Source organism: Carcharhinus amblyrhynchos, chromosome 17 (genome assembly GCF_965287045.1).
Source record: "Carcharhinus amblyrhynchos chromosome 17, sCarAmb.v2.hapA, whole genome shotgun sequence".
In the NCBI taxonomy this organism is placed as follows: domain Eukaryota; kingdom Metazoa; phylum Chordata; class Chondrichthyes; order Carcharhiniformes; family Carcharhinidae; genus Carcharhinus; species Carcharhinus amblyrhynchos.
The window spans coordinates 30,581,552-30,717,935 of record NC_137340.1 but is presented as its reverse complement, the minus strand read 5'-3'; the positions used below and the strand labels follow the sequence as shown (position 1 = coordinate 30,717,935).

Here is a 136,384-nt window from a genome sequence, read left to right as displayed (position 1 = left end):
TATTACCTAGACTTGACTGCAACAAATTACAAAATCTTTGGCTGAAAATCCTGGTCAGATGGCGTTAGGACTCCCCCTGCAGGAACATTCCCTTTTCTACCATTTGGGTTAGCTCCTGTGTTGCCTGGAGAATAATGTTCTCCACAGCATGGTTCTATCCAACTACTCATGGAAGCGTTGCAACTTTATTAATCTATTTGTTTAGATCAAACTGGTGCAGTGCAGTATGTGGTGTGATTTCATATGAATTGGGATCGAAGACTGAGGTGCCAGCTATGTCTTTGTAGTACAATAATGAGCCAGTCTTAAATTAGTTTGTGGCAAATGCATATTCAAAAAATGGCCTGGCAATATGCTTGCACGCCATGTGAATCATTAGGTGGAGCACAGTGATACATTAAGATACTTAACTAGAGTGAGAAGCATTCAAGGAATCTCTCAGTAAATCCATATCATAGTGTGATGTTCAAGCTTATCATTTGGAGATAGAATATAAACAAATCAATAATGGAAACTAAAGTGATAATTACTGTCAATATGGCATACCGTCTACTGCAATAGACCACTGTTGATCTGTGCTGCACAACAGCAGCCTTCTCCAAACGATGTGAACTGCTGATTTCATATGAAGTCAGATGCATCATTTTGATTTAAGCAAATAGATTAACGAAGTTGCTGAACCTCCATGAGCAGTTGGATTGAACCATGCTGTGGAGAACGTCATTCTCCAGGCATCACAGGAACTAACCCCAGTAATGGGAAGGCTAAGTTTTCTGCTGAGTGTGCACAAAACTATACTAAATCGAGGTGGATATTTCAGCTACTCATTGAAACTTTTTGACTTTTTAATTGATATACAGACTTTCACCATTGATAAGTGAAATTAAAGAGAACTCTTGTGTTCAACAGATCAAGATGGATAAAATAGCTTTGAATCAGCTTGAAAAATAATAACTATTGTGCTAAGTTAACAATTAAAACAATTATAAAGTCTGTCATTTGCAAAACTAGTGTTAGCTTGCAGTTAGGAAACAATCTATTAAACCAATAAAATCTGGATAACTATTTTCATATTTAATCCAAATTTTTTAGCTTGAAAAGCAGAATCCAAAATGTGCCAAACAGTTCCAGCAGTTTTGTAAATAAGAATGATCTAAGACCCTAGAAATAAATCTCCAGCTTATTTCTGTAGTAAAGGCAATGGATTATCTGATGCACATGGATAAGCTTGTACCCATGGCCCTTTCAGTGTCACTCTGGCCTGAATTTTGCAATCTCAGCAACATTAAGCCTGCTGCGTCCAAGTCACATCTGTACACTTGCAGCACAGTAGGGGTAGAAGTCTGTGCTGAATTTTGCAATGGGAATCCCGCCTCTTAATTTTAGAGGTTATTGTCAGTAAAAGTTTGCTTAAAGCCCTAACCTTTGGCTCATGGACTGGAGAGAGCCAATCCAGCACACATCATCTCTTAAAAGCTCCAGCTCATTGTAAAATGCAAGCCGTCGTGGCAAAAAGGTGCAGCATTCGATCATAATGACACAGCTGAGATGGGCAACTTCGAAGCTGAAGATTTGGAGATGTTGTTGCAGGAGGTGTGTCAGAGGAATTGCTTCTTTTGAGGACCACTCCAATAAAAACACAGGTTTCAGCTACATAGAGGTAAATCTTGAGTCAGTGACATAACCAGGACATAACTGGATACAAGTGAAGAAGTTTGAGGTATTGGGAGTAAAGCAAAGGTGAGTACTTTTCACTTGTGCCTTAATTATGGTTCATCAACCATGGCATTAACGTTCTACTTGAAGAACTGTACTACTATTGTCCTTTTGCACGCTGACTTTCTTTTTGCCCAAGTTCAACTTTTGGTAGTTTTCTATGTTGACATATATTTCTTGCAAGTGGTATAAATTGTGTCTGGTCTGTTGGGAGAGGCTGCCCAGTAGGCCTATTAATATTTTCCTTTCACATACATCATACTTATGTTACCTTTTCTCATTCCAGAAACTTGCACCAAGTCAACTCTGCATTGAGGGTATTTTTTAATAAGCAAGGTAAAAATGACTAAAGTGCTAAGTTGTTGGAAATAAAGAGTAAAAATGCACCAAGCCATGGGTTGAAATTAAAGTTCACTTGTATATTTATTTGTCCTTGCAGCATTTAGTGTCAAAAGAAAGCAGCAGTGACATCTTGTGGTTGGATGAGGAACATTTTAACTTTGACTTGGTTGTTCCTTAATATTTCCCCAATTATGTTGCATCACTCAACTCTTAATTGTTTTTTCCTTATACTCTACTGAGAAAGGTTTGGTTTGCAGTAGTAATTCATGAATTACAGGTGGCACAGTGATTAGCACTGTTGCCTCACAGTGCCAAGGACCCGGGTTCAATTCTGGCTTTGGGCCACTGTCTAGAGTTTGCATGTTCTCCCTGTGTCTGTGTGGGTTTCCTCCGGTTGTTGTGGTTTCCTCCCACAGTCCAGAGATGTGTGGGTTAAGTGGATTGGCTATGGTAAATTGCCACTTTCGTGTCAGGGGGACTAGCAGGGAAAATACTTGAGGTTTCAGGGATAGGGTCTGGATGGGATTGTTGTTGGTGCAAACTCCGATGGGCTGAATGGCTGCCTCCTGCACTGTAGGGATTCTATATATTTTAAAAGTTCTAATTTGAGCTTGATATTAAAAAGTAATATGTGGAAAAAGTGGCCTTGTATAAACTGATGCTCGTACGAGCAAAGAGCAGCACTGCAGTGTTATAAACTGAGATGTTTATCAGTTGCACAATATGTGCAATATTATAAGATTTTTCCAAATATTTCTGATAGTATGTTAAGCACTGGTGGTTGGGTAACTAGCCCTGTGTCAGAGAAGTATTGTCATTTAAACTTGAACTTTAAATGAAACCATTGCAGAAGTGTACTAAAAAATTATTAGCGTTACCAGTTCTTTCTGTGAGCTAGACTGAATTATTATTTGGGAATTTATGCCTTTTAAACTTGTAACTGTATAGTCTTCTATAATTTGCAATATAAAAGAACCATTATTGGCTTTTGAAATACAGTGAAGGAACCTTTATTGTTTTACTGCCAACAGGAAACTCAAATATGACCTCTTAGTTGATTTATAAGATTGCATAGACTGAAAACTTGTTAATTATATTGGATGTAACCATCTTTGTTTTTTATTCACTATTGAGCTGCATGTGCACTTCAGTTTCAACGGATAATCAAACTATGCCCATCGATTTCAGGTGGTTAAACAGACCGCTTAAACTCTGCTTTTCCAAATTGACAGCAATACCTAGTTGACCAAGTAAGTTGTGATTTGGCACAAAAACAACCCTTGCTTTCAGCTTTGTTCAAAAGGTGGTATTTGTATGATTCAAGCTTCACGCAATTTAAACACTACGTAGGCTATCACTTTGGTGTAGTTCTGAGAGAGTAGTCCATTGACAGCTGTTGGTTTACCCATGAAATGCTGAATCAATACTCTGTCTGCCTCTTCAGTTGGATTTGAAAGATCTTGCTGTCTTGCCCAATGTTCTTTCATGCCAAAGTACTTGAAGCTGGTTCACGGGACCTTTATATGTGCAAATAGACAGTTGCATTTGTCTACTTGACTACAAAAGCCATCCATTGCTTATGAAGAACCTGATGTGTTGTGAAGATTTACTGCGTAAATGTAAATTCCTACTTTTTTAAGTAGAGAGATGCGTGTTAGTTTGAGATAAGGATGTTACATTGGTCAGCACTGCTGCCTCACAGTGCCAGGGTCCCAAGTTCAATTCTGGTCTCAGGTCACTGTGTGGAGTTTGCACGTTCTCTCCATGTCTGCATGGTTTTCTCCAGGTGCTCCAGTTTTCTCCCACGGTATAAAGATGTGCAGGTTAGGTTGGTTGGCCATGCTAAAGTGACCCTAGTGTCAGGGGGATTAGCAAGGTAAATGCGTGGGGTTATGGGAATCGAGCCTGGGTGAAATTGGTTGGTACAAACTCACTGGGTCGAATGACCACCTTCTGCATTGTAGTGATTCTATGATATGCTAATTGCACTGTTGGTAATGTTAATGGTGACTGAGAATTTTGGGAGGCTTGCTCCAGAAGGGTAGGAAATTTTAATGGGACTCAGCTATGTCAGATTCTGGCAGAACACTTAAATTTCTCTCTCTCTGAGGATGGAGTCTTCACCTGCCAAACGAAGGCTGTTACGTAAATGTGTATGGTCTTCTAATGTTCAGTGTTGGGCATATTCTGGTGAGATTAGGCATGTCAAACGAACATGAAAACAGGAGGAGGTAATTCATGTCCTTGACGTTGTTCTGCAATTCAATGATACTGTGACCTGGCCATGTTTTCTCCGTTTCTCTTCATGCCTTTTACTAACAATCTCAATTTTAAAATTACTAATTCACCTAGGATCAATTGTCAATTGCAGGAGTGTTCCAAACATTTACCACCATTTCTGTGAAGAGTTTTTCCTCATTTTACTCCTGAGGGGTTTGGCTCTAAATTTTTTTTACTAATTCCTCAATTTATCGCATCTGTTGATAATACATTGAAAACTTTGTTCAAGTCACCCCTTTACCATCTAAATTCCCATTTTATTTAAGCTCTCCTCCTGGCTTATCCTTTTGGAGTTCAGATATATTCTAGTAAACCTGTGTTACACTCCCTCCAAAGCCAATGCATGCAAGCAGATCTGTTTGCTCTACTGAAAGTGTGTTCTATTCAGGGCTTTGTACTACCTTTTGTTTAATTTTGTTCTCATATTTGATGCAATAACTTAGTATCATTTGAATTTTTTCTGTATCTTTCTATGATTTTGTCTAGATCATAGTCCAAGATCACTTGGACACCAATATCACTTTGGCCCTTAACTATTTCTAACTTTTCAGCAATTAGAAAATATACTGGCCAATTTTTGGGTCAAAAGTAGACAGCTTCATGTTTGACTGCATTGAAATCCATTTGTCACAGTTTTTGCCTACCAAGCTAATCTATGAATAATTTTATGCTTCCATCTACACAGTTTACAAAGCTGTCTATTTTTGTGTCATTGGCCAATTTGAATATGTACCTTTCTAACCAATCAACCAAGTTGTTAATACAATGAATAGTTAAGGCCCCAACACTACTTAGTGCAGAGACAAAATATCACTGATGCTGAAATTTGAAATAAAAGTAAAATGCTGGAGATATTTTGCTAGTCTTGGTAGCATCTGTGGAGACATGAACAGAGTTAACACTTCAATTCTGATGATGGGTCATAGACCTGAAATATTAATTTTGCTTTTCTGCTTAATTCCTGAGTATTTCTAGCATTTTCTGAAAACAAAATACAGATCCTTGGGACACCGAGTCACATTTTACCAATTTGAATATCTGCCCATTATCCCTATTCCCCTTCCTCTCAATTTACTAACCAGGTCAATAATTTGCCTTCAATTCCATGCAGTTCAGCTAACAGGCTCTCACGAATAAACATGTAACTGCTTTCTGGAAGTCCATACAAATAACATACATAGGCACTCCACTTCTTTGATTTTTTTTAAAACTATTTGTTGAGATTTATCAGGCATAATCTACCCTTTACAATTCCATGAAAACAGCAAAACACTGCAGATGCTGAAGATCTGGGATAAAAACAAAGCACTGGAAAAACTCGGCAGATCTACAAGCATCTGTGGGGTTCCAGAATTGATCTGGAGTCTCCAAGAATTGAAGATTAACCTCTAGGATTTGACTGTTTGAAAGATCATTGGCACATTAAAAAGATTTCTTTGTCATTTAAAAAAAATATATCTTTTCCAGATATAAAAATATTGAAAGAGGATAAAAGGGCTTTTTGGCTGACAGTCAAGTATCGTCCAAATGAGTAATGGATTTTTTGCTTTCCAGTTGGCATAAGGAAGAGACAGTGTGTGACACAAGGATGGATGTGTTGGCTGATCAATGTTTGGAGAGTGGGGTCAACTCATGATGAAACCTTCAGGAATACATTTAATCACACAGCTGACAACCCTAAGTTCCTATAGAATGATAAAAACAAAGTTAACATTTTGAGATTGATAGAAAGGAGTTACAAAACCTTGCTGGCACACTCTGATTAGCAGAAATGTGTCCAGGTGTTCTGCCACCCTATTCTTAATTAGGGAATCTAGCAATTTCCAATAACAAGTATTGGGTTAACTAGTCTACAGTTCCCTGGTTTCCCTGTGTCACCTTTCAGACCACCAAATATTGGAGTACTTAGAACTCTTAAGACCAGATTATTTGCCATCCTGATCTGTATAAATTAGAAGTGTCCACTTGATGCATGAACTTTAGCAGAGTCAATAGTGTAGATTTCATGTAGGCAACTAATGTGGAGTTTTGGCTCCAAGATGTTAAAATAAAAAAATCAGTAGCTGAAGATAATTGCAAGTTATACAATTTGCATGAGCTAACTTCTTAAGTATGAATTTAGTGCAAGGATTATACAAACAAGACATAAAACTATCCTCTTTGTACTGAGCAAGCTTTCATCAAATGGGAAATTGGTTTTGGGGAAAGACCAAAAAGTTAAATACTGTCAGACAGGGTGCAGTCATTTGGTGGAATGCACTATGCAAACAGTGAAAAATTATATTCTGGAGGAAATTTTTGTTAACTGAGAGCTTTCGCACAAGACCGTATTACTAAAGCGGGTCGTGAGAATGTGCAGTGAAAAGGTACCACATTTCCTGCTCTTTTTCCTGTAAGAATTGGATTTTTATAATGTCAATTTACAATCTTAATTTTAAAGAAATTTATTTGATAGGCAGGAAAAAAGAGTTGAGGCCACAAACCGATTAGCCATGATCTTATCAAATGACAGAGCATGCCTGAGATGCTGAACAGCCTACTCCTGCTCCTAATTCATATGTCACCTTGCATCTCCTCGCCTTCTAAATGCATCGCTTCATTATCCAGATTTCTGACCCAGTCTGACTTTGGAAAGCTGCCATGTGACCAGATTGTTGATCTCGTACCAGTAACTACAGTTTAGAAATGATCCAAGCAGTGCTTCATTTACAACAGCTGGACAAAGTTTCTGTTCTACTACTCAGGCAAAGCCTTGGCAAATGTGGGTCTAATCTGAGAGAGAGCTCCTGTTACAGTAGTTGAATTTCAGGTCTAAATTTCCGTAGAGGTTCTCTTAGTTTGCTTAAAGTTGGCGTTACCTCAGCAGTTCAGCCAAAAAGAATATTTAAATGATAAAATCATGCCTTTGTGGCACTGCTGTATATTTTATGAAATTCATACTTGCCTGGATGAACTCTGAGGTCGAGAACTTGAATCCCCAATAAGCCCCAGACTTTCTGCACATAAACAGGCTAGAATCAGCTGCATATGTGCAGCTTGTTATCTTTATGTTCTTCTGGCCTCGGATAGACTCTGTGTGCCTATGCATGGAGCAAAAAGAAAGGTGTGAATACTCAGGTTAGGTAATCTGATTTGAAGGTCTAACGCCAGCAAGATTCTGAGAAAGGGGGACAGTAAGAGATCCCAAAAGGAAGGCTCAGGTAAGCGACAAAGACAAGAGACAGAAAAATGTCCCAGTTAAATTCGGTTAAAAGGAAGCATGGTAGCATCCAAATTAGAGGAAGTTGCTGCACGATGCAGATTTTAAGTGAAGTGGCTCAGAAGCAGCCCTGGGAATCAAAGAGGGCCAAGTAGAAGACCTGAAGATCCAAGAAGGCAGCCACATCTTGGTGATTTTGCTGAGGGCAACTGGGGGAAAGATACCCCTTTGGAGCAATAATGTTCTGTTTCAAATGGCCAAAGAGCTGAAAATGTGCTTGTAATTTGATGTTGGAGTGTACTCAGGAATCCAGGGGAACAGAATCTTGGAAGGCAAGATTAAAACCCTGCAAGGTGAACCATTATTGAAGCTGTCTGAGTTGTAACAACTTTTTGGAAAGAATGTCAAGGCAAGTTTTTTTGAAGGTGAAGAATAGAAACCCTTCTGAGAGAGATGGAGTTTGTGTGATTGGTTGACTGTGCAACAAATGTCTAAGTTGAGAAATAAGAACATAAGAACATAAGAAATAGGAGCAGGAGTAGGCCATCCAGCCCTTCGAGCCTGCCCCGCCATTCAATAAGATCATGGCTGATCTGTCGCTGCTCAGTTCCACTTTCCCGCCCTCTCCCCATAACCCTTAATCCCCTCTCCTATCAAAAACCCATCAACCCGCGTCTTAAAAATATTTAGCGAGGCAGCCTCCACCACTTCAACGGGCAGAGAATTCCAGAGATTCACCACCCTTTGAGTGAAGAAGTTCCTCCTCAACTCCGTTCTAAACCGCCCCCCTTTTATCTTGAGGCTGTGCCCCCTAGTCCTATTGTCTTTTTTGAGCGGGAAGAGTCTCTCCACCTCTATCCTATCCATCCCATTCATCATCTTATACGTCTCAATGAGATCTCCTCTCATTCTTCTAAACTCTAACGAGTACAAGCCCAGTTTATTCAGCCTCTCCTCATAGCTCAACCCCCTCAACTCCGGTATCAGCCTAGTAAACCTCCTCTGCACTCCCTCCAAGGCCAAAATATCTTTGCGCAGGTGCGGCGCCCAAAACTGCACACAGTACTCCAGCTGCGGCCTCACCAATGCCCTATACAGCTGCAGCAAGACCTCCCTACTTTTATATTCAATCCCCCTCGCTATGAAGGCCAGCATCCCATTCGCCTTCCTGACCACCTGCTGCACCTGCAAGCTGGGTTTTTGCGACTCATGCACAAGGACCCCGAGGTCCCTCTGCACCGTCGCCTGCTGCAGTTTTTCGCCTCATAAGTAATAGTCCTTCCTACCATTTTTCCTACCAAAGTGGACCACCTCACACTTGCCAACATTAAATTCCATTTGCCATTTCCTGGCCCATTCGCCCAGCCTATCTAGATCCTTCTGCAGACTCTCCACACCCTCCGCACAATTTGCCGTTCCCCCAATCTTGGTGTCATCAGCAAATTTCGACACTCTACACTCGGTTCCCTCCTCCAGATCATCTATATAAATGGTAAAAAGCTGAGGCCCCAGCACCGACCCCTGGGGCACTCCACTAGTCACCATCCGCCAATCCGAATAGCACCCGTTGACCCCCACTCTCTGCCTCCTATTTGACAACCAATCCTCTATCCACGCTAACACCCTACCCCCAACTCCATGTCCCTCGACCTTCTGCAATAACCTCTTGTGAGGCACTTTGTCAAACGCTTTCTGAAAATCTAGAAAGACCACATCCACTGGCTCTCCTCTATCCACTGCCTTAGACACATCCTCATAGAACTCCAGTAAATTTGTCAGACACGACTTCCCTTTAATGAAACCGTGCTGCGTCTGCTCTATCAAGCAATTCCCTTCAAGATGCCTCGCAATTTCCTCCTTAATGACAGATTCTAACATTTTACCTACCACAAATGTTAAACTAACCGGCCTATAATTCCCCGCCTTTTGCCTGGCACCCTTCTTAAACAACGGCATAACATTAGCCGTTTTCCAATCATCCGGCACTTCCCCGGAATCCAGCGACGTTTGGAAAATAACCACCAAGGCATCCACTATCACCTCCGCCATTTCTTTCAGAACCCTCAGATGCATTCCATCCGGTCCTGGGGACTTGTCCACAATCAGCCCCTCCAGTCTGTCGAGCACCGCCTTTCTAGTAACAGTAATGTCATTAAGACCCTCCAGTCCGACCACCTTTCTATCGCTAACACCCAGCAAATTATTCACGTCCTCCTCCGTGAAGACAGAAACAAAAAAGTTATTCAATACCTTAGCCATATCCCCATCCCCTACCACTAGGTCCCCTTTCTCATCCTCTAAAGGACCAACATTCACCCTAGCCAGCCTCTTCCTTTTTATATATTTATAAAAACTCTTGCTATCCTTTTTTATATTAAGCGCTAGCCCAGCTTCATAGTTTCTCCTACCCTTCCTTATCAACTTCTTTGTCAATCTTTGTTGACATTTAAACCTCTCCCAATCCTCTTCTCGCCCACTACTCTTAGCTACTCTAAATTCCTCCGCTTTTAGTTTAACACTTTCCTTCACCTCCTTTGTTATCCACGGCTTATTACCTCTCCTCCTACTATCCTTTTTGACCATCGGAATAAATTTCCGTTGAGCACCAAGAAAGATCTCCTTAAAGATCCTCCACTGCTCCTTAACAGACCCTCCCTCCAACGCACTCTCCCAGTCCACATTCGCCAATTCTTCTCTCATCCTACCGTATTTCCCTCTATTCAAACAAAGGACGCGTGTCCGGGAACCCACTTTCTCCTCCTCCATCTGCACCAGAAACTCCACCATACAATGATCACTCTCCCCAAGAGGATCCTTCACCACAAGGTCCCTAATTCTACCCGCTTCATTACATAGCACCAGATCCAAGATAGCTCGCTCCCTCGTTGGCTCCAACACACACTGTTCGAGGAAACTATCCCAGCAGCATTCCAAGAACTCTTCCTCGAGCCCCCCACGTCCAACATGGGTCGACCAATCAATATGCAGATTGAAATCCCCCATAACTACGGCCGTCCCATTCCTGCACGCCACACTTATTTGCGCGTTAACAGCCCGCCCCATCTCCAGATCATTATTCGGGGGCCTATAGACGACACCCACCAGCGTCTTCCTCCCTTTGCTGTTCCTAATCTCCACCCACAACGATTCCACCCTCTGCTCCTTGGCTCCAATATCATCCCTTGCCACGACCGTGATGCTATCCTTAATCAGCAGAGCTACGCCCCCCCCTTTTCCCTCCTGTCTATCCTTCCTAAACACTTGATAGCCCTGTACATTCAGCTCCCAGTCCCTGTCACCCTGCAGCCACGTCTCTGTAATGGCCACCAGATCGTATCCATTTGTGTCGATCTGCGCCATCAGCTCATCCACTTTATTCCGAATGCTTCGTGCATTCAGATAAAGTGCTTTCATCCCAGCCTTCACCTGGACCCTATTTGCCGCAACGCCACCAACTATACTCACGCCCCCTACTCCCTCTATTATTGGGACATCCTCGGCCTCTTCCCTTACATGTACACTCTCCTTAACTTTAGACCTCGTAAGGTCACCTACCCTCACACCCTCCCCCCCATAATTAGTTTAAAGCCCTGTCTACAGTCCTCTTTACTCGATTCGCCAGCACTCTGGTCCCAGCATGGTTCAGACCAACCCCATCCCTCCCGAACAGGTCCCACCTACCCCAATACTGGTGCCAATGCCCCATAAATTCAAACCCATTCCTCCCACACCAATCCCTGAGCCACCCATTCACTTCCTTAATCCTGTCAACCCTACGCCCATCTGCACACGGTTCAGGCAGTAGCCCAGAGATAACCACCTTGTCGGTTCTACTTTTTAATTCCATTCCAAGTTTTTCATACTCCCTCCCCAGATCCTCAGTCTGCATTTTGCTTACGTCGCCGGCACCCACATGTACCACAACGACCGGATTCTCACCCTCCCACTCCAGGTTCCTCTGCAGCCCAGCTGCGACATCCCGTACCCGAGCACCAGGCAGACAACACACCCTTCTGTGCACTTTGTCATTGTGACAAAGGACAGTGTCAATACCCTTCACCCCACTATCCCCAATAACTACTACGTTCCTTTTCCTTTTCTCTTTGCCTATGTCCTGCTGCATCACTGTACCGTGTGCAGCTTGCTCACCAACCTCACCTGCCTCGTTATCGTCCAACTTGGAAGCAAGAACCTCAAACCTGTTATGCAGATTAAGAGGCTGAGGCCTCCGCTCCTCACCCCCTTTCCTCTTCCCAGTAGCCCCCTCTTGTCCCTGACTCTTAGAGTTAGCCAGTCTAGGGGGGGTGGATGTCACTTGCACCCCATTGACAATGGCACCTTCTCTCCCCTTGATGAGCCTCAGTGTCTGTAGCTCAGAGGTCAGCTCATTTACCCTGAGCTGGAGCTCCTCCAGCAACCTGCACTTACTGCAGACATGGTCACTGGGATGAACCCTAGGGTCCACCAGTTCCCACATCATACAGAAACCACACATCACATGCCCCTCCATTATTTACTGTAGTAGTTTTGAAAAAATTTTTTTTGTTTTTTTTTGTTTTTTTTTGTTTTTCAAACGAACTCACCTGGCCTTTTTCCTTTCAAGCCCTTTTTGATATTAAGCCCTAGTAGCTCACTCTGCTTCCCTCTCACTCCGCTGCCCGCTCAGACGCTGCCCGCTGTCTACACCAGGCCTCCTTTTAAACCTGGCGCTGATTTAAATCTGATGGCCCACAACTGCCTGCTAACCACTCCCTCAGAATTCTTAAAGCAGTATAAATCCATAGAGTTTATTTAGGTTGCATCTGTCATTTATTGTATAGTGTGGTGCGTTTGACCACAGTTTTGCCTGTTAATGCGTAGGCATATAGTAACCCTGAATGTTGCATTATAAAATGGATATTGTAAATTTTTATCTTTCTAGCTTTGTACAGTAAACTTTATTTAAAATCTGTGGAATCTTGTGACTTCACTGATCAAGTGTCTTGAATCACAAACTTGGTGTCTAATTCAAAGCATTACTGGTCCCTAACTGTATCTTGCCAACAACTTGGGGATTTGGTCAAGGATCATAACAATTTCAAGTGAAAAGCAGGTGCTACAGAATGATCAAATAGGTCCTTCATCTTTATTGTTACATAGCATGATGTATGTAATTTCTGTTTCAATTTACTTGTAGAACCTCCTATGCTGGGGAACATATTCGCAGTGCGTCTTCATTGAATCCTCCCAGGGACTAACCCATTAGGTATTAGCCCAGCTCCATTTCAACCAAAATTTCATTGTTAATGGATTTTGCTTCTTTGTTAACCCTCTTACTATTTCAATATTCCAATGGTATTTAATTTCTGTAGTTATGCTTTATTTTCTAGTTCAATTCTTGCCTCCTTGAAGCATCAAGTATTTATGGTTTTGTACATTCTTATATTCTTCCCAGTAATTTCCTTTACCTCTTAGAATTTGTAGAGATGATAAGGCTAATGCTGTTGATGTGGTGTACCTGAACTTCCAAAATGTATTTGGTAAAGTGCCACGCAACAGATCTGAGCCTCGTGGAATAAAAGAGACAATTATAGAATGAGGATCCCCCTTGACCATACTGTGCTGAGCCCTTACTACTGACCTGCCACCTCGCTGTTACTAGGTGCAGTTAGAATTCCAGGCCCCATCTGGGCAAGCACAGGCAAAGGGATTTTCTGATCCAGAATAAGACTGCTGTTAACTGAGCAATATTTACATGTGTGTAGTGGTGTTGAAGGTGATTTCTGATGTTTCACATCAGAGTATTGATGTGTTTGAGCAACTTCCAAGTAGATCTGATCTAAAATTTGTTAAAGTATCGGAAATTCCACTCTGAGCAATCTGAGTGGTTTAAAGGATGTATGGAATCCCTTTGCATGCAGATTTAACTATTTTCTGCTGATGGGAGAAATAAATCCACCCTGTTTAGGTGAATAAATCTTTCCTCTGTATAAACAGCAAAGAACAAGCATAGCAATGAGTCACGTAGAAAATCTTCCACAAAGCTCTGCGATTAAGTAAAAGTTAAACTACCAAATAATGAAAGCTATACAATTCATTAATTGTAACCAATGCGGAGATTGACCTATCTTTGTACACTTTATTTTGAGGGCTTTCCGGCTTGAAACAAAATGCAAGAAAACATTTTTGGTCCTGTGCATTGTACTTAAAGCTGCCCACTGGTTGAAGGATTGCCAGGTACATATTTAAGCCCTCTTTTCCTTAGAGTTACATGCTGTACTTTACTGATTACAGTAGATGTGGTAGGTGCCCAAAGCTTTCAGACAGTCTAAATAGAAGCAAGTTACTGCGGATGCTGGAATCTGAAACCAAAAGAGAAAATGCTGGACAATCTCAGCAAGGCTGGCAACATCTGTAGGGAGAGAAAAGAGCCAACTCTGAGTCCAGACGACCCTTTGTCAAAGCTAAAAGACATAAAGTCTATGTCTAGGCTGCCAGACCTGCCGAGATTTTCTAGCATTTTCTCTTACAGATTGCCGACGGTCTGAATTTTGCTGCTGGGTGCCTTTTGAAAAATCTGTCAATAAGGAAGAAGCTTTACTTTCTAGCTTATGGCTGTTCCAGTTTCTGATATGCCCCATTTATGCTTCGTTCAACACCACTTTTAAATATAGTGAGCAAACTCGGACATACTTGCTGTAAATTCTGTTAACGTTCTTGAAGCTTTCGGAGAGATTTTGTGGAGAGTGAGTGAGTTCTCAGGAACAGCCTGCACATTACTTCTGACTTTAGCAGATCTCCAATAGCAACTGAAAGCTTCTTTCTCTAGCCCACAGACCCAGTTCTGCTCATTAATCACATTATCACATGAATTTGTCAATCAACTTCCCAAGGAATGTTTTGTGTAAACAGAAGTCTTATTAGTTCTATTGAAGTAACAAATTCATGGCTGAATGAAGTAATTAACTTGTTTATATAACCCTTGAACTAAATGTTTTCCAGACACACTGCCTGTGCAATAAGGCTGCAATTTTGCACATTCTACAAACATAAAACCAAACCTGTATCTATAATAACTGTCTACTATCCTCACACCAGACCAGGTAAGGACGGCAGATTTCCTTCCCTAAAAGTGATTGGTGAACCAAATGGCCTCATGGTCACCTTTACGGAGACTAGCTTTTCAATTCCAGATCCACTAATTGAATTTCAATTCCACCAGCTGCCACGGTGCGTTTTGAACCCTGGTCCCCAGAGCCTGGGCCTCTGCATTTCTCATTCAGTGACATTACCATGACAGCACCTTCTGCCCTTGAGAGTTTTGCTGTTGGCATCTGTTCCTCATGCCAGCAGCCAGGCCTGACAGCTCTTTCATGTGACAATGCAATTAAATTAATGTGGTAATGACTATGAACTGAATTTTCGTGTCTCAGCTTGAGGAAATCCATGTTGGGAGAATCAAATGGGAAACATGCAGGGCCACGTTTTCATACTTATCCGATCTCCAGCACTCTGTTGGGAAACATGCTGGGATGCAACCTGGCACTCATTTAGTGATGATAAGGTTAGCAATTTAAATACCCTCTCAGGTTACGCTGTTCCTGGGGTTGGATGTTGTCTTGAAGTTACTGCTCTTTATTTTGTTGTAAAACTTCTTCAGAATTTTTAACTGAAATTCTGGAGTTTGAAATGAGATAGAACAAACTGCTTTAAAATGTGAGGTCGCTTTCAAAGATGATGGTGAAAAAGGCAAACCAGAGCTATCCATAAGGGAGTGTGAAGAGAGACATTTTGCTTCTCAGAAGACATCCAAAAACCTCCTGCTGGTCACTATCTCAATGTGAAAATAGTCGTGAGTTCCAAGAAATCTGACTCTGGGCGAGAGCCATGTTGTTTGTTTCTGTTCAGAATGCACAGGGAACTAGAATTAAAAAAAAAACTGCAAACCTGTTCTGTGTGTTCTGGTGTGCTGATATGTCAGAGTGAGAGACCCCTGCAGAAGGACAACCAGGTAGAGAGTCCATCTCTTTATCTCTCTCTGATTGAAAGAGAAAGCTCAGCATAGCTAAAGGAAATTGGATGGCTTTTCAGCCACCCTGCAGAATCCTGTGTCTCCAAAGTAACTGCCAGCAAAAAAGAAAATGCTAGCCTGCCACAGCCAGCTCAACTGGAATCTCCAAACTTATCAGCCGCAACATATCACCATCTTCGACAAATCAAAGACTGATTTGGATATAGCTTTTTTCCCTTTATCTGGATTTTTTTAACTTCTCTCATCAGTGAATATGTGTCTTTTATTTTTTTTTTCAGGTTTTTTTTGTTACTAATAAACTCACTCTTTGACTCAAACACCTGGCTAAATTGGCCCTTGAAACGGGAAAATGTATCCACAGGGGATTCCTTTCAAATTAACCGAAGAGGGAACGTGCAGTTGGTGGGAGGGACAAAATTGGGATCTCGTTCGAGAAGTTAAATTGGAGAACCTCACTCGGAGGTTGTTTGTAACAAATTGTGGGCTTAGTGCTGGGGTAGTTCCGATAGACAAAAACAGAAGAAAGTGGGGGAAAGTAAATTGTTCTGTTGAAACCAATTTTAAAGCTGCCGAAATGTTTCCTTGAGTCGCCCCTGCTAAAATGTAAACATGTTCACATTGAGGATGGCGTGGTGGCAAAGTGGTTAGCACTGCTGCCTCACAGCGCCAAGGACCTGGGTTCAATTTCGACCTTAGTGATTGTCTATGTGGAGTTTGCACACACTCCCCATGTCTACGTGGGTTCCCTCCAGATGCTCTGGTTCCCTTTCACAGTCCAAAAATATGCAGGTTAGGTTGATTGGCCATGATAAATTGCCCCTTAATGCCAGGGAGATTAGGTCTAGAAATATAGAACTTAGATGGCACTGTTGTTGGTGCGTGCTCATTGGGCCAAATGGCCTCCTTCGGCACTATAGATTCTATGAATGCCAGTGTCTTTATTAGATGGAAGGGGCATTGCTCATGAAAAGGTAATGGTCCTGTCCTGCAATGTTAAAAGATCTACTGAGACATCTGGGATTGGAATTTTGCCTGAAAGCCAGAAAACCTGAAATTTTAAAAGGGGCACCCAACAGTGTACTAGTGAAAATTGAAGATGATGAAACGGATAGAGTAATGATGGACTAAAATTGGAGCAGCAGAGATTAGACTTTCAGTAAAGAGGAAAGAAAGGAGAGGAAGGCACATAGAGAAGAGTGAGAATTTCAGGGGAAAGAAAGGAATAACATGAAGAAGGGACAGAGAGCAGAGGTAGAAATTTGGGACTGAGAGAGGGAAGAGTGGCAGAATCCCACTGTATCTCTGGAAGTCATGACTAACTCAGGGATCAGGGCTGAAGCAACCTGATTTGTTTGTTTAATCACTAAATTTGATCAAGCAGAGGTGGAAGCCTTCATTATCTATTTTTTGAGTGGGTGCACAGCAACTAAAGTGACAAGTCCAACATTGGCTACTGTCTCAGCAAAGCAGCCAGCATAATCAAGGGCCCCACACACCTTGGATATTCTCTCTTCCACCTTCTGTTGGGAAAAAGATACAGAAGTCTGAGGTCACGTAACAACCGACTCAAGAACAGCTTTTTCCCTGCTACTGTCAGATTTTTGAATGGACCCACTGCGCACTAAGTTGATCTTTCTCTACATCCCAGCTATGACTGTAACACTACATTCTGCACTTTCTTGTTTTCTTCTCTATGAACAGTATGCTTGTATAGCGTGCAAAAAACAATACTTTTCACTATGCTAATATGTCTGACAATAATAAATCAAATCTCTCCCTCAATGTCAACAAAATGAAGGAGATAATCATTGACTTCAGGAAGTGCAGTGGAGAACATGCCCCTGTCTACATCAATAGGCATGAAGTAGAAATGGTTGAGAGCTTCAAGTTTTTAGGTGTCCAGATCACCAACAACCTGTCCTGGTCCCTCCATGGCGACTCTGTTAAGAAAGCCCACTAAAGCCTTTACTTTCTCAGAAGACTAAAGAAATTTGACATGTGCACTATGTTTACAGATGCACCGTAGAAAGCATTCTTTCTGGTTGTATCACAGCTTGGTATGGCTTCTGCTCTGACAAAGACTGCAAGAAAGTACAATGGGTTGTGAACGAAGCTCAGTCCATCATGCAAACCAGCCTCCCGCTCATTGATGCTGTCTACACTTCCCGCTGCCTCAGAAATGCAGCCAGCGTAAGTAAGGACTTCATGCACTACAGACGTACTCTATTCCACCTGCTTCCATCAGGAAAAAGATAGAAAAATCTGAGGAAGCATACCCAACCAATTCAAAGAACAGCTCTTACTCTGCTGTCATCAGACTTTTGAATGGACCTACCCCGTATTAAATTGATCTTTCTCTACACACTAGCTATGACTGTAACACTATATTCTGCACTGTCTCTCTTTTCAATGTACAGGAGGCTTTTTCTGCATAGCACGCAATAAACGATACTTTATATTAATACATGTGACAATAAATCAAATATTGGTCCGTACTACTGCAAAGTAAGCTTTCAGGGAAAGCTCAAAGTTTGGTCCCTCTTGCTTGAGGGAAGTGTCACTGACTGAGGCAGTGAAAGGGACTATTTTAAGTACATACCAGTTAGTGCTGGAAGCATAGAGCCAGAAATTCTCTATCCTTAGGAAATGGCCTGACTAGGTGTACCTGGAATTTGAAAGGCTTAAGCAACTTGCTTTTGACCAGTGGGTGTGCGCACTTAACACAGAAACCACTTAATAAAAATTGCCATGAAATAATTTTCAAGTTTAAAAGTTCCATATCCACCCCAGTAAGAACGAACATTGAAGAGCACAGAATAACGGGCCAGACAAATAGCCATAGTAAGTGATAATTATGAACTGATCCACAAACTCTTGTCCCAGAAGTGATCCTAGTGCCCATCTCTTCACATCCACACCCCACAACTAACTGGAAAGGATAGAGGTGGGGAGAGTGGAGAGTGATAGAAAACTGAGAACCCCAGGAGAGAAAGCACAACTGGAAATACTGGGACAATGTTCAAGAGAGAACGATGCAGGAATGAAAAGGGAAGTCAGGAAGGCTGTGTTCTAACTGCTGAAAGATAGGCCACTGCTGTGCCAACTGCTGTGTTTGTTGTTTCAGATATTTCTTCTATTCCCCCTTTTGTAATGAAATAAAAATGAATCTCATTTCATTCCATGAAGAGAGGAAGTGTCATGATGTGTCAGCTCTTGTTTTTGAAAAATTATTTTTCAAAACCTTTAACTGAAATTCTGGAATTTGAAGAGAAATAGAACAAAAAGATGCTTTAAAATGCAAGGCCATCTTCCCCAACGTGAAGGTGAGAAAGTGAAATGTGAACCATCAAAAGGGGGTGGGGAAGAGAGATATTTCACAACTCTGCAAACATATAACCCCCATCTCCTGTTGATCTATATCTCAATGTCGAAATAGTCTGAGCTCAAAGAAATGAGTCTTGAGGCAAGAGACACGTTTGTTTCCTTTCAGAATAAATGGAACTGGGATAAACTAAATAGATAAAGACAAGTGTGTGCTTGTGTCACTGAAACAAGACAGAACTGCAGCCAGTGCCCTTTGCAGAAGGACAAGCAAGCAAAGGGCATCTCTCGATGGAAAAATGGAAAAATATTTGGACTGGGAAAAGATATCCATGGGGGTAGACATTGCTTTTAAATTAAGCTTGTTGTGACAGAGGTGGTGGTAAATAAGGAAGGGGAGCCTTCCTGACCTCTCTCTTCATCCCTGCATCATTCGCCCTTTCCTCATGCAAAGGCCGAATAAAATTAAGGCCCTATTCGGGGAGTTTAATTAAGGGACCATACTTGGGGACTGGTTGTAACAGTATGTCCCTGAGGGTTATGGGGAACGTTCCAGGAAAGCCAGTTTATAAATCTTGGGTGAAGCCTGCTGTGGAATTGGCAATCTTTTTTGGCAGGTAAATTTAAAAGCCCCTGCCAAATTCAACAGTCATATTTAACTTTTCAGACAGTATTTAATTGTTTTATTAATGCAGTGGTGGATTGTAGGGCCATGTCCTTAACAGGTATAAGACCAGTAAATTGACCAGCATTGGTTCGGGTGCATTAGAGTACTTTATCCTGCAGGTAAAGTCCTCTTCTGCGTTCTATGGGAACCCTGTGGTTTGTTTTCCATATTGATTTTAATATCCCATTTGAAGCATTTCTAGTATCCACTACATAAAGAACCAATGAGCTGTATAACTGGCACATCTTTGAATACTCCTGAAATAAAAAGGAAATTAGCCATTCAAAATTACCTTTGAAAAAATTGTCCCTCTTACAATCTCATAAAATTGTTGAATCAAATGCAGCCATTGAAACTTCCATTGGGGGGAAAAAAACTTTCCTTATCTTACCATCTCTTTTTTCTAAATAGACAATTGGTCATTGTGAAATGACTTAATGAAAGATAAACTTATTATTTTTTTTATTAACAGTCCTCTTCACTGCTGGGTGAATAAGCTGGGCCTAGTTAAATCTGTTAAGTCTTGGAGCTTAGTCAAGCATTTGGAATGAAGTCATTTAGTAACTGTATCAAAAAAGCAAGTTGAAGAGATGGCCAGGCATTTTACACACCTGAAATTTGACTGCTTGGTGATGGGGACAGATTCAACAAGTTTCAATGGGGAATTGGCTGAATACTGAAGAGGGGAAATGTGCAAGACTATGAGAACAAAGCAGGGGATTGGAACTAATTGAGTAATTGTTCCAAAGATGAATACAAGCACAACAAATTAAATTGTCGCCTGTGCTGCAGGGTTCCATGATTGTATGTTCATGCTGTTTGCAGAATGTTATTTCACAAACACTCGTGTTATTTTTCTCCAGAATTTGATGTGAACAACAATAGTAGAAGCTTCAAAAAAAACTTCCACTGCATTCATTCCCAACTGCTCAATGGCTAACTTATGTTTCGGGTTAGCATGAGGGTCAGAGTTAACACCTTTATTCTCGATACCCATTGGTATTATTTTCTCCTTTCAAACTTATGAGAAAAGTGCAACTAGGATTTTGAATAGAAGTTAAATTGCATTACACATCAATGAGGATTAGAGCAATCTATTTGAATGTGTACAGATAAGCTAATTGCAGCACTTAAGTCACCTTTTTGCTCCAGTTTGCACATTCCCCTGCAACAGACCTATGTTGCCAGTTGTAATTTAGAGAGGTAAAAATGTGGTCATCTCAGTGAAATATGACACTAAGATTGTGAACTGACTGTTGATGAGGGCCGGATAGAGTTGGCAGCCAGGGAACAGAGTTTGGTGTCGGGACCAAAATCAATGGCTTCAATCATTCATGGGTCTTCAGATGGTGCTGAGGGTCCTGCCTAAAATAGGCAGGAGTCATATATAGGAAAAAAAACATTGCAAGTAACAGATAAGAATGGAAGCAGTGAGAACCGGCCCAAATTGGAAGAGGGAAGATGATGTAGTCAACTGTATTACAGGCTTGAGTAAGGTAGAGAAAGTTTGGTTTACTTTTATCAAAGATGCACACAATTCCATAAGACGAGCCATTTTTGTCCTATGGGTGGAAAACTGGAGAGACTTAAATATGTAATTCCAGGAAAGATGAGCATGGATTTGGAAGGGCAGCACAATGGCAGCATTGCTGCCTCACAGCGTCAGGAATCCAGGTTCAATTCCAGCTTTGGGTAACTGTGTGTGGAGTTTGCATGTTCTCCCCATGTCTGTGAGTTTCCTCCTGGTACTCTGATTCCTCCCACAGTCCAAAAATGTGCAGGTTAAGTTATGCCACACTAAATTGTCCATTAGTGTCCTAAGATGTGTAGGTTCATTGGATTAGCCATGATAAATGTCCGGGGTTATGAGGATGGGGTGGAGGTGAGGACATTGTAAGGTGTGCTGTCAGAGAGTCAGTGCAGAGTGGATGGGCTGAATGGCCTCCTCACCACTGTAGGGGTTCTATGAACAGGCTCAATGACTTTGAGGAAGGAGGGAAGTTGGTGATGGAGCGCTACTTTCCAAGAACAGTGGAGTCAAGGGTTGTTTGCTTTTTAATACAGGGGTGATGATGGAAAACTTGAAGTATAGAGGAATGACACCCGAGTAGAGAACAACTCTCTATCAGCTAACGTGGGACCAATAGGAAGTTATTTGCTGAACAATTTAGTGGGAATAGGGTTAGGGAGCAGGAGGTGGGTCCCATGAACAAGGTAAGTTTGGAGATGGCATGAGGAGGTAAAAACAACAAAGGGGTGAGTTCAGGGCAGGGCTGAGGGTGCGGCTTTAGAAGAGGTTTAGCTCGATAGTCCAGTAAGAGGAAAATGCACAGCAGAAGGCAGCTGGTCAGGTGCCTAGACTTCAGTGACAAAGTGGCTTGAGAGGCCTTGCACTCATTGTTAAATCAGATAGCAGCTGCATGGGCAGCAGGAATTAGTATTTCAGAGCGTAGCTGTTACAGATGATACAGACTGGCACTGCCATTTACAACTTAGGTCTGCAGTACTGTTGAAGCATGAGTGTTCACAAGCGGAAAGGCGTTTGGTATTGTCAACTTGTTCAATGGGATGAGAAAGGAGCCATTCAGAGTGAGAGACTGGTACAGCTGTTGGAACGTGTTAGCATGTGCTGCAAGTTCTACTGCAAATATTGCACTTTTTTCGGAAGGATGACAATTTCTTTTAAAATTCTGAAATTAGTCAGAACATACTGGAGTGAAGAACACAACCTGGAATGTTAACTCTTTCTCCACAGTTGCTAGTGTATTTTTATTATTTCAGGTTTGCAATATCTGCAGAATTTTTGATTTTGTGCTGATAGCCCTCCCCTCTCTCTCTCAAACAACCTCATTCTCTCGCACTTTTTCTCGCACTTGCTTTCGCGCTCTCTCCGTCTCTCTCTCTCTCTCTCTCTCTCTCTGTGCAGTGATTCCGTCTTGTGGCACAAAAGGGGGTGTAACTTATATTCAGGAGAGCAACCCAAGAGATGTACAGACATTAATTGGCATTACCTTATGCAATTAATTACTTTCTAGCTGTAAAAGAAACTCAAATTCTGTATTATTGCAGGTGTTTCCCACTCCCATATCTCTTTTCCCCCATTTTTTATTCATTCCTAGGACATAGGCATTGCTGGGTGGTCAGCTTTTATTGCCCATCCATTGTTGCCATTGAGAAGATGGTGGTGAGCTGCCGCCTTGAATTGCTGCAGTCCAGGTGCTGTGGGTTGGCCCACAATGCTGTTAGGGAAGGAATTCCAGGATTTTGACCCAGCGACTGAAGGAACAGTGATATATTTCCAAGTCAAGACGACAAGGGGCTTGGATGGGAACTTGCAGGTGTGCTCTTCCCATGTATCTGCTGTCCTTGTCTTTTTTTAGAAGGAAGTGGTTGTATGTTTGGAAGGTGCTGTCTAAGAATTTTTGATGAATTGCTGTAGTGCATCTTGCAGATAGTACATACTGCTGCTACTGTGTGTCAGTGGTTGAGGGAGTGGATGTTTGTCACTGTGGTACCAATCAAGCATGCTGCTTTGTCCTGGATGGTGTCATCATGCTTCTTGAGTGTTGTTGGAGCTGCACTCATCCAGGCAAGTGAGGAGTATTTCATCACAGTCCTGATTTGTGCCTTGTAGATGGTGGATAGGCTTTGGGGAGTCAGGAGGTGCGTTACTTGCTGCAGTATTCCTAGCCTCTGACCAGCTCTTGTAGCCATTGTTCATATAGTGAGCCCAGTTGAGTTTCTAGTCAATGGTAACCCCAAGAATGTTGACAATGGGGGATTCAGTGATATTAACACCATCGAATGTAAAAGGATGGTGGTTAGTGTGTCTCTTATTGGCGATGGTCATTACCTGGCATTTGTGTGGCATGAATGTTACTTGCCACTTGTTAGTCCAAGCCTGGGCATTGTCCAAATCTTGTTGCATTTGAATATGCACGGCTTTGGTATCTGAGGTGTTGTGAATAGCGCTGAACATTGTGCAATCATTGGTGAACATCCCCACTTCTGACCTTATGATGGAGGGAAGGCCATTGATGAAGCAGCTGAAGATGGCTGGGCCTGGGACACAACTATGAGACACTCATGCAGAGATGTATTGAAGCTAAGGTGACTGAACCTCGACAACCATAACTATTTTCTATGTACCAGGTATGTCTCCAACCAGTGGAGAGTTTGCCCCAGTACCCATTGACTCCAGTTTTGCTCGGGCTCCATGATGCCACACTTGGTCAAATGTGGCCTTGATGTCCAGGGCTATCACTCTCGCCTCACTTTTGGAATTCAGCTCTTTTGTCCATGTTTGATCCAAGGCTGTAATGAGGTCAGGAGCTGAGTGACCCTGATGAAACCCAAACTTGCCATCACTGAGCAGGATATTGCTGAGCAGCTGCTGCTTGATAGCACTGTTGATGACCCCTTCCATCACTTTACTGACGATCAAGAGTTGATCGATTGGGCGGTAATTGGCCAGGTTGGATTTGTTCTGCTTGTGTGTAGGACATACCTGGGCAGTTTTCCACAATGTCGGGTAGATGCCACTGTTGTAACTGTACTGGAAGGGTTTGGCTAGAGGAGCGGCAAGGTCTGGAGCACAAGCCTTCAATACTATTGCTGAAATGTTATCAATGCCCCATTGCCTTTGCAGTATCCAGTACCTCCAACCGTTTCTTGATATCACATGGAGTGAATTGAATTGGCTGGAGACTGGCCATGCTCACAGCTCTAATTCCCATCCTGGAGGCATGGCAACTTTCAAGCCTCGGAATAGGGTCACCCACTGGGGTAAGTTTGGGAAGCGCTTGCTGTATTATATGTTGTACAGTGCAGACTTCAGAGCAAGATGGATAGGATCTTTTAGGTAAATGATAAATGACGGGTAAATGATTCAACTTCAGTCACTAGCTTACTGGACACTTTAACAATTTCCATTTAACATTATAGAACCATAAAGAAGTTACAGCATAGATGGAGGCTGTTCAGCCCATCTTGTCCATGTCAGCTGAGGATACTCAGGCACCCTTTCTAATCTCACCTTACAGCACTTTTAGGTATTTTTTAAAAAAGACTTGAGTCTCTACCTCCGCTACCAACTTGGGCAGTGAATTCCAGACACCCACCACCCTTTGCGATAAAAGGAATGTTCTTCCTCTTCCCCTTGTTATGGGGAAATTTCAAGGGGTGGCCATTTTGTGTCTTAAACTACGACCATTCAAAACTCAAGGCAAATGTCTCTGCTCAAAAGACGTAACAAATTTATTTCACATGAAACATGAAAACACAAGACAATACAGATGTACAGCTGACTGGAGTCTCTCAAAGGGTTAAACAGCTCTATAGACAGACCTACAGAACTCTCTAGAAGAACTGAATGACAGAGTCAAATACAGATCAAATATACTTTTACATCATCAATAATTCAGCCTTCCATTAGCTTAAAATCAATTCCATTTAGCAGTTATACATCAATACAGCCAACCATAAGATACTTAATAGCATGGTGATATCTTATTTGTCCAACTGATTCCAGATGTATTCTCCCCTTTTGGCACTAACTACCTCCCTGTTGCCTGGTATTAGCAGGCGCTACCGCAAGGTCAAAATGGACGTTCCCACTATATCTATTCAGAATGTTGCATAATGTGTCCCCTCTTTAGAGTGCCACACGATAAGACTTGCTGACTGACTTATTCCCAGACCTTTGGTTTTAAACTAATGACTTTTACCATGTCTTTTGGTAATTAAGCTTAGCTAAAGGAAACAATTAAATACATTTAAAATATTGGCATATATCTTTTAAAATCATAGCTAATTGTTTTGACTCTTGTTTTGTGTTAGCTTGCCCAATGATCATTTAACTCTTTACTGATTCCCTGTCCTCTGAACGATTGCATTCTGTCTATAAATCTTATTAGCTAGTTAGAAATCCCCTTCTACACCCCTCTATACCTATATCTTGAATCTATATTCCCTGGTTCTAGAATTCTCCACCAAGGGAAACAACTTCATCCTGTCCAGTGTTTCTTCCCCCCCGCCCCCATAATTTTGTACATGTCTAACAAGTCACCCCTTGACTTTCTTTGTTCCAAGGAAAACAACCCGAACCTATCCAATCTCTCCTCATAGTTACACTTCTAGCCCGGCACCATTCTTGTAAACCTCCTCTGCACTCTCTCCAGAGCAATTACATTCTTCCTGTAATATGGTGATCAGAACTGTACACAATATTCCAGTTGTGGCTTCACGAGTGTTTTATACAATTCCAACAAGATATCCTTTGATATTCTAGACCTCCTGCTAATGAGGTGTAGAATATATGCATGATCACACTAGTCTTAAAAATTGGACTGTTACTTATATTTGGTCCCTTTAATTTTGAAGGATGTGTTAGTTGATGGCTGAGGGAGCTGAAATCCTGTCCACACAGAAAATAATGCTGGCATTGGACTGGGGTGGGCACAGTAAGAAGTCTCCCAACTCCAGGTTTATTTGGAATTACAAGCTTTTGGAGCATTGCTCCTTCATCACACAGGATTTGATTTAATTTATTATTGTCACGTGTATTAACATAGTGACAAGTATTGTTTCTTGCGTGCTTTTCATACAAAACATACCGTTCATAGAGAAGGCAACGAGAGAGGGCAGAATGTAATGTTGCAGGCTAGGATGTAGAGAAAGATCAGAATGTAAGTAGGTCCATTCAAAAGTCTGACAGCAGCAGGGAAGAAGCTGTTCTTGAGTCGGTTGGCATGTGACGTCAGACTTTTTTCCCAATGGAAGAAGGTGGAAGAGAGAATGTCTGTGGTGCATGGGGTATTTAATTATGCTGGCTGTTTTGCAGAGAAGTGTAGACAGTCAATGGATGGGAGGCTAGTTTGTGTGATCGATTGGGCTACGTTCACGACCTTTTATAGTTCCTTGCAGCCTTGGGCAGAGCAGAAGACGTACCAAGCTGTGATGCCATCAGAAAGAATGCTTTCTATGGTGCATCTGTAAAAGTTGATGAGAGTCCTAGCTGACATACCAAATTTCCTTAGTCTTTTGAGAAGATAGAAAATATAAGCCACTTATGATCACAGTGAACGTTTAAAGACTATGGGAAGAGATGTTGAATAGGCTGGAAGCCCTCTTTAACTGGAATAGATTTGGCATAGGTTTCATTTAACTGACAGGAATCAACTGGGAGGACTTGGAAAGAAGCGGAAATTTAACATTGATATAGCTAATGCTGTTACAGTTGGAAGCAGTTTACCAACTCCAAATTCTGTTTTTGTGTTATTTCCCTCAAATGTAAAATGATTTTTTTGTTAATGAAACAACATGACTGTTGGAAAATATTCTTAATCAGGTACAGGGAATCTGTTCTGGATGAGAAATTCCCACTACAGGTTACAGATGTTTATATATCCCTTCAAATTTCACCCCTGACGATCACAGAACTGGCGTTCAGCAGTTAGATCAGAAATTATGGTATTTCAAATCTTACTGTTGGTGTCTGAATGGGAACCACTTCAGGCGAATTTTAGTAAAATGCTGCTGAGTAAATGGTTTCTCCTGTTTGTGATGTGATGGGGTCACTATCGGCCCGTTCGTACAGTGAGTGAGATTGCCACCTTCCCCCCCCCACCCACCCTCACGAGGTGCAGTTTGCATTGGGACAGGAAGGAAGAGGGGGTGGGAGGAGAGGGAAAGGAGGTAAAAAGGAAACAATTTAAGCTTCAAGCCGCCGGCACAGTTGATATGTGGCCAAGAGGCGGATTTAGGGGCGGGTAATAGAGAGGCAGGGCAGACCAATGATTGCTGTTGTGTCTGACAGGGGGACAGTTTGATCTCTCAGCAGTTTATAAAGTCCCTTCTTCCAGTGGGAGATAACGGGAAATAACTTTCTTTCAACCCTTGGGACAAACTTTACTCCCCACCCCGTCAGACGGTGCTGAGTTTTTAAGCAGTTGATTGCTGAGTTTCTTGGAAGGAAAGTTTCTTGTTGAGCAGTTTTCTGCTGCGGGGTTAGTCCAGTTGTGTCTCTGGGTGAAGATGCTGCTCTTGTCTGCGCTGCTTTCTAGCAGCTGCCTGCTGCTGCTGGATGCCAGGATCACCAGGCGCTCCCCCAGCTGCCCCCAGGTATGCGATGTGTCCAGCTGCCCGGAGCTGCCGGCGGACTGCCGGGCAGGGCTGGTGACGGACTCGTGCGGCTGCTGCCAGCTGTGCGGCGCCGCCGAGGGCGAGTCCTGCGGCGGCCGCGGGGATGAGGCCAGCTGCGGAGAGGGGCTGCAGTGCTCGGTGCCGCCGGCGAAGAACCCGGCCAAGCGGCGGATCAAGGGCATGTGTGTGTGCGTCAACAGGGAGCCGGTGTGCGGCAGCGACGGCAGCACCTACCGCAACGTGTGCGAGTTAAAGGCAGAGAGCCGGAGGGCGCAAGCACTCAACCAACCACCCATCATCTTCATCCAGAGAGGAGCCTGCGGACTGGGTAACAGCACCACTCATAGATATATACAACTATGTACTGCATGCAACATCATTACTGTACACAAATACACTGTAACTGTAGGGAGCAGTGTGTAATACTTCAACTTTAAGTTATTATTGTCACAAGTAGGCTCACATTCACACTGCTATGAAGTTACTGTGAAAATCCCCCACTCTGGCGCCTGTTTGGGTACACTGAGGGAGAATTTAGCATGGTCAATGCACTTAAATAGCATGTCTTTCGGATTGTGGGAGGGAACTGGAGCACCCGGAGGAAGCCCATACAGACATGGGGAGAACATGTAAACTCCTACACAGACAGTGACCCAAACTGGGAATGAAACCCAGGTCTCTGGCACTGTGAGGCTGCCACTGAGTGTCTGCGTGGAAAAAGTGCCTTTCTAGATATTATCAATGGATCAACAATGCATTAAGTATGATCCCGTAGGTATTTTATTGAATAATTGTTACCTCTTGAGTTGGTGATTGTGACCAGCATTCTTCTCTATGCGTTCTTGCACAAGTCTACATTTTCGCTAATCTGCTATATTCCATATAAAATATTGGCCCTGAATTTCCATTCTCAAGTGGTGGGTACATAGGGGTTGTTCATGACTGGGAGAGGGCCTGGAAGATGCACTGGGGACCCCCCACCAAAAGTCCTGTACATCAGTTGCTGAGATGTTGAAACTTCCAATGGGCCCTGTGCCTAAAACCATCCCTTACTCCAGATGGCCCGACTCTCTGAGCAGAATAGTTACCCAGGAAAAGTTAGAAGGATTAAAACCATTTCCATTTCCAGAATGGCTATATTATTGACAGCCAGTCCCCTGGAATCCCAGCTGCCTCCCCGCCCCCCCCATACCTCCTAAACCATCCTCCCAACCCCTCAGTTACCCTCTCTACCCCTAATTACCAACTCCCCCCCCCACACTTCTCCAACTTCAGTCCCAAAGCCCTAAAAAGGAGTCTGGCTTTACTTCCCCTGATGCTGCTGCCCTGCGTTGCGCAGTCCTTGGCGTGGGTTTCTCACCAGGCTTCAGTCGGATGAGAAACGCGCAGCTTTTGATTTAAGGCCAATAAAAAGGAATGGGGTGCCAAGTCGACTGACAATCTGACTGTGATTGCCACTCCTCAGAAGTCCTGGCCCAGTTGTGTGTGTGTGAGAGAGAAGGTGGTCTTCCTCTGCAAATTATTCAGGATGTTTTTGTTGTAGTTCAAGATTCTTTCTGAAACTCATTTTATTCCTAAAGTCAGATACATAAATATTTGTTATGGAAATGGGCCTGATTCTTTTTCGAAATTCCAGTACTACATGGTGCATACATTTGGAAATGAATGCTCTGGCACCCATGTATACACAAGAAATGCACAAGAAAATCTTGTTCATTTACAGTTTATGCATTTTCCACAAGTTTAATTGCAGCATTGTTGTAAAATGTTTGTGTTAAAGCTGACATGTGTCAAGTAAAGTTTGTGGGTTTTTGTTCACTGTTTGGAAAGTAATCTGGCAGAATGCCAGCCTTATATAACCTGCCTAAAGGGCAAACTGGAATAGTACATGAGAGAGAAAGGAATAGAAGGATATGCTGGTAGGATGAGATTATGTAAGGAGGGTGGAGGCTGTTTTGGAACATCAACATCAGCCTTTAGAGCTGTTGGGTTAAGTAGCCTGTTTCTGTGCTGTTGTGTTCTATGTATTTCTGCATCATTTTGTTACACTGCTATCAATAAAATTATATCTCCTCCTTAAGGGGAGAACAACCCATGGGCATATGGAGCTGTAGTAACTTTACCTTTTGCCTTTAGCAGGGCACTTGATCTATTTCTACCAAGTAACAGGAAGTCCTCATTTAACATTACCCTACGAAACATCATTTTGAGTTAATGTCAATCTCTAATGAATGCCATGTAATGTATTAGCACTCTGCTGCTGCTGTTTCGTATGAATATCATTGTGTGCCTGTCCGTTCCGTGTAGCTGGGCGAGGTGGGGAGCACGCAATTGTGACAGGCAGTTATGAGCCTCAGGCAGAATAGTGGCAGCCCAGATTTTTATTTGTGCTGGGCCCAGGTTAAGCCCAGTAGTGGTTTTGACTGAACCTTTTAAAGGTCAGTAGTTAAACACTCACTGCCTTCTACAATATTGATGGGTAGAATTTGCACTGTGGCATTTTGTGAACTGTGCAAAACTGTGGTCATTTCTCCACCACCATCATGATTGTCTTGAATTGTGTAACTTATTCATTAATTTTATGGTTACAAAGACATGTTTTACTCGAAATTTACTGTCTGGAAACCACTGATTGCACTTTAAAAAGAGTGAAGCCTTATTCCAATAATTTGAAACATCAGCTTGTAATATAGCTGAAAATTTGCATCACTGTGGCTGATGAATTAAGTGGAATCAACCCATCAAATTGCCCAGCAGAGCCAATTACTGTGCAGAAGCAGAATGGGATCTCCTCCGAATCCATTCACAGAACATTTTGTTAGTCATCTGGCTGGGGGCTGTGCATTATATGTAATGACCTCTGGCTGAGAGAGGAATCCACCCCAGCCATAATCTAATAAAATTGAAACTGTCCATCTGGAAGACAGGAGCCGTGACCATATTTGTCTCATTGGTTTGTTGGTGAGAGAAATGATGTTGTGACAAGCCAGCTAAATCTTTTTGCATTTATGAGGTTGTTTTCTCCAGCCCAGAAGCAGAGAAGACTCCAAAGTGGCAGGACCTCTGTGTGGGCTTTGTTCTCTTTTTTTCACCCATCTTGCAAGTTTGAACCATGTCTGCTATTTGACTTTCAAAGTGCCTCAGAGATTTAAAGAAAACTGAACCCAGCAGTTGCTGTCTCCAAAGCAGATACATTTTTCAGCCGTGCTCACCCCAAAACCAGAAAATCCTGCTCAAGGTCAATGGACCTTTGCATGATCTGCCCCTTGCCCGCTACAATTCCCATGATGAGCAGGATGGGAAAATTCTGCCCATAGTCTGTCCACATCTTCAAACTGCCTTGAAACTGAAACCAGAAGGTACATCGAGCCCAGGCTGAATCCACCCAAGTCATCAACCTCTGAGAACTATATGACTTCAGGATTATATAATTGGGATTTAAAATTATCCCTTAATCTATCCTCTCCCACTTTGTAATGTATTTTAGTATGTGTGAACCTGAATCTGTGTGTGTTGGAATGTTTTTTATTGTTTTTAGAGAGGTACAATGAATACAATCCTCTCTATCTTTGAAAAAAAAGCGACTCAAACTTGTCTGGTTGTGTCTCTTAAACGCATAAGAAGTCTCACATGACCTGGTTAAAGTTCAACGGGTTTATTTGGTAGCACAAGCCACCAGCTTTCAGAGCACTGCCCCTTCATCAGGTGAGTGGGAGTTCTATTCACAAACGGGGCATATAAAGACACAAACTCAATTTACAAAATAATGATTGGAATGCGAGTCTTTACAGGTAATCAAAATCTTAAAGGTCCAGACAATGTGTGGATAGAGATAGTTAAGCACAGGTTGAAGAAATGTGTATTGTCTCCAGCCAGGACAGTTAGTGAGATTTTGCAAGCCCAGGCAAGTCATGGGTTACAAGTAGTGTGACATGAACCCAAGATCCTGATTGAGGCCGTCCTCGTGTATGGAACTTGGCTGTCAGTCTCTGCTCAGTGACTCTGCGTTGTGTGTCATGAAGGCCGTCTTGGAGAACGCTTACCTGAAGATCAAAGGCTGAATGCTCGTGACCACTGAAGTGTTCCCTAACAGGAAGAGAACCGTTTTGCTGGTGATTGTTGAGCTGTATTCATTCATCCATTGTTGTAGTGTCTGCGTGGTCTCCCCGGTGTACCATGCCTCGGCACATCCTTTCCTGCAGCGTATCAAGTAGACAATGTTGGCTGAGTCCATGTACCATGGACCTGGTGGATGGTGTTCTCACATGAGATGATGGCATCCGTGTTGATGATCTGACATGTCTTGCAGAGGTTGCTGTGGCAGGATTCTCTTTTCATTCACAGGTTTTAAGTCGGTCCACCTCGTGTCCAACGAGGGGCATACACGCGATGGGTCGTACTGGGGCTGCTCTTGGTTGATCGAGATTGGCCTAGTGCTTCATGTCGTTAGTGTGTGCCTAAACTAGACAAGATACTGGGCAAGACGACAGCTCAGTGACTATTGCTGATTGCTGTGCAGACACATGGATTTGGGCCGGTGTCTGTGGGAGTTTGCGCATTCTCCCCGTGCTTGCGTGGGTTTTCTCCGGGTGCTCCGGTTTCCTCCCACACCCCAAAGATGTGCTGTTAGGCTGATTGGCAGGAATAAATTGTCCCTAAATCAGTTTCCCTCAATCTGGATGGCCATAAAACATTAGATAGGGGTCATGGGTAGAGAGGTGGACTGGTGGTGTTGAGACGGCGGCGCGGGCTCGTTGGGCCGAAGGGCCTGTTTCCTGGGCTGATTTTGTTCTTTGATTGTGTGGTGTCATGGTCACTGTTCTCCTGAAGGCTGGGTAGTTTGCTGCGGACAATCGTCTGTTTGAGGTTGTTTGACGGCAAAAAGTGGGGGTGTGTGGATGGCCTTGGCAAGATGTTCATCTTCATCAATGACATGTTGAAGGCTCATTGTCTACCTGATATGCTGCAGGACAGGATGTCCCGAGGCATGGTATACTGGGGAGACCATGCAACATTGCCTTTGAGCAACTGCACAATCTCAAACAGATCGTTGTCGACAGCAAACTACCCAGCCTTCAGGAGAACAGTGACCACGACACTACACAATGCTGCCACAGCAACCTCTGCAAGACGTGCTGGATCTTTGATACAGATGCCATCATCTCATGAGAGAACACCATCCACCAGGTACACCCGCACATAGACTTGACCTCGGCCAATGTTGTCTACCTGATACACTGCAGGAAAGGATGTCCTGAGGCATGGTACATTGGGCAGACCATGCAGACACTACGACAATGAATGCATACTGCTCGACAATCACTAGGCAAGAGTGTTCTCTTCCTGTTGGAGAACACTTCAATGGTTATGGGCATTCAGCCTCTGATCTTCTCCAAGATGGCCTTCACAACACAAGACAGTGCAGAGTCACTGAGCAGAGGCTGATAGCCAAGTTCCGTACACATGAGAACAGCCTCAACCAAGATCTTGGGCTCATGTCACACTATCTGTAACCCCCATGTCTTGCCTAGGCTTGCAAAACCTCATTAACTGTCCTGGCTGGAGACAATACACATTTCTTTAATCTGTGCTTAACCGTCTCTATCCTCACATTGTCTGTACCTTTAAGACTTGATTACCTGTGAAGACTCACATTCCAACCATTATTTTGTAAATTGAGTTTGTGTCTTTATGTGACCTGTTTGTGAATAGAACTCCCACTCACCTGATGAAGGGGCAGCGCTCTGAAAGCTAGTGGCTTGTGCTACCAAATAAACCTGTTGGACTTTAACCTGGTGTTGTGAGACTTCTTACAGTCCAATGCCGGCATCTCCACATCATGTGTCTCTTAAAGCCATGGAACCTAATAGGTAAGTACTTATTGAACTGGCAAGTATATTGTTTAAATCAAACCCTATTATGGGGAAAGAAGGGAGCCATTCAACGCATGCTCATCTGATCATAATAGAAGTTTCGGGGCAATATCCATGGGATGGAAACCATAGACAAATAAGAGATTGGAAGTGGGAAATCAAATTAATTCCTAGAAGTATTTTAAAATCTTCCTGGCAGTATTTTTTGTAGTTTGTAGTACTGGATATTTAAAATGCCCACAATAGAGTGTCAGTGCCTTCTCAGCATAGAGTGAGATACTTTGGATACAGGCCTGATTCATCGAAGAGTTGAAGAATGCAGCCAGTATAAGAAATAGGCACCCATCCAAAAACTAGGAAATCCAAAATCCTGAAACTTATGGCCACCCATTTTTCATTTGGACCTGGAGAATGGAAGATGGACATAGAATCTGAAATATGCAGGCCAGCATTAGCTGGAGTAGCAGAGATTGGAAGGAGAATTTCAGAGAATTCCACGAATAAAGGAGAGCTGAAAGGAAGGAGGAGAGAGAATTCCAGGAAGGGAAGAGTGAACAAGCTCTCCATAGTGAAAAGGAATTAAGGTAGCTTGACCTGAGTACAGAAAGGGCCACGGTCTTCAGTAAGGACACTCTTAGTGAGACAACTTACTGTAGCTCAACACTGAGTGTTGAGCTCTTAAAATATTCATGACTAATACCAAAGTTTGTTGAAGGCATTGTGGAAGTGTTTTTGTTTCATTTGAAAGCTTGCAAAGAAGTTAAAGTGGCCAACAGATGTTCAGATAGCTCTACTGCAAAGCAGGTTAACAGGAAAAGCAGGTGAGGTTCATTCCCTATTGTCCGATGAAATATTGACCAATTGAGGCGACCAGAAATGCTATCCTGACTGCCTACAAGTTGTACTGCAAAACCTTCTGAACTTTCTGCAAACTTGTATTGAGTTTGGAAGAATCAAACAACTTGCTCTCAGTTGATAGACTCCACCTGTGAGAACCTCAGAAACAGGAATTTCCTTGATGAGTTCAAAAACTCACTTCTCATTCCATAAAGAGCCCCGTGGAGGAACAAAGAGTCCCCAAGGCCAGGCAAGGAGCCGTCATAGCAGGTCACAATGAATTAACATGCAAAGACCCTAACTTACAGTAAACTTGTATCTGATGATTCTTACTGGCCAGTGGGGAGGTAGGTGGGATAAATATGAATCTGAAACAAATTCTCAGAGATATTGGTTATTTGCAAACTTTGCTCATGATGGGAGAAGGAGATTTTCGACATGAAAGCAGAATGGACACCAGTGTGCTGGATGTTAGAGATTCCTTTAATAAAGATTTACCTGCAGAGCAAGCTAAGTACAGGGCTTATAATGGTGGGCATTGTTGTTAGCATATCTTCACACCCACACTGTTTTCACATGGTGGAGGGAACAGTGGAAGGATTTCTGAGCTGATTATCAGCCTGTTGAACCGTGTTGAACACTTCTTCCGTGGCCAACAAGCCCTGGCATTGAACTTGAACCCAGACCTTCTGGTCCAGGGGTAGGGGCACTACCACTGTGTTAAAAGGCTTCGTATGGTGGGAGTGATCCCAAGCTTGCCCATGCAGAGGGTAGACCTTTTATTGGGAAATGGCTTATCCAGTTGGAAGGCAACATGGTCAGAGTCCAGGGCAGTCCACAGAGACTGGGAAGACTGAGGGAAACAAACAAAATTCTGCACAGATGCAGAGAGCTGACAGGAGTCCCAACAATCTGCCAGAAGGTGATAGAACCAGTAAAGATTAAGGAAGCTACAGGGAAGCCAGTAGAATATAAAGGGGCCAGATGGATTCACAGGAAAGGCAAAGTGTTGGAACAGAGGCAGCAGAGATTGAAGGAAATGCAGCAGATGTATGCATTACAGCGACCTTCTTCCAAGATTTAAATAGGGACCATGACATTTCCCAAACAGATCAACAGAAAGTTGTTGAAGTGCCACAGGTGAGTGCAACAGAAACTGGACAGTTCCCTGTTGACAATAGGGTCCCAGAGGATATGGGACAGATTGGGAGAAGCCCATTCCTGAAATAAAGGGAAGGCAATACACCCTAAAACCATGGTGAGCACAAGGGAAATACAAGTGACATCTGTCTGGAATTACTTATTGGTAAATCTAATGGTTGGTTCCAAATTCAAATCTAACTAAATACAGCAATTCAGTTTCAGAGCCCACTAGAGTCAAAGTACAGGAGGAAAACCCAGACCCACACAAGGTTCAAGAATAATTTATCACCCATTGACAGCTTAGAAATAAGATTTATCAGCACATCAGAAAGAATGCTATTAAGCCCATGGGTTGTGAAAACAGCCATTTGAGGTTAAGGACATTACAGGAAATGCAACAAGGCAGAGAAATTAGCATTATATTAAATCATACAATCCCTCCAGTACATAAGGAGGCCATTTGGCCCATTGAGTCTGCACCAACTGTCTGATAGAACATCTTACCTGGACCTATCCCCATAGCCCCATGTATTTACCCCGCATATCCTCCTAACCTTCACATCTTGGGACACTAAGGGGCAATTGAGCATGGCCAATCCACCTAACCTGCGCACCTTTGGAGTGTGGGAGGAAACCGGAGCACCTGGAGGAAACCCACACAGGCACAGGGAGAATGTCCAGACTCCACTCAGTCAGCCAAGGCTGGAATTGAACCTGGGTCCCGGGCGCTGTGAGACAGCAGTGTTTGCCACTGTGCTATCGTGCCACCCTAAATTTCCCAACTGGAAGTTGTTCTTCTGGAGCTTGTGAAAAAATAAATACCCTCAAACTCAATATTGAGCTTGACCATCCACAAAGCCCAAATCCCACAAAAGGAACTTTAAATACCCAGAGTGCTAACACCAGACGTTAGTGAAAACACAAATCCTCTAATTATAGTTAGCAGGAAAAAAACTCTGGCGAAGGGTCATCCAGACTTGAAATATTGACTTTGTTCTCTCTCCACAGATGCTGTCAGACCTGCTGAGATTTTCCAGCATTTTTTTGTTTTGTTACACCAACAGGATCTTAGACAGAAAAAAGGCCAGAAGGCACAAAGTTTCCAAAATGCCTTTCTTTATCTGGACCCTGCACAAATAGAGATTTCATTATAATTGTTTCTGATCCAAAGAGGATATGAGGAGTTTGGACTTGTGCTGCAGCAACTATGCTCTGTTTAAGATGAAGAGTTTGAGGATGGATGTATTTATTCTTTTTTTTAAGAACAATATTGTAGTGAAATATTAGCATAGTAGCATTTCATTTTGCATCGCAGGAGATGCTACAAAACCATGTTTTATTTTTAGAAATGACTTTATAAATTTGCTGGCTGGAAATCACTGATTTGATTTTAAAAAAAGACTAAAACCACATTCCATTGATGTGAAACCACGATTTATAAGATAGCTGAGATTTTTCATCACAGTATCCCATTAAAAGCCATTAAGTGGAGCCAACCTGTCTGGAAAACCCACAGAGACAATTACCCTGAGGAGTGTGAATGGAATAATCTTCTAACCTATTCACAGAATATTCCAGTGGGGACTGCATCTGAGATGTAATCACCACAAACAGTAAAGTGTGGCTGAAAAGGAATATGCCCCAATAATAGTTTAATATTAAAGCAAATTACTGTGGATGCTGGAATCTGAAACAAAAACAGAAAATGCTGGAAAATCTCATCAAATGATAGCAGCTGTGGAGAGAGAATAGAGCCAATGTTTTTGAGTTAGGGTAAACCTTTGTTAATAGTTATCTGATCAAGTTGAAATCATCCACCTGGAATACACCAGTGATGACTATATGTGGGTCATTGGTCTGTATGGAGGGAGAGGGTGAAGTGAAAAGCCAGCAAATTCTTCTTGTGTTTAAGATACCCAGCTCCGGACCATTCACTGCCTCCTTCTCGCTCACAACTCTTGCTGTCTACAGGCAGCAAGTGGGCTAGGATGCATTGTGGAAAAAGATTAGGAGTGGGCTGCTGAGGGTGAACAAGATGGTGAGTGAGTTGGTGGGGGTGAGTAAAGTGGTGAGTGGGTTGGTGAGAGTGAACAGGGTGGTGAGTGGGTTGGTGAGGGTGAACAGGGCGGTGAGTGGGTTGGTGAGGGTGAACAGGGCGGTGAGTGGGTTGGTGAGGGTGAACAGGGCGGTGAGTGGGTTGGTGAGGGTGAACAGGGCGGTGAGTGGGTTGGTAAGGGTGAACAGGGTGGTGAGTGGGTTGCTGAGGGTGAACAGGGCGGTGAGTGGGTTGCTGAGGGTGAACAATGCAGTGAGAAAGGTGAGCAAATGGGTGACAAGCATTCACCAGCCCTACAACAATGACACAAGCAGCACCATGTATGTGCCAGTGGCAGAGTGGGTGCCAACCTCCTGTTCTGTCTGCACAAAGGTGACAGCAGCGGCACAACTCCCTGTTCAGTGTGGCAGTAGGAGACGTTGTTTTAAGAAACTGTTTTCTCCTGACCAGAAACAGAGAAGCAGAAAAGATGCCAAAGTGGCAGGAGCCTTGTGTTTGCCTCATTCTGTCTCTCCACTCATCCCACAAACTTGATCCCTGCCTGCTATTTCTCTATTATGTGCTGCAGACAGAGATTTCAAAAGGAATTGAACCCAGCAGCCATTTCCAGAATAGATAAATCATCCAACTGCATCCTTAAATCATCTCAACATCAAAACCAGGATCGCTGAGTTCAGCCTGGGTCCACCCAAGTTATAAACCTACGAGAACTATATCATATCATCTTTATTGGCTTTAAAATACAAGCCCAGAATTTCATTAGTTTTAAAATAGTTCAAGAACTGAGTTTTGTTGTTAGATATCACCTCGCAAGCATCTGGCCCCATCAAGGTGAGGAAAACTTTTACCTTATCCTCAGTTGCTATTTTATTTGCTTTCAGCCAAACTTTCAATGGCAATTGTATCAGTCCTCTTTGGTAGGTTTGAATGCTACCATCAGTAAGCCTTAAGTGCCATCTTTTTCCAATCATGCACCTTGCTTGACGCAGTATTATCTAAATGCAATGTACTCACACAACAGTCTTTCAAATTGTGCAATTTCCTCAAAATCGACTTTAGAAGTTTAGGGGGTAGGGGGCAGGAGAGGGGAGGGGAGCAGAAAGGGGGAGGGGGCGCAACTTTTTCTAATTTACTTCGATGACTTCAATGAGGGGAGCAACGGAATGGTTGCCAAATTTGCAGATGGCACAAAGACAGTAGGAAAGTATTTTGTGAAGCGGACATTTGGAGGTTGCAGTTGGAAAAGATAGGATAAGTGAATGAGAAAAAAGCTGGCAGACAGAGTATAATCAACAAAAATACGATGTTCACTTTGACAGGAAGAATAAAAAGCAGAGTATTCCTTAAACAGAGAATAGATGCAAAATTCTGAGGTGCAGAGTGTTTCATGTATGAGTTACAAGAAGTTAGTCAGCGGTTACAGCAAGTAGTTATAAAAGATAATGGGAAGATGTTCTTTATTACAAAGGGGGCTGAACAGAATAAAAAATGTTGGAAAATCTCAGCAGGTCTGGCATCATTTGTGGAGAGAGAACAGAGCTAATGTTTCAAGTCTAGATGACACATCATCAGAGCTTTATATTAAAGTAAGAATACTATGCTTCAGTTATGCAAAGCATTGGTGAGACCACATCTTGAATACTGTGTGCAGTTTGGTCTCCTTATTTAAGGGAGGAGGTAAATGCATTGGAGACTGTTCAGAGGAAGTTTACTAGACTGACACCTGGAATGTTTGTCTTATAGAAAATGTTAGACAGATTGGTCTTGTTTCCACTGGAGTTTAGAAGATTGAAGGGTGACTTGATTGAAATATATAAGATCCTGAATAGTCTTGACAAGGTGGATATGGAAAAGATATTTCATCTTCTGGGTGAGTCCAGAACTAGGGGGCACTGTTTTAAAATTAGAGATCACCCCTTTTAGGACAAAGATGAGGAGAATCTTTTTTCTCTCAAGAGTTGTACGACTATGGAACTCCTGCCTCTGGAGGTGGGGATCATTGAATATTTTTAAGGCTGATAGTTTGCTTTTAGGCAAGGGAATCAAAGATTATTCAGGGCAGAAAGGAATGTGGAGTTTGAAACACAAACCATGGATAAATCATGTTCTTATTGCATGGTGGAACAGGCTTGAGGGGCCGAATGGCCTTTCTCTTCTCCTATTTTGTATGTTCTGTTCGCAAAATATACATAGCCAAATAAAGAACTCACTGCATTCATCTAGAAAAATATGGTATGTAACTGGCAACATACCATAATTTAGTAAAGTATATAAAAATAACTTAATTGAAATAAAAGCCTTTCTTTAATTTTGTTTGTGGAAAGCTCAGGGCCTGTTTTTCAGTCTTTGTTGCAATTTAAAAGAATGCATTTTCAAAGGGAATCAAACAGCCAAATTGTTGCGACGACTTTGCACAGGCTTTCCTTACTGATATCTGATAAGCACATCAGCAAACACATAGTACAGCAAAATGCCAACCCCTTGGACAAGTCATTAGTTTCCTGGAAATCTAGGGGAAGGTCCTCTCTGTGCACAGTGTTTACTGATGTTGTAAACCTGATCTGTATGAATGGTTTATGATTTTGTAGCACCTCACACATGGGGACTGTTAAAATGTAACCGGTGACAGCTTTGTTTTGGATGTAATGTGACCAATGGGAACAAGATGTAAGGGTCAGCTGACCAGCTGATTCACTACCAATAAGAAACAGTAGAAGTGCAGGGAGGTTGGAGTGGCCCAGGGCGAGTTTGGAGTAACCATGTTTCTTTATTAAACCCTTTCTTTGATTTACAAGTTGGAGTAAGTCTTGTTGTATTTTCATTAACTACATTTTGAAGAGTTCCTTCTGAAAAAACGGGCAATCATTCTCCTAGTTTATAAACTCATTGAATCGTGTGGATGCACCACCGACATTTCAGAGCATTGGACAATAGCAAAAACATTTAATGTTCAAAACTACAACCTCGAATGCCTGAACTTGGCACATCTGCCCAATACTAAATGACCATGAATTTTCTGTAACCTGATTCAGCAGTATTCTGATCCATAATGATTGCTGTTGGATAAGAGTCAATGGAAAATGGTGGGATGGAAACAATCCAGTAGATATTAAGAAAATACTTTGTTCTTTGCAGTGATTGAATGGTAGCTTAGTGCTATTTGAAAACATGTTTAGGAGGCTGATAATTGCCTGTGTGTCCACAAAACTGCTTTTTGTATCATAGTGTTGTTCAGCCAAACCTCACCCTTCCTTATAAAAGCCAGTATTAGGTGGCGTTTTAGCACTTTTTCAGTTGGAAGTTATTTAATCTGAATGGCTATACTGTTGTTAAAGATCATGAGAAGCCGTCTTTACAAAACCCCAAATGTTTTTTTTAAAATGCAATGCTTCAAGTAATTTTACATCATTTTGAAGATAACATCAGTATTTAGGCATGGTGAACTTCTGTACTCAGCCCAAAGATCATAAGGATAACATAAGTTAAAGCAATGTTAATGCGAACCAAAAGCCACAAACCTGGAGTAAATAGAAATACATTGGCTTTGAGTTTCCTTCCCAATAGTAACAAATGCAGAGATGTTTGACGCTATTGCACTATGGTACTATGGCTTCTGGCTATCTCACAAGCTGATGACTCTCCCATTCTGCTTCTTGGGTGGCATGGTGGCAGAGTGGTTAGCACTGCTACCTCACTTGGGTCTCTGTCTGTGCGGAGTCTACACATTCTCCCCATGTCTGCATGAACTTCCTCTGGTCCGAAAGACATGGGAGGAAACCTGAGCACCAATAAGGTACAGATTATACCGGCCCATTCTGCATGTGAAGAGAAAATTCCCCAGTTGCTTGTATTTCCATTAGGAGTTTTGTTCTTAGAATATACACTGGGAAACATATTCTAAAGCTAAACCTCTGCAACAACAACAAAATACACATCTCCAGTCCAAGTTCAAACAGTGCATTAACTTAGAATGCCAAGTAAAAATTAAATTTTTAAGATGTTTTGCTGAAAAAATTCAAAGGGACTGAACTGACTCTGTATTTTTCAGATTATTTTGTATATTTTAAAATGCGCTGCTTTAAATGTTACACTTTTCTAAATAAATCCCACCCTTGCAGCAATATAGCTGCATGTTTTGCAGTGTTTAGGCAATTTAACAATAAGAAGGAGGCAGCAACTGTAGAATTGTTGAACTCTTCCAGCAGTAAAAATGAAGGCAGGATGAGGATTGAACCCAAGGTCAGGCAGGATGACAGCCAGAGGGGTCTCATTTCTTTTCTTCCTGGGGAGAGAGGGACATGTTTCTGAGTTGAGTAATGGCTGTTCTCCATTAGAGAATAAACACAATGTTGGATGGAGATAATGCTTTTAACCAAAATGAGAGTTTGGTAGAATTTCCTGGAATAACGAATAGTAATGATAAATAACTGAATAACTAAATACATCGAATAGACTGGAAAAGGAAAGTTTTTTTTAGAACATGTCTTTGGGGAGGGGGAGTTACTTTTATATTGACCCAGCTGTGGGATGTCTTTGCCTTGGCTCAATGGCAATGCTTCTGCTGCTGATTCAGAGACTTGAGAACATTAATTAGTGTGACACATCAGCACAGTATTGATGGAGTAAAGCAATGCAGGAAGGGCCCCTTTTTGGATGAGATATTAAATCAAAGCCTCATCTATCCTCTAGTCACATGGCATGCTTGAAGAAGAGCTGTGGACTTTGAATCATGAAGAATAGAAAGAGACCATTTTGTGCCTTGGCTGGCTCTTTAAGAGAACTACCTAAATTATCCCACTCTCCTGCTTCCTCCCCATTGCCCTACAATTTACTGCCCCTTTAAATATTGTCTATTGCAAGTCAATATTGAGTCTGTTTCACCAGCCTTTTCAGGCATTGCTATTCCAGGTCGTCATCATTCTCTGCATAAAAAATTCCCATCTTGCCAATTATCTTAAATCTCTGTCCCCTGATTACCAGCTAATAGGGAACGCTCAATGTTAAACTCCTTTATTAAATCTCTTCTTAATCTTCTGCCCGCTAAGGAAAACAATCCGAACTTCTTGCATTTCTCTACATGGCTATCATCCTTTATTCCTGATACTGTTGCATTAAATTCTGTGTGCACCCTTCTCAAGGTCTTGGCATCAGTTCTTTGTAAACTCTGGTTGTCGCAGGTTGTCGCACTGCTCCAGCTGAGACCCAGCCAGTGTTTCATAAAGAGTTGGTGTAACTTCCTTGCTTTCTTTGCTTGATTTTAAAATTCTCATCTTTGTAATCAAATCCCTCGACGGCCTTGCCTCTCTTTACTTTGTAATCTCCTCCAACTCCAGAATCCTCTCTGGTATCAGCTGTTTTAATTCTGGTCTTGAGCACCTGTGATTTTAATTGCTCCACCATTGGTGGTTGCACCCTCAGTTGCCCAGGCCCTATGCTCTGGGTACCCTCCCTCCAACTCTCTGCTTTTCTTACTTTATTTTCCAGGTTTAAAAAAACTTCTTAAAACTGACGTCCTCTTTTGTCCAGCTTTTGATTATAGCTTCATAGAATACTACTGTGCAGAAACAGGCTATTTGAGTCTACGTAGTCCCACCCAAGCCTTATTCCCATAACTCCATGCATTTACCCTAGCTAGTCCTCCTGACACCAAGGGGCAATTTAGCACTGCCAATCAACTTAATTCACACATCTTTGCACTGTGGGAGGAAACCAGAGCACTTATAGAAACCCACACAGACACAGGGAGAATGTGCAACTCCACACAGATAGTGACCCAAGCCAGGAATTGAACCCGGGTCCCTGGTGCTGTGAGGCAGCAGTGCTTGCCACTATGCCACCCCAACACCTGACCTAATATCTCTTTAAATGGATGGGTGTCATATTTGTATTCTGCTCTTATGATGTGCTTTTGGACATCTTGTAATGGTTCAGGCACTACATAAATATAAATTTGCTGTATCTTTTGTACTCCCAATCAAGGTGATTAAGAAGACATATAGCATGCTTCCCTTCATTGGCTGAGGCATTCAGTACAAGAGTTGGCAAATCATGCTGCAGCTAAAGAAAACCTTGGTTAGGCCACATTTGGGCTATTGCATGCAGTTCTGGTCGCCACACAACCAGAAGGACACGGAAGCTTTGGAGAGAGTGCAAAGAAGGTTCACCAGGATGTTGCCTGGTCTCGATGGCATTGGCTATGAGGAAAGGTTGAATACATTAAAATTATTTTTCACTGGAAAGACGGAGACTGAGGAGAGATCTGATAGAGGCATAGATAGCATCGATAGACACTTTTTTCCAGAATGGAATTGTCAATTACAAGGAGGCACAGGATCAAGGTGAGAGGGGGAAGGTTTAAGAGGGGTGTGCAGTTTTTTACATAGAGAGTAATGGGTGCCTGGAACGTGCTGCCAGAGGAGGTGGAGAAAGCAGTCACGTTAGCAACATTGAAGAGGCATCTGGATGGGTACATGAATATGGAGGGAATAGAAGGATACGGATTGAGTCAGGGCAGGTGGGTTTTTTTTTAGTTTAGTTAGGGCATCAGTACAGGGCATGCAACTGTACAGGGCACTGGTGAGGCCGCAGCTGGAGTACTGTGTGCAGTTTTGGTCACCACACTTACGCAAGGATATTTTGGCCTTGGAGGGAGTGCAGAGGAGGTTTACTAGGCTGATACCGGAGTTGAGGGGGTTGAACTATGAAGAGAGGCTGAATAAACTAGGCTTGTACTCATTAGAGTTTAGAAGAATGAGGGGAGATCTCATTGAGACATATAAGATGATGAATGGGATGGATAGGATAGAGGTGGAGAGACTCTTCCCGCTCAGAAAGGACAGTAGGACTAGGGGCACAGCCTCAAGATAAAGGGGGGGTGGTTTAAAATGGAGTTGAGGAGGAACTTCTTCACTCAAAGGGTGGTGAATCTCTGGAATTCTCTGCCCGTTGAAGTGGTGGAGGCTGCCTTGCTAAATATATTTAAGATGCGGGTTGATAGGTTTTTGGTAGGCAAGGGGATTAAGGGTTATGGGGAGAGGGCGGGAATGTGGAACTGAGCCATGACAGATCCGGCATGATCTTATTGAATGGTGGGGCAGGCTCGAAGGGCTGGATGGCCTACTCCTGCTCCTATTTCTTATGTTCTTATGTTCTTATCATGATCAGCACGGACTTGGAAGGCCGAAGGGCTTGTTCCTGTGCTATACTTTTCTTTGTTCTTTTCCTTGTTCTTCTTTGATATAAACTCCCTCATGATGGGCAAGGGCAGGAACGATTAAGAAATATGGAACATGTCCCCAATCTGCTGCATTTCACTGCTTTACAGTAATGGGTTTCATGTTGTGTGGGAATCCTGTTGTTGAGATACTTCATTAGCATAGTAGCATCAGGCTGCCATAGTGCAATGGGGGGACTAATTTATCTCATTAGATGCCACTTGTTTGTCTCATTTTATAAAATCTCTTTTACTTGCAGGTCAGAATGACCCAAATAGCCTGCGACATAAATATAATTTTATTGCGGATGTGGTGGACAAGATTGCTCCTGCTGTGGTTCATATTGAACTTTTTCGTAGGTATGTACATCTTGTATTGATTTGCTTCATGTAATTGCTCAAGAAGTCAGTTTGTTAATAATGTTTCTGCAGACAGGTGATACTAGAAAAGGATTTGCTGTCATGTATTGAGCCAAAGTTGCTAAACCTGTGACAGTGCAGTGGAAGTTTGGGGACCTTTTCCTGAACCATGTATGATGTTGCTCACGTGTTATCTGTACATTAATTAAACTCTATACTGAAATAGCCCACTGAGAAAGTTGAGAAATCATTGCTTCCAGTTCTGAAAATAATTCAGCTCTCACCTCAGGCACAGTGTACTGTCTTAACTATGTTAGGGGTGTGGGTTCTAACAGAAAGAAAGGAACCTGGTTTGCACATGTAGATTCAAACCTACAACACAGGTTTTATTGAAAGATATGCTTTCTGCACTGCAGAATAGAAATCTGAATGTAAAATAGCAGCCTGTGCACGCACCCTAATGTCATCACCCTCAAATCATGTGATCAGCTCTTAAAACAACCTGCAACTCTTTTAAATATATAACAAATTATCCATCAGACAATCTCATTCAAATGTCAGCTTGGGTCGTGGGATTTCATATGCAAATGTAATCAAAAAACTATTGTAATGAAGATCTGGTTCATACAAGTAAATCACTGAGATGGAATGCAACATATATATCAGGAATATTGTTAGTATGGCCTTTCAAAATTCTAACTCTGTATTCTAAATCTGTCCCCATACAATAAACATATTCCTTCCTTAACATGCAGTGACCTGATGATAACCTGCATGGGGAAGGATTTGGAAATTGAATGAGATAGATGGTACACAAGCAAAAGTAAACTTTGCAAAGATGTTCTTCATCATCTTTTCTTCATTTCTGATATTTAAAGAACCACTGAGTTAGCAATGAGCATCCTTCATGGGCATCCCGACCCCCAGCCCTTCATGTCACACTCTATCCAGACAACTACCGACACAGTGGTTAGCACTGCTACCTCATAGCGCCAGGAATCCAGGTTTGATTCCTAGCTGGGGTCACTGTCTGAGTGGAGTCTGCGCATTCTCCCATGTCTGTATGGGTTTCCTTCGGGTGCTCCAGTTTCCTCCCACAGTCCAAAAGACATGCTAGTTAAGTACATTGGCCATATTAAATTCTCCCTCAGTGTACCTGAACAGGTGTCTAGGGGATTTTCACAGTAACTTCAATGCAGTATTAATATAAGCTTACCTGTGACACTAATAAATAAACTTTAAACCATACTCAGCGATGGGCAGCCTAGGTTAGTGAGTGGGCCGCATGAGTGTCCCCCTTCATCTCAGTGGGCCACAAGATTGAAATCAGGCTTGTTCACTAATCATGACCCCGTGAATAAGATTAAATACATTTAATACACACCAAATATTTCAAAGCAAATTATAGAAAATGTTTAATCATTTAATAGAACTTCAAACGGTAAAAACAAAATAAATATTTATATTGGATGCAGAGGGAGCACATTGTTCTCACAATCAATGCTGTGTGCAATCAGCTCGCATCTCATTTTTGCTTGCCTTTGCTTGATGTATGTATCAACTCAATCATACCAGCAGGGAAAAGCCTACGTGGACGGAAATCTGCAGAATGTGGAAATCCTGCACGTGGGCAGCAGTCAACAAAACGTCTTGTGGGCCGCAATCAGAATTCTTATTGACCTTTACCTGTGGGAAATATCTAATCAATTAAGAACCATTGGCTTATATTATTTACAGGTCCCTGAGATCAGGAACATCCTCTCCTGGAGTAAGTGACTTGGATGTTATATAGAAGCATACATAGAAATATACATAGCAAATAGAAGCAGAAGAAGGCCATTTGCCCCTTTGAATCTGCTCCATCATTCATTATTATGATCATGGCTGATCATCAAATTCAATATCCTGAACACCCGCATTCCCCTTATATCCCTTAATCCCTTTAATTCAAAGAGCTATATCTATTTCCTTCTTGAAATCCAACATTTTGGGTTCAACTACTTACTGTGATAGTGAATTCCACACATTCACCATACTCTGGGTGATGAAATTTCTCCCCACCTCAGTTCTAAAAGGTTTACCCCTTAGCCTCAGGCTATGAGCCTTAGTTCTGGACATCATCAGAAACATTTTTTATGAATCTACCCTGTCTAATCCTGTTATAATTTTATAAGTTCCTATGCAATCCCATCTCACTCTTCTAAACTCCAATGAATATGATCTTAATCGACCTAGTCTGTCCTCATTTGACAGACCTGCCATCCTAGGAATCAGCCTGGTAAACCTTCGCTGTACTCCCTCTATAGCAAGAACATTCTTCCTCAGATAAGGACACGTTACTCTAGGTATGGCCTCACCAACATTCTGTACAATTGCAGCAAAACATCCCTATCCCCATACTCAAATCCCCTTGCTATGAAGACCAACATACCATTTGTCTTCTTTACTGCCTGCTGCACTTGCATGCTTACTTTCATTGACTGATGCACAAGGACTCCAAGGTCTTGCTGAATATCCACCTCTTTCAATTTATACCCATTCAAATAGCAGACAGCCTTCCTATTTTTGCTACCAAAGTGGATAACCTCCCATTTATCCATATTATACTGTATCTGCCATGCATATGCCCACACACTCAGCCTGTCCAAATCACACCAAAGCACCTCTGCATCCTCCTCACAGCTTACCCTTCCACCCAACTTTATTATCTGCAGATTTGGAGATAATGGGTGTGATTCTCCTAAAAATGTTCTAAGTGCCTCATTCATGTAAGAACTGGAGTAAATCCTGCTGGTTTCTTTCAGCAGGATTTTCTAAATGAATCTCCCACACTGTTTACATCACAGATTGCCCTAGCATGAATCACATTAAAAATCAGTGTGCAGGACCAATTCCCGCTGGAGAGGCCAGCAGCATTGTGCTGAACGGGCCACTGCCCATGCACTGATCTATTAGAGCAGAAATTGGCACATGTGAAATAGCCCTGCACTGCTGGCTCCCTGATAACTGACCAGCATGGCAACCCTGGATCATTGTCCCTCTGATAACCCCCTCTTCCCAACTGCTGGCCTCCTGGATATGTGAGGGCCAGCCTCAACTGCCCCTCCCCCCTTCCTCCCCCACCGACAGGCCAACTCAATACTTGGTGGGCAGTGCCAATATGTCCCCCAGCTTTGCCACTTTGCCCCTTAGGCACAACAAAGCAGGCAATGCCTAGGGGGGCATCCTGTCCCTTACCCCCCAACCTTCTGGGAGGTCTCCTAGCCCCTTTCACCCCAATGAGGTTGGGCCTCTAGCTCCCCGCTAGTGGAGTAAACCCTGCTGGAGTGAAATATTCCTGGCAGGGATAGCAGACCTGGAGACTTCAGTCCTGGGCCCGCTAATCAGATTTAAAACCATGCTGATTTCTGGCATGGAGCTGATGGCATCCAAAATCCAGCGGCTGCAGATGTTTGGAGACCATGGTGCCCAGCAGGGAGTCCACTAAACATCTCTCCTCAAGCAGTGCAGTGGGCTGGGAGAATCACCCCCCCCCAATACATTTACTTCCCTGTCCACATCACGAATGTATAATGTAAACTGTTGGGGTTCTAGCACAGATCTCTGTGGATCCCACTAGTCACTGCCTGCCAATTGGAAAAAGATCCATTTATTCCAAATTGTATAAATGTATATATAAATCAAGTTGTTGCTGCTATCACTTCCCACTAATCAGCAAACATATAGAACTTAAAATATTATGGGGTAAATTTATATTGATTCAGTGTGCTTTAAATTGTAGGATTGACTGCGGCAAATCATTTAATTGGTGTAAATCACATTTGTATGCAAATAAATGGATAAGAATCTGTATTGGATATAAAATATTATGTAAATAAATGGTTTAAATGATTAATTACGTTCAGCAAAGAAACAAACTTGTATAAACACAAATATCGAGAGCAAATTGGTAATCTCTGAACTTAAATAAGTTTTGCAGTCAAACATTATATTCTTATACTGGGACAAACAGTAACAAATTTAATGTAACCTATCAAGTTTTGTTGTGTGTTTACTGCAGATACATATGTACGCAGAGACGTTTGATAGGTTTTCAGTCCAGACACAAAAGGTGCACGGTAAACCCAACGTAGTTATTTATTTGTTAATTAATTTAATTTAGGGCAACTTATTCCAATCGTGAACTGTCTGTTGCAAGTGGCTCAGGCTTCATTGTTTCTGAAGATGGATTGATAGTGACGAATGCACATGTGGTTACTAACAAGCATAGAGTGAAGGTGGAGCTAAAGAGTGGAGCCACATACAACGCCAAAATAAAGGACATTGATGAAAAGGCAGATCTTGCTCTAATTAAAATAGATCCTCCGGTAAGTTTTCTATTCTGTTAATCCATGGTTTAACAATAAACATTATTTATTATGTATGACAGATTTCTTTTAGACTTTTACAGAAATACTGATTCTCTCAGCATTGACCTACTATCTTCTAAAAACTCCAATCTTTTGTAGTTTCAGAGTCAGATTGCTAAATTGTCCGTTTTATCACTAGAATGCATTAGAAGTTCACAACCACAGAAAATGCTAGAAAATCTCAGCAGGTCTGACAGCAGCTGTGGGGAGAGAATAGAACCAATGTTTTAAATTGGGATGAGCTCTTATTCCCTCTCCACAGATGCTGTTAGATCTGCTCAGATTTTCCAGCATTTTCTGTTTTCGTTTCAGATTCCAGCACTTGCAATAATTTGCTTTTACGTTAAAAGTTTGAGTATAACTCTAAAGGAAAGTGTTCCGCTTATAAGACATGTTGTTGACCTGTCAATAATGACACACCTATAATTACATGTTGACATGTTTAATACAATTTAAATGCTGCTTTGGACATGACTTGCTGCCTGTTTTGCACAAAAAAAAGTTTCTGCTTTAGATGCAGTCACGAAATTGCACCAAAATTGCTTTTGAAGAGGTTAGGGTCAAAGTTTCTGTTAAAATTTATTTGCATAATCACAAATGTATGGAGTCAAATCTTCTGTGGAGTGCCAGTCACCATCGGATTGTTATTCCGCTTCTGTTTTCCTCCCTTACACAGCTCCACATTTCTTATCAAGACCTCTGAACTGGGCCTTCTGAGAAATGTGGAATGTTCCCTTATAGATTAGGGGCCATGTTTTCTAACATTGTTGCATATTACCCTCAGAACATTCTGAATTGATGATGTAGTATGCTAAATTCCTTTAGGATGTCCTGGTTGATTTGGGAGGATATTGGTAAATTGGCGAACATGATTGAAGGATTGTTTCTACAGGCATATGATGAAACGTAGTTCATATGTAGATATTAAAAATTATTTAATAGAATTTGAGCAAACAAGTTAAATTGCAAAACTTCCTTTTCATCCATGAAGAAAATTTGAGGCATCCTTCCCCACCTCCCACCAGTGCCATTCCCCAATGCCCCAGTTTCCTGGCTAACATTCATGCCTTAATCAGTGTCGTGCAATAAAGATCATGGAAATGATCTGGTCATTATCACATTGTTGTTTGCGGGAGCTTATCATGTACAAATCAGTAGCTTTATTTCTCACAACAGAAAACTAATTTTAAACAGTATTTTGTTGTCTGTAAAGTGCTTCAGGACATCTGGAGGTCACAATATGTGATATAAATGCTACTTTTTTTCTTGTTTTTATTCTTTTGAGAGACTGTGAAGTACCTGGTTAAATATCCACTTGAAGAGAAATTAACGGCTGATTAAACATGAATCTGGGTGGGATTGTGGTCTCTTTCTGCACTGTAGGATTTGATGATTCTATCCTTTAATTACATATTGGTTTTGTAACTTTGTTACAATAATAACCAATCAATTGACAAAACTAAGAGTAAGCATTCATTCCAGAATTAAAAAAAACCTCTCCGAATTGACCACGTACACCAGGAATGTGTAAGGAACTTTCATCAGGTGTCCTCATCTGCAGACGTTTTCAAAATGTCATTTTGTATACATTAAACTGGATTAGCCAATTAGCTTGAGATTGGCTGTACCTCCTGATGTCTTCCATTTCTCACACTAACCCGAAACCTGCTGAAGCTGGATCCCTATCAGTGCACTTGATTTCTATTCATTGGCTATCCCAGTTCTCTACCATCCCAGAATATTTTCCATTGAGGAGCAGATGTCCTGATCTTAGCATCTGTTGCTCTGACAGCCTTTACAGGGGTGGAGGCAAGGTGGCTGCTGTTGGATTGGAGATCGCAGCCAGATTTTGGCAGGGGTGCAGGAGAGAGATCAATGTCTTGCAGTCCTCAGCCTCTGACTCCCTCCTTATGTGTGTTGCAGCTGCCAATGTATGACATCTTGGGGATGGATAGAGGTATGTTCATTCATACCTGATGTACTGGTACAGAGAGATGTTTAGGATTGCTAACATTTCTAGCGCCTGACCAGGTGACACCACGAGCCCTGATTGCTCAATCTCTTCATTTCTCGTCAGCTCTGGAGATGCCCCCTCCACCCCTAGTTCTCCCTGACTAGCAACTTTCAACTGTTCCTGACACCCACTTGTTATTCCATGGATTCCCAAATAGTTGGTCTCCATTCTCTGCAGTGAAGAGAGTGATCCAGTGGGCTGAAGGCAGGGACTTACACAGTTGAGCTCAAAGCAATGGGTACCTACAAACTGAATGTGCGGTAGAATGAAGAGTTCTTTACCCAGCGTCAATAACAGCAGAGACACTGCTCTATCCTAGGGGTAAAGCCGTACAAAATTCAGTCTCAGAAGCAGAGTGGTTTCTCTATCGAAATGAACACATTTGGACGCTTTTTATGTTGGTAAGCAGGAGGACCAGAGAAAGTATTGGGCAAATTAGATGGAGGATGGATCAAGAGAACAAAAGGTGAACCTTGTGGACGGGAGGGAGGCAAGAGCAGGGGAAAGACTGAGGAGAAATCATCGAATGATAGGTTGAAACAGGGAATAGGCAGGTGCTGAAGCACTGCTGGGATGGCCTCGAATCATGGTTTTCCAAGTTACCCTGGAGGAAGCAGGAACAGGGGATTTCAGTGTGCATTTTTGGGCCCCATATCTAAGGAAAGATGTGCTGGTCTTGGAAAGGGTCCAGAGAAGGTTCACAAGAATGATCCCTGGAATGAAAAACTTGTCATATGAGAAAAGGTTGAGGACTTATTGGAGTTTAGAAGAATGAGGAGGGATCTTATTGAAACCTGCAGGATACTGCAAGGCCTGGATAGAATGGATATGGAGAGGATCCACTAGTAGGAAAAACGTAAAACCAGAGGGTGCAACCTCAGGCTAAAGGGATGATGCTTTAAAGCAGAGAGGAGGAGGAATTTCTTCAGCCAGAGCGTGGTGAATCTGTGGAAGTCTTTGCTGCAGAAGGCTGTGGAGGCCAGGCCGTTGAGTGTCTTTAAGACAGAGATAGATAGGTTCTTGATTAATAACAGGATCAGAGGTTATGAGAAAAAGACAGGAGAATGGAGATGAGAAAATTTCGGCCATGATTGGATGGTGGAGCAGACATGATGGGCCGAGTGGTCTAATTCTGCTTCTATGTCTTATGGTCTTATGAATGCTGGATGAAGAGATCTCCATTGTACAAAAGCTGTTCCTTTAACTTGCTGCCACTTTGTGCTAACTTGCAGGTCTCATGTTTTAGTTAACAGTCTTGGTGCTTTGCAGCCTGAGGTTAGTGATTTGTGATTTTCCATGATTTCAGGATGAAGCTTACAGTGCAAGCTGTTTAGAGCTGTCAATGAATGTTCATTTATCAGCTGTCTTTTTTGGGGGTGTCTGTTTGTATACGTTCCAGTATGTCTAGTCATATGGTAGTCCTTACTCAAATATATAAATTACTAAGTCTAGATAGGGGCATGGTAGGGTAGCTCAATCCCATGGAGCGCACATCTTGTTCCTTGTGGGAACTCCAGGACATATTTAGGGTGGAATCTTGAGCCCACACTCTCCGTACATGAGATCATCGGAGGGGGCTCAAAATCCGGTGAAAAACAAAAATTTCAAATCTCACCAGTGTGATTGCGACTTCTGATCTTGCCTGTACCCTTGCTGGCTCATAATTATTAGCATAAACCTAAAATTAGATTTTAATACATTTGCATCTGTATTACCACCCCCTCACTAGATTTTCATATCGTGCACAATGTAATGGGATCGTGGGAGAGGGCGAAGGGGATACTGGCGATGATCATGGGGTGGGTGAGGGTAGGGGTGTTCCGATTGGGGTGCCCTTTAAAAAGGGTGCTTTGATTTCAGTGGAGTCTGTTCCTGGCTTTAAGACTCCCCGTCTTGCTAGAATGATGGTGTAAACCAACCCCCTGTTTATTTTCAGACTAAAAGGCTGAAAATCAGGAGAGAAAACTGGTCAGTGGAGTTGAAGAGCTTCACCCCAGTTTGCTTGCCAGATCTGACACTTGACCAAATTCTGGTAAGATCGCCCCCTAATATTCTGGGCATCCGTGTGTGCAGGAGATACTGTCAGCTAGAGGAACTCGAGTTGCTCACTCTTTGAGAAACTCTTTATTGCCGAGATGTTTGGCAATAGTGCATAAACACGGCTTGACGTTAAAATGAACTGCTACATTTTCACCCAGCATTTTTCAAGCCTGGCATTTCTTTTTTTTTGAGATGGATGTCCTGGAAAGTATCATTTTTCCAGAATAAACCAATCTCATTTCCATGAAACGCCTGCTGAGGAGTATCTCTACCCTTCTCGATGATGTCACTGAATGTTTTAATGAAGGACTTATTGTCATCATCACTGGCAACTTTCCCACTTACAACATCATTATGCAAAGTCACAGATTTGTCAAACCTTGCAAACCATCCACAAATAGCATTAAGTGGTCCCATGTTTAAACTGTAATCACACTCTTTCTTATGATCATTGTGTGAACTCTTAGCCATCTTTTGAATAAGTATTAAATTTAGAGGTATGTGTTGTTGAGTTTGGTGTTGCGTTCAAATGGTTAGCAGTCTATCCGTGTCCGTCATAATTCCAGTCTGATTGCTTCTACTTAACCAAACAGCAGCCAAAGGAGTTGTTAATTTACTAAGCTCTCTTATTTTATCAGTTTCTAGTTATTGATTTTCCCTGATAGTGTTGGCAAGTCAAGAGTTCTAGCAACATCTAATGCATCTTCACCAGTTTCAGAGCACTTTACAATATCTAATTTCACTTGAAGCCTAACTTGTTTTTGTTCTCCTTTCTCAGCAGAAAACATTTCATAATAGGAACATAGAAGATAGGTGAAAGAGAAGGCCATTCAGCCCTTCGAGCCTGCTCTGCCATTCATCATGATCATGGCTGATCGTCCAACTCAATATCCTAATGCTGCTCTTTCCCTGTAATCTTTGATCCCATATGCCCCAAGTGCTACATCCAGCCGCCTCTTGAATCCATTCAATGTTTTGGCATGAAATACTTCCTGTGGTATTGAATTCCACGGGCTCACCACTCTTTGGGTGAAGAAATGTCTCCTCATCTCCAACCTAAACGGTCTACCCTCTATCCTCAGACTGATTCTTTCTTAAATCTTATCATGAATTAATTTTATGGGTAAAATTAATATGTAATCCTACAACAATTCAAGACAAGATGATGACAGGCGATGGGCAGGATTCTCTAATCTTGTCCGGGTCCTCTCTGCTGCAAGTTAAAATGGAGAATTTGGTTTTCTAGTCAAAATTTCATTCAATTTCAGTGGCATTGGAGTATCCCAGTAGCGAATGAGGATGGAGATTTTTGGCAGATATCTATTTCTTTGTGCAGGTCACAAAATGGAGTGGCGCACACTCCACCCATCTATATTGTACATGGTGATGATCCTTTAACAAGACCATTTAATCTGTGGTCTTTAGGGGATCACTGGAGATCACTATTGTACAGTGCAACTTGTCCCAAAACAGCTTCCAATCTGTCTGAAGCCGTCTGAAACTCATAACCATGTCCTAAGGTTGCCTCACTCGAGACACAGTTCTCAGACTCAACTAGAGTTACGCACCAATGTCCAACCGTACAGTGACATTAACATGAAACAACAGTGATGCAATGTGAATGTGGAGTAATGAAAATCAGTGTTAATGTAAAATGACACCAGTCAAGACAAAGTTAGGATTTGTTGTATTATGTGCAATTCTGCGCAATATTTTTTAGGAAAGGTGAGGAGTCTTTGGAGAGGGTGCAGAAGAGGTTTACAAGAATGATCCGTGGATGTGGGCTTCAGTTGCCAATAGGCTCTTTTCCTTAAAGAAGAGAAGGATAAGAGGAGATTTGATACAAGAAAAATGATCTTATTGATGGAAATGTCAATAGCCAGATTTAACCTGAGTGCAGTGAGAACCATCTGCAATAAGAGGCCCATAATCAGTGGTGGATTGCCACTCCGTAGTGACTCACCTACATGAGAATTTCAAAGCACCTGTCTCGCTTGGCATTCCAGACTCATGCTGGGTGCAAGAGAAGAAGCAAAACAAGTTAGTGGCTCTGGCAGTGCAATGTAAAAGGAATAGTGCAAAGGAGGACACGCCCCTTTTTGCATCATTAGCTGCCATTGAAAGGGAGAAGGTAGGTTTCAAATGAAAGTCGATGGAAATTCAGAGTGGGGGTTCAGAAACTGGGGGGAATGGAGAGTGGATCCAGGCATAGTGGCGGGTTGGGTGAAATGGTAGGGAGGAAGGAGAGGGGTTGGCACGAGTTCAGGTCAGATGGGGACACAGGGTTGGGTCAGACATGGGAGCACATGGTTGGATGATGGGGTGGAGGGGAGGGGTAGCCATGGTGAAAAGGGTCAGTTGGTCATGGGTGGGGGTCGAGACACTGATGGAAGGGGGTTTGGGTCAGACATAGCGAGTTAGGACATGGGGGTGATTTGTACCAGACCAGGGACATGGGGAAGGGGAGGGGAGGGCCAGGGGTGGTGATATTTAGCTCGGGGGTGTCATTTGGGTTGGAGAGGTCGGGTTGGAGAGCTATTGTTTGGGTTGGGGACAGGGGTGTTCAGACCATAGGTGTTGGGTTGGGGAGGGGGAATTAGTAGGGGCAGTTGGGCTCCGTTGTGTCAGGTGGTGAGGTTGAGGGGTTGGGGGTTGTGGAGAATCCAGTGCAGCTGAGGATTACCATGGGGGATGGGGTGCTTACTTGTTGTGTGGTGTGTGCAAGTCGCTTGGGGAGTCAGGAATGTCCCAATGGGACTCAGTCTGGGATTTTTAAACAGCTATTCTGAAGTTAGAAGTATTTTATTTTTCTTTCTACTGTTTCAGTGTAACTATGCGTATAAAACTGACAAAACCATGTGAAGTTGTCAGTTTAAAACATTTTGTTGGATGGTTCCCAATGCAATCATCCAGGTGAAGTTAGCTCTTCTGGACAATTACTGGGTAAACCCTTACTTGGGGATTTCCAAGAGGGATCCTTCAGCGTATCTTTGGGTTATCCTTTAAATCCAATGTTAGGGAGCCAGGAAGTTATGGCCCAAAACGAAACGCTTGATGCAGTGGTTGTTTAAGATCTGGAGTGTACTGCTTGTGAGTGTGATGAAGCCAAATTCAATTGTGAGTTTCAAAAGGGAATTCAATGAGCACTCGGAGGAGACAAAATTTCTGAGATTGTGGGGAAAGAGTGGGTTAATGGGGTTAACAGAGCCGCTCTTGCTATGATCTGGCATGGACATAATGGGCCAAATGGCTTCCTTCTGTGCTACAACTATTCAGTGATTCTATGCTAATATAAATTTATGTACATTTACAAACAGACTTGTCAAAACACAAAATATGGGTAAACACGATTCAAACATTTAACTTGCAGAATATGATTAGAAATGGTGTTCATTGTTGAAAATAGGATTCTGAAACTAAGATATCCTGATGCTGAAAGAAGCAAGGGTCTATAATTTAGAAATTGGGACTATGGTTATGGAATTGAGGTAATCTTTTCTCACTGCCATAACCAAACTTATGATTAACGATTTGCTTACTTTACTATAACTTCTGATTGACTGTTTAAAAAATAAGTCATTCCCACAATGAAACATGAAAGGTAATCATGCTGGCAAAACACTACACTTCAATGGTGAAATTGTATTTATATAATTCTACTGCATTACTAAAACACTTCAAAACATTTCATATACAATTAGTTTGATTAAAGTGCAGTTAAAGCTGTCAGCCATTTGTTGACAGTTTGGTTCCGCAGACAGCAAAACAGTGAATGACTGATGAAGTTGTTTTTGTGGTTATAGCTATGGGAGTAATGTTGGCCTGGACAACTCTCTACTCTTACTTTAATAGTACTGTAGGATCTTTAACGCCATCTGAATCACTCACTGAATTTGATATATTGCCTAAAGGATGGGAACCCCATCATGGTAGTGCTTTCTCCATATTGCTTTGAAGTGTTGACTTAAATTGATGCACAATTTCTGAAAGAACTTGAAACCTCAACCTCTGACTTGAAAATGCAAAACCGACTCATTGTTGAGAAATAATATAAAATTGTTTTTCCAAAAATGTGTGCGTATAGAATAGATAGGAGAAGCTGTTCCTGCACTAAAAGGATCAAGATCGAGAAGGGACAGATTTAAAATGATTTGCAAAAGAAGGAAATGTGATGTGAGAAAAGTCTTTTTCAAACAGCAAGTGGTTCGGGTCTGGAATGCTGCCTGGAAGTGTGGTGGAGGCAGGTTCAATAGAGGCATTCAAGAGAATATTGGATGATTATTTGAATAGAAACAATGTGCAGGGGGAGGGGGGAAAGGCAGGAGAATGGCACCAAGTCATGTTTGTTTGGAGAGCCAGTGCAAGCACCAATGGGCCAAATGGCCTCCTCCTGCACGTAACAGTTCTGTACTTTTGTAAGTTTGTAACTTGATCTTAGATGATCAGGGTTCTGTTACTGTTGTCTGCTTTAAAATACTTTGAAATCTAAGCTGCAACTTAATACCCAATGTTTCTAACTCTTTATTATTGTTCAGTTCCCTTTTACTAATGCATCTTTTAGCAATGTACAGACAGGAAAGTATGATATATTGAAGTTGGACTTCTGGCTTGGGTGGACAAAAGTTGGAAGAACCAGTCAGCTCTCTACACAGATTGATGGGTTCTTGCAAGTCCTGAATGGTTGGTTAGATGGAGCATTCCAAACATGTTTAGATGTGTCTGTTAGGTAACTTGTTTGGAATTTTTTAATGATCTTTTAAAAAAATGTTAATGAAATTTATTGTGCAGCAGAAATAATTAAAAAGAATCTCCTGTTGATTGATATTTTACCAACTGAGCTAGCAGGGCATCACAGTGGCACAGTGATTAGCATGACTTCTTCACAGCGCCAGGGTCCCGGGTTCGATTCCCCTATTGGGTGACTGTACAGTGTCTGCATATTCTCCCCATGTCTGTGTGGGTTTTCTCCCACAGTCCAAAAGACGTGCTGTTTAGGGGCATTGACAATGCTAAATTCTCCCTCAGTGTACCCGATTGGGTGCTGGAGTGTGGCGACTTAGGGAAATTCACAGTAACTTCATTGCAGTGTTAATGTAAGCCTACTTGTGACATAATAAATAAACTTTTACCTTTAAACCAATCGTGAGGACTTTAACATCAGAGACCTTTGATTTGTCACAAAAAGGAACACCGCTATTAATAATTAATAAACACGAATTTCTATTTTCAAAATGTGATGTCTATAACTTAATGCACATAGCTTGTTTTGAAGGTCTGTGTGAATTCCAAAATATTTTACTAAGTAGGAGTTAAAATTGGAGTTGTGTGATTAGTCTTTGTACTTTATATTTTCAGGGTTGAGGATAATTTTCACTTCTTACCACTGTACTTCACAGGTTTGACTGTAAAATATGTATGTTGGATGGAATACCTATGAATGCACTGGACGGATTGTTTGAGCCTCTGTGTTTTGGCGACTTGATTTAAAAGCAGCTGAGACTGGAGTGAAATTGATTTTCAACAGTATAAATGAGCAGCACAAATTAAGTGTTAGGACTTGATCCAACATTCAGTTAGCAAGCTGTGCACAAGAGTATTTAACATCTGTACAAATAAATTTTGCAGCTGGCCAAGAAACTTCCCATTCTACGATTTCTACTTATCATTGAGCGAGACCGATGTTGGGAAATAGCACACAACTTTAGCTCAAGTGTGTTTACTTGTGATGAAACCCAGCAGATGTTCCTTCATTAGAGAGCCCATTATGGCTGATTTTACTGAAGTGAATGCATGCTCAGTGATTTCTCCTCTATCTGTCCTTTCGCTGTACTTCAATTTATGTTTACAGTGTCGCCATGGCACTCTCTTGTTTCTTTTACCTTCTCGTTGGTTAAACAGTAGTGGAATTTGAAGTACAGGCAAGTAGGTTAATTCAATGACTGAGGGAACTCCGCTCCATTGTTGGAAAACCGTGCTGTCTGGATTGTCTGTGCTCTTGACGTTGACCCACTTCTCTCACCCGTCAACCTCCTAAGTTGGGAGAACCTACCCCACTTTTGCTAGATTTCCATGTTTCCCCTGCCACTTCCTGAATCCTTTGAACACTTCTCATACGTCAGTGTCCCGATTACCTTCACATTATCCCTTTTGCCTTCTTACAATTCCCAATCTCCCCCCACACTAGCCCTTTCCAGATCAATCTGTATCTCTGCGTACATAGTGTTTTATCTCTTGCCTTGCTCTTCCTTTCTTCTTGCTCTTTTTCTGTTCCTTTTTAGATGCTGTTCATCAATAATAGCCTTCAATTCTGCAGATTGGTTTATACCAGAAAGGTCACTTGACATGCATTTTCTCAAAAGGTGTCTCTAGCATTTTATGTTTTTGTGACATTTCCACCACTGCTTTCTAATGCAGGGAGCACTTTTGTTATTGTAATATTTTTCACTTTGTCTCTTTATTGTCATTTTCCAGTTGGCCCAATTCTTATCTGTAAATCAGTATCCAATTTTTGTCTCATAAAATTTCATTTTTATGACACAGCTAAATTAAATATTTTAAAAAAACCTGGTTTTATGAATGCAGTAATGAAAAATGGCCAATGTAACCATCATAGAACAAATGCCAGTTGTGCACATGTTATTTTTATTATCTCTCACTTTTCTTTTCCAAGTTAATTAGTCACCTAAGGACAAAAGGTTTAACTGGTTATAGGTGAATTCATTAGCAGCTAAAGAATTAGCTGTAATTCTCAAATCTCATACTGCTGCCAGCGAGAATGGAGAATTTGGTATACCAGCCAAATTCAATAATTAACTTCTAAAATATTGTCGACATAAAATGGATTAAAAGCCTTGACGGAAATAGTTTCTTTAACATTAAACACAACCTTTAATTGCTCTGTTTGCTTTTCTAGACTTGATTTTGTGAACAATATTGACTGCCACCGATGAATGGTGGCTGTCTTTCCCACAATCCCGAGTGGCTCAGAAACCGCTCTATCCACTCCATTCACAGCATAAGAACATAAGAAATAGGAGCAGGAGTAGGCCATCTAGCCCTTCGAGCCTGCCCCGCCATTCAATAAGTTCATGGCTGATCAGAAGTGGATCAGTTCCACTTTCCCGCTTTCTCCCCATAACCCTTAATTCCCTTGTCTATCAGAAACCTATCTGCCCATGACTTAAATATATTCAGCGAGGTAGCCTCCACCACTTCAATGGGCAGAGAATTCCAGAGACTCACCACCCTTTGAGTTAAGAAGTTCCTCCTCAACTCCGATCTAAACTGCACCCCCCGCCCCCCATTATTTTGAGGCTGTGCCCTCTAGTTCTGCTATCCTTTCTAAGTGGGAAGAATCTCTCTACCTCTACCCTATCTAGCCCCTTCATTATCTTATATGTCTCTATAAGATCCCCCCTCAGCCTTCTAAACTCTAACGAGTACAGACCCAGGCCATTCAATCCCTCTTCATAGGCTAACCCCCTTATCTCCGGTATCAGCCTAGTGAACCTTCTCTGTACTCCCTCCAAGGCCAATATATCCTTTTGCAAATGTGGTGACCAAAACTGCACACAGTAGTCCAGTTGCAGCCTCACCAGTGCCCTGTACAGTTGCAGCAAGATCTCTCTGCCTTTATATTCTATCCCCCTCACTATAAAGGCCAATAGCAGTGGGACTGGAGAATCCTAATTGCGGGTGTGGTTTGAGAATTCTGGCCATTGTTTGGGAATTTTACTGAGAAATAACGTTATTCAAGCATCTGATAGAATTTGCAAAGAAAGGCAGATCACCCAATTAAAAGATTATGAACAATACAGGAATCTAGAATACTTGAACAGTTAGATATATTCTGTATAATGTAATCACATAAAGACTGCTCTGAGCTTATAGTCTGGGCCTATATAGCTTCATAAATATTATTTATCACAATTCAAAATGTGCAATTTTCCTCATTTCTCACCAATAAAGAGAAAGGTAACAATACAGAGGCACAGTGGTTAGCACCTCACAGCGCCAGGGACCTGAGTTCAATTCCAGCATTGGGTCACTGTTTGTGTGGAGTTTGCATATTCTCCCCATGTCTGTGTGGGTTTCCAAGGATGTGCAGATTAGATTGATTGGTCATGCTAAATTGTCAGGGGATTAGCAGGGTAAATATGTGGGGTTACAGGGATAAGGCCTGGATGGGATTGTGATCGGTGCAGACTCGATGGGCAGAAAGGCCACCTCCTGCAATGTAATGATTCTTTGATTTTATGAACAAAAGCAAAACATTTCAATGCAAGAAATAAAAACACAACGTGTTGTAAAACACTTAACAGGTCAGGCAGCATCAGAGGAGAGGGAACTAAAGTTAATGGCCAGGATTTTCTGGTTGCTCCTGTCCCACTGCGAGCGAGGACAGAGAATTTGGCGCTCAGTCAAATCTCCATTCACTGCAGTGGGACCAGAAAATCCGGCTGCTGTGAATGGCTGAGAAATTCCAGCCAATGGTGCAAGGTGACGACCTTTTACCAGAACAGAGGAGTAAGATATTAACATGAACAGCACAAATATAGATAACGAGCTTTTTCTCTCAGGTTGGGTGTCAGTAATTAACATTAAATTTATTCAGAATTACTGTGCAACACCAGGCAGGTTTGATCGTGTATGGTTTTAAGAAAATTGCTTTGCATTGAATCACCAAACCACAGTCTCAACTGTCAGACTCCGATCATGCCCATGGACAGGTCTGAACAAATTGCATCCTCTGAGTGGCTAAGTAACACCAGTGTTGTCCTGATGGTGTTTCTTGTTTATGACTGAGAAATTTAGAGTGGGAGGGAAGGTTGCAAATTCAAAAGCTGCCATCGACCCTCCAGGTGTAATGGAATACATTTGTATATTTGGCTTTCAATAACTGTGTAAGCAATCTGTTGGGAGGCAAATCCTATACTAGTTAGAGCTACAAATTTTTCTGTTAAATTATTCACATTGGCATTTAGGAGCTAGTTAAATTTAGCATTGTTACAATCGACAGACTAGCATTTCACAACACAAAGTGTGATCACTATTTAAATGCAACACAGAATTTACTGTAACATTCTCATTTCTACCGGCTGAAAATAATGGACCTTGTGCCTGGGTTGGTGGCTTGAACTGACAGATGAGGCAGAATTTAATGCCCTACCCTGAGGTGGGGTTGGAGGTAGGGGGCCATTTAATTGGGTGGAGGGGGCTGGTGGGGACAAATTTATTTTCCTGCCTCTGCCCCAGTTAAGTCCGGGGTAGGACAATCTGTGGCAGCCATTACATCCTGCTGCTAATTGAGGCTAATGGGTGAGAATTAGTGCCCAATTAAAGGGCTCGTTCCACCACTCCTGGTCTTAAATCAGCAGCGGGAGAGGCAGTCGCCATGTGAAAAGCTGGAAAATTAAACCCTATCGAGGTTGCTTGCTGGCTTCCAGGGGCACCTAGTGCCCCATTAGGGGATTTGGCAGTAAAAGAGCGGCAACCCATAGAAAGTCATCCCCCTATCCTTGCTATTGGCCCACATTCTGCCCTCATACCTTGGTCTCTTGGCAATCCTAGGCCTCTCCCTGGGTACATAGCTGGCAGACATGCCCTGGAGGTGCTGCCCGCAATGCACAGTGGCCAGCCTCTGATTTGACCAATGGCCCCACAAAAAACAGGATTTCTTCTCCTCGGATCCCTGATTTTGTGGAAGGGTCACTGCTACTGTCCATTTCCCAAAGAAGACAATGCACATCTCTTAGCACTCTCCAGCCAGTGAGCAAGACCTCTATCACCTGTGTTTAATATCGCCTGTGGTCATAGAATTATACTGATTCCAGAGAAATAAAATACAGAATTCTCTTTATTACTGACATGCTGCAGCTTGTATCACCATCTGGTGATTGTGGGTGGATATTGTCCTTATCCGTGGGGGCGGGGGTGTATTGTTTTAACTCCGATCAGGGCACTCTTTCTAAAGGGCACCCCAGTCTCTTTGGAGCTGGCATTGCTGGCTCTAACACAGAGTACAAAATTCTGCTGTGATGACTGGTGATAAAAAAAAAGTCTTCTCAATGTATTACTATATTCGCATCTGCCACATGGACCCACTTTAGCTTATAGTGCAGATAGCCAACTGGAGAATACATTTATGTCCCTCTGTTCGCGCTGCCATCTTCATTTTTCTTCATTAGCGGAGCTGTAGAAACAGATGGAAATGCTGCTGTGACTGGGGGGCCAGATCCTCACCAATTAATGTTTACAGCGACAATTCAGTTATCTGGATTCCGATGATCTACTGCTCTGGTCATCTGCCAGATTTTTCACAGCTGAAAATGTTGACTAAGCTGATGTTTCATTACACAGCCAGATAATGTAAAATTCTGACCTAAATTAACAGAGAAAAAAATTACACTTGAATTGATATTGTTAGCATTATGTTCATTTTCTGACCTAGGCCATTGATGTGCCGGATGTGAAAGATTAAAGCTGCTTTACTGCCAGCTCGTAATGGCCAAGAGTCAGGCAGCTGGATACAGGCTAATTATGAATCTGCTGGGGTTTGCTAAGTTTGGCTGCGAGTAAGGTTTTTATTTGTGGATTTTTATGAGTTCACAGAATTAATGAGTCCTATCCGTTTTATAAGCGGCCAGCTAACTGCATGAGAACTGCATTTTGAAAACGGAATGTGACTCTCAAACAATATAAAAGCTAGGATATCATGGTGGCACAATGGTTAGCACTGCTGCCTCACAGCACCTGGGACTCGGGTTCAATTCTGGCCTTGGGTGTCTGTCTGTGTGGAGTTTGCATGTCCCCCCCCCCCCCGCCGTGTCTGCATGAGTTTCCTTCGGGTGCTCCGGTTTCCTCCTCCACCCCAAAGATGTGTAAGTTAAGTGGATTGGCCATGCTAAATTGCACCTTTGTGTCAGGGGGCTAGCTAGGGTAAATGTATGGGGGTTAGGCTTGGATGGGATTGTGGTTGGTGCAGTCTGAATGGGCCAAATGGCCTCCTCCTGCATTGTAGGATTTTATGATTCTACTCTGGTTTCCTCCTATAGTCTGAAAGATGTACTGGATAGGTGCATTGCCATGCTAAATTCTCCCTCAGTGTACCCAAACAAGTGCCGGAATGTGGCGACTGGCAGATTTTCGCAGTAACTTCATTGCAATGTTAATGTAAGCCTACTCGTGACACTAATAAATAAACTTTAAGTCGATAAGCTTGATTGTGATCAGGTCATTAACAAGTCTTCCATCGACATATTTCTTAGTTTTTCCCCCAATTCTTTTTTAACATTTAATCTTCTTCACCCGAACAGCATCAATTACTCACTAATGGATTGCTCTGCAGATGCCGATCACTCGAGAATCTCACTCAAGTAACCATACTTCACACATGTCAATTCATTCCCAAGCCAGATGAAGTATGAAGCTAGACACTAATACTTTCCTTGATAATAGACTTATTCACAGAATGCAGCATTACACATGTCTGCTCTCTATCTACTAACTCAGTGTCCAACAGTCTTTCTTTGTAAGCACTCTAAATACTTAAACTATGCCCTTCTCCTGTGTATAATGAACATACCATTAACATGGCATAGCCAAAGCTCACCGATCCACACATGACAACAACACAAATGCAATTTGAACAGTGGTCACTCAACAGCAACCACGATCAGGAAATTTAGTCCATTTTCCCATCCCAGCAATGGATTTAGAGCCATTTATTGCACTCCCACTGACACCCTAGCTGAAATTTATTAACTTAGCACAGACTAGAGATTGAAATTGAAATGTCTCTGGTCTCTATGCTTCAACCACTGACAGACTTAAACAGCTGAACCTCTTTTAATGTATGTGCCTATATTATACCAGTAGCTTGAGCTCCAGGTCTATCTATTTTAGTCATTTTATACCTGCTGTCTGGGCATAATAGACATTAGTTATTCTGCAACATTCTTCATGGTTTTATTAGCATTTTAGAAAATTGATTGATCCCTATGTGGTTTTTTTCAAGTAATTACAAATTAAAGACAATTGTTAACCAATTATGATTTTCTGCACCAGAGATTTAACAGATGTCAAGAACATAAGAACCAGGAGCAGGTGTAGGGCATCTGGCTCCTTGAGCCTGCTAAGCCATTCAATAAGATCATGGTTGATCTCTCCGTGGACTCAGCTCCACTTACCCCCCCACTCACCATAACTCTTAATTCCTTTACTGTTAAAAATCTATCTATCTTTGCCTTAAAACATTCAACGAGAAAGCTCAACTGCTACACAAGACAGGGAATTCCACAGATTCACAACCTTTTGGGTGAAGAAGTTCTTCCTCAACTCAGTCCTAAATCTGCTCCCTTTATTTTGAGGCTCTGCCCCCTAGTTTCACCCGCCAATGGAAACAGCTTCCCTGCTTCTATCTTATGTATTCCCTTTATAATCTTATATGTTTCTATAAGATCCACCCCCCATTCTTCTGAATGCCAACGAGTACAATCTCAGTCTCTCCTCATAAGCCAACCCTCTCAACTCCGGAATCAACCTAGTAAATCTCCTTTGCACCCCCACCAGCGCCAGTATATCCTTTCTCAAGTATGAAGACCAAAACTGTACACGGTACTCCAGGTGTGGCCTCACCAGCACCGTATACAGCTGCTCCGTAACCTCCCTGTTTTTAAACTCCATCCCTCTAGCAATGAAGGACAAAATTCCATTTGCCGCCTTAATTACCTGCTGCACCTGCAAACCAACTTTTTGTGATTCATGCACAAGGACATCTTTATGGCATTTAGTTGTTGAATAACTATAGCCTAGTCAGTGAGGGTTAGGTTTAATGGTTATTGATTTATTAGTATACAGAGTGAGTTGGAGCATGCTTAAAGTGAACCATTTCAATGATTGTCTAATCATAATGCATTGTTTTTGTAGTTCTTTTGATTTTAAGGGCGTATTTGTTTCTTTTTTCCACAGCTAAAATTGTGTACTGTTGGCGAAGTCCATTTCAATATGTATTTTTCATAGTCACCTTTTGTTTGTAATTGAAGCATGTTCCATCGTTGGTTCTAATAATTTGTTCTGACAAATGATTGCAGTGCTTGCCAAACTGGTACTCAGCAGATTATTAGCATAGTTAGACCATACACATCAATACCTAAAGTTAAATTGATCTGTTAAATTAGCTGAGATGGTGAAACCTGGAGCTAGTTTTAGAATGGCAGGTCAGTTCATAAAAACATAAATTCCCTATGGTGCAGAGGAGGCCATTTGACCCATCAATTCTGTACTGACTCTCTGTCAGAGTAATTTACCCATGCCTTCCACCCTGCCCTATCCCTGTAACTTCATACTTTTACCATGGCTAATCCATCTAAACTGCACATCTAGGGACACTAAGGCGCAATTTAGCATGACAAATACACCTAACCTGCACACCTTTGGACTGTTGGAGGAAACCCATGCAGACATGGGGAGAACGTGCAAACTCCACACAGATGCCCAGGGCCAGAATTTGAAACCAGGTCCCTGTTGTTCGCTATTAATTCTCATTCCCATTATCGGCAATAACCATTCTGAATCATAGCATCGAGGAACCTATCCATTTGTTTTACTGACTTACAGCAGTTCATAAAGAGTAGACCCCATGGAATAATCCATTTCTTCAGTTGCTAACTTTATCAGTAAAAGAATCTGTATGTGTAGAGGTGCAGTTTGAGTTGGCATTTTTATTAATGCAGCTGACAGAAGAATCTTTCCTTCATGAATTTAGATTTACAAAAAAGCATTGTGATGGAAAAGGCTTGGTTCTTATTGCTAAATTAGATGATTGAAAGCATCATGAAGCACAAAATTGCGAAGTAAACCAATAGGTGCCAGCTGTACTTTTTCAGAGACTAGCCCCAGGCTACAGATTTTTGAATGTTTCCATCAATGGGAGGCTTTAAATTTGAGAGGAAAATGCTTTGTCTCAGCTTGCCAGCTCAGTTGATGTTTGTGCCTGTGTAATCCTGAATGTCAGTGACTAAAAATAGTTAATCCATTTTCTAAAAGTGTAGGGCCACTTGATGGATGTATTACATCCATCAAGTGGCACCGGGTGGTAAAGAAGGCATTCGGCATGCTTGGTTTCATTGGTCAGAATATTGAATACAGGAGTTGGGCTGTCTTATTGAAGTTGTACAAGACATTGGTGAGGCCACACTTGGAATACTGTGTGCAATTCTGGTCACCCTGTTATAGAAAGGATATTATTAAACTAAAAAGATTGAAGAAACGATGCTAAGATGCTACCGGGACTTGATGGATTAAGTTATAAGGAGAGGCTGAATAGACTGGGACTTTTTTTCTCTGCAGCATAGGAGGCTGAAGGGTGACCTTATAGAGGTCTATAAAATAATGAGGGGCATAGAAAAGGTAGATAGTCAATATCTTTTCCCAAAGGTAGGGGAGTCTAAAACTAAAAGGCATAGTTTTAAGGTGAGATGGGCGAGATATAAAAGTGTCCAGAGGGGCAATTTTTTCACACACAGGGTGGTGAGTGTCTGGAACAAGCTGCCAGAGGTAGAAGTAGAGGTGGTACAATTTTATTTTTTAAAAAGCATTTAGATAGTTACATGGGTATGATGGGTATAGAGGGATTTGGGCCAAATGCGGGCAATTGGGATTAGCTTAGAAGTTTTAAAAAAAAGGGCAGCATGGACAAGTTGGGTTGAAGGGCCTGTTTCCATGCTGTAAACCTCTATGACTCTATAAGTCATTGCATCCTTTGGTACAATGGAAAGCCTGATCAACACTTGATTTGAATTGAATGCCGATAGTCCCAAATACAAATTTCTATTGTTGTAAGGCTGTCTATTTAATAAGGAAGGTGTAGAATTTACTTTTTGCACATTGAAGCAATGATCCCACCTCGGCTGTTTGAACATTCCTGGCCGTATTTTACCTGTCAGTTGGTTGCAGTTGGGGCCCTTTAGTGGATGGCCACACACCTCTGGACTGTCAGCCAATGGGAGGGTGGCAGTTCAGTAGTCTTAGCAATACCACTTGCATATTTTAATCTTGTACCTTTCTACATTCTCTTTGTGTGTGGGTTAGATTTATAGTTCACTGTTCAAATTACCTGTAGACCTTTCCAAAACCAGGTGAGCAAGTATTCAACTTGGACTTTGCAAGTGGACTTCTCACCTACCACCCCTTGGACATCCAGCCGAGAGGGCGGAGAGGTGAACTGCATCCCTGTTTTTGCCACTTGGACATTGAGTACCAATAGCTGAACCATGTCAGTTTGAGTGATTCACCTCTTAATTTTTCTGCTCTCACTACTCGGTCACCGTCCTGCATCCCACCGCTGACACTGTGGGCAAAGTCAGGAACTTGCAATTGAGACAGTGACATGTATCCCACCGGTGTGAGAAGTGGAAAAAGTTTTCAAAGAATATTACAACATAAAATTTTGTGGGAGAAGTTCCATCCCTTTCTTTTAGTCATAATTAATCATATTTTTTCTCTCTTAATAGCTTTCAGTGTTACATTGCAATGTAACCAAGCATCCACCCTAACAATTTTGCTGTCTATTGCTAGGGCAAGCTGCCAGTGTTGCTGCTAGGTCGCTCCACAGACCTGAGACCGGGCGAGTTTGTGGTTGCCATTGGAAGTCCATTCTCCCTACAAAACACAGTGACCACAGGAATAGTGAGCACAACTCAGCGAGGAGGCAAGGAGCTGGGACTGCGGAACTCAGATATTGATTACATTCAGACGGATGCAATTATCAATGTATGTTTGACACAGATGCACTTTTTATAAGTTAAGATTTTTTCTCACAGACATTGCCAGAGTCCATATTTTGATCTGAAAATTATTTCTGATTTCTTCATAGTATGGAAACTCAGGCGGTCCACTGGTGAACTTGGTAAGAATGTGTTTTTCTTCTTTCTGTGGCTAAAGTCTCATCTTTATTAAGCTTTAATTATTTGTCTCATTAGCTCTAGTTTTGAATTAATTTCTTACACAAGTTGTTTTTAATAAGCACTGGGATTTCAAGCCTAACCCTGGGCTAACAATCAATGGCAGAATGACTCTGAGTGCCATGTCTTCACAGCCACAGTTTAAGACCGAATGGATGGTACTGTGATATCTTCTGCATGGTGTATGTAGATACTCTGCTATACACTCTGGGTGCTCTCACTTTCATTAACTGTCATTCTACCCCACATTTCTCTGTTAGTATGAACTGTTGAATGCAAATTCCATTTAATCATCATGGATTCTCTATTCTGATAAATTGCCAAATAATTGCATTTTTGTACATTGTTTCATTTAGGACGGTGAGGTCGTTGGAATTAACACCCTGAAGGTGACTGCTGGAATATCGTTTGCAATTCCATCAGACAAAATTCGACAGTTTCTAGTTGAATCTTATGACCGACAAGCGAAGGGTATGTCACTCTTTACTTTGTTTCAATAAATTGTACCAGACCTTGCATGCAACAGTGCAATGTCATTTTAAAATCTGGATCTGAGGTAGTTTAGTTCTGGTGTGATTGTGCCCTGGCACTCTGTGCTGTGAAGTGGCATACAAGTTGAGATTCCACATGAGGAGGATTCTTAGAATTTCTACAGTGCAGAAAGAGGCCATTCAGCCTATGGAGTCTGCAGTGGTACTCGAAAAGAGCACGTTTCCCAGTCCCTCCCCTCTGTCCTATCCCCAAAACCCTATACATTTACCATGGCTAATTCATGCATCGTTGGACACTAAGGAGCAATTTCCCATGGTCAATGAACCTAATCTGCACATCTTTGGACTGTGGCAAGATATCTACGCAGACACGTGCAGAAAGTGCAAAGTCCACATAGTCACCCGAGGCCGGAATTGAACCCAGGTCCCTGGTGCTGAGGCAATGGGGCTGTGCCACCGTGCTGCCTTAGGAAAATTGGAAATAAATGTCAGCATATGTTACTCTTGTCCATCAACTAAATGCAAACTGCTGAGAACCTCTCGTTGCTTGTCCAGTAGGACAGAACAGGGTACATACATTGAAGACACCATTTCAAAACATTGGAAAATATCATGGCAATTCCATCTCCAGAAAGTACAACTTGGTTCTGAAATAGATACTTACTGAAGGTTCAGTCAATTCCCACATTGGTTATTCCTGTCTGTGATCTGGATTCAAATCCAGCCTGGAGATTAAAGCCATTTTTCATCTGTGAGTGTTCCTCCAAGCAATGAGTTTGGCCAGTCTCTAGTCTGTTCCCAGTGGGCGCAAGCCTTGTTTGCCTTTGAGGAGCTGAGAAAAAGACCTTTGAAGGAAAAGGAGATAACCATTTGTGCAGGGGAGGATGCACAGGGAAGTGGGAATCATTTAGCATTATTCTGTTAAAAAACATAAGGACATAAGGACACAAGGAGCAGGAGTAGGCAATTCAGCTCCTTGAGCCTACTCCGCCATTCAATACAATCTTGGTTGATCCCATCTCAATCTCAACTCCACTTTCCTGCCTGTCCTCCATAACCCTTCAACCCATTCCTAATTAAAAATCTGTCTGTTTCCTCCTTAAATTTACTTAATGTCCCAGCATCCACTGCCCTCAAGAGTAGCAAATCCCGCAGATTCACCATCCTTTGGGAGAAGTAGTTTCTCCTTGTCTTTGTTCTAAATCTGCTACCTCTTATCCTAAAACTGTGGCCTTGATCCACAAGAGGAAACATCTGCTTTACGTTTACTTTGTCAACAACTTTTATCATTTTATATACCTTAATTAGATCTCCTCTCATTCTTACCTTTTCAAACTCCCATTTGCAAGGATGGATTAACACATGGATTCAAGGGATCCTAAACAAATATGGGGCAACTGCCAGGGTCCCCGAACAAAAATAGGTCCCCCCTAGTAAAACCCGTGGATGAAATGCACAAATATTGAAAAAAACTGAATACACCCAGTCAATCAAAATAATGAAGCATTGAGAATACTGTCTGAAGATGGTGAGTCACAGTCTTGATATTCCTGTTTTAATGGATGATAGAGAACTGTGAAGAGGCTCAGCCCCCACACCCACCCCCGCCCTACCCCTTCACCCAATCCCCCAGGAGTTCATAAATCAATTCTGTACATTTTATACAGTACTAATTGGGAGTCACTGCAAGAAGTGTTACAAAGCACCATGACTTGGGTTAAGTGGTCAGATTACATCTAGAATTGTATTAACAATACATCAGAACATTAAAAATGCACTAAGTCTATTTGTCACTTGCAAGTATTAGGGGCATCAAGTTGTATTTCATTTGGTGAAGTTGTTAATTGCACATTGGTTGTATCTGAGAAACAGCTATCAAATTTCAAGCCACACTTTATGTTTTATGTCAGAAAACAATAACCAATACTCAAGCACAACGTGACTTCTGTTTGATAAGATACTAGAAGCTGAACTTGAGCCCACAATTTAAAAATCGTCATCAAATATATCTGGCTGCTAATGGCTCAGATTTCTAATCATTACAGATAGATTAAAGAAATGGGCCATTGTAGACACGGGTTCTGGCCATCTGTAATGATTGCTGCCCTACATCAGGAAGCCACTTTGTCCCCTGTTTCCTAACTGTAATATGGCATTGTCAAGCTGTGGTTTATATTTCTGTTGAGGACATGTTGCTTTCAGCATCATGTTTACCCTGTGGGGAAACTCTAAGCTATGTTCTGATTCAGATCTTCTTATTAAGGGGTGTGTTCATAATGTGAACATCATCTTTCAATATTAATCTCAAAGATTGCCAAGTTCAAGCTGGAACAGCTTGGGAAATGGTTATGTGATTCATTTTGCAATTATGCACTAAATATTATTGTCAAGATTCCCCTGGTTGCTGTGTGTAGCAATATTATCAATGTTTTTTGAGAATTTCCACTGCTTTGTGTCACTAGTGAAACTGTAAGCACGTTTTAAAGGAGTACATTTATTTTTGAATACCAGTATTCTGAATGGCACATTGAAAATCCAGGCAGACAAAAGTCATGGGAAATGTGTTCAGAAAAACTAATTCAATTTACCAGATAAATGTTCATTTCTAAATAAGTTAGATTTTTTTTTGCAGGACAAGGTCCAACAAAAAAGAGATACTTGGGAGTTAGAATGATTACACTTACTCCTGCGTAAGTAATCCGTAAACTTATATCTTTATAGACTAGAGCTGTGGCAATGTGCTAGTTTCTGAAGGGTGCAGAGTTTCATAATATGAATGCTGAAATATATTGTATACGTGCTGCTTCATTGCTAACACGACTCAGTCTTCTGCAATATGCAGCTGCAAGCTACTTGACATCTTTATGGTTGGTGTAATATGAATATGGGCAACATGGTAAGCTTGTCACTGTTGGGTCAACCAGCCAATCCTATCGTACTGACAGGGTTTTGTCTCCCGGCAGCGACTGACACTGTTTGGTGGTGCATTGAGCTTTGCTGCTTAACCCCTTGTCCTGCTCTATGAACAGTCACCATACCATTTGCATAACATGGGATTCTCTGGTCCAGCTGGCAGCGCACCCCTGCCCACGGGTTTCCCGGTGGCATTGAGCAGCTACAATGGGAATTCTCATTGACAGCAGTGGGAAAAGAGAATCCCACCACTCCACCTTCCACCACGGAGAAACAAGCAGCTGGGAGGCTGGAGAATCTTGCCCAACTGCAATAAACTGCAGAGTGTTAGGATGTGATGAATGCTTTCAGTTGAGTAAACATTAATTTCAAAAAAGATTTTGAGGGGGAGGGAAGTGTAGAGATTGACTTGTGCTTTGCAGTTGCTAAGGTGTGTTATTACAATCTAATTGACACGGGTGGCTGACTGGAAACTGAAGTTATGACAACAGAATGTAAAAAGGATGAAAAATTATTAGCTGACCACTTGTAGTAATTTCCATGGTCCTTGGGCATACTTGTGATATTGAGTTGCAACTGATCTGTCCTTTCAAAAAAATGATTTTTGGGTGGTAGTTGTAGGAAAAAGCTGCAGAGGACCATCTAAATGTAGGTTTCACTAGGGAAATCCTGGCTCATACTTTTGAAGTACAGTCAGATTTTCAATGTCAAGAATCAACTGTCTTTCTAAATATAGTTTTAATGCATATTGTGATGATTTGTAAAGATCATTCATTTGATGTCTAACTTTTTTCTTTGCATGCAGACTTCCAGTGGTGGTATTTGAGAGGGGGGCTTGCAGCACTAGAGAGAATGCGAGGCAGTGCAGGGATATAAACCGCAGAGTGAAGTTATATTTGAGTGATAAGGGGAGTGGGAGCTAGTGTAGGTCCTTGAGAACAGGTTATAGGCTAGCGAAATTCACTGCAGAATAGGATATGGACAGCAAAGCTTTGGATGAACTGAAATCTGGGGAAGATGGAGGCATCTGGTGAAGAGAATATTGGGTCAAGTCCGGAGGTGACAAAGATATGGAAAAGGGTTTCAGTAGATGAGGGAAGGGCAGAGCTAGATGACTTTCTGGATGTGAAAGTAAGCAACCTTTGTTTTGGAAATGATGTGAGGCCAGAAACTTGCTTAGAACTGAATAGCATGCCAAAGCTGTGAACAGCCTGGTTCAACCTGAGACAGTGGCCAGGGAGAAGGATGGAAGTAAATTCCAAAGTCTTCCCAGTATTAAACAGGAGGAATTTGCAACCCTTCCAAACCTGCATGTCCAACCAGAAATCCAGCAAAGCAGAGACACTAGATGGGTGGTAGAAATGGCGGGGGTGGGTGGGGGAAGCGGTGTCATCAACTTGCCTGAGGAAGCTGACCCTGTGACTGTAGATGACAAGGGGAAGCATGTAGGTGAAGAAGGAGTGAGGACCAAGAATGGATTGAAAGCAATGTTATAGGAATGAGAAGGACAATCACCAGTTATGCTCTGTCTTTGATTGAGTAGAACCAAGTGAGTAATCAGAGAAGTATATATAGCTGACCAATCTAAATGAAAGGTATGTTGAGAGCAGGTATAGAATTATTAGCATGCTATTCAATGGCTTTTCACTTTAAAATTTATGAAACAAATCTATGCAAGCTATTAACGCAATATAATGCACAGCTCACAAAAGGTAACTTCAAGCACATTATCCATTCGCTTTGGCATCTGGATTGGGTATCTCAATGATGGAAATCATTTTGTGGTCATGGAAATATAAAGTTGTCACTAAATTCAAAGAATTTGGTGCAGGTTTCAGTTTGGATCTGTGCAAGTATTGATGAATCTTGGTTGTTTTGCAGCCTTGCAAAGGAATTGAAAGAGAGGCAGAAAGATTTTCCTGATGTCAATGCCGGAGCCTATATCATTGAAGTTATCCCACGAACACCAGCTTCCCGGTAAGTAAGGGAAACAGCTTCTGTGTGGTTTATGTATCGTGCTGAAAGACCTCATGTAAGTCCTTCTGGAAAGTTATTAGGAAGCTCATGTGCAAACTATAGAATTGCATTGGCTTTTACTTCATAATAATGGTTATTGGTTTCAAATACACTTCACATCAGTAACATTGAGCTAAATCATACCAAAAAATGGCAGAGGGTTGTTTCCTGTGAGAAAACGGTGTGTTTCTCTCCAGAGAAACAGGCCGATTTTCTCTCCAGATCTTATGACGCTTTGCCAAAAATAATCAAGAGGGTGTGTTTTTACAGCACACTGGCAAAACCCAGCTGCACAGAGATCTTTAAAGGGTTCCCGAATCATAACCTGAGTATACCAACAACCTACCCCCAATCCATAGAGGTCGTAAGGGCTCCCCTCCCCACCGTCGGCACTTCTCCCATCCCCCCCACCCCAATCATCAGCCCTTTCCAAAAATCAGCCCCTTCCACCACCCTCCCCCACCTGATCATTGGACCCATCTTTCCCCACAATGGCTATCATCATCATCCCAGCTCTTCCTTTTGCTCCCCGCCATCAGGCTCGCACTGGGGTCTGTCCCTTGGCATAGGTTGGCACTACCATGTTAGCACTACCAGGTTGGCAGTGCTAACCTGTGCCAAGAGCCAGTGCCAGGGGCATTTGCAGGCCACGGTCTGGTTCCAGCCCTCTTCCCCAGGGCTATACTTAACATTTGCACACCCCCCTCACCCCGGGAGACCCCCACAACAGGTTCATATCTGTGTGAATCTGTTATAAACATTCTGACGTGACGGCATGTCTGCACAGTGTCTATATATCAGAGGTCGATATTTGGCAAAGGAGCGGGTTAATAACATTTAAATACATTCAAATTCATGTAAAGCAGGTGCATGCCTATTATGAATGTGAACCTGGTGACATTGCCAGCGAGGGGTAGGAAAGATCCAAAATTGCAAATTCTCCAGCAAGAACTGCAACTTCTGGATTTGAGCCCCTTCCAGCATTCGCTTGGACAGTGAGCATGGGTTCAAGATCACCCCCAACATCTCTTAAAGTTAAAATAATCAACTGTGGAAATGTCCCAAGAACCTGCTGCCTTTACACAAATCAGTTCAATGTTATATGGGGCAGGCTTGCATTTGGAACAGAAAGGCTTTCAGTTTGAAGTGAATGTTTTACATAAAGAGTTAGGGGAAATGTACATACCCAGTTATAAAAAGCTGGTGCTTGTCTCTGAAGACCTGACCCACTCTAAGTGGGGGGTGTAAGATAAATCCGATCCAGCAGTTCGAAAAGCAGTCTCTGGAAAAAGTAGCTTTAATGTTTGTTGCATCTGTCATTGAATTAACCATCCTCTGGTCTTATTTAGATTAAAAATTTTGCGCTTCATAAGAACATAAGAACATAAGAAATAGGAGCAGGAGTAGGCCATCTGGCCCTTCGAGCCTGCCCCGCCATTCAATAAGATCATGGCTGATCTGTCGTGGCTCAGTTCCACTTTCCGGCCCTCTCCCCGTAACCCTTAATCCCCTCTCTTATCAAAAACCCATCAACCCGCTTCTTGAAAATATTTAGCGAGGCAGCCTCCACCACTTCAACGGGTAGAGAATTCCAGAGATTCACCACCCTTTGAGTGAAGAAGTTCCTCCTCAACTCCGTTCTAAAACGCCCCTCCTTTATCTTGAGGCTGTGCCCCCTAGTCCTAGTGTCTTTTTTGAGCGGGAAGAGTCTCTCCACCTCTATCCTATCCATCCCATTCATCATCTTATACGTCTCAATGAGATCTCCCCTCATTCTTCTAAACTCCAACGAGTACAAGCCTAGTTTATTCAGCCTCTCCTCATAGCTCAACCCCCTCAACTCTGGTATCAGCCTAGTAAACCTCCTCTGCACTCCCTCCAAGGCCAAAATATCCTTGCGCAGGTGCGGCGCCCAAAACTGCACACAGTACTCCAGCTGCGGCCTCACCAATGCCCTATACATCTGCAGCAAGACCTCCCTACTTTTATATTCAATCCCCTTCGCTATGAAGGCCAGCATCCCATTCGCCTTCCTGACCACCTGCTGCACCTGCAAGCTGGGTTTTTGCGACTCATGCACAAGGACCCCGAGGTCCCTCTACACCGTCGCCTGCTGCAGTTTTTCGCCACGTAAGTAATAGTCCTTCCTACCATTCTTCCTACCAAAGTGGACCACCTCACACTTGCCAACATTAAATTCCATTTGCCATTTCCTGGCCCATTCGCCCAGCCTATCTAGATCCTTCTGCAGACTCTCCACACCCTCCGCACAATTTGCCGTTCCCCCAATCTTGGTGTCATCAGCAAATTTCGACACCCTACACTCGGTTCCCTCCTCCAGATCATCTATATAAATGGTAAAAAGCTGAGGCCCCAGCACCGACCCCTGGGGCACTCCACTAGTCACCATCCGCCAATCTGAATAGCACTCGTTGACCCCCACTCTCTGCCTCCTATTTGACAACCAATCCTCTATCCACGCTAACATCCTACCCCCAACTCCAAGTCCCCTGACCTTCTGCAATAACCTCTTATGAGGTACTTTGTCAAACGCCTTCTGAAAATCCAGAAAGACCACATCCACCGGCTCTTCTCTATCGACCGCCCTAGACACATCCTCATAGAACTCCAGTAAATTTGTCAGACACGACTTCCCTTTAATGAAACCGTGCTGCGTCTGCTCTATCAAGCAATTCCCTTCAAGATGCCTCGCAATTTCCTCCTTAATGACGGATTCATAGGGATCTTCTGGCATTATTTGAGAAATGGAAAAAGGAATAATTGTTCTGAGCACTGTATGGAAGGACAATGCAAAGACAGGATGACTAGATTTAGATGTTGTGTGAGATAGTGAGGAAATCTTCTTCTCTCATTGCTGCAGCTTTTTAAATAACCTGAGCTTTTGAATATTTGCTAGCTCTTGCCAAAGAGTATATATGACTAATACGTTGATGGATGGATTCCATTATCTTTATTCAACATCCTGGAAAATAGCTCAATGTTATAGACCAAGTTACATTAAAATAAAACAGATGGTGCTGAATTATGTGAAGCCATTTAATACAGGACAAATGCTGTTCAGTGCTCATATGTCAGCAAATTATCTTAGTGTCTCTTTCAAACTATTGAAAATTAAACTTGCACTGAAAAGAAATCTCATTCATATATCAGGGATTGTGTATGAGTTTGAGATTGGCATGATAGTTATTCTGAGCACTCAAAAGTAATTTGTCATCAGACAAGTATTGAAATATTAAAAATGCATTATGTAGGCACAAACTTAGTATATATTGCCAGATGTTTCTTGGATGTAGCATAAATTTTTTTTGTTCTTGTGTAGTCTCAGTTTTGCACAGTGGGGTTAATTTGCCTGTTTGAGAATAACACATGGGACCTATTACACAGCAATTCCTTGTCCTAATCCTATTTCTAACCCTATATAAAATGATCTTTTTGCATTTTGAAGTGTACAAATACTTAAGTTAGTTCTAAATACCAGTATGATTTAAAAGGCTACTCTATTCATTGATAAAGGGAAATAGCAACTACCTGCTGTGTTGTGAGCTTATGCCTTACTCCATTTCTTTTGGAAGAAACATTGAAAATAGGGGCAAACATTGAAAATTTTGCCCTTTGAACCTGCTATACCATTCGGTATGATCATTTCTGTTCCTCTTATTTCAACATCAGAGTCCAGAAATTTATCCATTTCCTTCTTAAATATATTCAGTGAATTGGCCTCCACAGCCTTCTGTGGTAATGAATTTCACTGGTTCATCATCTTCTGGGTGATGGAGGTTCTCCTCATCTCAGTCCTAAATGGCCTATCCTATACACTGAGACTGTGACCACTTGCTCTAGACTCCACGCCCTCCTCCCCACCCCAGCCAGAGCTAACAACATTTCTGTAATCCAGTCTGTCCAGCCCTATCAGAATTTTATTTCATAAGAACATAAGAAATAGGAGCAGGAGTAGGCCATCTAGCCCTTCGAGCCTGCCCCGCCATTCAATAAGATCATGGCTGATCTGTCGTGGCTCAGTTCCACTTTCCCGCCCTCTCCCCATAACCCTTAATCCCCTCTCTTATCAAGAACCCATCAACCCGCTTCTTAAAAATATTTAGCGAGGCAGCCTCCACCATTTCAACGGGCAGAGAATTCCAGAGATTCACCACCCTTTGAGTGAAGAAGTTCCTCCTCAACTCCGTTCTAAACCGCCTCCCCTTTATCTTGAGGCTGTGCCCCCTAGTCCTACTGTCCTTTCTGAGCGGGAAGAGTCTCTCCACCTCTATCCTATCCATCCCATTCATCATCTTATACGTCTCAATGAGATCTCCCCTCATTCTTCTAAACTCTAACGAGTACAAGCCCAGTTTATTCAGCCTCTCCTCATAGCTCAACCCCCTCAACTCCGGTATCAGCCTAGTAAACCTCCTCTGCACTCCCTCCAGGGCCAAAATATCCTTGCGCAGGTGCGGCGCCCAAAACTGCACACAGTACTCCAGCTGCGGCCTCACCAATGCCCTATACAGCTGCAGCAAGACCTCCCTACTTTTATATTCAATCCCCCTCGCTATGAAGGCCAGCATCCCATTCGCCTTCCTGACCACCTGCTGCACCTGCAAGCTGGGTTTTTGCGACTCATGCACAAGGACCCCGAGGTCCCTCTGCACCGTCGCCTGCTGCAGTTAGATCCCCTCAATTAGATCCCCTCTCATTCTTCTAAATTCTAGTAAATACAGGCCCAGTCGACCTAATATCTCCCCGTGTGACAATCCTACCATCCTAGGGATCAGTCTGGTGAACCTTCACTGCACTCCCTCCATGGCAAGTCTATCCGTTTTGTATATAACAGTGAAAAACTGTACACAATATTCCAGGTGTGGTCTCACCAAGGCCCTGTACAGCTGCAGTAAAATATCCTTGTTCCTGTAATCAAATTTTCTTGCAGTGAAGGCTATCAGACCATTTGCCTTCCTAACTGCTTGCTGTACCTGCATATTTGCTTTCAGTGAATGGGGTACAAGGATACCAGGCCCTTTGTACGTCTATCAGCTGACTACATTAATAAATATGCCTCCTCGTGCCATGCACAGTAATTGCCCATGATCCATAGATTTCCTATTCACCTCCTTCACCAGCATCTCCACAGCTGCATCTGAAAGCCTGTGGACTTTACTGGAAGTCATGTTACCCTCAGACATCTTCCTGCAGCTTAAAGGTGTTGGCTCTTCCATTTGCCGACTAAAATTATTGTTTGTAAATTTGCCTTCAACTTCCCGATTCTAGTCATTAATTTAAATTAGGTACAGGTTCAAACTAGGCAAAGAAGCAGAAGTCTTCTTTCAATGCTACCAACGTGGAACTGACGCCAGAAAGTTCTCACTAGTGCAATGGGTAATCAATATTAAAATGAATTTCACAGTAGAGGAGTGAAGTTTAAAGCAGAACTTCAAAGAAAAAAGAACAGTACAGCGCAGGGACAGGCCCTTTGGGCCACCAAACCTGTGCTGACATGTGTCTTTCTAAACTAAAGACCTTTTGATTCCACGCAGTCGGTATCCATTACACCATAAGACATCGGAGCCCAATTAGACCACTTGGCCCATCGAGTTCCTATAACTCCTGATTCTCTTATTAATCAAGAACCTATCTATCTCTGTCTTAAAGACACTTAATGACCTGGCTTCGACAGCCTTCTGCAGCAAAGAGTTCCACTTATTACCTCTATTCTATTACCTGCCTATTCATGTATCTGTCAAGATGCCTCTTCTATCTTCTTCTACCACCCCCTCTGGCAGCATATTCCAGGCATTTAACCACCTTTATGTAAAAAAAAACTTGCCTCTCACATCTCCCTTAAACTTTCCCCCCTTTACCTTAAACCTATGTCCTCTAATCATTGACATTTCTACCCAGGGAAAAAGACTACGACAATCCATTCTATCCATGCTCCTCTTAATTTTGTAAACTTCTATCAGGCCATCCCTCAGCCTCCAACATTCAAGTGAAAACAAACCAAGTTTGCCTGATCTCTCCTCATGGGTAATACCCTCCAAACCAGGCAACATCCTGGTAAACCTTTTTTGTACCCTCTCCAAAGCCTCCAAATCCTTTTGGTAGTGTGGTGACCGGAACTGTATGCAATGTATCCCGCTAAGAAATTAAGATACGGTTGGAAACCATGATGGGGGGGGGAGCTGTAGAGACCCTTGGAATGGGCTGAATAGCCTTCCACGTCTATATTTGTCTTATCCAACTTCTCCTTCTACTTGCTGCAGAAACATTATGTGGTTAAACAGATATAAAAAACAGGTGTAGATGACAATGAAATCTCACTGAGGCAGTATGTATGCAAAATACATCCAGAATAACGAGCCACTCTCTGCTTTTGTCTCTTTGCAGTGGGGGCCTGAAGGACCATGATGTGATTATTAGTATTAATAATCAGTTGGTAACTTCATCCAGTGACGTCAGCGATGCCATTAGAAAGGATCCAAGCCTGACCATAGTGGTCCGTCGAAGCAATGAAGATGTGATAATAAATGTTGTGACTGAAGAAATTGAACCTTAAAAGTGAGCTGGGTCTCCTTGCCTATGTGAATAAAAAAAACAAAGAAACTGATGCTTCCTGGATGAACGCAAACCCCTAGATAATGGCTGGAATTCTCCAACCTCGCCCATGGCTGAGATTCTCCAGTCCCGCTGAAAGTGAATGGAGTTTTGGCTGAGTGCCAAATTTTCCGTACTTGCTGGCAGTGGGATGAACGAGATTGGAGAATTCCAGCCGATAGCTTAGAAACCTGTTGATATTTCTATTGGACAACACCATCAGGAGGTATCTGCAGATTTTGGATACATTTCTGTGTAGAATTACAAGCTGAGATGATCTTTGATCTATTGTAAATTAAAGTCTGTTTCCTCCATGCATTTCCTTAATTCGTCTTTTTTCAACTTAATTTTGTTGTGATCTATTTTCCTTAAACTATCAGTGTGATCAATTCACTCAGAATTTCCACAGTATAAGATTGGAGGGTTATTGATATTGGAACCAAATCCCTTAAAATGCAGTTAATTAGCATTCACTGTGTGAGGGCAAGTAAAATCCATGAGGTTTCAGTCATGGGCCTAGCAGGTTTCAAACATTGGCACAACTTTTTTTTAACCTCAAGTTATCAGAGTGCATAGGCCAGGTTGACCACCAGGTTGATAAGTGGATTGCAAATATTTGTGGAAATTTTCTTGATTTCCCACCCCCTCTCCCTTCCCTAATCCTCAGCCCATGTTTTATCCAGACCAGACATTTCATATTAAGGAGCCAAGTTACTCCAGGTCTTCTTCAAAGCTAGTTTTCACATTTTTCGGGATAGGGACTTGAAGATGAACTTCCCTCTGATTTTCTCTCCCATTTTAAATGAGCACTTTTCCTATTGTTATTATTCTGCAGTGGTTATATTGAGAGAATGGGGTTAACGGGAGATTGTCTATCCAATGGGCCTGATTTAGCCACTTACTGATTTCCATGTCCCACTTCCTATCCTGCTGGGAGATCCCCTGCACCAAGAGAGTGTGTGTTTACATTGGTAACTCCTAGTTAAATAACATTTTAAATGAAGCTTGATTAGGAGAAAATCCCATGCAAGTCTAAGGCTAGGAATAACTGGGAATAATTAGATGAAGCTGAGCTTTATCTGGCCAAGGGTTAAATCCATTAAATATTCTAAAGGAAAACATTTTTTGACCAGGGTGTAGCTCCCAAGTAGCGTCTCAAAAATGCATGCCTCACAGGAACAATAGATACTAATCCTTTCCCCCGTTTTGTCTTGAATCGTGCTGAAACTGAACATCCTTGCTGGTGGCTGAATATGGCTCTACCTGAATATTCAGAAATGTGAATTGCCTATGAGTGAATTTTAGCAAGTTCAACTCCGAATCTTTTCTCTCCGTTTGTACTGGGAGCAGATCATGGGACTACTTTCCCATTTTAAAAACTGGTGCTACTGCCTCCTGATCTGCTGTTTCCACAATGTCTGATTGAAGGGTCAAATTTGTATTGCCAAGAAAGATCTTTATTGTTGATTCTTTTAATAAATCTTTTTTCTGCTTTCATGCCTATTGCAGACTGCTGTTTGTCATTACATTTGGTGCTGAAGTGTTTGGTATTCTGCCATAAAATACACTCCACATTCAATCAAACAGCATCTGGAGTGACATGTAGACCAGACTGGGTCAGGGCAGCAGATTTCCTTCCCTAAAGGACAGCAGCAATTAGCATAATGTCAAGCCATGGGTGCAAGAAGAAGACAAATGTGAGCACAATGAATGACGGAGTGCTGGAATAGGAAGAAGCTGTTTGATTGCCCCTGCCCTCTCTGACTGGGATCCTGCTCACCCCTTCCTTCATAAATGGTAGGCTTCTGCAGAAAATGCAGATGTATGGGATTGAGGGTAGTCTAGGAAATTGGATCAGGAATTGGCTAACAGATAGGAGACAGAGGGTGGTGGTTGATGGTAAATATTCGTCATGGAGTTCGGTTACGAGTGGTGTGCCTCAGGGATCTGTTTTGGGGCCACTGCTGTTTGTAATTTTTATTAATGATCTGGACGAGGGTATAGCTGGGTGGATTAGTAAATTTGCTGATGACACCAAAGTCGGAGGTGTGGTAGATTGTGAGGAAGGGTGTCATAGTTTGCAGGGAGACTTAGACAGGTTGCAGAGCTGGGCCGAGAGGTGGCGGATGGAGTTTAATGCGGAGAAGTGTGATGTGATTCACTTTGGTAGGAATAACAGATGTGTTGAGTATAGGGCTAAAGGGAGGACTTTGAATAGTGTGGATGAACAGAGGGATCTAGGTGTATGTGTACATAGATCCCTGAAAGTTGGGAATCAAGTGGATAAGGTTGTTAAGAAGGCATACGGTGTCTTGGCGTTTATTGGTAGGGGGATTGAATTTAGGAGTCGCAGCGTCATGTTGCAACTGTACACAACTCTGGTGCGGCTGCACTTGGAGTACTGTGTGCAGTTCTGGTCCCCACATTACAGGAAGGATGTGGAGGCTTTGGAGAGGGTGCAGAGGAGGTTTACCAGGATGTTGCCTGGTATGGAGGGGAGGTCCTATGAGGAGAGACTGAGGGATTTGGGGTTGTTTTCGCTAGAAAGAAGGCGGCTAAGAGGGGATCTTATTGAAACATATAAGATGATTAGAGGTTTAGATAGGGTAGATAGTGATAGCCTTTTTCCTCGGATGGAGAAAGCTAGCACGAGGGGGCATGGCTTTAAATTAAGGGGGGGTAGTTATAGGACGGATGTCAGGGGTAGGTTCTTTACCCAGAGGGTGGTGAGGGATTGGAATGCCCTGCCTGCTGCGGTTGTGGATGCGCCTAGTTTGGGGGCGTTTAAGAGATCCGTGGATAGGTTTATGGACGAAAAGGGATTGGTTTAGATTAGTGGGTCATTGTTTTTTTTTAACTGGTCGGCGCAACATCGTGGGCCGAAGGGCCTGTTCTGCACTGTAATGTTCTATGTCCTATGTTCTAAACCAATGTTGGTTGATAGAAGAGTAAAGGCTGGACTAGGACCTTGTCACCTTTGAGAGGCTCAGCGTTTAAATAGGAAGCAGTACCATAAACAAATGGACAACTTAATGGCTGCATTTTTTAATCTTTATCCAAAAACATCTCCAAGAGTGACTGACGTTTCATTCAAACCCTTTCTCAATTCCAGTCCAGAGTGGATGACAGTATCTATTGTGCTTCAACTTTAAAATTCCCATGATGTCTTGCAGATACCTCATTTGCCCGCAGAAGTCTGTACCAAATCACTTAAAAATCTTTCTGACATTGTGGGGTGAAACGGATGGGTTTCACGTAGATTAGTTATCTGTGGAGGAATACAGAGCACCAGTCTGTAAGATAGGCACCGACATTTACTCCAAGAGCAAACTGGGTGCCAAGTTCGAGCTGAATGGACTGACTTTTAGGACTATCCTCTCTGGCTCTGTTTTTGTATTTCACCATCTCTTTTCTATTTCTTTATCCTTTCTGGTTTCTACATGCTTTGCAGAAGTCTATAGGGCTGGAAACTTCGCATCACTGTAAATCTTTAGTGGTCCGTGTGATTGTGATCTTCTCACATTACCTCGTCTGCAGGAGGCCAATAAACACAGGATTGCTTTGGTTCCAGGGTTTTCTGCAACACAGTGACAAGTGCTGGTGCTGGACTTATCTTGTTTCGGGTCCTGACTGTCCTGTCTCCTTCTCCATACACAATATTCTCCACCGCCAATATTCTTCACCATTTTCATCATAATCTTTAATTCTTCTTACCATCTTCTTCCTGCCTTTCATCTTTGGCATGTAAGGCATAGATTCTCATGCCACTGAGATCATCTTCTGGGTGACTCTGGCTGATCACGGTCTCTCCTGCTCTATCCTGTCCCCCAGTCACCGACTCGGGATGGCTGTGAGTGGTTCAGCTTTGGCCCAGCCCCGTCTCCTTGTTCGATGAGCTGCTCCAGGTCAACTTGCTTTTGTTCAAGTCAAACGCCAACCATCCCTCATCCTCCCTGACCCACAGCCGTTGGGGATCCTGACAATCTCCACCGCCTGCATTTTTTTGTCCTTTGTCGGCCACTCTGGGGATCTTTGTCAGGAACTACTGCTACTGATGTGAGGGAGACAGCGGCAGCAGTGGCGATGAGTAGGGGTGGATCCAAAGCCAAAGTCAGGGCTGTGCAGAGGCCTCGGTTAACACTGCAGCTTTGGCCAGCCCGGGGGAGGTGCCACATTGGCACCTTCGTTTTTGTTTTCTTCCTCCTTGTTTCTTTCGGTGAAGGAATTGTTGAGGCTCTTGTCATCCCACTTGGCGATGCTGGGCTGGGAGTCGGGGCTGGGCTGAAGTCAGACACTCACAGCCATCCCAGTTCAGTCAGTCAGGGAGACAGGATAGCACAGGAGGGACTGGGAGCTGCCCGATCTATCTGGAGTGGGCTGGACAGGGTCATGGAAACCAGGGACAGAATTGACAATGGATAGTTTGCATCTTTTTATCACCTGCGTTGCTGAAATTGCTCCTCTGAAATCCCACTGGCTGGCTGCAACATCCACACTGTTCCACCTGTTTTAACAGGAATTGAGTAAAATGTGACTCTAACTGAATCCCATGCTCCACGGGGACTTGACAAAGCAGAGTCCGATGAGTGCATGAAATATGAAGAGTCTATCAGTGAATGCAGAGCTATTAGGGTCTGGCTGGTGCCCCCGCAGACACTAGCCAGCACCCCTCCCCCCACTATTGATGGATCCTGTGCCCGGGCATGGTGTGTTTCATTATAAGTATGTCTCTGAGTAGAGGATCCAGTTCCACGCCCCCATTCGAAGCATGTCAGCACAAGGTGTCCCAGCCAAGTTTGTGTCCACTTTTGCCTAGAATCTTTCATCTTTAATCTTTGGTATTATGTTCCTTCTGTTTGCATTCAAAGAAAACTTAGGGAATAATCTTCACTCCTCTACAGCTGTGCAAGTTAGGTGGATTGGCCAGGCTAAATTGCCCCTTATTGTCAGGGAGTTAGTAGGGTTATAGGGATAAGGCCTGGGTGGGATTGTGGTTGGTGCAGATTTGATGGACCGAATGGCTGCCTCCTGCACTGCAGTGATTCTATGAAATGTTTAATGTTTTGTGCAGTTATATTGTGCTTCTTTACATTAACCAACTAAACTAACTCAACAAACTGTGATAAATTAAAAATGAAGCTCCTTAAAGGGAAACTGCATCAAGGTAAACAGCAAGCCAAGAATATTGTGTTTTAGCTGAATTTTGTTTAAATTGGCACGGATTAATAAAGGGTGTAAATTTCAAAGAATGCCAGTTCTCATTAGATTACGTAAATATTACACAGATACAGTAATCCCAAAGACTTTCAGCCTGCATAGTTAAAATTGCTGCATTGAAGCTTGCCACTTACCTTTACAACTCAAATCCTGCCTGCCAACATCTTAACCATTCTTATCCTCCACAGTTAAAGCATGTGTCTGACTCAAGGAGAGACCTCTCTTTTTTATTCTTTCATAGAATGTGAGCATTGCTGGCAAGGTCAGCATTAATTGACCATTCCTAAATGTCCTTAAGAAGCTGATGGTGAATGGCTTTTTTGAATCACTGCAGTCAATTTGGCGTAGGTCCACTCACAGTGCTGATAGGGAGTGAGTTCCAGATTTTGTCCCAGAGGTGATGAAGGAATAATAATATATTTCTGAGTCATAAACTGGAGGGGATTTTGCTGCTGGAGATGTTCCCATGCATCAGCTCCATGCTATTTGGGCTCCTATGATATCCATTGTCCCCTGATGACATTTCAGTGAAATGTATTGATTAGCAGGAAGAATAAAAATGCAGGGGGCTATTTAAATGATAGGGAAATGATATTGTGGAACAAAGGTACAGGGGGATCTGGCTGTCCTCATCACAAGAAGTTAGTATGCAGGTACAGCAAGCAATAAGGAAGGCAAATGGAATGTTGGTGTTTATTGTGAGGGGAACAGATGGTAAAAGTAGGGATGTTTTGCTGCAGCTGAGATCACATCTGGAGTACTGTGTATGATTTTGGTCTCCTTATTTGAAATAATTATATTATATGCAGTTCAGAGAAGGTTCACTCCACTCATTCCTGGGTGAAAGACTTATCTTATGAAGAAAGGTTGAATAAGTTGGGCTTTTATGAACTGAACTTTAGAATAATGAGACATTAAAACATAAATGATTCCAAGGGGACTTGACAAGGTGGAAGTGAAGAAGACATTTCCTCTTGTGGGGGAGACTAAAACTAGGGACATAGCTTAAAATAAAAAGCCTCCCTTTTAAGACAGAGATGAGGACTTTTTTTTTCTGAGTGTCATTAGTCTGTAGAACTGTCTTCCTGAGAAAACAGTGGAGATTGGGTCATTGAATTTATTTAAGGCCGAGTAAAATAGAATTTTAGACGAGATTCAAGGGTTATGGTGGCCAGAGGAGAAAGTGAAGATGAGACCACAATCAGAATAGCTATGATCTGATTTTATGGTGGAGCAGACTCAAAAGATCAAATTACCACCTCCTGCTCCCATGTTCCTAATGATCAGGCCTGTTGGTGGCACGGTGGTGCAGTGATTAGATTGCTGCCTCACAGAGCCAGGGACCTGGGTTCCATTCCCGGCTTGGGTGACTGTCTGTGTGGAGTTTGCACATTCTCCCCGTGTCTGTGTGGGTTTCCTCCAGGTGTGCCAGTTTCTTCCCGCACTCCAAAAATGTGTGTGTTAGGTTGATTACCCATACTAAATTAACTCAAGTGTCAGGGGGATTAGCAGGGCAAACGTGTGGGGTTACAGGAATAGGGCCTGGGTGGGATTGTGGTCAGTACAGATGTGATGGGCTGAATGGCCTCCTTCTGTACTGTAGGGATCCTATGGATTCTGTGAGATTGTCTATAGTGGTAAAATGTGATGGGGAGCAAGTGGAGACTGTCTGAGGTAATAGTTAACTCCAATTTCCTGTCTGATTCTCATAACTCTTGACTTCCTTGTTGCTCTAAAACCTGTCAAACTCAGCCTCGAATACATCCCATGCCTAGCCTCCTCTGGAATCAGAGGGTAGCTGTAAAGTGGTCATTTTCTGATTGGCAGGATAAAACGAATGGCGTCCCTCAGGGATTGGTGCTGGGGCATTAACCTCTTACAATTTATATAAATGACGTGGTTGAAGGGACAGAAGGTATGGTTGCTAAATTTGTTGATCACACAAAGATAGGTGGAAAAGTAAGTTGTGAATAGGAAGTAAGGAGGCTAAAAAGTGACACAAGTAGGTTAGGTTTGTGGGGAAAGGTCTAACAAATGGAATATTGGGTCCTATTTTACTATTGCTCTGCACCTGTTTTTGGGTGCAAAAACATGGTAAAGTTGGGTGTGAGGCCAATAATGCAATCCGCATCTGCTCAGATGGCCACTTTACCGAAACTTGGGAATGGCAACGATTTGATTCGTGGCCAAAACGGCCGCAATGGCAATTTAAATGCATCTGCAGTTAAGGAAGGGAGGAGTAGGCGGGTCAGATGTTCCTCTGGAGGCGGGGGATGAGTGAGGCCAGACCATTCTCTGGGGGGAAATGAGTGAGGCCAGGTCATTATGGGAGGTGTGTGGGTGGCGGGAAGAGGGAGACAGGTAATATGTTTCTCTGGCGCGGGGGGGCAGATGGATCTCTGGTGGGGGCATGAGGGGTGTGGTTGGGGGGTCTGCTGCCACTCTGTGGGTGATCGGTGGGGTGGGTGGGGGCAGGGGTGGCGATCAGTCTGGGTAGTTGGGAGGTGGATAAGGGGGTCAGTGATGTGTGTGGGTAGTGGGGGGGTGGATAAGGGGTTCAGTGATGTGTGTGGGTAGTGGGGGGGTGGATAAGGGATTCAGTGATGTGTGTGCGGGTCATCGCTCCTATTTTTTGCTCCCAAGCCGCTTTCTCTGCTTTCTGCAGCCCAGGAGTGACCTGACACTGGCGCTCTTTTTCAAATTTTTTTCTAACTGCGCATGTGCAATTCAGAGCTCTGATCATTTTGGACGTGCTGCGCCCCACCCACAACGCGAATGGGACTGGAGATAGCTGACAGCAAATGGGAGTGTCTGAAAGCAGATTTCTAAATCAGATCTGCATTATGCCCAGATTCGGCACTTAGAATGAAAATGGTAAATTCGGGCCCATAAGGTGGGAAAACATGAAATTGTTCGTTTGGTAGGAAGAATAAAAAAGAAACATTATCTAAATGGTGAGAGATTGCAGAACTCTGAGATTCAGAGGGATCTGGGTGTCCTAGTGCATGAATCAGGAAAAGCTTGTATGCAGGGTCAACAAGTAATTAGGAAAGGTAATAGAATGTTGCCATTTATTGTGAAGGGAAATGATTTCAAAATTAGGGAAATAATGTTTCATTTGTACAGGGCACTGTTGAGATCATGTCTGTCGTACTGAATACAGTATTGGTCTCCTTAGTTAAGGAAATATGTAAATATGTAAACAGGTCACAGAAGGTTATTTGACTTATTCCAGGAATGGACAGGTTGTCTTACAACAAAATGATGGGCAGGTTAAACTTTCATCCACTAGAGTTTAGAAGAGAAAGAGGTGATTTGATTGAAATCTTTAAGGTCCTGGGGCATATTCACAGAGGGGATGAGGAGAAGCTGTTTCCTCTTGTGGGAGAATTCAGAACTAGGGGTCACTGTTTAAAAATACAGGGGCACTCATTTAAGACAGAGGTAAGGAGAATGTTTTCTCTCTGAGCGATGTGAATCTCTGAACTTCTCTTCCTCAAAAGGTACTGGAAGCAAAATCTTTGAATATGTTTAAGGCAGAGCTGGATAGATTCTTGATAAATAAGGGGGTGAAAGGGTAGGCTGGAATATGGAGTGAAGGTTAAAGTAAGATCAGCCATAATCTTATTGGATGGCAGGGCAAACTTGAGGGGCCAAGTGGCCTACTCCTCATCTTAATTCATATGTTTGTATGTACTGCTGTCTGTGGAAGAGAATTCCAAAGACTAAGAACCTACTGAGAGAAAAAATATGTTCCCTCATCCCACTCTTAAATGAGTAACCAATATTTTTAAACTGTGCCCATGGTTTTGATTCCCCTACATGAGGGCACATTCACAGTTATGCCCTTGTCAAGCTCCCTCAGAATCTTATATATCTTAATTAATGCTTGGTATGGAGGGGAGGTCCTATGAGGAGAGACTGAGGGATTTGGGGTTGTTTTCGCTAGAAAGAAGGCAGCTAAGAGGGGATCTCATTGAAACATATAAGATGATTAGAGGTTTCGATAGGGTGGATGGTGATAGCCTTTTTCCTCGGATGGAGAAAGCTAGCACGAGGGGGCATGGCTTTAAATTAAGGGGAGGTAGTTATAGGACGGATGTCAGGGGTAGGTTCTTTACCCAGAGGGTGGTGAGGGATTGGAATGCCCTGCCTGCTGCAGTTGTAAATGCGCCTAGTTTGGGGGCGTTTAAGAGATCTGTGGATAGGTTTATGGACGAAAAGGGATTGGTTTAGGTTAGAGGGTCATTGTTTTTTAACTGGTCGGCGCAACATCGTGGGCCGAAGGGCCTGTTCTGCGCTGTAATGTTCTATGTTCTATGTTCTTGTTCTCCTCAATTCCAATATACCCAATCTGCACATCTATTCCACAATCTTTCATCCCAGAAATCAGCCTAGCAAACCTTCTGTTGACCACTTCCAATGCAAGTATATGGCTCTTTATGTAAGGAGATTAAACCTGCTCACCATTTTCTACGTTTGGTCTCATTATGCCCAGTACAATTGTTATAAGACTTTCCTACCTTTCCTCCATTTCCTTTGCAATAAGGACCAACATTTTGCCTTCCTAATTACTTATTGTAACCACATGCTAACTTTTTGTGATTCATGTACGAGGACATCTGAATTGTTCTGTACTGCAATATTCTGCAGTCACTCTCCATTTAAATAATACTCTGCTTTTCTATTCTTCCTGCCAATGTGACCAACTTCACACATTTTCCCATGTTATATTTCAACTGCCAAATTTTTGCCCACTCAAATTATCTACATCATTTTGCAAGTTCTTTGTATCCTCATGATTACTTACTTCCTTAACTATCTTGTATCATCAACACATTCGGCCAAGATACAATAGATCCCTTCATCCAAGATATTAGTTTAAGTTGTATACAGATGTGGCCCCAGAACTCATCCCTTTGATGCTCCACCAGTTGCAATTCATCAAGTTGTAAATAACCCATTTATCCTTACCCTGTTTCCTGTTTGCTAACCAATCCTCTATCCAGGCTAATATATCACCTCCAACACCATATGCTCTTAAGTTGTGTAGTGACCTTTTATGTGGGCACTTTATGAAATGCCTTTTGTAAATTCAAATACATTATATCGACTGGTTCCCCTTTATTGACCCTGCTTGGCCAAAGAATTTGATTAAATTTGTCAAACACAATTTCTTTTTTCATAAACATGTGGACTCTGCCTGATTATATTATGATTTTTGAAATGTCTAGCTATTACTTCCTTAATAATCAATTCCAGCATTTTCCCAGTGACAGATGTTAGGCTAACTAGCCTGTAGTTTCTTGCTTTTTGTTTCATTGTGGTTTTTCAACACACCAGGATCTTTCCAAAATGGAGGGAATTTTGGAAGATTACAAGCAATGCATCCACTATCATTGTCACCACTTTTTTTAAGATTCTAGGATGCAGGCCATCAGGTCCAGGGGACTTGTCAACCTCTAGTCCCATTGTTTCCCTATTAGTTTTTCTCTAGTGATTGCCATTGTTCAAAGCTCCCCCTACCTATTGCCTGTTAATATTCTACGATTCTTAGGGTTCTTAGGTGGGGTGGCACAGTGGTTAGCACTGCTGCCTCACAGTGCCAGGGACCTGGGTTTGACTCCTGGCTTAGGTCACTGTCTATGTGGAGTTTGCATGTTGTCCCTGTGTCAGTGTGGGTTTCCTTTAGGCGCTCCTGTTTCCTCCCACATTCTGAAAGACATGCTCGTTAGGTGCATCGACCTGAATAGCGGCTGGACTGTGGCGACTAGGGGAATTTCTCAGTAACTTCATTGCAGTGTTAATGTAAGCCTTCCTTGTGACTAATAAATAAACTTTACTGTCTTTGTCTTCTACTGTGAAGACAGATATAAAATACTTGTTCAGATTTTCTGCCACTTCCTTGTCTCTCATTATTAATTCCCCAGTATCACCCACTTATTGATCAATGTTTACTTCAGCAACTATTTTTCCTTTTATATATTTGTAGAGACTTTTATTGTCTATTCTAATGTTTCTTGCTAGTTTTCTTTCATACTCTAATTTTTCCCTCTATTATTTTCTTTGTCATCCTTTGCCAGTTCCCAATCTTTTAGCCTAACATTAATCTTCACAGCATTGTAAACCTTTTCTCTCATATGGTACCACCCTTAACTTCCTTAGTTGGTCACGTTGAAAGAGTCAATGATCTTTTCTTACTCTAACCTATATGGTGGGATTTTACAGCCTCACTCGTCCTGAAATCATAAACTCCCGTTCCAGGTCAACGGACCTTTCCATGGTCTGTCCTTCGCCTGCTCCGATTCTGGGCAAGGTGGTAAAATTCCAGCCACAGTGTCTAAATCTTGGTGGAGGGGAAGGGATCAATTTTTACTTTCAGCAAAAAGCATACAGAGTTATTGTTTCTTTTCATTTGACACCATGGGACCTGTGTACAATCTGCACCCTTTCCTTTTCCTCTCTCCTTTGTGCTCTATGAATGATATGATTTGTCTGATTAGCACACAAGAAACAATAATTTTCACTGTATCCCAATACATGTGCCAATAATAAATCAAATCAAAAAGGATTTTCTACAGATTGGGACAGTTAAGATAATAATTAGATACCTCTCCCTTTATATGGCTAATGAGATTAAACTATATGAACATTTTCCGAACACATTTTTTAAAAGATACGTTTTTAATCTTAAACAAAAAGCATTAACTGTAATGCTGGAAGAAAGCTGATCACTCAGCATAAATGGGGAGGACGGATAGATTAATGCTTTGGGCCTTTGGAATCCTGTCCTTTATTTATATGCTAACTAACTTGCTGTGTGCGACCAATAATTTCTGTTTTTATTTTGTTCCTATTAATGCGGTGATACATTTCAATGTGCTGAATATAATCGTGCCATGCCTCTATTAACAAAGGAAGAAAGTTTAATAGTTTCATAAATGATGTCATTTTTTTTTAACAGGAAGGCGGTAAGAAAATGTCAGATGTTTCCTCGGTGACAGCAGAGATGGGAAAATGGAAAACAAATCAAGCAAAGCTACTCTCACACACTTTCAGAAATCTGCTCCCTTGGGTAGGAAATGAAAAACAGAAAAGAGAAAATCACTTGCTGCTTTGGAAAAGAAACGGTTGCTTTTTCTAACTGTTTTCCAATGTTGTAATTCTCAATTCTGTGATGAGTGACACAAAATAACATGTGGACATTACATTGGCCATTGCAGCTGAATAAACATTCCCTGATGAATTTGGAAGTAGATTTGTTAATACACTTGCCTTACATTTTGAATGAAAAAGTTTACCCAGTTCAGTGCATTACTTCTTTGTGTCCATATTTTAACATGGTGATGAGTTCTCGGGATTCAATCTGGCTTGATCTTTCATGATTAAACTGTCTCTCACATTCAATATTATTTTTAGGGTCAGCATTTTTAGTTTTGCCATCAGCCTTGGCTGAATGATAGCATTCTTGTTGATGAGTCAGGAGGTTGTGGTTTCCAGTCCCATCCCACAGACTTGAATGCATATTCTAGGTTTGGCACTGTGGTCAAATACTAAAGGAGTGTTGCAATATCAGAAGTTTCATCTTTTGGTTAAGCTAAAGTTCCATCTGCCTCTGTCAATCATGGTATGGTTCAGGAGCAGTGAAGTTTCCCTCAGTGCCCTGGCAATTTTTAACGCTGAACCAAAACCTAAGACAGATTATCTGGGCATGACCTCATTGTTATTTGTGGGGTCATGCTGGGCAATATTTGGCTGCCTTATATTGTAGCAGTAACATTTATTAAATACTTCATTGTGTTAGGGTACGAATTCAAAAACACTAAGGCATATTGTGAAGTTAAACTAGACCCCAACTATTTGTTAATTTGGTATTAAGGTGAGGACGAGGTTTGACTCCAGGTATGATTCTACTAATACACTAGGAAATTTTTATCAAAACAAATGTTATTTAATAATACAGTTTAGCTATAACAAATGAATCATATTAACATTTGAACATTACTTAAACATGATAAGGTACAGTTCTTAACAGCTAACTTATCTTTATTAGTTCCAGTTGAAGCAATACTCCTCTTACAAACTTAAAGCCCCTCTTCAAATTCAGTTAGCAAAAAACTCAGGCTTATGTGCTTGTAATTCTTAATAGACCTAGAGCTTTCTGAATACCTCTAGAGAGAGAGAGAAAGAGAGCCACCGCTTTTAAACACTTCCAGTCAGCAACAGCTCTTGATTTAAAGCTAAGCTCCTTAATTATCACATTAATAATCACATAACTCTGTCAATCAACCTAATCAAAACTCTACTCTGAAACCCCAAGGAAAATCTAAATAAACACAAATGCATTAACTCTGTTTAGACACAGTCATTATCCTACATCCTAATCTGCCTGTTTTTCAAAGACAAATTGGCACTGTGTGAAATCGAGCTGCATTTTAAACATACCCCTTAAAGGAACTATGATAAAAATACATTTCTTAAAGGCACAGTATCATCAAAATTGGATACAAAATTCTTCAGGATAACATGAGATTGTGAAAGGCATGACATGCATTTTGTCCTTTTCCCAGATTCTTACCAAAAGCTAGTTGTCTAGATGCTGGTGGCCCTCTCTTACCTCACCTGACAGTTCTTCCTGTATGACCCCCGTATATTTACCCTGCAAATCCCCCTGTCACAAATGGACAATTTATCATGGCCAATCCACCTAACCTGCACATCTTTGGACTATGGGAGGAAACTAGAGCATCCAGAGAAAACCCATGCAGACATGGGGAGAATGTTCAAACTCCACACAAACAGTGGCCCAAGCTGTGAATTATACCTGAGTTCCTGGTGCTGTGGGGCAGCAGTGCTAACCACTGTGCCAATGTGCCTTCTTTAGGGATGCTGAATTCAACTAATAATTCATTACAAACCTGGGACTGTGTCTGCAAACTCTTGGATCCCACAGATTAATATGACATCACCAACTACTGAGTCTCAGAAAATCTCCAGTCAGCAAGATGCACATCACAGTCAATTTTAACCTTTCAGTGGCTAACGGTGGAGTTGCCCTCCCAGGGGAAAATAGACGGAAGCCATTTTGTGGTCTGTTTAGTTTAAATAGCCGTGGGAACCAAGTGGGGATCCCAACATCATAGACTGCTGGAAGGGCACCTGGCCAATAGAGAAGTGGGTTGGTTGGGGATATGAGCTGGTCATGGTGATGGAGGAAGGCTTTTTGTTCCTGTGATGGCCCAGATTGTTTACATTTGCTCTTCTTAACATCTGAGAAATACTCTGAGACAGTTTTCTTTCACAGTGGGACAATGCACAGACATACTGTGTAGTCTGTAATGCAATGATGACTATCTTGGTGCATTTTTCATAATCTTTATGTCAAAAAGTTTCTCAAACACTAAATTACATTTTCAAGTATAGGATATACTTGGCAGCCTGTATCTAGTTTTGGAATCTAAGACACAAGCTTTGGCGATTCTTCTGAGAAAATCACAAGATTGATCTCAAGTGTTGGAGGACTGGGTTCAAAGAAAAGATTGGCAAAGCTAAGTCTTTTTTAGGCTTGAAAATAGGCTGCTGATAGCAGAGAATCAGAGAGCTATACAGTATTGGAAACAATGTAGAAAAAGGACATTTTAAAAAACATTTCAAAGTAAATCGTGGCATCAGAGCAAGAAGACATGGGAAAACATTGAAGTAGGCTTGTTTTCAGGCCCAGGGGTCCTGACCCAATAATCCCTGACCTGCTGTTGCTGAGGTGTGCAGTGTGCAAACTTCATGCTGCCTCCTCATTTCAATGGTTTCGACATGTAATTTAATAGAAAGGTTTTGTTGATTGGCTGCACAACCGAAGGGTCTCCAGAAGGATGTGTGACCAACGCATTTTTTGGCTCACTTGTATGTCGAAAAGGCAACCTGCTCCTCTTGAAGGGGAGTTTTACTCATTATACAGAAAATGCTACTAATGGTGCTCTCTTTCATTCTTTCACAGGATGGGCCACCATTTGTTGAGAAGATGATGAGTGCCATTTTGAGTCACTAAAGTCCACGTGGCATAGACACACCCACAGTGCTGTTAGGGAGGGAGTTCCAGGATTTTGACCCAGCAATAGTGAAGGAACGGCACTATATTTCCAAGTCAGGATGACATGCGACTGGGAGTGGAACCTGCAGTTGATGTTTCCCCTTTCGTCTGCTGTCCTCCAAGGTGGTAAAGACTGCATGATTGGAAGGTGCTTTAGTGAGTTATTGCAATGCACCTTGTACAGAGTATACACTGTGCCGCTGTATATTGGCCAGGGAGAGAGTGAATGTCGAGGATGGTGGATGGGGTGCCAATCAAGTGGGCTGTTTGATTCTGGATGGTGTTGAGCTTCCTGGGCGTTGTTGGAGCTGCACACATCCAGGCAAGTAGCGAGTATTCCATCTCACTTCTGACATGTGCTTTGTTAGATGGTGGGCAAGCTTTGGGAAGTAAGGAGTTGAATTACTCAACTTAGAATCCTCAGTCTCTGACTTGTTCTGGTAGCCAGAGTATTTATTTGGCTGCCCAGTTCAGTTTCTGGTCAATGGTAACTCCGGGATTTTGATAGTGGGGGATTCAGTGAGTGTAATGCCATTAAATTCCAAGGGGAGATGGTTCAATTTTCTCTTATTGGAGATGGTCACTATTCAATAAGCATTAAATAATATATTCAGCCTCTTGCCGGGAATGGGCAAGAGGGTGAATGCATGGATATCCAGTGCTAGTAATATCGCGAGAGGTGAGGAATCGGATGTGAACTTGATCTCCTGGCTCTTGCATGATTTTACTGGCTCGCCCCACCCATTGATTGGTGGGGGAAGTGGTAAAATCTTCCGTTCCCCCTCCCCCTGCCCCCTGTCTAGAATTGAGGGGCCTTGATGCTTTCCTGAGATATATATATGTAGACCTTGATATTTTTAATATCTAAAAATCTATTGATTTCTGTCTTGAATATATTCAAGGATTGAACTTCCACAGCTTTCTCAGGTAATTTCCAAAGATTCACCATCCTCTGAGTGAAGAAATTACTCCTCAGGTGGGATTTTACAGTCTCGCTCATCCCAAAACCGTAAAATCTTGCCTGAGGTCACTGGACCTTCCCATGGTCTGCCCCTTGTCCGTTCCGACTCCAGCGGCAGGTGGAACAGTAAAAATTCCAGCCCTCGCCTCAGTTCTGAGTACACAACTTCTATTCTGAAACCATGTCCCCTGGTTCTTTACTTGCCCCCAGCCAGGGGAAATATTCTTCCTGCCCTTCCTCCTCCTTTTCCCCTGATGTGTCTTCAGAGAGTCCTTTGGCAAGGATTGTACCTTTATAGTAGCTATGTTGTGGATACCCGGGTCGGAACTTTCTGACTACGCAGCTGGGCAGGATCTTCTGGTCCCGCTGACAGCGCATTCCCACTGTAGGTTTCTGCTGGGCCTGGGGCACAGCCAACAGGAAATCCCATTGACAGCAGTGGGACCAGAAGATCCCATTGCTGGCCAACAGCACGCCATCTCCTACCGTGAGAAACACACTGTAGAACAAAGAAAATTACAGCACAGGATCAGGCCCTTCGGCTTGCCAAGCCTGCAACAACCATGCTGGCCAACTGAACTGAAACCCCCTACACTTCCGGGGAGCATATCCCTCTACTGTCATTCTATTCATGTATTTGTCCAGACACGCCTTAAAACTCACTATTGTATCCGCTTCCACTACCTCCCCTGGCAGCGAGTCCAGGCACCCACCACCCTCTGTAAAAAACTTGCCTCATACATCTCCTTTAAACTTTGCCCCTTGACTTTAAACCTATGCCTCCTAATAATTGACTCTTCCACCCTGAGAAAAAGCTTCTGACTATCCACTCTGTCCATGCCCCTCATAACCTTGTAGACTTCTATTGGGTCGCCCCCCTCAACCTCTGTCATTCCAGTGAGAACAAACCAAGTTTCTCTCTCCTCCATGCCAGGCAACATCATGGTAGAGAGGCCAAAGAATCCTGCCCCTGGTCTATGAGGATGACAGGCATATCCCCACTGCCCAAGGGGTCCAGACAACGGAGCCGTTGCATGACAACATCAGTGATTCACTCTCTCATGTTTCTTGTGGCTACATAGATCTTGTTATTGTGCAGTGTCCTCAGTATGATCAGGGAGAAGGGAAGGGCTAGTGGGCGCATGTTGGCAGAATGTGAATCAGATCAGTTTCACGTGTTGTTTGATAATCTGACCTGCCCACTCTTCACCTGGCACATGGATGGCATGTCTGTGCTGCCATCCTCGGAAGTATGACTCACTGCACGTGCCATTCCGGAAGTATGAGAAAGTGATGTAGTGGTTCTCATCCATAGCCCTGACCCCAGTGGCACGACAGATTTTCCAGCTTGAATATTGATGGAATATTCTTCACAGCTAAGAGTTTTCAACATGTGAGATATATGTCTGAGTAGGTTGAACTCAGTTTGCAGCAGTGGAGAGTCTATGGAGAGTTCCAGGGCCACAACTGACAACAGAAAGCCCTTGGGAAGAAAAAGCAAATAAAGTTAATTTTAGAAGGTGTCTTACAATTCAAGGAGGATGTATAGTAAAAGAGATTAATCATCTGTGACTCTCTCCTCCTTGCTGACTATTGGAGTCCTAAATTAACTGAATGCAATGTGAATCCACAGCACAAGACAAGCCACAATTATAGACAGATTAGTGTTTGTTTGCAACTTGCACTTGGTTAACATTCATCAAGATGTCTCATGGTCACTAAAAGATAAACACTGGTGCAGCAGGGGATGTTTTGATGAAGTTGTGGTTAAGGCATCTGGAAAACGTTTTCCTATGTGGGTGTGCTATGTGTAGTGAAATTATAAACACAATTGCAAAAGAACATTGCTACCAACACAAAGTTTATAAGATTGTTCTGTTTACGTATGTCTCATTAGCTTAGGGTAAAATGGAGGAATTAAGGATCAGTGCTGTTAACTAACCTGGGTGGCTTGGTTGCTATAGGTTAAAGAGGGTCCCAGGTTGTTTTATTGCAAAGAATGCTGTAAAAAAAGACCAGAATGGCTATGCTGATGGTGAATAAACTGTTAGTTTCTGCATCCCGGGAAGGAGTCAGGATGGTCAGGTTTTATGAACAGTTATACTTTAATCTGTCCATTTAATTCCAATGTAATATAGAGTTAAGCATCTGGAGTATAGCTAATGTGCATTTCACCTGGACAGACAGCCAATATAATGCATGTTGCCATGGAGATTGGCTTTGAGAGGAGAAGAGTCCATGGGAAATCGTAGTAGAATTAGGGATTGCAGGTTTTTCTAAAAATAACGCTAAACCTCAAGGTCAAGGTTAGTCTCTGATTTGATTTATTATTGTCACATGTATTAGCAGACAGTAAAATGTATTGCTTCTTGCACACTATACAGATGGAGAATACAGTGCATAGAGAAGGCAATGACAGAGCGCAGAATGTAGTGTTACAGTCATAGCTAGGGTGTAGAGAAAGATCAACTTAATGCAAGGTAGGTCCATTCAAAAGTCTGACTGCAGCAGGGAAGATGCTGTCCTTGAGTTGGTTGGTACATGACCTGAAGTTTTGTATCTTTTTCCCAAAGGAAGAAGGTGGAAAAGAGAATGTCTGGGGTGTGTGGGGTCCTTAGATATGCTGGCTGCCTTGCCGAGGCAGCAGGAAGAGTAGACAGAGTCAATGGATGGGAGGCTGGCTTGCGTGATGGATTGGGCTACATTCATGATCTTTTGTAGTTTCTTGCGGTCTTGGGCAGAGCAGAAGCCATACCAAGCTGTGATACAACCAGAAAGAATGCTCTGTAAGAGCCTGAGAGAGAGAGAGCAGCGAGATTGAGACAGCAAGGCTGGAATTCTCTGGCTGTTTACGTCAATTGGATTCTTAAGTCCCACTAGCAGCATTCCCGCCAGCGTGAGATGATGTCAGTGGGAATTCCTATTGACAGCGGGGCCAGACAATCCCAACGCTAGCAAACAACGCGCCACCTCCCTCTGGCAGGAAACATGCAGCTGGGAGACCAGAAAATTACACCCCAAAGCCGTTATTTTACGACTTTGCTTGAGTGAGGTTCGTGAAATCGTGCCCGAGGACAAGGGAGAATTCCATTCTGCCAGCCACGGTGAAATCCCAGCCCAAGTCTTTATTGCTCACCATGCATGATACAGGTGGGTGCTGGCACTCAGATTGAAGAGAACCTGGTTGTGAGTGTTTGAATGAAGGTTCATCTAGCTTTGGCTGGAAGGAGGAAACTCCAGGGTAACACACACTGTGAAACTCAGGTTGGGGATTAGATGTTATCTGGCCAGAAACAGAAAAAGGAGTTAAGAATCAATTTAGACTGGTTCCTGGAGAATGAAGGGTGGAATTTTTTAGCCACGCCCCAAGACTGGATATTCCCACCTGAGGTTAATAGACCTCTGCCTGGTGCATCGAATTTTCTGTTCTGCCCACTACAGATTCCCATGGTGTCTACTATGGGGCAAAATAAAGTATAAAGTATATTATGTTCTTATAACACTAGAGGGAGATTTGCAGTCCCTTTAAATGTTGAATAGAAGATCTTTCCTGCAGTTTAGAGTATGTTGCTGACTGAAATGGTGTTTAATCAATTTTGTTTTTAGTTTGCTTGTTACAATAGAAGTCTTAAAATCTGAAATCTTGTTGTGTAGACATTTCAGCCATTCAATGAAAGGTCAAACTTATTTTTAAAAGTTATCAGTTTCCATGGGGCTCATAACATGTTCACTATTTTGTTGCAAATGGTGGACCAAGAAAATTTTTTTTCCTCCGCTGCAGGGTTTCCCAAACTTTTCCAGCCATGGAATGCTTTTGACCTCTCAGCAGTATACCCAGGGAACCCTGAAAAAACATTATTGTTGCATCGAAGGATCATAAACTAATGATGGCTTTTGTGCAATAGACACAAACATACAGAGACTTAGTTTATGGAAACATTTTCTGTATTTCCAAAGTGTATAAATTTACTATGATTAAAAAGTTATTATAAACAAGACACACTAAAACTTACCTTTTTGTCATTTTTAATGGGAAGACTGTTGCTATTCCTTTGGTTCAAACGGGATGAGTGCTGTTGGAATGCTGGGGTCCCACCCTCACCCTGCCACACGCACACACGCACACACACACACACACACACACGCACACACACAGCTCTTGGACATACTTACCACACTCTGAGGCCCCCCCCACCGCTCATTCATTGCCTGGCACCTGACTGCCCACTCCACCCTCATCTCGTACAGGCCTCACACTTCCCAACCTGCAGGCCCTGTTTCCCCCCCACTCCCCCACCCCTGGCTCTGCTTTCCCCTACCCTGCTGTCCCCCTGGACCACGCTCTCCCCTGTGGTCCTGCAATCCCCCCAGACCCCACTCTCCCCTGGGGTCCTACTCTCCTTCCCAGGGCCCCGCTCTTCCTCCCCAGGCCCTGTGCTCCCTACCCGCTGGACCCCGCACTTCCCCTCCGGGCCCCACTCTTTCCCCTGGGCCCTGCTGTCCCCCCTTGGGCCCCACTCTCCCCCCTGGGCCCACTTACCCCCAGGCCCTACTCTTCCCCCCGGGCCCTGCTCTGCCCCTGGACCCCGCTGTCCTCTGGGATCCTGCTCTTCCTCCCTGGGCCAAACTTTTCATCCGGGACCTGCTGCCCTGGACACTGCTCTGCCCCCCGGGTCCCGTTCTCCCCCAGGCCCTACTGTCTCTCCGGGTCCCACTCTCTCACGAGGCCCATCTCTCCTCCCCTGGGCCCCGCTCTCTCACGTGGGCCCCATTCTCCCCCAGGGCCCTGCTCTCCCCCTGAGTCCCGCTCTCCACTCAGGCCCCGCTCTCCACCCAGGTTCCATTCTCCCCACCTGGGTCCTGCCCTCCCCTTGGACCCCGGTCTCCCCCGGGGCCCTGCTCTCCCCCCAGGCTCCACTCTCCTTCCGAGCCCTGCTCTTCCCCTGGACTCCATTCTCCCCTGGGGTCCTGCTCTCCCTCCCTGGGCTCCATTCTCCCCTCGGGTCCCACACTTTCCCTGGGCCCTGCTCTCTCTCCAGGCCATGCTCACTCTCCGGGCCCTGCTTTCCCCATGGGCACTACTCTCGCCCACCTCCAGACCCACTCTCCCACCCTGGACCCATTCTCCACTCTTGGGCCCATTTTGCCCCCGGCCCTGCCCTTTCCCCGGGCCCCCCGTCCTTCCTGGGACCCACTCCCTTCCCCGGGCCATGCTTTCCACCTTCAGGCTCTGCTCTCCCTCACTGGGCCTTGCTCTTCCCCCCAGGCCCCACTCTCCCCACCCAGGCCCTATTCTCCCTCCGGGCCCCACTCTTTCCCCGGGTCCTGCTCTCTTTTCAGGCTATGCTCAGTCCCCAGGCCCTGCTTTCCTCATGGACCCTACTTCCCCCGCCCCCCCAGCCGCCTTTCCCAGACCCGCTCTCCCGGCCCTGCTGTCCTCCCTGGGCCCCTCTCTCCTCTCCGGGCAATGCTTTCCACACTTGGGCCCTGCTCTCCCCCACCGGACTCCAGGGCCCGCTCGCAACCCCAGGCCCCTCTGTCCCCCCAGGCTCCGATCTCCCCCCAGGCCTTTCTCTCACCCCATCCCTCCCCCAGACCCCAGACCCCAGGCCTTTCACCTTTTCCCTGCTGTCTCTGCTCAACCTGATTGATGCAATTTATGCTTTGTACTGTTTCCAGCTTGTCCAATCAGAGGCTGTGTTCTGGAGACAAATTGTAGAAATCTTCCTGTCTTTGTGTGGGAACTCCTACCCTAGTGGGTCAGAGTTTGAATCTAACTTGTCTCTATGTAACTATGTATAAAATATAATATTTCATTTTTGATAATTGATTACAACTAGCTTAATAAATAAAAATAATCAAAAAAAGTAAAATTAATCAAATCTTTCGTCTATATAATAATTTGCAAGTGAATTTGAACTTGTTTTCTGAAAGAAGAGTTAAAAACAAACTAGTCTTGTAATTGCTGCTCTTTTCCTTCCTCCTACTCAAGAAAGTGAATACTTTACCACAAAGACTTGTTGGATTTCCAATATCCTTTGTAGACTTTGAGGGGAGGTGACGGTCTAGTGGTATTATCATTAGACTGTTAGTCCAGAAACTCAGCTAATGTTCAGGGAATTCCAGAATTAAGAATCTACTGATGACCATGAAATCATTGTTGATTGTTGGAAAAACCCAAACGGTTCACTAATATCCTTTTGGGAAGGAAACTGCCATCCTTACCCTGGCCTACATGTGACTCTAAAGCCATAACAATGTGGTTGACTCTTAACTGCCCTCCAAGGGCAACTAGGGATGGGCAATAAGTGCTGACCAGCCAGCGACGCCCATGTCCCATGAATGAATAAAAAAAAAGTTGTGATCCCCTAGGATTTGACAGTGTTGACAGTGTCTATTTGAGGGCTCCTCATTTACATGTGAATGGTATGTAGTTACAGGGTCTGGTCCAAATCACACCTCCTCCTCAGAGAGGGCAGCATTTCCCAGACCCAGGCCTTCAAACCCAAGACAAGAGCAATCTTCTCTTTGGCACCCTGCCATACAAGATATACTTTTTCAAATATTGTGACCATGCCTTTGGGGCCAAAGACATTCTTCATGCCTGGTCCATCATTCCAACATTTACCCGCCTGGAGGCTGAGTCCTGCGCACTTGTTCCTGACTGAGGAAGAGCAATTGCAAACTAGGGTAGAGAGTTCCTGTCCTCAGCTTTGGCTTTAGGGCTACTTCCAAAATCAAAAAGGCTTTGTAATGGGCTGGTCACGAAAACAGCAGGGGACCTGGTACATTTTCAGTGGCATTTGCCAGATTTATGTTGGAGCTATGTTGGGAATATAGTGGAACTCTGACTTACACTTACTCACTGCAATATTAAGACAGGTGGAAGCAGTTCACATAACTGGAACGCAGTGACAACTGTTCAATAGGAAAATGCAACAGTCATTGTCATCTCTCAATGCCTCATAAAGGGCAATAGGATGAATCACCAATGAAGCTGTTTTTGCTAGTGTTTATTAGTGAAGGAATGGTGGTCAAAAAACCAAACAGAACTCATTGTTTTTTGAATCATATCATGTAATTGTTAATGTCTAACTGAGGAAGAGTGAAGATAAATACATGCATTTCGATTGGTCGGGCATGGGTCTCTGCCCCAGGGTATCATTATTGGAATCTCTTTTGTTTTCCATTTATATTTAATTTAGTCATTGGTGCAAAGGGAATGCTATCACAGCTTATCGCTGATGACTAATTAGAGTGCTTGGCAATCTGAGAGAAAGAATGTGAGGGCTTGCATTTTATAATGAGGGACCCACTCCTGGCACTGCAGCTCCAAATTCCCTGTGTTTAGATTCCTAAGTAAGTTATAATGAGAAATATTTTTAAGAAGTAATATAATAACTTAAAAGCAGCAGGGAACATGTGCAACCTTTCGCTGTTTGTCCAGGATTGCCAGGCTGCTTTATTCTTCAAAGTTATTTGGGGCCAAATTAGAAAAAAATCCAGCCTCTAGTGACAAGTCCAGTGCTCCAAGTTCTGCTACTGAGCTGGGCTGGCTTGCCAATGTCAGTTGTGTCTCGCGATACTGTGGACTTGCCTGGCTGCGGTGTAAAGTTACCAAGGCTGCTATAGAAAGTTGGCTGGTTTAGGCAGGTTCATTGCCAGGCAGGTGACTATAGAATCATTTTGATACCAAAGATACCCCACCTCCTCTTACATCACCTGCCACCTCTCACGTCCCCCTACACACACACACACACACACACACACACATGCTTTCAAGGGGAGGAGGGGCGATCATGAGTTGTTGAACTTGATAATGGATAGTAAATAATCTTCACCCACCCATGCAATTCCTTTCATCTGGTTCTGCACATGTTATTCCTCAATATCTTGGAAAGTTCTGCCGGTTTTCAATGAATCTTATAATGCCAGAACAAACAGCAATGAAGTGGAACACTTTCGTGCTTAGCTTCATGGGACAAACGAAAGATGACGTCGAACCACTTCAAGTAACTGATACGAATATCTGCGCATCTGAGACGTTTTACAAGTACTGGGTTCAGGTTAAACTTTGGCCAAATGCAGTGGAAGAAAGTACATTTTTTTTGAAGCCAGTAAGAAATAAAACACAGATGCTAAGAAACCCAGCACTCAAGACATAACTATAGTATCATTTTGAGGGAGGTAGGATAAATACAAGAATAGGATGGGAATAGACGGATATGGTCCTCAGAAGTGTAGAGGGTCTTAGTTCAGTTGGGCAGCGTGGTAGGTACAGGCTTGGAGGGCCGAAGGGCCTGTTCTTGCACTGTAATTTTCTTTGTTCTTTGTTCTTAAATTACTGACTCATTAGTCATTGTCAGTGGAAAACAGAGCATGTTCATAATTATTATTTCAATTTTAGAATTGCCTGATCTAATATTATGTTATCTTAAAACGGGAGCTAAATCGATAGAACAGTTATGATGGTTTTCTGACAAGGAGACAATAATTTAAGGATCTACCTAATTCAGTTTCAAAGTGATTCATTGCAAGTCATATAATCTCAGGTGAAACTTGTATGATGTGATTAATTTGCTGTTTTTAATAGCTGCTGGTTCTCTAAGGAGAGTGCCATGTTCATTTCTATGTTGTAAAAAAGAACATTTGAATTATTGCCTGATGATCTTCACACTTCTCTTTCCTCCTCACTCCAATATAATTTTACATTTAAAAAAATTACTGTAATGTATTCAACTAGTATTCAAAGCTTGTTTTTCAACTGATTTCCCTGTGAAATATTTATGTATCAAAATAACCAACTCTTATTTCCCTGGAACATGAAACATGAAAAAACAATGACCTTTTGTCTACTCTCCCTCCTGCTTTTTAGTTGTCAGATGGGTCTGCTGGAGAAAGGCTGGACCTTAGTTCTGTTTTAGAAGACCATTGAGAACCTTTTTATGCATAACTAAGCAGTTTTCTCCCTTAATACTCAAGACAAGTCTAAGACAAGTTGCTTGTAACAATTGCACTTCTAGAACAAAGAACTATTATGGACTGTCCTGGGACAAAGAAAATAACAGCACAGGAACAGGCCCTTCGGCCTGGCAAGTCTGCACCGACCATACTGCCCGTCTGAGCTAAAACCCCCTATCCTTCCGGGGACCATATCCCTGTTTAGTAATATTCCATACATTGTATGAATTAACAATTATCATCTAATTCTGCAATGCATAAAACATTTCACCTCTGGGCATCCACACTGGTGAGGAAATTACAAGTCCATGGCCACTATTGTTACTTACAAATGCTTTGAAATATAGCTGGGATTTCTTGTTACAAGCGCTCCATTATGCTGATGTTAACCCTTGATCAGTGGCACAAAATGGGCGTGATTTTCTGTTCCATTTAAACACCACCCATTATAAAACCTGCCACCTTTTCTGTCATTATTTCTAGTAACTTGGAGAATTGGATGGATTAATAGTGAGGCAGTAACGACAAGGTGACATCACGTGCCCATTTTCCATCTTCCTGTATCATTAGCACCATTTCAGGTTGACTAAAAGACATGGCCTGTTCTGTTTAGGTGCTGAAGACAAGTTACACAAGCCAGCAGTTAAATTAGGAGGATTTTTAGAAACATTCTTCTTTCATTTTGATATTTGTTCTTGGTTTATCTTGCTGCTGCCAAACTATTTTACATCTGGTTTCTTGCTAGTTACTGTGGGGCCACCATGTCCCACTGCCCCCCTCCCACTTTTCTCTGAGCACAAAAGTACTGGTTTTCCATTATGAATTCCTGTTTATTTTTACCTTTTGGAAGTAACAGAGAAGGATCTCAGGCTAGTCTGGCACTCAGCAGACATTAGACATTTGCCTGCTTGCATCTCTCTTTCTACAATTATGGACTGTTCTAGAATAAAGAACAAAGAAAAGTACAGCACAGGAACAGGCCTTTGGGCCCTCCAAGCCCATGACGATTATGATGCCCTAACTAAACTAAAAAAACATCTCCTGCCCTTACTCGGCCTGTATTCCCTCTCTCTCCATATGTCTCTTGAGTGCTGATGACGTGCCTGCTTACACCACCTCTTCTGGCAGCGTGGTCCAGACACCCACCATTCTGTGTGAAAAACTTATCCCATACATCTCCCTTAAGCTTTTCCCTTCTCACCTTGAACCTGTGCCCCCTTGCAACTGACACTTGGACCCTATGAAAAAGCTTCTTACTATCCACCCTATCTGTGCCTCTCAATTTTGTAGACCTCTCCCCTTGAACTCTATCTTCAAAGTTGTTCTTTGACATTAGATGCTTTCTTTTTGAAAAAGAATGCAAAGGGTAGGAATTATCCATTCCCCCCGTAACATGCAGAGAAATCTGTAACGTGCAATGACAAGAAAATGCATCAAGCATCAAGTGGTTCAGGTCAGGGGTGAATGCAAGTAAGGATGTTAATGAAGGAACATTTAAATACAGTTTTAGAGCAAAGGGTGCTTAATTAGTTTATTTGTGGTAACCATGTCAGAGACTTTAATGCATTGTGAGAAGCAGTGTAAAGAGCAGGCTTGCTTATAAGAAATAGTAACCCATTAGTTTTTTTAATAGTGTCACAAGTAGGTTTCCATTAATACTGCAATGAAGTTACTGTGAAAATCCCCTATTCGCCACATTTTGGCACCTGTTTGGGTACATTGAGGGAGAATTTAGCATGACTAATGCATCTAACTAGCATGTCTTTCGCACTGTGGGAGGACACCCAAGCAGACATGGGGAGAACAAGCAGACTCCATGCTGGCAGTGACCCAAGCCAGGAATCGAATCCGGGTCCCTGGCACTGTGAGGCAGCAGTGCTAACTACTGTGCCGCCCAACTCCCTACTCTTACCTTTCCTGATCTGGTAAAGTCAATAAATGTTTTGGGATATTGAGTTGCAGTATATGGGCTATTGGAATTGGCACTGGCCACCTTAACCATTTCCCATCACTAGGGATGAAGTGGTCTTTTTGGGACCCCATGCTCATGTTGTGAAATGAGCTTCCCTCCTCTCCAGTCTCAGTGCTGCAGTGCTTTTGCAACAGAACCCACAAAGCGGGGGGTGAGATTGGAGTTTGGGGGAAGTTTTCTGCCTGGTATCTGATCTTATAGACATGCTTACACTGCTGTGTTGATGACCCTTTACACTCAGCAGCAGATCATCATTTTCCACTTGATAATAGGTGAACTTGCCAATCTTGGGAATTGTCATTACATGAAGCAGACGTGAGATTTATTCTTCTCCATTTCTGGTCAGATTGGCATCTGATTGGAAAAAAGCCCAAGTGTCAGGATACCAGACTGCACACAAGAAAACACAGCTGTTTAATTTGAGCTAACATTCCTGAATTCAGCATTGGATGATCATAATTCTAAAGCAATACCACAGGAAAAAATAATTCATTGGTGATTTCTATTTGCATTGTTCCATTACTTGCACATGTTTAACTTTTCAAACAGATTGGACAGAGGGGCACTTTACTTTCCTGTCAGACACTATCCCATGAAAATTGTTTTAAACATTTAAACATTTGAACAAAATGAAGTATTTCTTGTTAAGTCTGTTGATGTTAATATAATTACGAATGAAACTCCCTAAAGACAACGTGGAATGCATATTTCTTTTCAATGTACTAATATTTTTGGAAGAGTCTCCTTTGTTTAGTAATATTTTAGATTTGTTATTCTGGAGCGCATGAACGAACGGACTAATTTCAATGGTTTTGGTGAAAAAGATTTAATCGAAATTCCACACCATCTTATATGAGTTTTTTCCAGGACATTTTGTTTAGGTACTTGATGAGGTGGGGAGGGACTTGCTTGTAACACTATAAACACATGCTTGTATTTTGCTTCACAGAAGTATTATATGTGGGACGGAAATTGTTTTCTATGTGCTGTCTCTCCATGTTTAGAATGCATTGTTTGCAGCGAATTGCAGTTTCTGTCCTCCAGAAGGGCCTTTATCTTTATTTACAACTAAACTTAAAGTGTTCTCAGGCAACTTTTCATTTGAGATTTGCCAAGAATGTAATATATTATTTAGTATCCTTGGACAATTTGAACATTAATTAGAATCTCGCTACCGAAGCCAATAGTAGTTCACTCACGTTTGAAGTTCCTTTCCACAGAATGGATTTTGGACTCAATTTTGTATTTTTGAGGCTACGTGTGGTGGTGGATAGCTCTGGTGTTCCCTTCCCTATTGGCCAGGACAGCGGGATCCTGAGCCAGATTCTGCACTTGGAATCTCATTAATCATCCACAAGCACATTGCGCCCTGATTCCTCTGGTAGACCAGCAACTGATTCACCTGCCTGCTATCAGCTGACACATTTGAAGACCTTGATGCCATATTGAGTTACTGGTCCAGCACACTCATGTTATTCCCGCCAGTCCACCTGTCTTCACCAGATTGTGCAGGATGTCAGCAACCCAGAGGGAAAAGACTATAGCCTCATGAAGGAGTTGTTCCTCAATTCAACCACTCTTGCACTGAGGCCATCACCTGCGAGACACCCTTGCCCCACTTGAACCTCTACCCAATGCATTTGGAGTTTTTATGCACTTCCTTCCACCAAATAATGTGGTATCACTTTGACCCCCTTCTTAGTGAGCTTTTCATGTGGCTTTGTTAGGGTCCAGCTTCCCTTCTCTCGGTCTTCCTTCTGTCTTCCATTCTTCATCTTCACGTACATCCTTGCCCTTCTGCATGTCATCACGAGCCCTTACAATATCACTCTTGTACTGCCTTCCTTCCACTTTATCCTCCTTTTTGTTTTTGTGAGGTCACCTCCACCCTGCGCAACTTCACCTTGCACTCTACCCCTCCCCTTGCCCCCACCTGCCCACCCCCGCCCCTTCTCGGGCCCCCAGCTGAACTTTGGACCTTTGTTGTGGTGGCTTCACGAGTCCCACAGCACAGTGCTGTCCTGATAGACACTAGTGTGTGACACCAGGAGGGAGGAGACCCCTGTGCTCCCCAACCCCAGGTGCTGTACTGATCCGAGACCATAGGAGAGTCCATAGATCCAGCAGCATTGTGCTGTCCATGAAGGCCAACTTGGCTTGGAGATGGAGAGTAGGAACTGGTCTGCCTGGAGTGATGAACAGCACATCAGGAGCAGTGCAACACTACAGCAGAAAGCTGATGCACTCACTTTGCAGTCTCTGACAAACTGACGACTGCCTTGTGGACACCATGTATTAGCAATTGGCTAATTAGCAATTAGCAATATGCTGATGTGTTTTCCCTTTGGTGTGACACAGGTTGGAAGACAAAGTGTGATGCCAGCAGGCAGCAATTTTAATGAGCATTCATAAGATCTAAATAAATGCAAATGACGTTCACACCACCAACCAGTGGGAAGAACAACCCACCATTAACCCACCACTGGGAGAATTGCAATGTGAATTTATGCTGGTCGGTTTCTGACATTTTATCTCCAGCTGATAATCCTTTCCTGCCCACTAACTGCAGGCAGGTTGGGAGACTTTCACCCAGTGAGTTGTGAGTCTAACAAAATTAGAATCTTTTTCAGTAATTTGAAGGAAACTAAAAATTAATTGTAACTCTGATTAAAGGTGCTTACAGCTTCATTTCAAATCCATGGTTCTGGAGAGCTTTAAAATAATTTTTTATTCAAAATTTATAATTTAAAGACTTTCTTGGCATCGTGATAAAGAAGTACAAGCAAAGGTTACTTCTGCAGCCAATCCACCCTGAACTTTGAATATTCTATCAAATATACCTGCAAGAACAGAACTATTACGAACATCAGATTCATCAAATAAAATCACTTTATATCTGCCAATTAACATATGTTTAGGTTTTACCATCACACAAGCATCCTCTTTCTTCCTCAAAGTAATTAAGCTGAAGATCATGGGGTGTAAGTAAAACTGTCAATACATTGTCAATTTTAGACAGCACAGAAAAACTCATCCTTTTACCCACTGGAGTGTATCTGAGCCATCAGTTCTTTTCAATAGCTTTACTAAATATAAACAGTGTTTAATGTGAATTTACACTAATAGACAATCATAAATAAGCCAAAATAATTGCAGTTCAGCCATAAAATTGTAGACTCCATTTACTTGCATGTGAAAGAAAAATATCAAATGGTTACAGCACAGAGAGAGGCTATCTTCAACATTGGTGCCTGACAAGGCTGTGTCCTCAGCCCTTACTATACTCCTTATACACCTACACTGTGTGGCCAAATTCCCCTCCAACTTGATTTTCAAGTTTGCTGATAACATGGTGACTGCATAGGTTTCCTCCGGGAGCTCCGGTTTCCTCCCACAGTCCAAAAGAAGTTCTGGTAGGTGCAACGGCCAAGCTAAATTCTCCCTCAGTGTCCCTGAACAGGTGTTGGAATGTGGTGACTAGGAGATTTTCACAGCAACTTCATTGCAGTGTTAATGTAAGCCCACTTGTGATACTAATAAATAAACAATAAACTTTAAACTTTAAACACTGGTGCCCCACAAGGCCATGTCCTCAGTCCCTTGATATACTCCTTATACAATTACGTATAGAATGCAAGAAACTAGACTTTTCACTGTATATGAATACGTGACGCTAATGAATCAAATCAAATCAAATCATTCGGTCTGTTGTCTTCATGCTGACTGTCTGCAAAAACAATTCAGCCAATCCCACTCCCACTCTTCCTCCACAGCCCTGCATCCAATTCCCCTTTGAAAGCCACAACTGAATTTGCCACCATCACCTTCTCTGGAAGTGTATTCCAGACCCTAACCACTCGCCACATAAAAAATGGCTTTTCATGTCACCTTTTGATCCTTTACCAACCACCTTAAATCTTTATCATCTGGCTCTTAACCCCTCCACTAATGGGAATGGGTTCTCCCTATTTACTTTGTCTAGACACCTCCTGATTTTGAACACCTCCATTCAACCCCTTCCCTCCCTTCTCTTCTCAAAGAAGAATATCCCCAGCTTTTCCAACGCTTGAAGCATTCTCACAAACCTTTTCTAATGCTTTCACATCCTTCCTAAATTGTGGTGCATGGAATTGGACTGAAGCTGGGGCTAAAAGACTGTTAATATAAAGGATTTTGTTATTTATGCCTCAATTGTAAAGTCCAGACTCTTATTTGTCTTTTTATTCACTTTCTCATCTTGCCCACCACTTTCAACGATTTGTGTACATATACCCCATATCTCTCTGTCTGTGCAGCTCCTTTAGAGCCGCCCCCTTTAGATTATGCTGTCCCTCCTCATTTTCCCTATCAAAATGTGTCATTTTGCATTTCCCTCCTTTAAATATCTTCTGCCTCCAGTCTATCAATTCCACTAGCCTGTCAATATCCTCTTGAAGTCTTTCATAGAAACATGGAAATTGGAGCACGAGGGGGCCATTTGGCCCTTTATGCCTGCTCCACCGTTCATTACAATCATGGCTGATCCTGCCTTTCGCCCCATATCCTTTAATCCTCTTCGTCTCAAGTGCTACATCTCACTGTCTCTTGAAAACATTCCTCACGGTCCATAATACTTCATAGTTTTTGCAATTGCAGATTTTTTAACAGTGCCCTTTAGAACCAAGTCAAAGTTATTAATGTAGATTAGGAAGATCAATGGTCCTTCTTTGGGACTCTGGGGTACAGCACTGTGTACCTTCCCCTAGTCTGAAAAACAACTGTTCACCATTACTCACTGTTTCCTATCACGTGAAGGAAATAAATTTTAATTATACTTTCCCACATTACAAACAGAAAAAATGTTTAAAAGTTCTATCCTGGCGAATCGGTGATATGGTTTTGCTTGCCCGATGCTCAGTGACTCAGTTGTGATTCAGTCTTGTGAGCAAACTTGTGGCCTTAAGTCATGCAGATTTCAACATTTAATAAAAATAGGGTGCAAACTGACAAGGAAAGGAAGAAATGACTCCAACAATTTAAACCAAAATATATATATACCACTTATTTTAAAAGCTAGTTTGAGATAATGTCACATGAGGAATCAAGTTTCGCAATACCTGAAATAAAAAAAGGTTTTGGTGAGTTGACTGAGTGGATTTCTGTCTTGTGAAATAACAGGAAGGTTTCAGAAAAGGAATTACCATACAAAGTGGGAAAGAATTGAAAACATCTTGAGGAACTGGTCTGTGGTTAACTCTTGTGCCAAAAAAGCAAACTGGTTTTCAGAAAGAGCACTTGGAAACTAGGGAAAGCTATGGAATGCTTGCTGGCTATTTAACTCTGCTGATACTGGAAAGATTTTACAAATCTTTTGTAAGTCCATAAGATGTAGGAACGGAAGTAAGCCATTCGACCCATCAAGTCTTCTCCGCCATTCAATGAGATCATGGCAGACCTGATAATCTCCAAATCCACTTTCCCAATTTATCCCCATAACTCTTACTGATTTAAAATCTGTTTATCTCAGCCTTAAACATACTTAATGATCCAGGTTCTGCAGCCCCCTGTGGTAAAGAATTCCACAGATTCACTACTTTCCAAGAGAAGAAATTCCTCCTAATCTCTGTATTAAATCGGCGACCCTTTACGCCCTCTGGTCTGAGACTCTCACACAAAGGGAAACAAACTCTCAGTATCTGCCTTGTCAGGCCTCCTGAGAATTCTATATGTCTCAATAAAGTTGACTTCTAAATTCCAACCTACTCAACCTCTCCTCATAAGAAAATCCCTCCATATACAGGATCAACTTAGTGAATTTTCTCTAGACTGTCTTCAATGCCAGTATCTCTTTCTTTTGATAAAGGGACCAAAACAATTCACAATATTCCAGGTGTGGTTTAACTAGTGGATTGTATAGTTTAGCAAGACTTCCCTATTTTTACACTCCATGCTCTCTCAAATAAAGACCAACATTCCATTTGCCTTCCCAATTACCTGTTAAACTTATATGTTAGCTCTTTGTGGTTTAAGCCCAAGGCCACCAAATTCCTCATGCTGCAGCTTTCTGCAATCTTTCTCCATTTAAATGATATTCATTTCCTTTATTCTTCCTAAAATATTGTATAATTTTACATTTTCTTACATTATATTGGATCTGCTAATTTTTTCCCCCACTCATGCAATCTTTCTATATTGTAGACTCTTGTGTCATCCTCATCACTTGCCTTTGCCCCTATTTTTGTGTCACCTGCAAACTTGGCAATAGTACATTTACTTCCTGTGTCCAAGTATTTAATACATACCATAAGTAATTGTGGCCCCAGCACTGATCCCTGTGGCACTCCATTAGTTATATGTCGCCACGATAAAGATGTCCCTCTTATCCCAACTCTCTATCTTTTAGTAGTTATCAAATGCTTTATTCACGCTTATATACTACCCCCAACTCCATAGGGTCTTATCTTATTAAGTAGCCTTTGTGCAGTATCTTATCAAATGCTGTTTGGAAATTCAAGTATACCTTTATCTCTCTTGCCCCTTACCACCTCAAAGAATTCAAATAAATTTGTCAGGCATGATTTCCCTCTCATGAAGCCACGCTGCTCTGTTTGATTATAGTATCTATCTTTAAATGCTATTGTAGCCTTTATAATGGACTCAAACATGTTCCCAATGGCAGATGTTAAGCTAACTGGCCTGTAGTTACCTGTTTATTGTTTCCCTTCCTTCTTTAATAAGACTATTACACTGGCAGTTTTCCAGTCCTCTGGGACTTTTCCAGAATTTAAGGGCTCTTGGAAGATTACAAAAAGTGCACCCACTATTTCCTTTAATATCCTATGATGCAACCCATTAGGCCTAGGGGACCGATCAGCCTTTAGCTCCATTAGTTTTTCTAGTTTTTTTTCTCTAGTGATTGTTATTGTATGTATTTGCTATCACCCCCCTCAACCCCACCACTATTGCCCCTTGATCATTTAGCATTTTTGGAATTTTTAAATATTATTTATTATTGTCACAAGTATATTAGTTTCTTCTACTGTGAAGACTAATTCTTCTGCATTTCCTGGTTCCACATTATTTTTCCCACACTCTCATTCTCGAAGAAGCACATGTTCGCTTTGGTTTCTCACTTCTTTTTTACATATTCAAAGCAGCTTTTACTGTCTATTTTTATGTTACTTGGTGGTTTACCCTAATAGTTTATCTTCTTCCTTTTTTTTTTGGTCATCTTTTGTTGGTTTTTAAAACTTTCCCAATCCTCTGGCTTACCACTAATCTTTGCCTCTTCGTAATTTCTTTTCAGTTTAATACTATCCTTAACTTCCTTGGTCAATTATAATTGATTTATTCCCTTCCTAGAGTCCTTCTTCCTCACTGGGATATATCTTTGTTGTGAGTAATTAACTTCTTTTCAAAAATATCTGCCATTCCATGAGTGGTTAACTATCTTTCCTGCTAAATGTCTTTCCCAGTCCATTCTACCTAACTTTGCCCTTTACCTTATTTTAGTTTAATACATGTGTTTTTGACCCACATTTTTCACTCTCAAGTTGAATGCTAAATTCTACCATTTTATGGTCACTGTTCCCTAGGGGATCTTTTACTCTGAGATTGTTTATTAAACCTACCTCATTAAACATTACTAGTTCCAAAATAGCCTGATTCCTGATTGGATCCACAGCATATTGTTCTAGGAAACTGTCTCGAAAATACTTTACGAGCTCTTTCTCATGGCTACCTCTGCCAATTTGATTTCCCCATGATTAATGTACTGCCTTTTGACAAGCCCTCATTATTTCATGATTTATACTCTGTCCTACAGTGTAGCTACTGTCCAGGGGCCAATAGACTACTCCCATCAAAGTCTTCATCTCCTAGTTACTTCTTACCTCCACCATAATGGATCTTCTGATCCAGGATAATTTTTTGCCACTGTTCTTATTTTATCCCATAATAAAAAAGCTACTCCATCACCCTTTGCTTCCTGCCTGTCCTTACGAAAAGTCACATACCTCTGAATATTTAGTTCCCAGCTTTGATCTCCTTATAACCACGTTTCTGTAGTGGCTGAAAGGTCACAGCCAGTAACCTCATCTTCCTATATCATTAATGCTGGAAACATTTGCTGCTTATTATATAATCACCGAAAATCTCTGTCCTCATTCACGGCTGGGATTCTCTGGTGCTGCTGAAAGCAAATGGAGTTTTGACTGGAACGTCAAATCCTCTATTCTCACTTACAGTGGGGCAGCCATGTATGAGATTGGAGAATCCCACCCAATACACTTTAATCAATCCAGTAGCTGCCAATCAGAGGAAGCAATTTAAACCCCAATTTTAAATATTATTCAGCCCTCAGTGCATTAGAATTTCAATCTGGGATAAAAGACTTCAAAACTGCAAGCCATTTCCGGGAGAGAAAAGCGGACCATATAGACGATGGATAGATTTTGGGAAGCCTTCATCAAACAAACCATCTAATATTTCACGCAAAAGTCAACTTTGTGCAATCCCCTAGTGTCTGTTTTACGGGTGTCTTTGCCTATCTTATTACTACCGGAGTTGGTAAACTCAGTTGGTTGGATGACTGGTTTGTGTTACAGAGCAATGCCAACAGTGTGAGTTCAATTCCCAAACCAGTTGAGGTTATTCATGAAGGTCCCACCTTCCCAAACTTGCCCCTCACCTGAGGTGCGGTAATCCTCAGGTTAAATCACCTCCAGTCAATTCTCCTTCCCAAAGGTGAGAACAACCTGTCTGGGGCTATGGTGGCTTTACCTAGTACCCTTGCAATTAGCATTAGCGGTTGGAGTATGGCTGGTGAAAGGATACTGACATTAAATGGGGAGGACTACAGATGGCCTTTTGCAAGAAATCCTCAAGCAGCTCTAGAAAAGTCAGAGAAAAGTCACCTTTGTCCAGAACCATTGCAGCGTAATATAAAGGCAAAGCACTGCAGATGCTGGAATCTCAACAAAAACAGAAAATGCTGGAAAATCTCAGCAAATCTGACAGCATCTGTGGAGAGAGAATAGAGCCAATGTTTCGAATCTGGATGACCCTTCATTAGAGCTCTATACCCCTCATAGTCTTATAAACCTCAATATGTTCGCCCTCAGCCTTCTCTACTTTAAAGAAAACAATCCAAGTCTATCCAGTCTCTCCTTATAGCTCAAATGCTCCATCACAATATCTTGGTGAATTTCCTCTGTAACCCCCCTAGTGTAATCATATCTATCTTATAGTGAGGTGATGAGAAATGCATACACTACTTCAGCTATGGCCTAACCAACATTCTGTACAGCTCAAACATAACCTCCTTGCTCTTAAGTTCTATACCATGGCTGATAAAAACAAATGTCCCATATGCCTTCTTAACTAGCCTATTCACCTGCTCTGCCGTCTTCAGGGATCTGTGAACAAGCATCCTGAGATCAGTCTGGCCCTCTGAGCTTCCAGGTGTCCTGCTATTCATTAAATACTCCTTTATCTTGTTACTTCTTCCAAAGTTCATCACCTCACAGTTATCAGGGTTAAATACCATTTGCCACTTCTCTGCCCATCTGACCAACCGATCGATATCTTCCTACAGCCTACAACCTTCTTCACTATTAACCACTCTACCCGTCTTTGTGTTATCTGTAAACTTGCTTAACATTCCCCTCACATTATCATCTATATAGTTTATGTATATAACAAACAATAAGGGACCCAGCACCATTAGATACTGGTTCCAAGTCACTCAAACAGCCTTTTATCACCACTTTTTGTGTCCTATTATTAAACCAGTTCCATCTCACCAAATTTTCCTGAATTCCGTGTGCTTCAATCTTCTCAATCAGTCTCCCATGTAGGACCTTATCAAAGGCTTTGCTAAAATATATATAAACTATATCAACTGCATTTCCCTCATCCACACACTCGATCGCATTTTTGAAACATTGGGGGAGGCGATTCTCCCAAAAATACTGAATTGGTGGCAAAACTGTTCTAGATCACAACTGTTTTCTCAGTTCAACTTCACACTCGAATCTCCCCACTCTGTGAACCACAGGGGTCCCTGGGGCGGGGGGTGGGTGAGGCCTATTCACATCAGAGCCTGACAGTTCTGGAACTCTGCATATGCGCAGTGGTCCCGATCTTCAGTCTCCCCATTTGATGGCCAGCTCAATCACTAGCCAGCCCAGGACCTTAGCAGTGCTGCCCCTCCAGTGCCCCTCAATGGCCCGATCACAATCCCCACAACAATTCCCGGGCCAGCCCTGAACCCACCATCCTGGAGCACCCCGATGTCTAGCCCATACTCCACCCCGCCCCCCGGCAGTGGCAATCCCCTACTCCCCTCACCTCAGAAGACCACCCCCCCCCCCCCCCCCAGCTGCCCTCCAGGGGTCAGAGCTCCGGCCCAGAAGGCAGACCCCCCGGCAGACCATATCCCCCCAGCCTGCCCTAATTGCTGCCCTCCTTCATTACAGACAGATCCCCATGCAGAGTGGCAGCAGGACCCCCCCCACCCCCAATGATCACCCCTAGGCCTCACTCACAATAGACCCCACCCCTTGGCACTGCCCGATGCCCAGTGGGCACTGCCAAGGTACTCCTGAGCATGGGCACTTTGCCCCTTGGGGAATACTGAGGGCACAGGCTGGCACTGCCATGGTGCCCATGCCCAGTGTGCACCACCCACCCATCGCCCAACCCCTTGAGGGGGCCCTGAGTGTTTCTCCTTCATTCTGGCAGGGTCTCCTGGTAGTTCCCTGAACATAGGGAGCTGTTTTAAACCTTGCTGGAATGAAGTAGTCCTGGCAGGGTGGGAAATTCAATCGGGACTGACAAGCTCCCGATAATGACATTTAAAATACATTTTGAATACATTAAAAACAGATTCAAATGACTTACCAATCTTCCTGCTGGTTTCCAGTGTGGTCTGGACTCCGACTGTTCGCCGTCTCTGGGAGATGCGCATGCATTCCCAGCGCATGCACAAATCCCGGAACAAGTCCGGCGACACGCATCTCCCACCCCGACCCACCAGAAAAATTGTGTGTCGGGGTGGGAGAATTTCCCCCATTCTATCAAATTTGTTAAGCATGATCTCCCTTTGATAAAATACTGTGGATGCTGGAATCTGAAACAAAAACAGAAAATGCTGGAAAACCTCAGCAGGCCTGACAGCATCTGTGGGGACAATCTGACGAGGGGCTATCTAGGCTCAAAAGTTTGGCTCTATTCTCTCCCTACAGATATTGTCAGACCCGCTGAGATTTTCCAGCATTTTCTGTTTTATCTCCCATTTCTTAACCCATTTCTTTTTGAGTGGAGATTAATCCTCTCCTTCACAATTTTCTCCAAATAGTTTCCTTACCACTGATGTGAGAGTCACTGGTCTGTAATTCCTTGGTTCATCTCCACCATCCTTCTTGGAAAGTGTGTTTACTGGGGTTTGTTTGTGAGTAGCGAAGTGCCCTAATTATCGGTCTGGCAGCTTCATCAAAGCCCAGCATAAACACCACTCAAGACTAGACTTTGAACTGGTCATGTCTGGATAACTGTGGAAAAAAAAATCTAAAATTAAGAATCGGAGTTTTATAATGGAATAAAACACTCACATGTTGTAAAGGCTCAGTGAACTGCTCTTCTTTCTCTCCCTTTCAGAGGTGAAGAACTACAGCAGCTGAGAGTTACAGGCTGTCAGTTAGTGAGTGGGATATATAAGAATGTGGTCAGAGTCAAAGGCTACCATGTTTTCTTCCACAATTTATTTTTGATGCCTCTGAGATTACCGGTACAACTCTGAATGGAGCATACTGGCCATTTGATTCGGATGTGACTAAGTAAACAGCTAACTGTGGCTTATAAAGCAATAACTCATTCAAATGTAGACATAATGACATACCTGTCATGGTTCCAAGTTGGCCAGATACTTCACTTTTCTAAACAGCTGCTTCCCTCTCCCTCTATTGATTCAGCTGAGAAAAATTACAGATGATAAATATTGTTTGACTTCTGTCCGATCATGCAATTTGAACATTTAAATGGACAACACAACATAATTTTTGTTGACCATTGACTCATGCTACTGATGTATATGAAATGAATTATAGGCAGCAGGTTCTGTAGAGGTGAAATTCATTTGGATATCTCCCACTCTACCAGTGTAACATCTGCAGAAACCCTGTTTAAACCTGCAGGCCAAGTTTCCACAAAAGTTGAGATGGCAGAGCAGGAGAAACTCCAAAAAGGTTGCTCACCTCTCTCTTCCCACTTTCCCTGGTCTCATCTCCCCACTGGGAGACCATGTGCATTTCTGGTTCTGGACTCTGGCATCTTGAATTGGGATCTGATTTTAACTCTGCTTTGAGCTACTCCCGTTGCTGGGACTACATGGGTGCTGGCTATTTGAATTGGCTGACAACTCTTTGAGGCAGGATCCTGTCTGCAGGGCAGTCCATGTAATTGGCGGGGGGGTGGGGGGGGTGATATTCTCCACTGATTCCTCCGTGTCCTGGTGGGAAACATTGTCATCCAAAAAGTTCCACCAACATATCAGACCACCCACCACATGGAGAGCTGAAAGAACCACATTCAGTAAAGCTCCAGCATTTTCAGCCGAGAGGTGGGAATGTTTCAAACTTAAGGGAACCAGCAAGCATTACATAAACCTTCTGATATTCTGTCCCTGAAAATAAGAATTAACTACACTACAGCACACCAAAAAACACTGGCCTTTAATGCACAATTAACAACTGCAATAGTCATTTATACGTTCAATAATCGCTCAGGCAATCCCAAATGCAGGAAGTTGGCCGTTCTAAATTATACAATACGCATCTTTTCAGGTACAGAATCATGGAATTGTTACAGCACAGAAGGAGGCCTGTTGGCCCATTGTGTCTGCACCAGCTCTCCACATGAGCATCATTCCCCTGCCTTTTCTCCACACATTGTTTCTATTTAAATAATCATCAAATGCTCTCTTGCACAAAATAGCGTTAGGAGCTGTGCATGCCCAGTAGCCTCATTCCGAACCGAATGCATGTGCCCAACACGTCCTGGCACCTAGCCAATCAGTGCCAGGGGATACAGCATTACATTAAACGGGTTAATCCTTTCACCAAAGTAATAGACAGTGGAAAGTCACGCAGACATTTTAAATATGAATGCACTAAGCTAATCAATGCTAATTTCTCGGTTTTAAACTTTAACAGTTGGGATGTAAACAAGTATAAATAGAGATGTCTCTTGTGCAGGAAGATTGCCAGTTGAGGCTGGCAGTGTAAACGAGTTACCGCTTGTTACTGATCACTGTCAGACCTACAGGATAAATATACATGGGAAAATGGGGAAAACTAGTTTAAAGTGATTACTTCTGATCTGACAGTGATCAGTAACAAGTAGTATCTTGTTTACACTGCCGACCTCAAATGGCAATCTTCTTGCGTGAGAGACATCTCTATTTATACTTATTTACATCCCAACTGTTAAAGTTTAAAATCTAGAAATTAGCATTGATTATCTCAGTGGATTAATGTTTAAAATGTTTGTGTGACTTTCCACTGTCTATTATTTTGGTGAAAGGATTAACCCAGTTAGTGCAACTGATAGCCTGCACCACATTGATTTCTAATTCCAGTGGAGAGGTGACAAAGGCTAATTCATTCAATATTGTTCACATTATACTTTCACTTGAAGACTAGTTTCACTCCAGTTGTTCTTACAGATACCTTCTGAAGCAGCTCCCAAGTAAAACAACCTGTAAAAATAATTTGGCTCTCATGTTCCACTAGGAACATATATGAAAGATTCAGGATCACTGCAAGTAATCTTCCAACTCTTTAGAGGAATGGTTAGATATCACGTGGAACAAATCCCGCATTCAGCATTCTAACAGTAATGATTCCCCATCAGAATGTGAAGTCGGAAGATTACCCTGGAGTGGCTCAGCCTTGTTTCTTGCAGTTTGAAACTTTCCAAGCAGAACCTGGGCAAAAGGATTCAGAATAAAATCGGTTCAAGAATCCCCCTCCATATTTTCTTTCCACCATCCCAACGTTGTAGCTTAGTGCGAGTGCCAGTAACAACAACCATCAGTCCTCACTGTGAGGCTAATAACAAGGCAACAAGTTATAAAAACAGTAGGCAATAGTTCTATTTCACTATCTGTCCTTAAATGTCAATTCCCAATGTTGGGAGGTCAAGGAGCGGGAAAGATTTCCAGTTTTAGCTGAATATACGTTCTGTGTGAAAATGCTTCCTGACTCCTCATCCAATATTTCTTTCAATTATTTTAATGCTAACTCAGCTGTAACTGAGATGGATGTTCTTTGACTGAACTAAATGTTGTATGAATAAGTTTTCACTGTGGGAAAGTGCAATGGAAACAACTAACAAACTAGCGTTCTGCTTCAAACTGCGGACATGCAGAATTCATTTCGTGAATTGGAGCCACAGTTTTTCTTCTCTTTCTTGGCTAAATCACTTTCCTTCCTTCTCTATGTTTGACTTTCCTTTCCACAGACTTGTACTATGATTGGTACATTTCCCCAGCTATATTATTTAGTTAATTTAGGAATAGATTTGTTAGTATTGGACATTCTTCTGTTTTCTTTTGAATTCTCTCTCTTCGTTGGGAACTTGTTGAGTTAAGTTCAGGCTAAAGTCAGATTAGCCATTGTCTTATTGAATGGTGGAGCAGGCTCAAGGGGCCAAATGGCCTCCCCCTGATCCTAATTCATATGTTTGCATAAATATAAAAAAAATTCATGGGACATTGGTGTTGCTGGCTGGCCATCATTTATTGCCCATCCCTAGTTGCCTGAGGGCAGTAGGGAGTTAATCACATTGCTGTGGCTCTGGAATCACATGTAGGCCTGACCAGGTAAGGATGGCAGATTTCCTTCCCTAAAGGACATTAGTGAACCTGATGGTTTTTCCGAGAATAATTTCATGGTTATCAATAGATTTTTAATTCCAGACTTTTTTTAAATTGGATTAAAGTTCCACCATCTGCCACGGCGGTATTTGAACTTGGGTCCCCAGAACATTAGCTGAGTCTCTGGAATAATAATCTAGCAATAATATCATTAGGCCATCATCACCCCTTAATTTGCTTAATCTTTGTTGCCGCTTTTCCTGCTGTAGTCAATTATTGGACCTATCTATACTTACTCAGCAGTGCTGTTTCCAGTAAACTGCTTATTGATACTTATCGTCCACACAGGCAGTTTAAAGGTCCCAATTCCTTGAAATAGACAGGTTGTACATAACAAAGAAAATTAAGGAAAATTGGTAATAGATGAAAATTACTTGGAGGCACCACTTGCTGTCTGAACAAACTACAGATTAAATTTACTGGATAAGGAAATGATGTTCCTTTGTAAGCTTCTCATCCAAACTCTGTTGGTTGTCTCATAACTTGCCTCAAGTCCCATTCGCCCATCACCCTGTGCTTGCTGAACTATATTGGCCCTTTGCTATCCCTATAATCTCTTCCAGCTCTATCACCTTTCGATGTATCTCTGTCTCCCCAATTCTTGACTCTTGCGGATCTCTGATTTTCATCACTCCACCATTGATGTCTGTGTCTTTAGCTGTCAAGGCCTGAAGTTCTGCAACTATCTTCCCTAACTCTCATTCCTCCTTTAACACATTCCTCAATATCAATTGCTTTGATCAACTTTTGGTCATCTGCCCTGTGTGACTCAGTGTCAAAGTTTATTTGCTTACATCACCGATGAAGTGCTTGGGGATGTTTGACTGTGGCAAAATCCAAGTTAGTGTTGACCATCATTTTGTGAGAAGCAAATATTCAGTGCAGAGCCACCTGGTGGTGAATAACTTGAATGCTTTTTGAGATGGAGGAGGAGTGAGTAATACTGATAATAATACAAAGAATCCTGCAGGAACAAAGAGAGTAAGTATGAGCTTGGGCAAATGGTGTGATTTAGTACTGGGAATTTAAAGCTGATTTGATTCTTTTTTCGATAAAGTAGAAAAGTAAAGACAAAGTATATACCATTAAACACATTAAGGACAAGTATTAGGGAACTCCATAGTCTGCTGTTCAGGAATAGGCCTGATTTTCTATTGAGTAAAAATTAAAAATGATAGTAACATCTGTGCTGATGTTGTCTGGCAATAAAAGTAATTATTTATTATTTATTTAATGGCACTGGTTGTTCCCATGTCTCCATTCCTCAGAGGAAGAAGGGAGCTAAATTGGATAGTCCAAATTCTGAAGCAGACATCATGATGCATGATTACCTTACCCTTGATCACAGTCACACAGTCATCTCCCTGTTTGTGACATTACAGCCTAGCACAGAACTTCTTGCAGAGTGGCAACAGCTTTCTGAGAATACCATGCAAAGCCAGTCCTTAAAATGAGCTGCATTCTGGCTGCAGCGGGGAATGAAATCACTTAGGTTACATTTGAAGGCTTTCAGGAAGGCCATGAACTTGGTCAACAGGCCAGACACCTCCATAGATTTTCAGATGCTATGCTGGGGTTTGATGCTGTGGAAAATTGACTTGGGGAGAGAGGTTCTCTCCTCTCCAGGGGCCAGAAGAGCTTCTGGACAAGTGTTCAGAAGGCAGTGGGAGCAGGTGCCCAGGCCTACAATACCACCAACCTGGCACTGAGGATATTGATACAAGATGTTCAATGACATTATAGGCGTGTTCAAGGTCAGTGAATGCATATTTTCATCATATTTAACCAATTGCATCACCAGTTTCATGCACTGAACCATTCACCACAACTTGCCAACCTTTCACATCAATCACATGTCTCACATTCACATTGTAATGGATTCTGTGGTTTCAAACTATAGTCTTTGAGACAGATCCTAATGGAAAGGGGAAACTGAGAAAGGAAACTGAATCTCTCAGTTATATGAAAATAAAATACTGCAGATGTTGGAGATCTGAAATAAAATCAGAAAATACAGCAAAAACTTTGCAAGTCTGACTGCATTTGTAGAAAGAGAAACAGAGCAAATGTTTCAAATCCGTGTCACTCTCCCATGGAACTCAGGACCTTTTCCTTTCTCTGGAAACCAGGACTGAAAGTGTGATTGAAAACCAAAGCTTCTGGAGACACTGAGTCTGGTTGAAATCATATAAAAAGACTCATCCCATCTAAGCTCAGATTATGATCCCAATGATGCAGTAAATGCAATGAAGTAGGAGACTGGATTTAGGAATTGCGAAGAGCCAAACTGGCAATTGCTGCAGTTTGTTTCTGTTACTTGATGGTAGCATTAATGGATCATTGCCTTTGTCAGCAGAGTTACAAACGTGTGCCATTCTTGTGAAGACTGCCAGTAGGTTGGTTGTATGATGTTGTCGGCTGGTGTTCAGGTAAATCTCAGAAGACGAGGATCTGAAATTCTTTGTGAAAAGTACAGAGTTTTGAAGCACTTTCTGATTGACATTGGTGACGTATATATACTAAGTGGACTACCAAGTAAATTGATCAGAACTGTCTTAGTTGTAGCTGCCATTTAATGTGTAATTTGTAGTTTATAATCGACCACAATTTGCCAGTTTATGTTTAATTTATGTTGATTTTGGGTTTTATTGTTAAAGTAAAGGCTATAAAAAGTCAAATCTTGCTCATTGGATTTCTCGCGGGGATCGTTAAGTGAATTTGACTCATTTGGCTTGTCGATCAACTGAATATGCTTCCCCCCACGCTCACACACTTCACACGGCTGCGAGCTCCATACCCATGTCTCATGAGTATGCAGCTATTCAATTGTGACAGACATCAGACTACATCTTGACACACTCACCGACACACTTCCCTTTCTTTTGCAGGACAAGGTGACCTCTATTAGGTAGCAGCAAACAAGTTGCGTTGGGGACACACATGGATGCTTGTGTTAACCCTGATGAAGAAAATAATATTGCGGATAATAGCAGCAGCCATCACTGAGACTGTGATGTTAAATCTTTGCGTACTGAGGGATCTCCTCAGTAATTACTCCACAGCCAGGCGTCAGGGAACACAGATCTTTTTCTATAGAGATGTAAAGACAAAAAGGTTGACAAAAATTAATGTTCCTAAGCCCTACAGTTAGAAACAGGAGAATTCATAACGGGGAATAAAGAAATGCCCAAGGAATTAAATTTGTACTTTGCTTCAGCCTTCACAAAGGAAAACATGAATAATGTATCAGAAGTTCTGAGAGAAACAAGGTTTAGTGAGGAACTGAAGGAAATCAGCATTAGTAGAAAAATGGTTTTGGAGAAATTGATGGGATTGAAGGTAGATAAATCTCCAGGCACTGATAAAAGGGCCAATTGGATTGGTAACAACTTTCATTGACTCTTGATGGCCTATTTGAATTTGGTGAGTGGGCTGTCTGTATTATGGGGGTGAGTTCAAGGGTAGGTGGGAAGGTAGTGGGGTGTGCATTCCTTCAAATGGAAACATGTCTGGCGGGTCATGTAAAATGCAGTCTCTTATTATATGAACTGGATAGGCTGATTATTACACAGTCCTGCTTATTACCTGGCACAGTGGTATGTGGCATCACCCTGTGGAACATTCCCCTTTACCTTTGTCAACTCTGCTCCTGGGCTTGCCTCAGCTTGGCCTGTGATCAGTATGAGATACAGTATGAACAGGAAAAACCTGCCTCCAGATTCTCTCAATCAAATGCCCCTGACATGTTGAGTCCAGATGGAAACCTCCTGTATAATTTAACTCAGCAATAGAATTGAAGGGAAATTTCACTAGGCTCGAATCCTTGATCACTGAAATGTTCTACAGCACATGGTCATGGAGATGCTATAGCCCTACGCTGGGCAGTCATTCCACTAAACACTTATGAACACACTTCACATGTACAATTAATGGACTCTTCCAGCTTTCAATGGACATTGCAGAATGACTTGTGCATTCTTATGAAATGGTTATGCTCAGATTATTTTAAAAATTAACTTGTTGCCCTTGAGCAGGTGGTGATGAGCTACCTTCTGGAACCACTGCCATCCCTGAGATGTAGATGCACCCTCAGTGCCGTTAGGGAGGGAGTTCCAAGATTTTGACTGAGTGAAAGTAAAGGAACAGCGATATATTTCCAAGGCAGAATGGTAAATGACTTGGTGTGGAACCTCCAGGTGATCGTGTTCCCAGGTATCTGCTGCTCTTGTCCATCTTGTCCATACAAATCATGTATTTGTTGCACATTTGAAATCTGCTGCCTAAGGAATCTTCATGAGTTCTTGTGGCGCAAGTTGTAGATGGTGCATACTGCTGCCATTGTTCATTGGTGGTGGAAGGATTGGATGTTTGTGGAAGAGATAGCAACCAAGTAGATTGCTGTGTCCTGGATGGTGTCAAGCTTCTTGAATGTTGTTGGAGCTGCACGCATTCAGGCAAGTGAAGAGTATTTCATTACACCCCTGACTTGTGCCTTGTAAATGATGGACGGGCTCTGGAGAATCAGGAGGGGAATTACTCACCACAAGATTCCTAGCCTCTGAAGTGCTCTTGCAGCCATTGTGTTTATGTGGCTAGTCCAGTTCAGTTTCAGATGTGGAACTTCTTTTATTTTTAGGCAATGTGTTTTCCAGTTTACTGGCAGCTAAAATGAAAAATTACCTCATTGAAGATTTGAGGAGGACAGGAGGGTGGGAGTGTGGTAAGGGGAGGGGGGAGAAGAGGATAAAATGGTTATTCTTTGGATTTTGAACAAATAATTCTAACATACAATTGCCCAGTGCGTGTGCCTGAAATGACTTTGTCCATTACATCAATCAGCATGCTTACCCATTTCAATAAACAAGTGATAAAGGAATTTGATATGAAGGCATGAATTGAGTGAGCTTTGTTACACACATGTCAATCTCCCCACCTGATTTTTGTCTCCATATTTCAACAAGGAACAAAAGACAGAAACCTGTCCCATGAGGGTGAGAAAGATGGAGAAATTATACGTCAGAGAAAGCCTGGATATCATTGTGGAGAGGTGAATACCTGATAAGGTGAGATAGAGTTAGGTTCTGTATCCTGGTTAAATGAGGTCAATGTTTCCAAAGGATCAATTTTATGACTTGATGACCTCACAGAATGGTTTTTATGTCAACTTAGATAAACATTAACAGATATGGAGAATACACAACAGTCAAGATCAAAGTGAATTTCAAACCAGCTTGGGAAAAATGTCATATTGGATTATTAATAAACGTGTGTGCATGAGAAATTATAAAATTGTCCAGCTAAATAATGCAAAAACATTGTGCGGATACAATTATATAATACTATCTTCTTTGGTAACAGGGCAGTGAAAAAACACAATAGTTTTCTCTCAAAAAATTAGCACTTTTCTACCTTCTACCTGTCACAATGTCATTGCTGTTACTGATCTGCAAAACAGCTCTTTTATGCAGATGGAACTCTACATTTCACCGATTGTATGTACTACATGTTGCATATACTAGCCATCTGAAGGCTTACAGTGTGTCAATATTTTATTCTGGCTATTCTTTCCATCCTCTGTAAGGACAGACTGTTATGACGGAAATCTGAGCCAGGCTTTCATGAGGAGGGTGAAACTGGCAAGATTGGGGGTGGGATAGTCCTGCCAAACCTAGCAGCAGTACCGCAGGTATTTTATAGCTTCATTTCCCACCCTGCAGTGAATGGATAGGCTAACTGATGACCTAGAGGACATACTGTTATTTGAGGTCTACAACTGGAGGCCTTTGTGGATGGTGCCCAGTAATCAGGAGAGGGACACAAGCCATGAACAGGATGGGTGAGAATGGCTGGCATTCAGGATGCGGAAAGGTCCAATCGAGATGAGGAGGAAGGTTGCAATTGGCAGGAGGGAGAGGGTGGGCAATTTGGAGAGTTGAGCAGGGCAAGTGGTGATCAGGACTGGGGAGACTTAGGCTTTCCTTGGTAGTGTGGGAGAGGCCTATCTCCCCAGTCCACAAGCACTGCTGAAGAAGGCCCATACATTGTAGTGCTGCCAGCTCTTACATCTCTTTTTGAATCATAGAATCATAGAACCCTACAATGCAGAAAGAGGCCCTTTGGCCCATCAAGTCTGCACTGACCACAATCCCACATAGGCTGTACCCCCATATCCCAACATATTTTACCTTCTAACCTATGCATCTCAGGACACTAAGGGGCAATTTTAGTATGGCCAATCAACCTAACCCGCACATCTTTGGACTGTGGGAGAAAACCGGAGCACCCGGAGGAAACCCACGCAGACACGAGGAGAATGTGCAAACTCCACGCAGACAGTGACCTGAGCCGGGAATCGAATGCAGGTCCCTGGAGCTGTGAAGCAGTAGTGCTAACCACTGTGCTACCATTTCTCCCCAACCTCTGCGAAAGTCATACCACAATATTTAATGTTAAATTGCACTCCCACTGACATTGTGGAGGATCACATTAAATATGTTTGTTCCATTTCTCCATTGTGGGACACATATATCCATCCCTTATTAGCATGTCATTAGTGAACACTCTCTCTGGGACTTACCCCTTCACTGGATATTCAGTGATTTACATCAGGTCTACATCAGCGTGAACCTGGCATCTTCACCTCTGAGGAGGGTTTTGGAGGTGGGCGCTTAGGCAACAACCATTTCATGGTGTGTATTGCTTAGTAGGCACCAGAGAGGACTCATGGGACACAGATAAATTCGACTCAGGAACAGGCGGATGGGGGAGTCTCAGAATCACCATTTCGGGGAGAGGGGCCAGGAGGGCCAGGGATCACTTGCAGGCCTCACCTTCCCTTCATGCTGAGTGCCCCTTGCTCCAAACAGGTTGTGAAGTCTGATACATAGGCAACACTTCCCATGTTCTGCCTCCTGGGTTGCTGTCCATGTCACAGCTGAAGGGATGCCCTGGGGGCTGGCAAGAGGGTGGGAGGGATGCAGCTGGAGTGAGGTTCAGAAGCCCCACTGTCCTCAGGTGCAGACTCACTATGGTCCCCAGTTTTTCTCAGAACTTCTGGTACATTATTCATGTTTTCTTTTGTGAAGACAGAGCAAAGTATGAATTTAGTTCCTCAGCCATTTCTTTGTTTCCCGTTATGGGCTTTGACTGCATAGTGCAGGCACTGATGGGGGCTCACAAGTGTGGGAGGGAACCGGATCTCCTGGAGGAAACCCACACAGACAGTAAACCGAGACCAAAATCGAACCGGGTCCCTGGCTCTGTTTTGGAACTTCTTCAGATATAACATGCAAATAAGATTTCTGATGAAGTTATTATGAACACAATTTGAACTGTGATTTAACCAATGATTTATTTAGATTTTGTATTACTTTATTTTTATTTTGTACTCAGTAAAACGACTGACTCAAAAAATTTGTGATCTGCTTTCTCTAAAACTTTAATCAACTTGTTGTCCACTTTATTTAATGAGCTAGATCATGTGTGAATTAGGCACAGTCTCAATGCAGTGTATGCGGCGCACAATTTGGGGCCAGAAGACAAATTTGTCAAGGTCCTGCCATCAGATCTTGGAACTAGTTCAAAAGAACTGCATTGTGATGTTATTCACACTACCCAAATTAACATTATTTAAATTCTAAGCAGAAGTGGCAGTATAGTGCACATTTTATAGTCAACACATTGATCAACAGAAAATAATGTAAATATAACATTGAATAACACATAACAGTACACTGGACTGGTTCACAGTACGCAGGTGACTTCCCTTGACTTTGAATTATACAGAGCAGAAGGAGGCCATTCAGCCCATCAAGCCTACACTGACAACAATCTCACCCATGCCCTGTCCCTGTAGCCTCATGTACTTACCTTGCTAATTCCCCCTAACCTACACATCCTGGGACACTAAGGGGCAATTTAGCATGGTCAATCAACCTAACCCGCTCAACTTTGGAGTGTGGGAGGAAACTGGAGCACCTGGAGGAAACCCACGCAGACACAGGGAGAACATGCAAACTCCACAGAAAGTCACCCAAGGCTAGAATTGAACCTTGGTCCCTTTTGAGGCCGCAATGTTAACCACTGTGCCACCATGATAAAAGCTAAATGGCACATGTTAGCAGACTTCGGATGTGTTTTGATTAACCAGGACATGCAAGTTTAAAAAGTTGATTGCCATCTAAAAAAATAATGACAAGATGTTCATATTCACAGATAATAAAACTATGCTACCATAGCCAATGCCAAATGTACGTCAACTTAGAATACAATAAAATACCACTTGTGACATTTCCACGGTTATATTTGACATGAACAAACATTGCAATTTGCACTATGAGTTTATTGGGCCTATTTTTGAAGATAATCACATTCAATAGAAAATAACAAATTATATTACTTTATGTTATAGATGTTTCTGACACACCCATTCTAATGGGTATAAATAAAAGGTACTGTTTATAGCTTTGTATCACAGCAGAAATGGCACCCACAGCAAGAGCTGTTTTGTGTGTCTTTCTCATAAACATTGCTTCCATTGCGGCCTATGGTAAGTGAGAAAATATCCATTATCACAGTGCTAAATGCCATGTTGTTCAAAAGTGACGCCGACAAATTATTATTTTGAATGATTTAAAGTGATTTTCAAAAGGAGTAAAATGTGAAGAGAGGAAAATCTTTTTCACACAGTGAGTGATTTGGGTCTGGAATGTGCTGCCTGGAAGTGTGGTGGAGGCAGGTTCAGGGAAGGCATTCAAGAGTGCATGAGATGATTTATTGAATAGAAACAATACGCAGGGAGTCAAGGAAGGGGCAGGGAATAGGCTAAGCAATTGGATGATGAGCCTGGGAAAGGATGTGTAGATAGTTTGAGTCATGTTGAGGTATTGGGGTTCTTGAGAAACATTAAGGTAGACAAATCCCTAGGGCCTGTTGGGGTATACCCCGGAGTACTGAGAGAGGCAAGGGAGGAAATTGCTGGGGCCTTGAGAGAATGTTTTTTTCCTCACTGGCTACAGGGGAGGTCCCAGAGGATTGGAGAATAGCCAATGTTGTTCCTTTGTGTAAGAAGGGTAGTAAGAATAATCCAGGTAATTACAGGCCAGTGAGCCTTACACCAGTGGTAGGGGGAAATTATTGCAGAGGATTTTGCGAGGCAGGCTTTATTCCCACTTAGAAATAAGTGGATATATTAGTGAGATGCAACGTTCTTTTATGAAAGGGAGGTCGTGTCTCACCAACTTGATCGAGTTTTTTGAGGAAGTGATGAAGATGATTGATGCGGGTAGAGCAGTGGATGTTGTCTACATTGACTTCAGTAAGGCCTTTGACAAGGTCCCTCATGGCAGACTGGTGCAGAAGGTGAAGTCATATGGGATCAGAGGTGAGCTGGCAACACAACTGGCTTGGTCTCCATTCACCTGACGAAGAGGCTGTCCCCTCGAAAGCTAGTGAGAATATTATCAAATAAATAGGTTGGACTAAAACCTGGTGTTGTCAGACTTTTTACTTGGTCAAAGAAGACAGAGGGTAGCAGTGGAAGATTGCATTTCTGAATGGAGGGCTGTGACAAGTGCTGTTCTCAGGGATCAGTGCTGGGACCTTTGCTGTTTGTAATATATATAAATAATTTGGAGGAAAATGTAACTGGATTGATTAGTAAGTTTATGGACAAAGCTTGATTTGCAGATAGCAATGAGGACCATCAAAGGATACAGCAGAATATAGATCAATTGGAGACTTGGGTGGAGAGATGGCAGATGGCATTTAATCTGGACAAATGTGAGGTAATGCATTTTGGAAGGTCTAATACAGATAAAAAATATACAGTACATGGCAGAACCCTTAAGAGTATTGATAGGCAAAGGGATCTGGGTGTACAGGTATACAGGTCACTGAAAGTGGCAAGGCAGGTGGAGAAAGTAGTCAAGAAGGCATGCTTGATTTCATTGGCCAGAGTATTGACCTTACTCTCTCCATAGCCTTTTCTCAATTCCATTGTCATGTTCCAAAACCAGATATCCTGCCACCATTTGCCCCATTCCTATTGTATTTCATGTCACTTAATCCTTCGCGTCCCTATGAGGATTTGAGTTCATGTTCAGCTGAATTCTTCACAACTCCTAAAGTCAGCAATCCGATATCACACCAATCTGTGGAGACATGTGACATCAAGATGGCACTCCATCTGAGACTTCTCCTGACCACCAATGGGGGAAATCTCTCAAGAGATTGTGCCATACTGAGCCTCAGTGGAAATAGCTAGCGAAGCAGTGTGTACCAGCAGGAGGGGCATGGTGAGGGGCATGGAGAACAGAGAATTAACCTAATTAATGAGGACACTTTCTGCTTCCCTGAGTCCAATAAAATGCATCTCAGTGGGACTTAGAGAGAGGCATTTCTGTTGTTGCTGGACTTGCAATTACAACCAACATTTCCAGTATGTTTGCTTGAGGGATGAAGTGGAGGAGGAGCAAGGGGTGTGTGTGACTCCCCTTGTCCTCCACACCTGACCATGTGAACTTGACTCAGCTTAATGGCAGATTTCACTGGGGAAAATGTCATATCATGGGGGAATTTTCTGACCAGTGCTTCTGTTGGTCAAAGGATAACAAACATTTTGACGTTTGATTAATTATGATTATTAATTACAGCTTCTTTTGATTATTTTGCTTGACATAACTGGATTTCAAGTTCCCAAAAGGATAGTCAAATGCTTTCAAATTAACATGATGTCCTTGGCAGTCTGTAGGTGCTGTTTTTTGTCTCTTGGCAGGTGGCATCGAGCATCTTTTCTGCAGAATGTTGTATCTGACATCTTTTCATAGGGTAGGATCTTCCAGTCCTTCTGATCAGTGAGATTTTTCTAGTCACTCTGAAGGTGACCCTGCTGTGGGACTTTACTGGTGGCGTAACCATAGACAATGCAAATGGCCATTGGCTTCAGAGAAACTGGTAAAACCGACTGCAGGATTCTGGAAAATCCCAGCCACAGATTCTCCAATTCACCCCAACATGTCAGAGAGGAGAGTTCATTGTTGCTGCCACTAATGATGCTAAGGAACAAAAGGAATAAGAATTTACAGAAAATAGCACAAAGATATATCAAAGCTGGTCATTCTTTCTTAAATGTTGTTCAGAAAGATCAAAAGAAATATGAGACTTCCATAGATTTGAAAAATATTCTTCTTACTTATTCATTTATGTTTGTTATTTTGACAGTAACATCTATGCCCGCAACATCAGGTATGGAAAATTCCTTCAACCAAATCAATTGTTCTACTTTTAAATGATAAAAGTTCATTACATTTCTTTGAAAATTTGTAATCAGTACCCTTGTTAACAATCAACACAAGTTCAGATCTAACTTGACATTTATTGTATAACAGGATACAGTGGCTCCTGCAGATACAACTGTGGGGGCTATTCTTCAAATTGTTCCTGTGATTACAACTGTCGATATTATGGCAACTGTTGTTCTGATTTCTGTGACTACTGCCCTTACATCAACTACGGTAAGAGAACTTTCAAATAAAAGAATGTTTAATGACAGGAATCTTGTTGAAGTGTCAGGGCTGTTGCCTGCCAGTGAGAGTCTACTTTACTGGAAGGTCCAACAAGCAGTGGTATGGCCAGTGCGAGACGTACCAGGGAATCCAAACACTTGGGCAGTTGACTCATCTACCGAGAGCTGCCGGCCAGTCAGAGGCTGTCCTGTGCTTGGCAGCACAATGGGGAGACAATGGCAGCTGTCAGAAGGACAGGCGCCCAATGGAGTGATCCTGGCGCCACATATGAGCAATGTCGGGAGGTGTGGGTTTTTTTGGCAGGTTTGTGGTCTGGGAAGAGGCATGTGGGGTGGAGGGGGTGGGGGAGGGAGGGGGCATTGAAAATGACAGGGAGTTGTCTCTCAGTGCGCCCGCTACTTATGCCTCATGCAGATATAACTGTGGGGGCTATTCTTCCGATTGTTCCTGTGATTACAACTGTCCACGTTATGGCAAGTGTCTGATTTCTATGATCAGTGTCCTCACGTTAATTCCAGTAAGAGAACTTTCAGATAATTAACTAATGTTTAAATTTATCTTCTTATTTATTCTGCTTAAACTGACGAATGTAAGCATAAGAATGGAACATTAATGAAGATTATTGTTCTCATTGTGAATCAGTGTAGTTGTGTCCAACTGATGTGAGATTTGTTTCTGCAGTGTGTATTGTGATCTTTGACTTTATGGACAGGATAGATTTGTGCTGTACTTTTTAAATGTTCAAACTGTGTCAAAAATGCAGAGTTTGCAAAATGTTTCACTCTGGGTCCCATATTTTCAGTGAAATGTGGCAGGCCTGATTTTGGCTAGTGTATTTGTCGCTCATTAGGAGTGTATACTGGGAGTATGGAGACAGATCGGGACGATGCTCAGTGTGTGATATTGATTTGACGCTCACCCTGGCACGTCCAACCTCATCACTCCAACTCATGTCCTCTCTTAACCTTACACAGCTGGACATGAATTCAGGGGTAGGAAGGACCACCCATCAATCCGATATAAAAGATTCATCAACTACCTGCACGTTCATGTCAGGTTCAGAGTTGAACTGGATTTTGCTGACTTTGTAGAAATGTTGCAAGTTTTCCACTGTTGTTGTAAGTTATTGA

The 136,384-nt window shown here is 42.4% G+C and overlaps 1 protein-coding gene across 1 annotated transcript; it reads left to right on the top strand.

Annotated features, from left to right (window-relative positions):
• The first annotated feature begins 27,350 nt into the window (after positions 1–27,350).
• On the top strand, positions 27,351–83,112 carry htra1b (HtrA serine peptidase 1b). The gene is made up of 9 exons (XM_080205696.1): positions 27,351–28,006; positions 45,061–45,160; positions 49,323–49,527; positions 69,200–69,394; positions 69,498–69,530; positions 69,942–70,056; positions 72,709–72,766; positions 74,871–74,966; positions 81,411–83,112. The coding sequence occupies exons 1-9, from the start codon at positions 27,571–27,573 to the stop codon at positions 81,577–81,579; spliced, it is 1,407 nt and encodes a 468-aa protein (XP_080061822.1). The 5' UTR covers positions 27,351–27,570; the 3' UTR covers positions 81,580–83,112.
• Positions 83,113–136,384: the final 53,272 nt, after the last annotated feature.

Excerpts from the sequence above, each read along its gene's own strand:
- htra1b (XM_080205696.1), top strand. The coding sequence starts at position 27,571 with ATGCTGCTCTTGTCTGCGCTGCTTTCTAGCAGCTGCCTGCTGCTGCTG. Across the intron at positions 69,531-69,941 it reads GCGGTCCACTGGTGAACTTG|GACGGTGAGGTCGTTGGAAT; the intron begins GTAAGAATGTGT and ends TGTTTCATTTAG. Across the intron at positions 74,967-81,410 it reads CCACGAACACCAGCTTCCCG|TGGGGGCCTGAAGGACCATG; the intron begins GTAAGTAAGGGA and ends GTCTCTTTGCAG.